Raw genomic sequence first — 144,179 nt, forward strand, 5'->3', positions numbered from 1 at the left:
GCATTTTGCTTGCCAGCTGTTCAACCTGCAGGTATTGCCAAAAAAAGCAGTAAAGTTTCCAGTGCTTCAGATCATTAAGGTGCCATGGAGGACTTCCAGTTGACTTGGAACGCAAGACTGATCTTATGGGTTTGGCAGCCTTTGCTGGACACGGAACTGAAGTTCCGCCTCTGTTTCTTCCGTTGACACCTTTGAGTAGCCCAAGGAATAATACTCGTATGTGTAAGAGGTTGTTTTGTGTGCGGGTAGGGTGGATGCTTACTGACAGCTTACCAAACTGGCTCTGAACACTTCAGATGAAAGTTGGAGGCTCACTTCAAAAAATCTAGCACATTTTCCTAGCCTAGTTCTTGTCAAGGTTCCATGTGCTGCAGTTTACAAACTTGATCTCCTTTCCCCTCCAGTTCTTGTTCTATCAGGCCTACAACTGGCAATGAATGAAAGTGAGTCCTGAACTCCACCCTTGTCATGCTTGCCTTTTCCTGCAGCAATGCTCAGAGCCCAATTCTAACCAACTTTCCAGGGCCAATGCAGCCATCTGCACTGTTCCCTTACCTTGAAGTGGCCTGCTCACCCACCACAGACTGTATCAAAGCTGAAACTTTGGTTAGGATTGGACTGTTAAATCTTTTTACCATGCAGAGTACACACTTCAGTGGATCAGGGACTAGTTTCACAGGACAGGCTGCTGAGATAACCCATAAAGATATAAAGCATTGCAGTTACCCCATTAAAGAAGTGCTTAGGGCACAACCCTAACCTACGCTGGTACAGCCAGGCTACAATGTCCTGCGCTGCATCCTATGCAGGTTAGGAGCAGGCTGGTGGTAATCTCAGGGTAAGGAGATATTGTCCCCCTTTCCCCATGTAACACCCTAGCCTGTCCTATGGGCCTACTCAGATCTGCACCAGCTATTTAGCTGGTGCAAATTCAAGCAGCCTGTGTAGGGCTCCAAAACCTGCACTGGGGTTAGGATATGGTGTGCGTTGTTGCCATCGATCCCACCCCCTCTCAGGCCTGATCCGCCCCATTCCACCTCCCCCCCACCCAGAAATGCCCCCTCACCATCCCTGGAAAGCTCTCCTGTCACCTCCTCCCACCCCCTGCAAACCTATCTGCTCCGGCAGGCACAGGCTGGGGATCCGGCCATAGTGAGCTGGCATGGGCCGCTGCATTGGACCAACTAACCCTTGAGGGGCCTGCACCAGCTCAAGTGCTGCTTTGGATTGGGCTACCCATTGATTAATTGGATGAGCCGATTGATTCAGGGCCTATGACAGGAATTTTATCAGGGGGTACAAAGGTTCTTCTGGACCCCTTCCCAAAGGGAGGGGGCAGTGGGAGCAGACAGACTAGGGGACCAAATAGGGCAGAGGGAGGGTGCTGACAACACATAGTTTTTGGAGCCCAGGTCTACTAGGCTTCTTAATGGAGAGCCCATGTCTACGTAACCATGTGGTATTGGCAGGTAGATAAATACTGAAAACCAAACACACTCCTAAGTCTCTATAAAATCTTTGAAATAGAGAAAGTCCATTGCAGAAAATTAGCATCATCATATTTAGGCTCACACTCGAATGGACCAAAATGAACTTCTGCAGCAGCTCTAGCCCCACAGCTGGGTCCCTGAGCTTCTACACACTCCTTCACAGTTATGGGATCCACAAGCCAAAGAGCATTCCTGGACCTGGTGTGCATGACTTCCAGCAGTAGTTAACACTGTATGCACGTGGTTATGCCCTGGAATCATGCGCAGGTAGCAAGTTCAGGTGAGATAGGAAAATGTCAGATCCCAGGAACTTTCTGGGCCCCCTCCTTTGGCTCCTTGGCCCCCTTTCTGACCCTTGGCCAGGGTACAAATTACCCCCTTTACCCCCCTCTCCTAGGCCCTGGATTGGTTAATCAGTTGACTTTATATATATATCAAAGCAATATTTCTGAAGCATGACAAATGCTTCCTTTGTTTTTAAATTGTGAGCCTGTATATCACAGCAGGTCTAATCTTAGAAGAGATATTCCCTCTGCTCTGAGACAGACAGGAAAATGCTTCTGGAAAACTGTGCTTTGCCCTCTGCAGTTTCTATAAATACTGTACTTATATTAAAAATAAGGTATATATTTTACCATCTACTATCTGATTCATTGAGGAACCTTTTCGGTCAACTGAAGCTGCAGTCATCTGCAATCTTGCTTGGATGTAAGTCCTACTTTAATTCAAGGAGTTGTGGGTAAATGCGCATAGGATGTGGCTGGAAATAAGTTTTTCTTGTTTAATCTGTTTAATTGATTAAACATTGCAGCCCTATAAAGTGAATTACTTTCCTCATTTTCTGTGATCATGTATCATGACAGTGCAATTTGTACATGGCCTAGTGGCCTTGTGGGAAAAGTCCCCCAGAATTTAGGGTGTTTGATTCTATTCAGAACCCCGTTTGGACCTTGCTGTAGACAGAAGTAGGATGCTTGGCCAAAGTAGGCCCTATGCTTAAGCTGCTTAGGTCAGCGAGGTACCTTAAAAAAAACTAGTTGTCTTGCAAGTGGTTTTTGCAGCCAAGACCTCAATAACAGGAAACCACGAGCTTTAACTGTAAATGAGCAGGTGGTCAATGGAGAAAAAGGGACTTTATGCAAGCCTAGCTAATGAGGAACTTTACAGTAGTGTTATATTTAGTAGAAACACGCCAACAAGCCATGTAGGCAGGGACAAGGGTCCACGTGATGTGCTTCTTTGCCAATCAAGAATGTATCCAAGGCTCTGCAGATCTGCATTTATCCAATCAAAGGTGTAGCCAATGCTTTGCAATAGAAGTGTGTTAGTATATCAGCTCAAGACTCAAGCAGCCAGGGGGTCACAGACTTTGGAAGCTATTCCTCTGTGACCAGCAGCCGGCTGAAAAAAATAACCTTGTTTTCCTTGAAACCTCCTGGTGTCCACCTTTATCGTTGCTCAACCTGCAACAGCCTGAAGTTTTCTGGAGGTTTCACTGAGATGAAGGTGAGACAGTGAATTTCTCACTGCGTGGTCCAGTGAGGCTGCCCGAGGGGGGGGTGCCCGGGCGCTCCGCCCCGGCGCCACCGGACCCCTTGTCTGTGCGGACAGCGCCCTGGCAGTCCGTCCCCGGCCAGTCATCACTGTTGCACCCTGAACCAAAGAAGGAGGTAAGGACCAAGTTCAATAGGGACTAAGTTCCCCAAGAAAACCTACCCAGGAACGGAACGTCCGGACAGGTGAGAGTCTGGGGGTAGCAGACTGGACCTCCCTCCATTCTGAGGGGGAAGAGGGGCCTGATCACCCCCTGAGGACACCCTAGTAACCCCGGACAAGCGGCCAGGGTGAAGACGTGGACCTCTAGGAATTGAGAAAAATTAGGGGAAGTGTTTCTGTAACTGTGTGAGATGCAGAATTGTTCATGGGGGTCAAGGTGGTCTGACCAGGCCAGAAGCAGCACCCCGGAAATGAGAGGACATGGACAGGGGAAAAGTGTGTCCCCTGGGTTCTCATAAAGATGTGTGTGAAGCATTTTATCGTCTTAAGATGAAAGGATTTCCTCACAAGAACTTTGTTCTGTCAATTAGGTCAATATGTTTAGATCATCATACTATCTCATCAGAAAACCAGATTTTGTGTATGTTTTCTGAGTGTAGATTCCATGTGTGAGTATCAGCTGCAGGTAGCAAAGTAGCATTAAGTCTTTACTATAGATGACCTGTGGTAAATAGAACAATTTAGCGGCTGACTTCGTGTGAGTAAGTGAGTATGTGACTATACATGTATGTGTGTAAAGAAAGACTTATGAAAACTTCAAAAGATTTCTTCTCTGTCTCTCTCCCCCTCTGCACTATTTCCTGTTTGTTTGTTTTTTTAAAAAAACAACAAGTATGTTGTTTTTTGCCTGTCTGTTTTATCCATACAAATCAACAGGTTCAAAAGCTTGATAGAAGAAGAAGAAGGAAAGCAAAAAAGACCATAAAGCCAATCCTCTAAGAACAAATTGAGGATGACATTGCACCCCCATATGCAAAGGGGGGTCTGTACAGTGTGACTGGGCAAGAAGTAATATGGTTTAAGAGTTGAATAAGCCTGTGTGACTAAGGTGTGTGTGAGACGCATTGAAGGTACATTAAGTCTCAGACATGTGAATTGAGTGGTTGAGTCTGAGATTGAATGGGGTTTTTAAATTCTCAGAGGTTGAGTGGCTAGTGTTTGCTAGGAAACCCAAAAGAGTCAAAGAGAAAAAAAAAAAGAGGGAGTAGGTCTTTAAAGTTGCCAGCGTTTGCTGGGAGACTTGTCTCAAGAATGAGCAAAGACAACAAGACAACGAAGCAGAGCTAGAGAAACTGTTAGCAAGAGTAGATTCTAGGCAACAGGCTAAACAGATGATTGAGTCTAAACAGACTAATGCCAAGAATCACCAACCCTAAGAAGAGGTATTTGTAGACCTAAAAGGCGTACCAAGAAAGTTAGAATAAGGTCCAAACTGAAGATAGATCCAAAGGTTCTTTAGACAAAACAATAGTACCAGTTCAGAATGTAAGGTTTAATGGTACCAGTAAAAACAATAATTATGTGTCTAAAGTGTCCAATGTGTTTCAGAGCCTCAGTAACAAGTATGTATTCTATAATTAGTTAACTTGTTTTAAGTATATTATGAACAAAATGAAATATACCCTGTTTTACTGTGGTCAAGATGTGTTTGAGGTTTTTCTTGTTAGAAATGCCCATCTCTTTAAAGATTGTAGGTAATAGGAGAAAAACAAGTCCTGACTTTGAAGTCCATATCAGCTAAAATTAGCTTGTGTTGTGAAAGTAAGTACAAGCTCCAGAAAGCAAAACCAAATGTTTACATTAAGCACCTGTCTAATTATGCATATAAGAAGCACAGTAAGTGAACTAAATCCAGTAAAAGACTTCAGTTAGTGTCTGACAAATGATTAATGAGTATTAATCAACTATTTGGTGCTCCTGGTTAGAAGAAAATCTAAGTTTTACCCCTTTCCCTTAAGACGAAAGAGTCCAGTGGGTCTCAAGGGTCCCGGGATTAAGATTTGTTTTATATTTGCTCAGGTTGTTTCAAGTGCATCCTGTATTCATCCTCCTATTAATGAAGATTTAAATTTTGCATTCTAAGTTCTCTTCTAAGCAGAATTTGTACTGTGCAAGTTGTTCAATTTTCTGTGAAAAGTCCCTTGTACCCAACAACAACAACAAAAAAATTTAAAACCAATACAGTATCCTTTAAATGTTATTCCTTCCTCTTCAATCATTCCAGCAAGCCATGTACAGAGTTCTGAGAAATGCCAATCCTTTGAGGTTGAGCAGTTAAAAAAAAAAAAAGAAGAGAAAGAAACTGGAGTTAAGAACCACATAGTTTAACCAAAGAAAGATTGAACAGAGAAAAACTGACTGAGAGCACCAAATCCTGCCAAAGCAATGGTATTCATCTAAAGGACTCCTACGATGATGTGTAAGAAACAAAGTTTGGTTTGTTACTATCATCAGAGAAAAGAACAGAGTTTGGCAGAAGGCACACATAAGAAGCAATAAAATTTATTTCAACCATGGCATTTTAGGTAGAGTTAGGATTTTAGAGCGGTTAAGGACAATGGGAAAGCTTGGTTGAGCTTAGGGGAGGGAAGCTCCATTATGGATACCAGAATTCCACATTTGTAAATCCCGAGGAGGTTAGCTTGAGTCTAGGAATGGCCCCGTACTTTTAAAAGTGTGTATTATTGTTGTTGTAAATTGGTGTCTGTTTGTAAAAGTTTAAAGTAAAATCAGCAAGTTGCATCCATTTCAATATTGCAACATTTTTAATTGCCTGCCCTGTGTCTGTCAAGTCAGATTTATTTTGAACAGGTCCGCTTCCATCGCCTGGATTGCTCACTAAAAAGTTTCTTGTCAGTTGCCAAGTCTGATGAGACAAAATAAGATAAGAAAGAAAAGAATGCATAAAAGGACCTAAGCATCCAAGCCAAAAGTTAACTAGTTTCAAGTGGCAGGTATTTAAAGTGTCTTTAATTTTTGAAGTTACAACTGCGCTGTTTGTATTTAAAGGTGTAAAATTGCTAATCTAAAAAGTATAACAACATGAGCCCTTGTCATTAATCTGTATTACAAACAAGCAAATTAACAACGTTATGTTTCTGCAGTTGTCCAGTTTTGTGTCTCCACTGCAGAATAAATGCTAAGAATGTATACAAGTTGCAAGAGATAAGCTTGTGGCAAAAGAAAAAATAAGATGAGTCCAAAGTAATAAGAAAAAGAATAACTGCTGCTTCCCGTGTTGTGCCGACGCCGTATGGCAAAGTTGGAGTGTCCTCTCCAGTGCGCGAAGCCTGGGTAAAGAAGGTATGGAGGATAGGCTGTTACCCATGCAGCAAATCCCCCCTCTCCACATCACTGGAATGATCCAATGGAAAGGCAGAAACCAATACGGTTGGTTCCAGCGGCGTCACAGGAGTTATATTTCAACAACCTTTAATGGCATAATTTTTTTTTTAATATTTCAACAACCTTTAATGGCATCATGAGTTGCCAGAGCGTGACTGTGTGCAGCCTCGAACTGCCTCAGGGACTCCGGCTCCTGATTTGGCCTCGAGGTTGACTCCTGAAGCCTTTTCCACAACTGGATGTAGCCACAAGGCAGTGGAGGTTTGGGATCAGAGTTTTCCTTCTCTTAGATGAGCTGCCTTTCCAGGCTGACAAGGCTCATCTACCCGTTTGTCTCACCACTGCTCCCTCTTCAATTTCCTGATACCCACAAACCCCTCTCGTGCCCCTCCCCCCTGCATCCCCTTTGTCTCACCACTGCTCCCTCTTTAATTTCCTGATACCCACAAACCCCTCTGAACAAAAAGAAAACAATTTGCTAAATGATACATGCAGAGAAAAGACCCTGTTGCGCAACAACCTTGTAATGATGCTAAAATTAAAGGATGTGCCTAATGGTAAAATAACCATCCAAGTATGTGCAAGTGTTGCTCAGAGGAAACCACAACACCTGCGCCAGTAGAATCAGGTGCTACCTGGAAGAAAAAGGAGCGGCAGCAGAGAAGTTCTACAAGAGGGGCTAAATGATCGACTCTGGCAGACATAATTGCGTAACACGCTTGCCTTACGTGGCTTTGCTCCACGGGGTTGTCGATGCCCAAAGCCCTCGTTCCAGATCTGCGCTCCCAAGAAGTACCAGGTTGGGAGAAACCTGATTGCATTCTGAGAAGCAATTGTGCCAGCAGGCATCTCTCAACTGCCTGTCTGAAGTACGTAAATGTTGTGTGTTAAGTGCAATTAACTCTTTGTGACTGGACCAACTGCACTCCTATCGGTCTAGCTGAACCTGTCCACCCCTACAGCCCTGGAGACTCACTCTGGGCGAAAGAATAAAAACTGACACGCTTAGCCCCAGCTGAAGAAGTTCCTGTGTGGTGCTCCTAGCCACTCCCACCGCTGCCAAGGTTGCTGAAGTCACTCCGTGGATCCACCATTCCAGGATAAAGTGAGCAGCGCCCGCCTGGACAGCCACCGCAGATCCAGAGAACCCACTAAAGGTGAAGTTGTCCCGAACTGCACCCTGAAGTCTGGCCTACCAAGAACGGTCAGACCCCACAGACCCCTGAGACAACCACTCTGCTCTGGTCAAAAGCTGACCAGTCTACACACAGCTGAAGCTTGAAGATCTCTGCCAGCCAAGACTAAAAGATTATGCTAAGTAACCCTTGATGGGAGAAAGCCCACCCATCAAACTTAATCCTCCTAGTACTACTTAGTTTACCTAAGAAATGCCAACTTAAGCACTAGAAAGTGTTTGCTAAAATGTGCTCAATATCTCTGTGGGCTGACATGTAGCCCTAAAGACTCTTGAACTCTCAGTGACTGTTAGTGGCTAAAAACTCTTGAACAATGTTTCTGTCTTCAATCTTTAGTACCTATGAACTGTGCACCCAATTTAAACTGAACTGTTGTTTAAATGCACAAACTAAGAAAAGGAGAGCGGGATAAATTAGCAGTTCTTAGCCCTAACAATTATGTTTGTGCTACCATGAATGTGTGCTGTTTTGTATATTCACCCCTTACAAAGTGCTATTGATGCTGCTGTAGAAAGAAGAACTTCTGCCCAAATCATGGCTATATGGGAGTATCAAAAGCTGGCCAAAATCGAGGAAGTAAATAACCAGGCAGAAGTCACGCAGGTCTGAATGACCTCTTTGGGTCATTAGATGCATGAAAGGGGGGAATGTGGGAAAAGTCCCCCAGAATTTAGGGTGTTTGACTCTATTCAGAACCCTGTTTGGACCTTGCTGTAGACAGAAGTAGGATGCTTGGCCAAAGCAGGCCCTATGCTTAAGCTGCTTAGGTCAGCGAGATACCTTAAAAAAACTAGTTGTCTTGCAAGTGGTTTTTGCAGCCAAGACCTCAATAACAGGAAACTGCGAGCTTTAACTGCAAATGAGCAGGTGATCGGTGGAGGAAAAGGGACTTTATACAAGCAAGCCTAGCTAATAATAATAGTAATAATAATACAGGTATTTATATACCGCCTTTCTACGTCCTCAGATTTCTCCTCAGACTTTATTCAAGGCGGTTTACATAGGCAGGCTAATTTAAATCCCCGAAGGGATTTTAACAATTGAAAGAAGGCTCTATCTTTCAAGAGCTACAACAATTCAGATGTTTCGTTCTGATCTGGCCTCCATCCTGGCCTCCATCCTCCCACACTCAGAGCAGATGGAATAACTCGACTCAGCTTGTCAGCTGCTTCAAGGTCGCACGGTGCCGGTGGCCTCGAACTGGCGACCTTTGGATGTTATCTTCAGGCAAATGGAGGCTCAGCCCTCTAGACCAGATCTCCTGCCCCTAGACCAGACCTCCTGCCTAATGAGGGACTTTACAGTAGTGTTTAGTAGAAACATGCCAACAAGCTATGTAGGCAGGGACAAGGGTCCACGTGATGTGCTTCTTTGCCAATCAAGAATGTATCCAAGGCTCTGCAGATCTGCATTTATTCAATCAAAGGTGTAGCCAATGCTTTGCAATAGAAGTGTGTTAGTATATCAGCTCAAGACTCAAGCAGCCAGGGGGTCACAGACTTTGGAAGCTATTCCTCTGTGACCAGCAGCCGGCTGAAAAAAATAACCTTGTTTTCCTTGAAACCTCCTGGTGTCCACCTTTATCGTTGCTCAACCTGCAACAGCCTGAAGTCTGGATCCTTGGGCATTCAATCATTATCATCATCACCATCACCATCACCGTCATCATCATTGTACCTTCCCCCAGTCTTTGGCCTTGAAGGGCTATGAATTTAAATAACATAACCCTTTAAAATTCTTTCCAGCTTTGGGAACTGGACTATTCCCAACAGCATCAATGTGCTTTTTTCCTGAAAACTCTCTGAACTTGTTAAGGCATGAGTTAAATTTTTTGAAGAGTTCTGGCAACCCTTAGTGTGGCTTTAGCTGACTAAACACAAAAGGGAAGGAGGTGTGTCCAGGCACTGGTACAAGATTGCTGCATAGCAGAAAGCATAAAACTTCCTTTGATCAGAGAATACAACAAGGTTGTAGGATGGAAAGCATAATAGGGAGCAGGGAGTATTCTGGGGGCTGGGCAAATAGCATCCCTGACCCATAACTGTTCCCGGGAGTGTTGAGTTGCACATTCTTCTCCTTTTGCATTCACTGTTCCGCAAACCACACTGGAATGCATTGTCAGGATACAAACATTGCAGCAAATGCTTTAATCAGCCAGAATATTTGTATAATCTCTGATTTTTTTTTTTTTAAACCCCAAATCAAATCTTCCACTTTACATATGGACTCCCAATTTTCAAAGCTGGCCCTATGCCCAGTTTGATCTCTGCATTGGCACGCAGTGTCAGCCTGGGCAAACATTCCTCTTGCCTCAGTGTCAACAAGCTTTTGCAACACCATAGAATAGGATTCATATTCGTAATACTGTGTTGTTTCTCAAGTTCTTGAAGGTAGCTTTATCTTATATCCAAGAAATGTCTATAACATCTTATATCCATGAAATGTCCAGATGCAAGGAGGGCACCAGTTTGCAGGTCTCTTGTTGTCTTGTGTGCTCCCTGGGGCATTTGGTGGGCCACTGTGAGATACAGGAAGCTGGATTAGATGGGCCTATGACCTGATCCAGTGGGGCTGTTCTTATGTTCTTATAACCCTGTAAAATAGGCTGGTAGTATTAACCCTGATTATTGGTGTGTGAGATAGAGAAGGGGACAAATTTGCCTCACATGCCCAAAAAGGCCTTCCAGGAGATCAGATGGAATTTTGGATTTCTCCCCCTGATAGGACAGAGGTCCAGAAGTGCCCCCTTTCTCCAGGCTGTTCCTGCAGGCTTTAGGGAAGTGCTCTTCAGGACTCCCGGAGGACCAAGCATAGCTGGTGAAGAGGTACCCTTCATGTGAGATGCACTGCCTGATGGGTCACGTGTCCCCATGTGTTCACGGCATGAGCATTACATGCATCTTTTTACAGCGTGTCTGTTTTTGTGCTGTTTCTACAAATTACTGTGAATGCGGGTCCCAAAGAACAGAAGATGAAGGAAAATCATGGGAAAACTGGAAAAATGGGTGAAGTGTAAAGAGAGTGGCTAACAGTTTGCAACAAAAGCTTAAGGTGCTAAACCTCACTATGGGATTCTAGAACTTCTGAAAGATTTCCATGGTTGACATTAACACTTTATTGATGCTGCATAAAATGTTATTTAAATGTTATTTTTTTCTATTTTATCATGTCACACAACTTTTTCCTTATGCTATCAGGCATTTAGGGTGAACTTGGTGTGGCTTTGGAACACATTAGAATTTTTCCCACTGAAATTAATTATTTAATAATTGTACTCATCCAGATTTTTCAAAGCAAGGGCTGTTTTCAGGAGTGGATTAGGTCTGTATAAAGATGGAAAGGTGTACTTGTACCTTACTCTTTCCTGTATCTCCCACAAATCTCTCCATCTAAAAAAAGATGTAGAACTTGAACAGTCCAAAATGCTCAGACAATTAGATATCTTCTTATCTTCCCATTCAGGTACTGACCAGATCCACAGCGTCATCATTCCTATAGCATCAGGTGCTTCCTAACTAACCACTGAGGTCAAAGCATGTTTCTGTCCTCATGCTCTTAATTGACTGAAAGTGCAGTGTCTCAATCTGTCCTATCTCAAGGGTATGTGTGAATTATATCGTTATCTCATGGTTGATAAAATCAGCTTCATGCCTAACATTAACACAGGCAGAGTCATCCCTGGACACTGGCAGGTATGTATCTGTGCATTTGTGACTGACCTTCTCAAGCAGGCAATGATATGTTGGTGGAGGTCAAGATTATATGTACCATTTGTGGTGGAACTCAGGGCTCCCACCCACGCAACGGATTGCTGGGATATACACCAATGTGACTGGCATGCACACATGAACTCTGAAAGATCAGATGGAAGAAATGTGCACACCACAGGATTGTATTTGGTGACATTTTAATAGCATATATACAATGTAGTAATTTGTTAGCAATTTGCTCACAATTCAGGAGCGTGACCAACTCAGTGGTGGAACTCAGTGCTGGAAGGTTCCAAGTACAATCCTGGATAATCCTCTAAAGCAGTGATTTTCAACCTTTTTCATCTCACGGCACACTGACAAGGCACTAAAATTATCAAGGCACACCACCAGGTTTTTGACAATTGACAAGGCACACCATGCTGGCAGTGGGGGCTCACATCTCCCACTGGTCCTATTAATAAATGACCTTCCCCCAAATTCCTGTGGCACACCTGTGGACCACTTGCGGCACACCAGTGTGCCATGGCACAGTGGTTGAAAATGGCTCCTCTAAAGTACCAGAGAGCAGGTGATGGGAAAGATCCCCACTGCTGGCTGAGTAGAATCTGGTAGGGCCGGAAGGACCCTTCTCTGACTCAGTAGAAGGCCGCTTCCTTGTAATTAACGTGACTTTAATATTCATGTATCACGTAATACACTGCTGTATGCATTAGTCAAACTAGTCAAACTCATAATCTGTTAGTGCTAAAGTCTAGTTGCTTACAGAGTCTCCGGGTAATAGGCACAGCACAATCACATGGGGCGATAATCCCAAAAACACACCAGCTGTGCTTGAAAGCAATTTAAAATAATTGGAGATTTGCAGGCCAAAAAAATGGCACATTTTCAGCCCAGTCCTAAATAGATTGCCACGTGGCAATGCAGCTGCATCCTGTGGGAGATTTCTGGCTGCTGGATTTTTGGCTCCTGGGGGCAAGACAGTGATTTTTAACCTTTTTTCATCTCATGGCACACTGATAAGGAGCTAAAATTGTCAAGGCCCACCATCAGTTTTTTTGACAATTGACAAGACACACTGTGCTGCTAATGGGGGGGCTCAAATCCCCCCAATTGCCCTACTAATAAATGACCCTCCCCAAAGTCCTGTGACACACCTGCAGACCACTCACAGCACACCAATGTTCCATGGCACAGTGATTGAAAGTGGCTGGGGTTTATCTGTCCCTTTGCCCCAAGGTAAGTCCCAGCAGCCACAGCGGATCCACTTGGACCTGCACTAGCGATATAGCTGGCGCACATCCACGTTGATCAGTGCAGATGGATCAGGCATAGGAAGGGGGTTAGGATATGGCATGTGCCAGTACCGACAATCCTGTCCCCTTCCTGGGCCCACCCTGCCTCCTCTCCTCCCTGTCCCGCTCCCTTTCCACCCTCTCCCCACCACTGCACCGGACTTATCTGGTCTGGTGGGCATCCTGACAAATGTTCCATTGCCGTGCCATTTAGTTAAGATTGGGCCATAAATGCATTAAATTCAGCCCCGCCTTCCCCATGCCTACTTGGCCTCCTCTTGACCAACAGCCCTTCTGCTTCCAAAGCTTTTATTCTGTCAACACCCCCTTCATACTTATACTTTCCAGTGTTACGGACATGCTATGAGAATGGAGAAGTGGGGTTTTTGTGATGGCAGGACAGGAGGTGTGGTGGAAACCAGGGAGAGAAAAGAGAAAGAAGCTAGACAGGACCAAGTGCTCCTAACCAGAATTTAGTTTAGGTTTGTGCTCTCTGTAGCCTGGAAAGATGGCTACTGGAACCCTAGCCGGGCCATAAAGCACTTCATTCTGAACTATTGGTCCAAGTCTCTGAGGAGAGATCAAGGGGAAGAAGTGATTCTCCCTGTTCCATGGAGCCCATGGTGAACTGTAAAGATGGATTCCAAACAAAAGGAGGAGGGGACAGGAAGGCCACCCCATCCATGATATGAATGAGGCAGTTCACATCAAGTAGCGGCCTTCAGGGAGCAGCAGGTTGTGGAGCCAGTCAGTGCTGCCAACACAATTTCTTCAGGAGCAGACAGCAGCTATTCCCTACCCTAAACACTCAACTTGCTCTTTCCAAGCACAGTCCCTTTAAATAAAACAGGGAGTGTGGGACATGCTGAGAGCTCCTGGATCTTTGGAGGGAGTGGAGGTGCTTGATGTTGCACCAACAGGTCATGTTCCATGTAGGATGGGGGGAGTGAGTGAATGAGCAGGTGAATGAACAAAAAGGTGACCACTCTGTAAAGAGACATTTCCTATACAGTAACACAGAGGATATCGAGCGTGAGCTTATAATGGACCAGGCTAGGAAATGGCTGGTCCAGGTTAGTCCAGGCTTATAAAATAAAGAGATTTTTAAAATGGCCATGAAGAATATCTGCTTGACATATATGCACATAGCTAAGAGGCTGACTGGGAAACTCTGCATAAAAGAACCCCAGAGGCATTTGTTAAAATGAAGAACAGCTTTGGGAGAAACCAGTTTGGAGATGAAAAGTAGCAATGGGTGTGTAAGGTCACCCCATAAAGCTCCCTAGGTGACCTTGAGTCAATCACTCTCTCTCTCTCTCTCTGTGCCTAATCTACCTCCCAGGATTGTTATGAGGGGAAAAAAATGGTGCTTAATTTAAGCTGTCCTGAACTCTTAGAGGATGGGCGGGAATAACAATAGGACTTCAGTGGAGAAGATCATAAATAGACTGATAAGGTGCCAAAAATAGCAGGCTTCTGGCTCTGTACAAGTGGCATAGAAGACAAAATCTTAGCAAAGCAGCCTGACTGCTTATGATGTAGCTGTGATGCAGAGCTCCAGTCATGTGGAAATGGAGTGTCAGCTGCAGCCTGGCTGTACCATACAATCTGGGAAGCCTGATAATGAAGAAAGTAGGGCGGACATCAGCCTCGTTAGCTCTAGATTAACTCTGCTCCCTCCCACAAGCAGCAGTCTCAGTCCCGACTGGGGCCCCTGCAGCATCCTATAGAATGAAAGTGTGATGAGACATTTCTCCAAATGTTTATTGGGAGACCCTGGGTTACTGCTGCCGCATGACCGTGGTGGAAATACCGCTGCCGTGGGATCAGGATTTTCCTGTAGGGTGGAGGTCACAGATGCAAACACCAGCTAGGTGAGTCATTCAGACTGCACGGTGACATCCATGCATGGTGACTAACCAAACTGCAGGGTTACTTCCCGTCCCAATGACATACCCAAATGTGCCAGGAGAGCAAAACAGCTCCCATTTGCATAAGTGACATGTTACACTACAAACAACCACATGAAAGTGGTTTTTTGGGTGGTAGCCACACTGCAGTTGTAAACATGAAAGAGGCCACCAGTTGTGTTAATGTGTATACCTACATCACTCAATGACTATAACATCAAGTGACCTTCTATGTGTACAACTGTCATTATGGATCAACGTCACCTTACATGAACTCAAATGAAAGGTCTATTCAATGGAGGTAACTTACATTGCTACAGGTCATCAGGAGACAAGCCATAGAGATGCTCAGTTGTGGGCACGCATATCTGAATTGAATCTATGTTCTCCTCCATCCCACATTACTTAAGCCTCCCACTGTAATACTTCATTACTTCTGCACCTGCTTTGATACAAACATGACTTGTGCCAATGTTCTAAATCCATTATTGGTACCAAAATGAATCGGGATGGGGGAGGATTTAACACAGAACTAAATTGTAGACTAACCTAGAACTAAACTGTAGACTAGTCTAGAACTAGGCATGATTATTTGCACTTTTTCAGCTGCTATGGACCTTGTCTGTCAACAAAATATTTTCTTATCCCCCCCCCCCAAAAAGCACTCTGAGGTTTAATTCAGATACACAGGGAAATGGGATTTATCCCCCTCCTTCCCATTCTGCCCAATGGTCTAGGGCAGGAGTGTCCAAACCCTGGCCCAGAGGCCATTTGCAGCACTCAGGGACTTCCAATCCAACCCACGGGGAGCCCCCAGTCTCCAATGAGCCTGTGGCCCTCTGGAGACTTGCTGGAGCCTGTGCTGGCCCAACGCAACTGCTATCAGTGACACTGTTCAATCTCAGTGCCGCCCGGCACTCCAGGTGGAGAAGAGGTAAGTCAAGGTGGGGAGGGAAGGTGTTCCAGGGTGGGGGGAGGGCGGGGAAAGGCATGGTGGGAGGAGAGAGTGGGGAAGGAGGAGGGTGGAGATGATGGCAGGCCCTGCCACCATATTCTATCTCCCCTCCCAACCTGGGAGACCTGACACAGGTCTCCTTGAATCTGCGCCCGCTCAATAGTGGGTGCAGATTTGAGGAAACCCATAAGAGCTGCCTGGTTGCTACATGGGGTAAGGGAGCATAAGCTTCCTTACCCTGTGTAGCCCTGAAGCTTCTTTCCAGCCCCATGGGATGAAGCGGTAACCATTTTGGCATCACTGCAGACCTGAGCACTGGGAAGCTCAGGATTGGGATGTAGGTCAGTGATGGCGAACCTATGACATGTGTGTCAAAGGTGACACACTACAACATTTTGGGTGACGTGCTAGCTTTCACCAACACCTGACAATAACTGAGTTTAACTTGCATCTCTTTTTTATTAAATTAATGGTTCTTTATATAATATATAGCACCACATGTGATTGGGCTGTATTTTTTAAATAAATGAATATGTAAAGAATGTTTTCTTTTGTTTTCGGGGGGTGGTGGTGGCGGAAAGTCAAGTTAGGCAGCAGAGTCATGTTAGACTTTTTCTAAATTTTTGACATACTGAGCCCAAAAGTTTTGCTATCACCATTCTAGGTCTTTGGTGGAGACCCTGCTCTGTGACCCACACCACCAGAAATTTGGCTGATGGATACATGGGCAGGAGCATCACTAGGAGGTTCAGGGGTGTGGACTGCACCAGGTGACACTATCAGGGTGTGCTTTACCATGCTTGCACTCTGCTAGCCAGAAGTGGGATATCAAAAAAACACCTCCCATCAATCTTTCTGAAATTCTTCTGTGAAAAGCAGAGAGCCGAAACTTGTTCCCTGAATTTTTTTTTCAAATGGCTACGGTCACCCCATTTTATGCCACTGAACCGCTGGAAATGTTTGCATTCACCCCCCCACCACCACCACCACTTTAATTAAAAATGAAACTTTGGGATTTTGTTTATAGGGACTAGATCTTGTAATCCATTTTGATTAAAGAATTTCAGTAACAGGTAGATACCTTTAATCAGCTGTGGAACATACTGGAACACTGACACACCTAGCTGATATGCAGGAGTAAAATTCAGCCAAATCTAATAATAATTTTTTTTGCATAGTTTATGCATAATTTATATAATTTCCTCCCCCTTTTTATTTCCATGAGGCCAGGTCTACCCATGGGGGGGGGGTGGAACGAGGCTTCCCCTACTCCCAGGGAGAGCAGCTGTACCCATGGCCAAGTCTCACCCACCCACCCACCGCTCATCAGTCACAGCAGAGGCAACTCTGGTGCCCAAGCCAACCTAGCTTCCTGAGGCAGAGCCCAGGTCTACCTTGCTGGTAGACCTGGTCTCCTGTATGGTCTGGTTTAGGGAGAGGTCCATGGAGGTGACACAACTGCACATGGGACAAAGTCTGTGCCATAACAGCACCTAAGAAGGCCCTGCCACAACAAGTCTAATTGACTGCATCATTGCTGGTTTTCAAAAGCCTTCTGAAAACTGTTTCTATTTCATGTTTGGGGACTTGGATCTTATTCTATCTTTTCCTGAACTAGTTTTTGACTCAGCTGCTTTTTACCTGTATTTATTTTTCCCCTGCCCTATTTTTCATTTTCACCTATGTTTTTCCTCTGCCTTGGAGACCCCACGTGTGGGATGAAATGTGGATCGCTTCCATCTTATGTACAATCAACCAGTCAGCCAATCAAAATATTTCATTTCTGGTGTGTCATAGGAAATGATAAACCAAAGATTTAATTTGACCCGGCTTCTTAATTGAAGCATCAGGGCTTACCGCACGCCTCCTTTGATATCGCAAAAATGTGATCAAGATTAAGGTGCCTTTTTGGTCATGTATATTTAAATTTAATAATCACACAATCCGTTTAAAGGGGAAAAAAATCACTCAAGCTTAAATTTTATAGACTGGACCAGGAACATTTCAAACACTTGGCAACTCTACATGATGATGCCTGTTCATCATGAGATGACTTTTGTATGTGAAGGGGCCATCACAGATAGTCCCAAGCACTCGGTTTTCACTGAACTGTATTCACACATTCAGCTGTCAGACTTCAACTGTAACGCAGTGGAGGAAAAGAAATCCAGTTAAATTAATGCATGTGTGAACCAGACTTGAGCACAGGACGATGGTCTTTATTCAGGAACAACTACTGTGGAGCAAAAGCATGCAACTTGTGAACACTGCCAGTCTCTGCTTGTGCATCTTGATTGTGTGTGTGTGTATGGTTCACGTTTGCCCTTGGATTATTTCAAGGGGGTGACCAATCTTGCTTAATGTAAGTGCCAAATACCATTACCATACGATAAACTTCAGAGGTTTGAGAGCCGCAATATTTAAGAAGCAGTGGCGTAGCTAGAGGGGGTGCAAAGCACTAAGTTTTGCAGGGACTAAGTTGGAACACTATGTTTTGCATACACCTCCATTTTGCTCCCACTGTCCAGAGTGGCTCCAAAGGGGAGAGGAAGGGCTACATGCATGCTGCAGTGAGGTTCCCTGCAAAACTATATTTTCAAATCCTAGCAACTTTCCCACACAGACACAGCTGTGCCAATGGGGCATGTGCAGTATCCTGCAGTTGGGTGACAGTCACAGAGGCCTCCTCAAGGTAAGGGAATGTTTGTTCCTTTACCTCAGAGCTGCATTGCCCTTATCTCTGTGCTGAAAAGTTGGTTAGGATTGCGCCCTTAGTGCTATGCACCTTCTCTAGCTATGCTACTGTTAAGCCTTTCAATTCTTAAATATATTTACTTACCACGAACTTCTGTACTGCAGTGAGTCATGGACTCTTCGCTCACAAGAGGAGAGGAAACTGAACGCTTTCCACATGTGCTGCCTCTGACGCATTCTTGGCATCACCTGGCAGGACAAAGTTCCTAATAACACAGTACTGGAATGTGCTGGAATCCCTAGCATGTATGCACTGCTGAAACAGAGACGCCTGCGTTGGCTCGGTCATGTCTTGAGAATGGATGATGGCCGGATCCCAAAGGATCTCCTCTATGGAGAACTCGTGCAAGGAAAGCGCCCTATAGGTAGACCACAGCTGCGATACAAGGACATCTGCAAGAGGGTTCTGAAGGCCTTAGGAATGGACCTCAACAAGTGGAAAATCCTGGCCTCTGAGCGGCCCGCTTGGAGGCAGGCTGTGCAGTATGGCCTTTCCCAGTTTGAAGAGACACTTGGCCATCAGGCTGAGGCAAAGAGGCAAAGAAGGAAGGCCCAAAGACAGGGAGACAGACCAAGGACAGACTGCATTTGCTCCCAGTGTGGAAGGGATTGTCACTCCCGAATCGGCCTTTTCAGTCACACTAGACGCTGTTCCAGAACCACCATTCAGAGCGCAATACCATAGTCTTTCAAGACTGAAGGTTGGCAACAGCACCATGAACATTAAACTTACGTTTTAATCCTGTGGACTTTCAGTTTATGCCTGGTAAATAAATATTATGCTTGAAAAATTTGTTTCCCTTTTTTTGTGATGCAAAATTGTGATGCAAAAAAGGAGCTCAGCAGAAAACATATTTCCGAGAGCCGCACATGCTAGGTCGAAGAGCTGCATGTGGCTCCGGAGTCCCTGTTTGGCCTCCCAATCAGTGGCATAGAGTGGTGGAGGCCACAGGGGTGGTTGTCCTGGGTGCAAGATTCTTAGGGGCGCATAATTTGCATTCCTGCAAACCCAGACACTATTGGATGCTGAAAAAGAGATTTTATCAATGAAAAAATTCAGCACACATGTGCTGAGTACACCGAGTTGACTGCTGCAGCTACGATCGCAGAAAGAAACTGTCTTTGGTGCCAAATTGTCTTGTTTAAGGCAGTCAGTCCTGATGGGCAGATTGCTAACTGGACAGTACAAGTGGAAGCTGCAAGAAAGTTTAACTAGTTGTGTTGTGACATTAAGAATCTTTTTAACTATCAATGTTTCAGCTGCTAGTTACATAAGAACATAAAAATAGCCCTGCTGGTTCAGGCCAAAGGCCCATCTAGTCCAGTTTCCTGTATCCCACAGTGCCCCACCAAGTGCATCAGGGAGCACACAAGAGAACAAGACACAACTGTGTCCTGGTGCCCTCCTCTGCATCAGGCACGCTGATGCAGGTGCTTGCACATACCTACCATGACTTGTAACCCATGACGGACTTTTCCTCCAGAAATTTGTCCCATCCCATCCCCATCCCCATCCCGGCCAGATGCCATCACTACGTCCTGTGGCCAGGAGTTCCACAGACAGAGTTTCCACAGCTGTGAAAGACGTTTCTCCAAACTTAATCAAAATTTATCAAAGTTAATCGAAATGCATAAATTAATCAAAATGTATCTGCAAGAGCCAAGAGAGACTGAGCAACGTAGCAATGTGGGCTTCAATGCTGTGATTGAAAAAATTGCACAAATTAAAGCCAGGTGATTTAAAATAAATGTGCGCCCGCTAGCATTAAACACACTCTCCTTTCATGACAAGGGTCCGCGGGTTGGGGGGCGCAATCGTGGCTTTGCCCAGGACGCCGGCAACCCCTGCTCCGCCACTGCAGCCAGCATCTGGTGCCCAGTTCCGGCGCCCTGAGATCCTCCTGGCGCAGGGCCTGCAGTGGAGGCTGCTGCCCAGGCAGGGCCGGCTGTGCCACGGGCACTGCAGAGTCAGCCACCTCCGTTCCTGGTGACCCACCGGCCGGAGGGAGGCACTGCCAGGCTGTCCCTGGGCCGGGGCTTCCTGCGCGGCTGGGCTGGCAGGGAGGCTGCTGAGTCACCTGGGCGGGCATCCCTCCGCAGTGCAGCGCGGCGCTGCCCCCCCACCTGCAGCCAGGTGCGGCGGCAGAGCGCCCGGGAGGCTGCGTTGACGTCGCGCCGCCAGGCACGCCAGCTATGTCCCCGCCCGGCCTCTGAGCGCGTGCAGAGCGCTCCTGCGGAGTGTGTCAGCGCGGGCGCACGTGCGGGCTCCGCGCCAGCTAAAAGGCGGTGCGCGCAGGGGACGGGCACACTCCTGCGCTGCAGCTCTCTCGTCGTCGTCCCTGCCTGGTCCAGCAGCAGCCTCGCTCCGGAGCCGAGAAGCCCTGTGCAAGAGCCCCAAGATGTGGGTGCGCGTCCTGTGCCTGTGCCTGCTGGCCGCCGCCCTGCCCGGCCCGGCCTGGGCCCGCGTGGTGCCCCCCGAGGAGCCGGGCTTCGCCGAGTGCGACGCCTTCTTCTACGAACAGGCGCCCCCCGAGGGCGCGCTGGGGCCGCGGCGGCCGCACAGCCTCAAGATCTGCCAGCACTACAAGCAGGAGCCGCGCTTCGCCACCCTCTACAGCGCCCTGCACAGGGCCCCCCTCTACTCGGCTTTCCGCTACAGCGAGGCTGCGCCAGGCGGGGAGGAGTGCTGGCTGGTGGAACCACAGGTGAGCCCCCGGGGGGGGGGCAGCTCGCTCGGGGGCGGGCTAAGCAATCAGGCAAGCTTGGGGGGGCAGTGGGTGCGCTCCCCTCTCCAGGCTTCCGGGGGACCAGTGGGGTGCACTCCCCTGGGCTGCAGTAAAGCACACTCCCCTCTCCAGGCTTCTGGAGAACCAATGGGGTGCAACAGGGTGCACTCCCCTCTCCAGGCAGTGATGGGGCCAGAGGAATTGTGTGTGTGTGTGGGGGTGCATCATCCCCATGATGGACCCCCTCCCATGCAGTGGACAGGGCAATGCCCTGGCCAGTGAGTGTGGTGATGCACCAAATTTTGATAGAATAGAGAGATTCTGACGTAGTTTATTGCATTGCATTCTGCGCTGAAATTATGCATCGAATGATATATAACATGACGGTATTATTCGAAAATACCTCAATTATAAAAATTTTGGCTACTAGTGGTGTCATCCACCCATGTGCATCACCTGGTACATCCCACACCCCCTAGCAACGCCACTAAACCCACATGTTAGACTTCTGAAAGAGAAATCATGGCATATTTTGCATTAATGCTGCCATCTTCAACATAGTTTCTCAAAACAATGTGGTTTTGGTGGTGTTAATTTGGAAGTGAGCTGTTTAGGATTAAAGGCGTGTTTTAATTTTCCAGTTTATGATTCAGCAGTAAATCCAGCAATGGGTGTGGTGGTGTAAGCTAATTGGAGGGGGTGTGCACCCCTCTGATCCCTTCTCTGGGCCCCTTTGGGTGCTTTCAAACATTGAAGGGTAGCAAACTCAGGTTTGCTCCCAAGTGTGGCTGCCACAGGGAGCTGAAGCCACTCGGCCCTGACCTGTGTGACACACATATGAGTTTGGTGCTGGGATGATGTGTTTCAAAATCACACAGGGGCTGCTGCTGCTGTGTCCAACATCCTCCTATTGTGCTCTCGCTACTTCTCTGACCCCCCCCCCCCCCGGTAATGTGTAGTGTGACATACTTTATTGTGTTGAGAAGCTCAGAGTATAATATTATCAGGGTGTCTCAGGTGGGGATATGTGCACAGACATTAAGCGACATGTACCTGTCACTTGCACTTTCTGTGTTTGCTTTGGGAAACACCAGTTCAAAATGGTGTGACTTCTTCAGCACTTGATCAGTGTTAAGGTGGCATGTTTTAGGGTATGTTTTTAGATGTACCTTCAAACGTTGGAGGTGTTCATGATAAGAAAAGATGGCAAGATTGAAGTTAGAAGTAATTCCCCTTGAACCTGGGATGGCATCTTTCCAAGTGAACAAGCATAAAACTGCACTAGAAATGGTTTTTTTTTCCTAGTCTAACTTGCTACAAAGCTTTGTTGTTTATGAGGGGAAATAAAGCAGAGTGATGTAGGAGTAAAGATAAAAGAAGCAGGATCCCATAACTTTCGAAAACAGCCAGAGTATCAGGAAGATATAATTATCTACCCTTTTGGCCAGAGTTGACGGGAAGAGAGCCAACATCCGCTCCAGACTCACTAAATCTACTTGGAAATTAGAAAAAAAGAGTAAAACTAGTATGGGAACAGTGACATCTACTCATGCCTTGGGGGAAAACATGCGTTTTTGAGATTGTAAACGTCTTTGAGATTGTAGTTGGTCAGATACGAACTAACTGGGGTGCAGTGGTATAGCTAAAGGGGGGGCAAAGCACTAAGTTTTGCAGGGAGTCTCACCGCAGCATGCAAGGGGCCCCTCCCCTTCTGAGCCATTCCAGGCAGTGTAAGCAAAATGGAGGCAAATGCTCCCACCGCCTGGAATGGCTCTGAAGGGAAGGGGGAGGGGCCCCTTGCACACTGAGGTGAGGCTCCCTGCAAAACTTAGTGCTTTGCACCCCATGTAGGTCAAGGTGGCACCACTGGAAGGTATACATAAAAACAAAAATTATTAACAATGGTTCATCAAGTTTGTGGGGCAAGCCTTCCTGAGTCAAAGGGCTGGGAGCTTGGGTCTTGCCCAAGGCCATACAAGTCTACCTTGTACTAGGCCAGGGCATAGGCCTACTTAGGCCTGCGTAGTGGTCCAGTTGGCTAGCAGCAGCGCTCCATGCTTTAAACCAGGTCAGAGCAGGCTGAGTATTTTCCATGCTGATCAACAATATCTCCCTGCAGAGGTTCCCCCCCCCAATCCTGCTGGAACCCAAGATCCTTTTTAACTGGAGGTACCAGGGATTGAACCCAGGACCTTCTACATGCCAGGCCCAGGCCCCATCATTGAGCTATGGCCCCTTCCTCTTTTCACAGTTGATCGTTTACGGAATAGTCCTTGCATGTCTGCCACAGAACCCCTGGGCATTGGGTTGGAGTGGATTCTGAGGCCTGTTCTAGCTCCTACACTCAGTTCTCACAGGGCACTGGCCAGGATTGTTGGGCCTTGCTGTTGACCCAAGTGAACTGAAGGTGCACTCTCAACAGTTCCTCAACAGTGTCTGAATGTTACGGGGGCAGTAAAGAGGAGTGGGCAGGCTGTCTTTCGGGGGAATATGTCCACCATTGCTGCTCTTCTAATCAAGAATCCACTGAGCAGTCCCTGTGGAACCTCAGGGTTCCCTGGCACTGTGCCCTGGAGCAGTGGTTCTCACAGGGTGAGGGGATGACTATCTCCCTAGGGAGGCCAGGACTGTACCAATCTCTGCCCCGACTCTTGCAATGCAAACAGTCTCCTGCTTAAAACAAAAAGAGACTTGACTCCAAAATGAATAGTGAAGGAAAAGGCAGGGTGTGTGTGTGTGTGAACACCAGCTATTCTTTACATACAAATGCATCCCATTGTAGCCATCTGTCTTCAGCAGAGCCTCTGCAGAGCCTTCAAGAGAGGCATTGTCAGGGGAGGCAGTTAGGCACAGCAGCCTGTTTATCAGTGACAGTTTCAGGCATGCTCTGATGCCAGCTGATGCTCTGCAGTGATAACCCTGTTAGCAGCAGAGCATGCTGATGTGGGCAGGCTGGTTGCTGCTAGGAGCTGGGAAAGGAGGCATGAGATAGCAGCAGCGTTTCAAGAGAAAAGTTACTCGGCGCATGAACATTTCAGCCAAGTCCCTGTGAGACCTTGGAGAAACAAACCCCAGAGATGCAAACAGCGACGACGTAACTGCCTTACATAACAGCCATCCTCCCTTGCTCAGTGCTGCTGCTGCTGCTGCCTCATCCCACATGGGAGCAGGGCAAAGGAGTCACCCTATCAGTCTCTTGGGGTGTGGCGGAATGCGCAGGGATCTCAGCCAGTCAGGCAGGAAAGGAACGTCTAGCAACGTTGACGGATGCATATTTTGAAATAGGAAAGCGCTGCTGGAGCAATTAAAATTCCAGATGGAAGGGTATGTCTGAAAAGCAGATATTCATTATTCTTATTTGTAGCATGGATTGCTGTAGGCCACCAAAGGCGAAGGGCTGGTCATGCATCCACACTCGTCTCGACATCAGGTAATGTGTGGCTTTTACATGTCACCAGACATCTAAAAGCCATCTTCAAATGTAAAAGACATCTTCAAATGTAATGTTCACATGGTCAGCTGTCAGGGGAGCCCCCAGTCTTTTGTGAAGTGGTAGTCATGGTCAGTGGCATAGCTAGAGAGGGTGCAAAGCACTAAGTTTTGCAGGGAGCCTCACTGCGGCCTGCAAGCAGCCCCCTTCGGAGTCATTTACCTCTGTTTTGCTTCCACTGCCCGGAATGGCTCCGAAGGGAAGGGGGAGAGCCCCCTTGCATGTTGCGTTAAGGCTCCCTGCAAAACTTAGTGCTTTGCATCCCCTCTAGCTACACCACTGGTCATGGTGACTTCCTGCCCAGCTTGATTAGAGGGTGACAGAAGATGGATGCTATGAGTGAGAGGCTATACCTGAGGAAGGTATTTTAGAAGTCCATAGTCCATTTTAGATTGCAAAATATGTGTTCAACATATACAGGATGAAAAGGTGGACAACACAGTTTTGTTCCTAAAGTATAAGAAGGGTAATTGAATTGGTTTCACAGGATGAAAAGAACTTGCAGGATGGTGTAGGAAGTGGGCCATTCTGAGGGCCCTGTTAGTTGCCCCTTTCTATGCAATGTGGCTTGAAGGCAGAGCCCTTGTGTCCCCTCCACCTCTGTTGCAATGATTTCCCACTTTTTAAATTGCAAGCTGTTCTGGGAGGCTTGTCTGCTGAAGGGTGGGATGCAAATACTTTAAAAATAAATACATAAATCATCCACCCACTAGGCTTCATGGGTGCCTGGTGTGGTATTGCTGAGGTGGTTAAGAGGGAAAAGGGCCTTGAAGGATCTTCAGAGGTGTTTAGTCCTACTGCCTAGAATAGCCATTTTCAACCAGTGTTCTGTGGCATACTGGTGTGCTGTGAATGGTCCACAATTGTGCCGTGGGAAATTGGGAGAGGATCATTTATTAGTAGAACCATTGGGGGATGCGAGTCCCCACTGGCAGCACAGTGTGCCATGTCAGTTTTTGAACTTTGAGCATTTTCGAACGTTGTCAGTGTGCCGTGAGATGAAAACTGTTGAAAATCACTGGCATACTCACTCAGAGCTGAAGCTAGGCTACAGGGTAGCTGTTTTGCCTTTTGTAGTATCTTTTTTTTTATAAAGAAAGCCTGTTAAACGGGATATATGTATGTACATACAGACGTACATAATACATATATACATATTTACACACACACACACACACACACACACACACACACACACACACACACAGAGTATAAAGCCTTATCCTTCACAAAGAGTCCTGGATATGAATTTTTGATAGCAGTGTGATCTAGCACAGAAGGCTGTAGTAAAAAAGGCTGCATCTGCTACTCTCCTAAATAAAACATCAGCAGGAGAGAACATGCCCATGGATATGTCCCTAGTCAGCTGTATGCATAAACATGGGTGGTAGAGAATCCTTTTTCCAGGTCATGGCCACTAACTTAAATTTAAAAAAAAGAACCATTTCACATGGCGGCATCCAGACCTTTGCAGTGGCATGCTATTGACAGATGCACCTTCTATTAAGAGAAGGAGCTTCTGCTGACAGCACACTGTTCTGCCAAAGAAGATAAATTACTGTAATGCCATCTACAGACAATAAAATCTATTAATAACTACTAGCCATGATAGCTTAAGCCATTTCTGCCCAACAGTGCATATACACAACAGGGACCAAATGTGTACACCTGTGGGCCAGGCAAAAATGGGTTAATGGAACCTCTGTGAAGAGGAGCAGTGTACCTCTGAATACAAGATACTGGGAACAAGATACCTTCATGCCCTGCTTGATGGATCTGGCTGGCCATTATAGGCAATAAAATGTGGAATTAGTTGGACTAAGGACACAATCCTAACACCTTATATCAGTACTTTCCAGCACTGGCATAGTGATGCCAGTGGGACATGTGCTACATCCTGCAGTTGGGTGTCACCCACGGAGGCCTCCTCAAAGTAAGGGAATGTTTGTTCCCTTACCTCAGAGCTGCATTGCCCTTCTGTCAGTGCTGGAAAGCTCTGACATAAGGGGTTAGGATTGCGCCATAAGGCATGTTCAGCAAGTCTGTGCTTATGTGGTCTTAACTTTTTGTCCCTGTTCAGCATAGTGTTTATGAATGATCACATTGCCGTCTTACTTTCTGCTAAGCCCACTTTGCCTTTAACAGGTAGGAATTTAACAAGTGAAGCTTTTCCCTGCATGGGGATGCTATGCTGGGAGAAGCGCATTCTTTTGACCTGCTATCAGTTGTGTTGTGTAGCTGTTTCAGACACAGGAACTCTGTCAAAAAAATGGTGGCAAAGTTCATGACGAGTCTGGCTTGCCAAACCCTTTCACCGTTCCAGTCTTTGAGTGTGTTACCTCTCCTCTTTGGAATCCCAAATATTCCTGCGCAATGTTAACAAGCACCTTGGGGTTCCTCCTACTCTTAGCTATGAAGCCCTCTTTCATTGCCCTTGAACCACCTGGCAAATATTCCTGTCCCAGCAGCTTAATCCTTTTCTGTTAACCACCTCTGGAGTGGCAGCCAATATTTCTGTACCCTTCGAATGTGGGGTGCAGCTGTGGGACTTGGAGACTGAGGCGCTAGTCTCACCTTGAATGTCAGTGTTTGGCCTGAAGCAAGTTACCCTCTTTTTCTCAGCCTCAGCTCCCCATCTGTGAAATGGGAATAATGGTTGCACATCTGCCTTGGACAATTGTTTTTGAGGTCCAACACAAGAAAGGTTGAAAGTGCTTTGTGCATTACAACAGTTCTTGCTGCTTCAATTTTGGTTTTTCAGATAGATCTCCAATAAGGCTGCTCCTTGTTTCTGAAATCTTAAATACAGGTTGTAACTTGAGAACAATCCCAGGCTGTGGTTTGGTTCACAAAGTGGATATAAATCCAGCAAAATGACAGATTCATCTGCATGGTCCCCAGATAGTGAGAGAAAGCAGTGAATGGTGATTCTGTTTCTGCAGCAAGGATGTTGGCCACTGACACAAGTATTCATGGGGAAGGGCTGTTGCTCAGTGGTAGAGTGCCTGCTTTGCATGCAGAAGGGTCCAGGTTCAAGCTGTGGTTTCTCAAGGTGGTTGGCAACCTTCAGTCTCTAAAGACTATGGTGTAAGCCTACAGTGCCCGGTATTCCTGGGCGGTCTCCCATCCAAGTACTAACCAAGCCTGACCCTGCTTAGCTTCTGAGATCAGACATGTGCAGGGTAACAGTTGACAGGGTAACCTTTCTCAAGGTAAGACTGGTAATACTTCTACCTGGAGGTTAGGCAGGGTGCTGGCATGTGAATATGCTTTCCAAGGCATAGAGGAACTCTTCCTTATAGAGGGGGAAAGAGGCTAACTCTTACAGGGCTTTTGCCTGCAAAAGGTGAACTTACCTGGAGTGCTGCTGGCAGTCAGTACATAGCTAGATGTATCGATGGCATTACTCTGCATTAGGTCGCTTCATACATTCATGGATTTGGTCCAGTAAATGAAAGTGCATATTCATAAACTATACATCGGTGATGCATTTGACTTGCTAGGCATGCAGATTTGGAAGACGCTAACAAAATGACAGTTTCACAGGGTGCTTGCCAAAATACTGTTCTGCCAGAAATGTTATAAAGTGCATTTGCCCTGAAGCCTGGGCCTTGAGGAGGGGCACACCTTCTCTCCTTGCAGCAACCTGGTAGCCCGCATTCTCAACCCTGGTTCAGCCATTTGGCAAGAACTGGGAGGAGGAAGGGTGTACAGAAGCACTCAGTGGTTGCTTGACAGCCTCAAGAGTCAACTGGTTGCACCAGCAGCAAACCAGGGGTCTTCAGGCTATAAAGATCGCTTCCTGTAATGGAGGTGCTCCATTTTAGGCACAGCATCCTTCATGATCTACACGGAGGAAGGGCTGGAGTTCAGTGGTAGTATATGTTCTTTTCATGCAGAAAGTCTCATATGTCAGGTCTCATCCCTGGCATCTCTAGGTGGGACTGAGTAAGATCCTTGAAAACTGGATAGCTGCTGACAGTCAGTGCAGACAGCACTGATCAAGATGGTCCAGTGGTCTGGCTCAACTCAGGGCACATGTTAGGTGTGTATTTTTGTACCATGCACTTCATAATGAGTACCTGGAACTCACTGCCACAGGATGTGGTTATGGTTGCTGTACACTTTTGTGGAAAAGGTTGGTCAGTGGTTGGTTCTATTAGTCATGATGACCTTGTGGAACCTTGAGTAGGAAACAGGATGCTGCCTGAAGTGGATCTGTAGGCTGATCCAGCAAGGCTTTTGTTATGTAGAAGTGGTGGGGGTCTTGCACCTGATACCTTATTGGGGTTACCTGATCAGCAACACACTGAGCTTGACTTGAGCCAGGATTTAATCCTAGAGCAGAGTATGAGCCAGGTTCTAAACTAGAATACGTAGAGAGTACAGACAAGGACGTCTCTGAGCACTTACAGGATTCCATCACCTATAAACTGATTAATACTGACCTATAAACTGACCTATAAACCTTGGCCAGCCTTCCCATACCTGGAAAGGATCAAGCTAGAGAACAAGCCTTCTAGGCCTCTGGGCTCTCTTTTATAAAGCAAGGTACGGAACCTGATGGCTCACGTGTGTTCCAACTGCGGCTTTGAGAATTAGATTCAGGGGCCATGATTCATGCATAAAGAGCTTCATGTCCCATATGGAGAACTCATAGGGATTAGACATTACTTCTCTGACATTCCATTCAGTTGTATACACGAGAGGTGTTCCCTAAGTACAGCCTAATCTTGACGAAGCAGCCAGGAATGCAATTTGGATGGGACAGTCTGCCCTCAGAGATCTGTTGACCAGAAGCATTCTGTCAGGTGACATGGGACAAAAGCATTCACCACCTTGGAATAGTCCAGTCCTGACTGGTACCAAGCATATCCAGGGTCAAGGGTTGCCACCTGTTCTACATTGTTCTTGAGCAGTGAAACCTCTGATTCCAACTGGGGGAAGATGGCATGCAGTATTGCTCATGAACATCTGAGCTACTTAGGAAACAGAGTTGTCAGAGATTTGGCAGTCCAGTTTTTGTAAAGGAAGCAGAAGCTGTCTATTTTGTTGGAATTAAAACCTTACATCCTTTGGGAGTAGCTATAAGGCTTAATGGAGTGCCCAAGCAATAGTTAATCAAAACTGTCATTGGTTTGAAAAAAATATATGTTCAAATATGTGGCCTAGGAGGGAGCAAAGATAAACAGTAAGTGTAGGATACTTTGGGACCAGCTGTGAATCAGGTTCAGATCTCGACTCAGTCATGAGTTAGTCTCCTTAGGCAGGTCATTGTCCCTTCGGCCCAGACCAAATGTGCAGTATAGCACATGCGAGGGAAATCACATCCGTGAGCATGAAATTTGCAATCGCATGTTCGTGCGGATCTAATTTATCTGTGGAAACAGCCATGCTAGTCCCTCCTCAAGTGCTGTCAATCATCTTTCCTCTCACCTCCTGTGAGGACTGAAAACTCATAGATACTGGACAGCCATGCAAGTATTGAACCATGTGTTCAAAACTCACATGGTCGATCCCAAACTCAGTTTAAGAACTAGAAAAGGTACTTGGCTTGTTCCATGGGGAAAAACTCTTGGATATGGGAATGCGAGTGGTTTTTCTATCTAAACATTCACAACTGTGGGAAATGCCAATTTCCAAATGGGATTTTGCAGGTATGATCTGGACCTGAGAGTAAGCACCATTGAACAAAATAGGACTTACTTCTGAGTAGACCTGGTTAGGATTGTGCCCGTAGTCTCTCCTCTGTAATCCAGGCAAAATAAGGACAGCCTCTCTTATAGGGTTGTTGTAAAGATGACTAAGATCATGTGCACTTTATAATATTTATAAATTTAGAAATAATAATTGGAGTACAATACAGTATATAATATAATCAATAGAGTGGGGTTGGCTATAATTGTCAGTATTCAAATATAGCATCAAACTAAGCAGCAAGACTAATGGACCACAGGACTAACAAATTTCAGTGGTATGACTTGCAAATTTTCAGTGACAGATTTTGAAGCTCATGTAAGTTTTATGATTTAAATTTCATACAAATGCTATATTTGAAAATTTGAGAAATGCTGTACTTGGCACATAGAAACAGCTAGTAAAATTCAAATGACAAAATTTTCTTTAAAAAAAACTAAGTTTAGCATGCAATTTGAATTCCAAAATTTTGGTGTTGACCATCATAATATTTTGGAATCTGGACTTTAAAAAAAAAATTATTCAAATTGCAAATATGGAGCAGACTTTTGGTTTGTACAGTATTTAAATTATGTTGATTGATCTTGTTCCCATTTACAGGTAGATGATCTGAAAAATGGCTTGGAAGGAATGATGCCAGAAGAGGAGATCGTGGGTTCAGTGAATAACTTGGGAACAAACCAGGCTCTTGCAGAGGATTACGTGGTTTCTGGCTATGAGAAAGGGCAACTAAACCCTGGTTTTCTTCACAAGGATGATAACCAGATAGCCACTTACACACTGACCAACGCTGTGCCAGTCACCGCACCTGTTGAGGAAACCTGGCACTGGGAGATTGAGAACCTAGTAAGCCGAGCTTTGGCTCCTCACTGTGGGAATGGGAAAGACCTCTATCTCCTGTCAGGAGCAGTTCCTTCTGATGAGAAAATTAGGGACAAAGTTTCAGTCCCCAAGTCCTTCTGGCTGGCAGCTTGCTGTGACGACGGCTCCGATTCCTGGTCTGTGGCATTTGCTAAGGAAGCCGATGCCGAGAATCGCCTGGAGGAGTTGACTGTGGAAGAGCTTGAAAAGACACTTCTGAATGGAACCCAGCTGTTCAAGAAAAACTGCAACAAAGGCAAAAACAACCCCACGAAACAGAAGGCCATGCAGCAGTCTGCAAAAGGCATCCGGAGTGAGAAACCAGCACCACGGGGGAAGAAGTGCCTTAAACAGAAGATGTGTGGGAAACCAAAGAAAGAGGGTTTTCTGAAGAAACTTTATAATTGCATCATTGCCCCTATATTCACGCTAATTAAGTTAGTTTGCAACCTGATTTGCCAGCTCACAAAACTATTGTTTCGTTCCCTGTGTAGTATTATCAAAGGGATTGTCAAAGGCATCTGCACTTTCCTCACCGGAATTGGCAAAGTGCTGCTGAAGATCTTTGTGGATAGTATTCAGGTGGGTGTCAACATCTTGAACGACGTTGCAAAACACATCTACAACATTCTGATGCTCATGTACAGGATTGTCTGCATCCCTGTGCACATATTCCTGAATGTTGTGTCCTTCCCTTTTTACGTCCTCGGTGCCATTCCTGGAGTCCTCAAAGAGATCGTTTCAGGACTGGGTGGACTTGCGATGCTGATCATCAATGCCATAACAAAATCAGTGAATTACTTTAACAACATTGTTTCTAAAATAGCCCATAAGCTTCTTCCTAAGATTTCCTTGGAGCTCTAAAGAGAGGTGTGAAACGCAGAATAATGAAGAATGACAACACAAAAACAAAACAATACTTTCCCAAACTTTGCTGAACTCCAGCTGTTCCTTCCTATAAGTATTTATTGTGGTGACACTAACAGTAATGAACCAATGTTCTGGTAACATGGGTGAGCTATCTGACTCCAAAGGGGAATTTTATGAACAAATTAAAGGTACACTTATTCTAACACATTCAGCTTTGGGTGGATGATTGTGCACTGTTTTACAGTCTCATCTGAAGTCTTTTGAAAATCATGGAGCATTCCAAATACGAGAGAAACGTGTAATATTTACTGGTGGATAGGAAAATGTTGGTTAATAGGATTCTCTGCAGAAACTGAATCCTTAGAACAATTGCGTATGTCTTAGAAATGGTTCATGGAATAAGGACAGCAGCACCAAGATAGATGGACCAATGGTCTGATTCATCAACATTCGTAATATTTTAATTGATTTACTGAAATGCAATTGTCCTTTGAATCTAGAAAAGGAAGAATCCTCAATGTGAAAACATTTGTTCCAATACATGCAACATTTATACCAGCAAAAGTTCCATCCTTTTCAGGCTAACTGAAGCTATGAACTTTTGCTTCTAAGTGTTGTGTATTTGAAATCTGCACTCAATATTTCCATGATCACTAGGATAAGGAATCCCACTAGAAGCTTTAATTTTTGTATTTTTACACAGTATCTTGTGTAAAACAAGATGGAAACTATTGCTCTGGGCACTATTTGGCAATTTAAATAGCCAGTATTTTTCCTGACAGACCCTCTGCATTAGATATACATAACCTTGTGCATTCCCTGCCTGCCAGGTAAAAATGCAACAGGTGTAGCATTTTCTGATCTGTTGAGCCAGTGATAAGGAGACTTGCATTCCTGCCTGTTTGTGTTAGCAGGTAGAAGGGAGATTTCTTCAGTTCTATCTCAAAAGTCTTTCGAAACTGAAAGTTGCCAACAAGGATCTCAAAAGTGTGAAGAATTGGGGGGAAAAGAAGCAGGTATGGGAGAATCCCATACTTCACTGGGTGCATCACATTACATGACAGCAAATGTGAACATACTGCTGGCTAAAGGGCAAGTGAAGGGATTGGGGGAGGGGGCAGAGATCAAGAATCATCAGCTTGCAGGGTAAGTGTAACCTGTTCCAGTTAGCTGCATGAAAAGGGCCCAATCTTGAAAAAGTGTGTTGTGGAAACATTTGTAGACTGCCTCATTTCTACATCCAAAGAGAAATGTTCCAGTGTTACAATCCAAGAACCATTTGGCTCAAGCTAGGTAGAGCAAGAACTTTTGCAGTTGTTCTGTTCTAGTGTCTATTGCCCTCTAGTGTTCAAACACGGAAAATCATTTCTTTCAATACTGGATAGGTGACATTTTTGATGTACTACCTGTGTTTGTGGTCCCTAAACTACTATATTAGTCTAGGACTAATAATCCAGTAAAGGTTAAGCACCTTTCATCTAGTCCCACTAGTTACAATGGAAAGGTTTAAGTTATATTCAGATCTATCCTGATGAAAGCTATCACCCAAAAACTGCTTAATGTTGGGGCCATGCTCTATTTTGGTATTTTAAAAAAGACAGTTATGTGACAGAAAGGTAAAGCTCAATCAATTGTTGCTGCATTTTTAGGAAGAGAGACATCTGTAATGCAATTGGATTACGTCCTAATGAAGTAAACTAGAAATAAGTACCTCTCCACCCCATTTAAGGAATTTTTTTACCACAATACATCAATGACCTCCCCTCCCCCAAGCTTTTGGAAAATGACTATACAAAATTCATTGAATAATATAATTTTAGAGGCGGAATGGGATCTTGGAGGTCATCAAGTCTACGCCCCTGCTCAGCTCAGGCAATTAATGGATTGACAGATGATTAGTTATGAAAAGCCAAATGGAGCCTCCATGATTAGAGGCACTGTACCTCTAACTTCAAGCTGCTGGGGTTCAAAAATCAGGGTATTGCTGTAGCATCATGTCCTGACTGCAAGCTCCCATGCTGTACAACTGTCCACTGTTGAGAGACAGAATGCTGGACCAGACAGAGCTCTGATCTCATCCAACAAGGGGTGATCTTAAATCCTTATACATAATATAGTCCAGTGGTTCCCAAACTTTTCAGCACTGGGACCCAATGACTCTATCATTACACACCTGGCTTTACAAAACTAAAAGAAGTTTGAGTTAACCAGCCACTCAGACCTCTGTTTTTACTACTTGGGGCGGGGGGGGGGGGGTGCTTGTTTAGCTCCATGTTCATCAAATTGGGACCGTTCTTTTGGCCTTGCATTAAGAACATAAGTACAGCCCCACTGGATCAGGCCATAGGCCCATCTAGTCCAGCTTCCTGTATCTCACAGCGGCCCACCAAATGCCCCAGGGAGCACACCAGATAACGAGACCAGCAAGGCCTCCTGGGAATTGTAGTTTAAGAACATAAGAACAGCCCCACTGGATCAGGTCATAGGCCCATCTAGTCCAGCTTCCTGTATCTCACAGCGGCCCACCAAATGCCCCAGGGAGCACACCAGATAACAAGAGACCAGCAAGGCCTCCTGGGAATTGTAGTTTAAGAACATAAGAACAGCCCCACTGGATCAGGCCATAGGCCCATCTAGTCCAGCTTCCTGTATCTCACAGTGGCCCACCAAATGCCCCAGGGAACACACCAGATCACAAGAGACCTGCATCCTGGTGCCCTCCCTTGCACTGGCATTCTGACATAGCCCATTTCTAAAATCAGGAGGTTGCACATACACATCATGGCTTGTAACCCATAATGGAATTTTCCTCCAGAAACTTGTCCAATCCCCTTTTAAAGGCATCCAGGCCAGATGCCGTCACCACATCCTGTGGCAAGGAGTTCCACAGACCAACCACATGCTGAGTAAATAAATATTTTCTTTTGTCTGTCCTAAGCCTCCCAACACTCAATTTTAGTGGATGTCCCCTGGTTCTGGTATTATGTGAGAGTGTAAAGAGCATCTCTCTATCCACTTTATCTTTCCCCTGCATAATTTTGTATGTCTCAATCATGTCCCCCCTCAGGCGTCTCTTTTTTAGGCTGAAGAGGCCCAAACAACGTAGCCTTTCCTCATAAGGAAGGTGCCCCAGCCCACTAATCATCTTAGTCACTCTCTTTTGCACCTTTTCCATTTCCACTATGTCCTTTTTAAGATGCGGCGACCAGAACTGGACACAATACTCCAGGTGTGGCCTTACCATAGATTTGTACAACAGCATTATAATATTAGCCATTTTGTTCTCAATACCTTTTCTAATGATCCTAAGCATAGAATTGGCCTTCTTCACTGCCGCCGCACATTGGGTCGACACTTTCATCGACCTGTCCACCACCACTCCAAAATCTCTCTCCTGATCTGTCACAGACAGCTCAGAACCCATTAGTCTATATGTGAAGTTTTGATTTTTTGCCCCAATGTGCATGACTTTACACTTACTGACATTGAAGCGCATCTGCCATTTTGCTGCCCATTCTGCCAGTTTGGAGAGATCCTTCTGGAGCTCCTCACAATCACTTCTGGTCTTCACCACTCGGAAAAGTTTGGTGTCGTCTGCAAACTTAGCCACCTCACTGCTCAACCCTGTCTCCAGGTCATTTATGAAGAGGTTGAAAAGCACCGGTCCCAGAACAGATCCTTGGGGCACACCACTTTTCACCTCTCTCCATTGTGAAAATTGCCCAATGACAGCCACTCTGTTTCCTGGTCTTCAACCAGGTCTCAATCCAGGAGAGGACATGTCCTCTAATTCCCTGACTGTGGAGTTTTTACAGTAGCCTTTGGTGAGGGACCGTGTTGAACGCCTTCTGAAAGTCCAGATATATAATGTCCACGGGTTCTCCCGCATCCACATGCCTGTTGACCTATTCAGAGAATTCTAAAAGGTTTGTGAGGCAAGACTTACCCTTACATAAGCCAGGCTGATTCTCCCTCTGTGAAGTGGGTTTGTCTATGTGTTTTGAGATTCTATCTTTGAGGCATTCCACCATCTTACCCGGTATCGATGTTAGGCTGACTGGCCTATAGTTTCCTGTGTTCCCACTCCTTCCCTTTTAAAAAATCAGTCTGACATTTGCTATCCTCCAATCTTCTGGCACTGTGGCCGTTTTGAGGGACAAGTTGCATATTTTAGTCAAAGAGATCAACAACTTCATTCTTCAATTCCTTAATAACTCCTGGGTGGATGCCATCAGGGCCCAGTGACTTATTTATCTTTAATTTATCAATGAGGTCTGAAACATCTTCTCTTTTCACCTCTGGCTTAATTCCTTGGTCAGGAGGGGCTGTTCAGGCAGTGGTATCTGCCTGAGGTCTTCTGCCATGAAGACAGATGCAAAGAACTCATTTAATTTCTCTGCCATCTCTTTTTATCTCCCCTTTCCCTCCCTCACCATCCAGAGGGCCAACCGCTTCTTTGGTGGGTTTCCTGCTTCTAACATATTTGAAGAAGCTTTTATTGTTCCCCTTAATGTTGCTGGCCATGTATTCCTCATAGTCTCTCTTGGCCTCCCGTATCACCTTCTTACATTTCTTTTGCCACAGTTTATGTTCCTTTTTATTCTCCTCATTAGTGGAAGACTTCCATTTACAGAAAGAAGCTTCCTTGCCCTTTACAGCCTCTCTAACTTGGCTGGTTAGCCATGCGGGCACCCTCCTGGACTTAGTGGAGTCCTTCCTTTGCGGTATACACTTCCGCTGGACCTCTATTACTGTTGTTTTAAGCAGCCTCCATGCACTCTGGAGCAATTGGACTCTTTTTACCTCCCCTTTCAACCTCCTTCTAACCAGCCTCCTCATTTGAGGGAAGTCCGCCCGTCGGAAGTCAAGGGTTTTTGTGAGAGATTTGCCCGGTATTCTTCCCCCATCATGCATGTCAAAACGGATCACAGCATGATCACTGTTCCCCAATGGCTCCGTAACATTGACATCTCTAACCAGGTCCTGAGTACTGCACAATATTAAATCCAGAGTCACCTGTCCTTTGGCGGGCTCCATGACTAGCTGCTCTAAGGCACAGTCATTTATGACGTCAAGAAATCTGGTCTCCTTTTCGTGACCAGAACACAAATTGACCCAGACAATTTGAGGATAATTGAAGTCCCCCATGATTACAACCCTGTCCCACCTTGTCACCTCCCTGATCTGTTTCCTCATTTCAAGGTCCCCTTCCAGTTTCTGGTCTGGAGGGCGATAGTATGCCCCCAGTATTACATTGCTCCTCAGGCCTGGTAATTTAACCCACAGAGATTCTACGGTGGAGTCGGACCTGCCTTCAATCTCTACTTTGCTGGATTCTATCCCTTCCTTAACGTAAACGGCCACCCCACCTCCAACTCACCCCCCTGTCCCTCCTGTAGAGTTTATAGCCCGGGATTATGGTATCCCACTGATTTTCCGCATTCCACCAGGTTTCCGTTCCCCTTCACCTGCCCTTTGATAAAAACCAAGACATGTTTGCCTACTCCTGAACAGGCTCACATGTGGCTCTGTTCTGCTTACTTTTGTTGAGGCCTGAGTTCATCAGATTGGGACCATTCTGGTGAAGTTGTGCTCCACTTGGCCTGCCCTTTGAAGTGGACTGAGGCACAATTGCCTACTCATAAGTAAACGTGTGCTGCTCCATTTCAGTTTCTATAGGGTTCAATACATTTTCCTTGTCAGCTATCAGCTTCTCAGTTTTGCAACACACTAAGAACATAAGAACAGCCCCACTGGATCAGGCCATAGGCCCATCTAGTCCAGCTTCCTGTATCTCACAGCCGCCCACCAAATGCCCCAGGGAGCACACCAGATAACAAGAGACCTGCATCCTGGTGCCCTCCCTTGCATCTGGCATTCTGACATAACCCATTTCTAAAATCAGGAGGTTGTGCATACACATCATGGCTTGTAACCTATAATGGATTTTTCCTCCAGAAACTTGTCCAATCCCCTTTTAAAGGCGTCTAGGCTAGACACCAGCACCACATCCTGTGGCAAGGAGTTCCACAGACCAACCACATGCTGAGTAAAGAAATATTTTCTTTTGTCTGTCCTAACCCGCCCAACACTCAATTTTAGTGGATGTCCCCTGGTTCTGGTATTATGTGAGAGTGTAAAGAGCATCTCCCTATCCACTCTGTCCATCCCCTGCATAATTTTGTACGTCTCAATCATGTCCCCCCTCAGGCATCTCTTTTCTAGGCTGAAGAGGCCCAAACGCCGTAGCCTTTCCTCATAAGGAAGGTGCCCCAGCCCCGAAATCATCTTAGTCGCTCTCTCTTGCACCTTTTCCATTTCCACTATGTCTTTTTTGAGATGCGGCGACCAGAACTGGACACAATACTCCAGGTGTGGCCTTACCATAGATTTGTACAACGGCATTATAATACTAGCCGTTTTGTTCTCAATACCCTTCCTAATGATCCCAAGCATAGAATTGGCCTTCTTCACTGCTGCCGCACACTGGGTCGACACTTTCATCAACTTGTCCACCACCACCCCAAGATCTCTCTCCTGATCTGTCACAGACAGCTCAGAACCCATCAGCCTATATCTTAAGTTTTGATTTTTTGCCCCAATGTGCATGACTTTACACTTACTGACATTGAAACGCATCTGCCATTTTGCTGCCCATTCTGCCAGTCTGGAGAGGTCCTTCTGGAGCTCCTCACAATCACTTCTGGTCTTCACCACTCGGAAAAGTTTGGTGTTATCTGCAAACTTAGCCACCTCACTGCTCAACCCTGTCTCCAGGTCATTTATGAAGAGGTTGAAAAGCACCGGTCCCAGGACAGATCCTTGGGGCACACCACTTTTCACCTTTCTCCATTGTGAAAATTGCCCATTGACAGCCACTCTGTTTCCTGGTCTTCAACCAGGTCTCAATCCAGGAGAGGACATGTCCTCTAATTCCCTGACTGTGGAGTTTTTACAGTAGCCTTTGGTGAGGGACCGTGTCAAACGCCTTCTGAAAGTCCAGATATATAATGTCCACATGTTCTCCCACATCCACATGCCTGTTGACCTTTTCAAAGAAGGTTTCACTAGTGGGTTGTGATCCACTGTTTGAGAACCACTTACATAGTCCATTTAAAAAGCATCTTCCAAGATACCCAATTAAACTGAAGAGATAAGAATGAACACAATACAGGTTGGGGTTTTTGCCAGTTTTATTGAACCAATAAAATTCCTACTGATAACAGTGAAAGAAATTTCAGCCAGTATAAACGCTATACAGTTTTAAAGAAACCCCATTGTTCCGTACCTATAAATAGAATTTTTCAAAACCTCATAAAAAGTGCAGATTTTATGAATTGCTGTTAACAGGTTAATACGCACACACAAATTCCTCTATTGAAAAATACGTTTTTTTGTCTCAGCTCGCTAAAAAGTTCCTTCTGCATCTGCTCAGATACAATTCAAGTTGGTTAACTAAAAGCTTAACAACAAAATAATACGAGTCACACAAATGGATCCAGCAGGACGGGCTTGTCCAAAATCCACCTATGTGAGAAAAATGTTTATGCTTAAGACTTGGTTCCATCCATAGGAGGTCCTAAAATCTGCACAGAAAAGAGAGCAAGAGTATCCAGGGTTTGCACAATTGCTTAAGGCCGCAATGCTATACAAACATCAGGGTGTAAATCCCATTAATAGGGCTTACTTCTGAGTAGATATGTATAGGATTAAACTGTAAATTACCCTTGATATTTAGGACTGAAAGCTTCCACACAGCAATGTGTTGCTCTAGTGTAGCTTTCACAGATCGGAAAACTTTCCACTGTCACACACATTCCAGTATGGGTAGGTTGTTGGTCCGTTGGCTGCTCTCTCTGCCACCCACATTTATTTCTTAGGCTAAGTAGCCCAACATTAGGCAACAAGCAGCTTGTAGGAGAAATCTGGCCTGTACAGGCAACTACCAATTCTAGCAGACTGAAGGAACCTTTTAGCTTTAGGTGGTTTTCTTGCGGCTGGCTTCTGGAAGGAGGTGAAACAAAACACATACATGCTCTCACACAAAAACAGGCTGTTGGCCATACATTTTGGACAGCCTCCTTTCCCTTCCCAAGTCAGATTTGGCTCCTGTACCATTCACTGGCAGCAGCAAGCCTAGCAAGAACAAAAGGGGCTTGGACCCTCACTATGGCACTCAGCCTTAAATTGGCTTGTTAGCCACTTTCACTTCCAACTATCCTGAAAGTTGGTGAGAGACTGGCTCCTAATGTCCTTTTCACAGCTACTTCTGCCTTCCCCCACACATCCACGCAAGAATTAAGCAGCACTCCTACCCAAGGCTCTTTACCTAGTAGTGTGGTTTTTCTAACCAACCCACCTTTCCTCCAAGGAATTCAGGGTGGGCTGCAAGGCCTCACCACCCAAACCTAAACACAACCATCTCACCTACAGCAAGGTCTGTTTAGCACTGACAGGTCTAAGTGGCTATGGATTTTTAAAGTAACTTACTTTACAAAAAAGATCAAATAACCTCCTCCCACAAAGAACCAAAAACTTTAAGCCTATAAACACACCAACTTTCTCTCCCCATAACCCACAGACAAACAATATAAAGCTGTGTGAATCCCTAAACCGCATCACTAATAAGCTTATTCCAGCACAGCAATTATTGCAGTGCAAGCAACTGAAGGCAGACAACCTTGTAGAATTGAACCACCAGCCTCAGTTTGGGCTGCAGCACTAGATTTCACAAATCTTAAAAAAACAAAAAACACACACAACCTAAAACATTACAGTAACAAAGTACAGGCCCATGAAGGCCTATCACAGTTTCTAGAAGTACACTACATTTGGGAGCGGGGGAAATGGTTTAAAAAGCCAGCAGAAGGGATGTCAATACTGATGAGTTTTTGAGTGACTGTGGAGATCAGACAGATGTCCACAGCATGCTACATATATGAATTTCAGCTTGGGGACAATTCACTTGACCATTCTGTATGTGTTCAGGCACCATTTCACTTTTACCTCAGACTACCTTAAGGGCTTATGTAAGTCAGGGATAGTCACTTCTGTGGGGGTCACTATTCTCTTCAGGAACTAATTGGGAGTCAGAACAATTCAGTTTATAGCTCACCCATTGAATGGTCAATTTCTACAATCATGGCAAACAGGAAGGGCTTTGCAAGTATGCCCCACATTCACTTGGAAAGCATTGACAGGAGACTCACGGAGGAGCCTCCTCAAAGACTGCCTTCTAGAGGCAAGCTGTAAATAGCCTTTGCCTTTTCAAAATGTCCATGAGACAGCAATATTTAAATGAGATATATATATTCATTGCTTCTTTTCCTTATGTGAAACTGAGGGTGTGTTGTTTTTTTTTAATTTCACAGTAAGAATTTGGTAGGACTGCAGGGGGAGAGGGGCAATATTCCAAAGGTATTTTGGAAGCCAAATCCAGCTCTTAGATGGCCAGCTGACCACTTTACCATTCAAGGTGCAGGTGGGGCTTCCGCTTGCAATGAACAAACTTTGCATGCCACTGAAAACCTTCTTAAATTCGGGTTGGGAACAGAAACACCAAGGCAAAGTTTGTACTTGTGACTAAGTTTGTACCTGTGAGTGACATACTGCATTTGCCTTGTGCATGGGACAACCTGGATCTGACCTAACCAAGCATACTAAACCCAAATGAAGGTGAACAAGACACTTGATAACAAGTTCTAATGTTCTAACTGAATGGTTCAGGATATCAAAGAAAAGCTGTCCACAACTGAGTGTGAGTGAGGAAAGTTAAGTGAAACACTGCTACAGTTTAAACTATTATTCTGTTGTTGTTCCAGTCTTAAAAAGGTGCTGCCTGGCTAAGCTTTCCTGATATGAAAAACTGGGAGCAACTGTCTGCCAGCCTCACAAAGTTTCTTCCAGTCCTTGGGCTGCTTGAGTCTTACTGAGGAAGGTGTGACCTTTTTATGGTTGAGAATATTCATTGCTAATTTGTTTCAAAGATTAGGAGCTGTACCTAGCTGGCTACTGTTTCACACCAACTGAGGAGACTGCTGCACCGCTATGGTTTAAAGAGTCACTGGTACTGAGTTTCTCCACTGTGAACCCCCCCCCCCGCATGTGAATCCAGTTTCATTGCATACCATCACTAAGGTGGAACTAAGGTTGCAATATAGCAGCTTTTGCGCCTTACTTGGAGTGATGTGCATGGTCTGAAATGGCACTGTAGCAAGCAGAAAGGCCCACTGGCAGAGGAGAGGTTTATTTCACAGGTGCTGGGGGTGATATGTATGTGAACAGCTTAAGCTCAGACTTGCAAAGGGAAGGTCCCTGCTTTTGTACATTGCAAAATTCCTGGTGTTAACATTAATTCTGTATAAAGGCCACTTCAATCATACTGGTGGGATTTTCGATCTGTGAACCTGCAGTGGAAAGCTCCAATTGGCTGAAGCTTCCTAGCATGTGTACACCATAAAGGCACAGAGCAACATGGAAAGCCCTGGCCTCATTATACATGTGAAAAGTGACTTTCATTATACATTATACACACATTATACATGTGACTAACAGCCCAATCCAGAGCTGACCAGAGGAACCGCAGCGCCAAAGTATCTGCTGCTGCATCCTACAGGCTTTGGGCAGCCGCCGGCATCTCCTTGGGGGAAGGCTCAAGCCCCACAACGGGGCTACTCAAGTCTGTGAGAGCTATTTTGCCGGCACAGAGTTGAGAGGCTCTGTGCTTGGTTCTGGATTCAGCAGAGCAGAGCTTGACCTTTGCCCTGGGCAGTATGCAGTGGGCCTCCAGCTGCCACTGGCTCAGCACAGACTGGTGCTGAGCCAGCACCACCACTGACCCAGCAGTGAGTGTCGCCCTAAGTCAGACCTAAGACTCCACTCCTATCAACAACTATCAGGCATAAGAACATAAGAACAGCCCCACTGGATCAGGCCATAGGCCCATCTAGTCCAGCTTCCTGTATCTCACAGCGGCCCACCAAATGCCCCAGGGAGCACACCAGATAACAAGAGACCTCATCCTGGTGCCCTCCCCTACATCTGGCATTCTGACTTAACCCATTTCTAAAATCAGGAGGTTGCGCATACACATCATGGCTTGTACCCCATAATGGATTTTTCATCCAGAAACTTGTCCAATCCCCTTTTAAAGGCGTCTAGGCTAGACGCCAGCACCACATCCTGTGGCAAGGAGTTCCACAGACCGACCACACGCTGAGTAAAGAAATATTTTCTTTTGTCTGTCCTAACCCGCCCAACACTCAATTTTAGTGGATGTCCCCTGGTTCTGGTATTATGTGAGAGTGTAAAGAGCATCTCCCTATCCACTCTGTCCATCCCCTGCATAATTTTGTATGTCTCAATCATGTCCCCCCTCAAGCATCTCTTTTCTAGGCTGAAGAGGCCCAAACGCCGTAGCCTTTCCTCATAAGGAAGGTGCCCCAGCCCTGTAATCATCTTAGGCACAAGGTCCACAACAGAGAGTGGGACTAATGTCAAATTTACATGCTGAAGATTGCGCTGTAAAGTGGTGCTCCTTTACTAGCACACCTTTTATCTCATTTTGCGACAATCCTTGCTATCCTGGAACCAGTCCCTGTTATTTTACCATACATATTGTATTTCCTAAATCTGGAATAACAGGCTCTGGTCGGAAACATTTTCAGAATAAGGGGGCCTTTTCATGTATTGTGTAGCCTTCACAGCACCAGCCCTCGCCTTCCCAAATTCTGGGATTTATATCCCATGACACAGCTCCACAGAGCTCCAGAGTGGCTAAGCTCTTGGTCCTGCTGCCACAAACTTACGTTCCTCTTCTGTCTCTGGTGGCAAATGGACATAGGGGTTGGTCCCCGGTTGCTGAAACCTACCTAGTAGAGCAAAAGTGAACAAAAAGCCTCCCTCCCTGAAAATAAAAGTTATGCCTATGCTGCAAAAGATTGATACATATTTCTGATAGCCATTAAGCCACAATGTTTGGTGATTCACATTCACATATGCTATTTTTTAAAATTTCTGGATGTTTAAAGTTTGGCACGCTTGTGAGCTGAAGGGGTACATTAAGCAAAAAAAGAACAATCATAATCACTTGGACGTCTACTCGGACCATCACACAAAATCACATTTTTAATATATAAAGCTATGCTCTAGACCAGGGGTGTTCAATGTTTTTGGCAGGAGGGCCACATCATCTCTCTGACACTGTGTCGGGCCAGGGGGAAAAAAAAGAATTAATTTACATTTTAAATTTGAATAAATTTACATGTTTACATAAATGAATATATTAAAGATGAACATATGAATGAATGAAGGTTTTGCAATAGCTCAAGGCCTATAAAAGGCCTTGCACAAAGCAAGGCTGGCCTTTGCTGTGAAACAGCAAGCAGTAGAGAGCCCTCATCCCACAGCTCATGCGAGAGGTCAAACAGTCGCGCTCAAGCTGAGAGCAGTTGCGTCTGGCAAGTGCGGCCTCCAACAAATCTCCGAAGGGCCAGAGGCTCATTGGAGACTGGGGGCTCCCTGAGGGCCGCATTGAGAGGCCTTGAGGGCTGCAAGCGGCCCCAGGTCCTGGGTTTGGGCACCCCTGCTCTAGACCATGACCACATAAAGGTATACTCTGAATCAAACACCACTGTGGAAAGTGGCTTTGCAACATTCTAGTTTACCATTGTATTTTTAAAGAGAACTGCAAGTCGACTTTACAAGCCGCTATGGCAGGACCCAACAGCAAGTATCACATGTGGATCTGGCATCATGTGAAATCAAGTTTATACTTCTGTTAATGGAAATTCATTCACTCTATATTTTACAAAGGAAAAAAAGTGATACAGTCTTATAGATTTAAAATACAACTGCCTCTCACCGAGAGGACAATTCAGTTAAAACAACAAAAGGAAAAAACACCTACAAGAAAAGGCACTAATGTTTTCACAACTAGAACACCAACTTCTCTATACATCCCCAGCCCCTATGGGGTAAAATTAAAGCAATCAGATATCAAGTCAGCTTGCTTCTCCAGATCCTAACTATTCCTAAGCGCTGAGACAGATGTCAGCGACAGGGAGCCTGCCCTTCTCTGGGCCTGTTCCTTTCCTCCTGTGACTCTTTGCTGTCTAGCTGCAACCTGGTGGGGGAAGGGAAGGCTTGCAGGGGAAAGGGTCAAGTACCACAAGGAGAAATGCATTTTGAAAATATCTTAAGCAGTAAGTTAATTGTTCTGAGCAATTCCTACTAAGGAGTAAACGTAATAACTATTTTTTCTGTTAAAGAAGATATTTTCAAAATCTGTTGGGAACAACAACCAATCTAGGCGATTGTTTCTTTTTTTGTGGTGTCTCCTTTTTATGGCAATTTCCAGTTCCTATTCAAATCTACCACCAAATCAATGTTAGGCATTTTAAAGACACATTGATTTCCATAGGAGCACTCCCCTCCTCAACTGAAATCAATGTGACTTGACTTTGAAAACAAGAACTCCATGCAGCCAGAAGCATGTTATGTCCAGCCAGTAGTGAAACCTGGAGGTAGAGGCAGTAAATATTGCAGATACTGCAATGTGCCATGTAAGCAGCCCCTCCTACTCTCTGCTGGAGTTATTGGGGCAGCGATAGCAATTTGCACACTCACCATTTAGCAAGCACCTGTGCATAGCTGTCACGGTCCCAAATGCTTCAATAGTGAGTGGGAGGGGCTGCTTACATGGCATGTTTCAGCAACCTGCAATACTTACCATGTCGCCCCCATATGGGTAGGCTATTGTGTCCAGCTTTGCCTCCAGTCTCATCCATATCTAAGAACTTGTGAAAGTAAGTTGTGGACACAGTAGCTGCACAACACCCCCTCTTTGTACACAACCATCCTGTGTAGCAAAGGTGACTGCAAGTAAAGCTGGTTGAATGGGATTGTCACATCCAAAGCTACCCTTCAAGGCTTTGTTTTGGAAAGATTGTGCCTTACATTTGTAATAACCAACCTTTTCTTCCACAGTAAACTACCAATTTCACTCTGCAACCATGTATTGGTCATTTGATAGCTGTCCTCAGTAACGTGCTTTTATCCTTTAACATATCTGTGTTACAGACCTAAACTGGTTTAATACTGTACCTTCTTGAAATCTTGGGAACTGTTGTCTCAGTACCTTCTCCAAACTATAACTTCCAGAATTCTTTAGGAGAAGCCATGACAGTTCTATTGATATAAACAAACATAAACCTGTAGCAGAGCTAAATTCTCAGAGAGTTTTCTATGATGAAAGAAAACCTCAACAACCACCCTGCAATACCAAAGTGCAGAAGGAAAGCTGGTTTAAGCCATTTCTGCCCAACACTGCATATATGCAATGTGTACACCTGTGGGCTGGGCAGAAATGAGTTAAACAGTGAAAAACTCTTTCAACAGCTAAAGCAAAATAATTTTTTAAAATCACATAGTGTCACACCTTATTAGGAAGAGGAGAGTGATATTAAAAAAAATCTCCTCCTCCTCAAATTCTGGTCCATGGGTTTTACATGGAAAGATTTTCAAGAGCATTCTCATATCATAAACCATTATGGCAGTCTTCCAACAGAAAAGTTATTCTATAATATCTCCTACAGTCCACTGGAAGTACATTTCATTCATTCATTTTCAATGTACATAAAAGCAAACTGAAGTCAAGGAAAAGCTTCAAACCCAATGGCATCAGGCATTTGCTGTATCCAGCAAAGTTAGTTACAACTAAATCTCACCCAAAGCTATGGAGCAGTATTTATATTTAATCAACCACCCCTAATCCTGAGCCCCAAAGGTCAGATCAAACAGGCAGGTCTTACAACATATCCAGTAAGGTGCTCAACTTGGACTTTGGCAAATTTGCCATGGGAGGGAGTTCCAACACTGTGGGGAAACCTACTGAGACCCCCACCCCCTCCCTGTACCCTTGCCATCTGAATCTGATGTACAGATTGTACCATTAAAAAGTAGGTACTGACAGTTACTCAGAACAACAGGGGAGGGCTGTGGCCCTGCTTGAAAGCTTCCCAGAAGCATCTGGCTGGCTATAGTTGCAGAAAGGATGCTAGACTACAGGGACCTTTGGCCTGTTCTAGCAGGACTCTTCCTATGGATCTCAAGCTTTGATTTAATGGGATTAAGGAGAGACTAACATTTCCTGGAGAGAGTCCATCAAGTAAGAGTCACTGTTGTGCCCTAGTGGGTAAGTTTTCAGTTTCTCTTCAGGCACTTTGCTGGATCTTTAATACAACACAACGTAAAGCTATAAAAACACTGACATTTTGTGCTCTGAAAAAATCAGTGTAGTCAAGCAACACAAAGCAATACAAATGTGTGACTTTTTGGCAGCAACCTTCTCCTCTTTTCCTAACAATGCCAAGTGTCCATGGGCTCAATTTACCAAAAACTGCTGCTGTTGCATCTTCCCCATTCATTCCTATGGTACTTGCACAGGGCTTCTCCATGGGAAGGGACTGAGAATTCACAGAAGTGTTTGGTGAAGTGTGCCCTTAGTCTGTTTTACTTAAGGATGCTTTGGCACTGTAACAGTAGATGATTGTTCAAGGCAAGCAAGTGAACACCAAGATGCTAAGCAAGCCATGGGGAGCAAGTACATTTGGAAAGGAAAAGCAGTTTCCTCATGGCTGAATGGGACACTTCAGCACTGAACTCTGTCAGGAAAAAGCTTGCCTGTTCGATATTGCACTTCCTTTGTTCACTCATGTTAATACAAAGAAACATGATTTGTAGCTTTAAAATATTCAAGAAGTGTTCCGACACCAGGATTCAAAGAATAATGATAAGAATCAAATTTCTAAAAAACTTAAATGCAATTACCCTTGAATTAAAAAAGAAGAAAAGAGCAATGAAGAAAGCAGAGGCCGTAACTCAGTGGCAAAGCAGAATCTGAATGCAGAAGATCCCAGGTTCAATCCCTAGCACATTCAGTTAAAGGATCGCAAGCTGTAATGCTTAGGAAAGACATCTACTCAAGTCCTTGGGAGAGCCACTCAGTATCAGGCTAGATCCCTTGGTATAAGGCAGCATCACAAATTCAAAGCGTTCTGAGTAGGGACCATAGTTTAGCAGTACAGCACTTTGTACAGCAGTACTTTGTGTGCAGCAGATACTGGATTCAATCCCAATCACCCCACCAATTTTAAAAAAAATTGGGGCTGAGAAAGACACTGCCTGAGACCCTGGAGAGCAGCTGCTAGCCAAGAACAGACAGTACTGAGCTAGACGGTTTGATTTCATACAAGGCAGCTCCTTATAGCTTGCAAGAATATGCTATTGTGGATGTAGTTTTGCATTCGATCAGATCAGTTTGCGCAGGCCACGTTACCTACTGAATTGATCTCGCAGTATCAACAAACTTGGATATAAACGTCTTAAGGTATTAAATCAGACTTGAAAAGTTCAAATACTCAAAGCTATACTGATTTGTAGACTGGGTTGAAAGTACCCAGCAAGCATCAATTAGGAGCAGCAAAAGAACAATCGTAGGCAAAAGAGAAAGCGATTGCTGAAACCAATATGTACAGTTGAAATGGATATGGGAAAACAACTTCATTCAGAAAAGCAACATTAAGTATCTGAATGCTGCATTTTTAGTAGCATGCCACAGAATCTGCAGCAGTTCCTTTCACATTAAAAAAAATGTCAGTCAACAGTTGCATTGGCTTTCACATGATCTCCAAACTACTGCTGCAGTATAACATTTCTGGGAGAAAAATATTAAGACTAAACCAGCTGAGCAGTTCAGTTAAGCACAGCACGTAACTGAACGTAGGAAAACTGCATTATAAAACCTAAAAAACCAAAACCAAGGAGGGAAAGGAAATGAAGAAGAGAGAATTCTTTGTTGGATTCCATTCACATGAATGAGACTGTTGGGGGTTGGGGCGGGTTGAAGAGATAAAACCTCCAAAGAAGGTTCCTTCTGCTCCCAGCATAAGCATTTTTCTTCCAAGTGTGAGAAGAAATAGCAAAAATCAAATACACCAAACCATTTTAAGGTTTGTGACCAATACTAAAACAGGAAACAAGTAGTGTTCCTCAGTGTTACTTCTGCTGTCATTAGTAATGTTAAGCATTAAGGAAAAAAGAAAACTATAGATCATTGCACATTAACAGCCGCCGGAAGATGCGGCTTCAGCTTTGACACTAGAGAATCAAATAACCTGATGCTACACTGCAGGCAGCTTTGACTGCACATCTGTTTGGAAGTTTTATTCACACACTTGCAGAGACGCATCAGGTCAAGTGACGTGTGATGGCACGGAGGGCATAGAGGAGTTCAGCTTGCATGCGAGCCTCCATCAGAAGCAGGTTCACATGGACCTGTTGGGGAGATTGAAAACAATTTTCGAAAACAAGAATTCTCACTCTCCACGAAGATTACCAAAGAGCAAGTAGACTTTTTGCCTTTTACAATGGACCCACGGTACCCTCAGGCCCAGCATCCATGGTTTTGACTCACCGCAGATGCCAGCGGATACCAGGGTCCACATTTAAATGCCTTTAAGCCATTTCGACCCAATGTTGCATATATGCAACAGGGATCAAATGTGTACACTTGTGGGCTGGGCAAAAATGGCTTAACAAGGAAAAAAGCCCAAAATAGCATTTCCTACCTATGTGTGGTCAAAGCATGCAATTTCCCAGCCTTTTTTAGGTCTGAAAGACCCACTTCTGGGTTGCATTGGAGGTTCCTTCTACTGCCAGCATTGCCCCAGAATGCCCTACAGGTAGACCACAGCTGCGATACAAGGACATCTGCAAGAGGGATCTGAAGGCCTTAGGAGTGGACCTCAACAAGTGGGAAACCCTGGCCTCTGAGCGGTCCGCTTGGAGGCAGGCTGTGCAACATGGCCTTTCCCAGTTTGAAGAGACACTTGGCCAACAGTCTGAGGCTAAGAGGCAAAGAAGGAAGGCCCATAGCCAGGGAGACAGGCCAGGGACAGACTGCACTTGCTCCCAGTGTGGAAGGGATTGTCACTCCCGAATCGGCCTTTTCAGCCACACTAGACGCTGTTCCAGAACCACCTTTCAGAGCGCGATACCATAGTCTTTCGAGACTGAAGGTTGCCAACAGAGGCCAACAGAGGAGCCCCAGAATGCAACGCGAGTAAGAAACCTCCACACAACCTGGAAATTGGTCTTTCAGACCTAAAAATATCTTTAGAGGGTGGGAGACGGGGTGGTTTGACTGTGCAAAGGAAGGAAATGATATTTTGGCACCTTTTTCTTGTTAAAAGGCATTGAAATGTGGACCACAGTTTCAGTGGATTTTGGTATCCACTGGGGGGTTCTGGAACCAAATGCCCATGAATGCCAAGGTCACACCCATATTTTCCCTGAGTTGAGATTATGAGTCTTAAAGGTTGATGCAAATGTGCTTGGTTACCATTGGTTAATGGCAAATGAAAACTTGCACATGCAAATGAGAATTTACAGAACAACCACCTTAAACAGCACTTTTATATTAAAAGCGCGATATGGCATGATTTTCAGTAGAGTCTATTCACAAATATCTATTCATGTCTTTTTTCTTTTTAATTCCCACTTCTTTGTGGTTTGTAGCAATGAGACGTGGCAACCCCAAAACTTCTCTCTCAATGAATTTCACTTCAATGCTCGATGATGTTCGGATTTGTTTAGGGCTTTAGTTTTCAAACTCCCAGGGGATCTGAAAGCCGCAGTAAGTTCTTGCAGGGGCGGGGGGAGGCAGTGGGGGTGGGAGAAAGGCAGCGGCGCGATCCCTAAGATCGCACTGCTCTGGGGGGCTGCAGGGGCTTGGGTACACTTACCAGAGCTTCCTGCAGCCTCCCGGGGTGCAGGGAGCCCAGCAAGGCTGTTTGCAGGGCTGCCCGAAGCTTCAAAAGTGAAAGTGGAGCAATCACGCTACACTTCTGGTTTAGTGGAAGCGGAGCGCAATTGCTCCACTTTCACTTGTGAAGCTTCGGCGAGCCCTGCGGACAGCCTCACAGGGCTCCCTGCACCCCGGGAGGCTGCAGGAAGCTCTGGTAAGTGTACCCAAGCCCCCTGAATGGTGCAATCCTGGGGATTGCACCGCTGCCTCCTTCCTGCCTCCTGGCTGCCCCTGCCCCTTAAGGGGGAAACAGGCCAGGGCCCACAGGCTGGGGCGTCGTAACACCCCGGACTGAAAAGCCCTGGTTTAGGGATATGAAAGCATTCATAACAATGACATTAATTTTCCTTGTTGGAATACAGGAGGTGAGCATGTTTGAAAATGAGACACTCACTTTCTCCGAGTGCTTGAACTGACGCCAGTAGCCATCATACATGCGCTTGGTTGTTCGCTCTGGGTAGCAGGTCACTGTCTTAATGTAAACCTTCAGGCTCCTTTCAAGTAACTGATTAACTTCTCCATAATCATAGTCATCATACCTAAGCAAAATTAAGCCAGCCTGAATCTCTTGATTATAACAACACTTAGCTTTAAAAAGGGACATTTTTAAATGAATTGTATTTTAACTGTGTACATCTTCCTGACGATTAGATGAATTTCACAGTTAGTACAATATGCTCTCTGTCTGCATTCTCTAGAGGTGAGGGGGCAGCAGGAGTCTTGGTGCCTTGTGAGTAGGTGCAGCTCTGCCCAGTGATTTGGCTAATCTGGGTATGCGTGAGGTACCCAGGTCAGGAAGGCTGGATTCAGAACTCGCGTCAGAGGATATTGTGAGTTCAGAAGAAACTAACAAATAATCTCTATGAAAGCAAATAATAATAATATCTATTATTTTTTTTTTTGAGGGAGGGCAAAGGAAGTTTACTAGCAAAAGAGCAAAGAGCAATTAACAATGTAACAGCCTCAGCCGAGCCAACCAGGCAAAGCCTAAATAGACAATTTTCACCAGCCAGAACCAAGACACTGAGGCTGCAATCCTAACCACACTTTCCTGAGAGTAAGCCCTATTGAACCAGATAGGTCTTACTTCTGAGTAGACCCAGTTAGAAATGTGCCCTAAATCACTGTAAAAAGGCTTCCCAGCCCCTTGCAACTCATGGTTTAGGTGGAAAGCATGAGAACAGGCACCAGCAAGCAGCCCTGAAATGGCACCCATGCCTCCGTGGAGGCGCCTGAAGCTGGAGTGCGCAGGGCAGACCTGGGCACCCAGAACTTGTGAGTCGTCTGCCTGGTCTGAACCCAGGCACTGCATTAGCGCCGGGCAGACCTGGGGGGGAAGGCAGTCGCTCCCCCCTCCCTGCCACCACCTCTGAGAGGTGTGGACCAGGCGTGCCAAAATCCTGCTGCTGCTGCTTCCCTGGGAGTGGGCGCGTGGCTGCGACGCTGCAGGGACCTCGGAGCGGCAAGGCACGGAGGCAGGCTGTGAGCGCTGCGGGGAGGAACGTGCCTGCCTGCTCTGGAGGGCTTCCCACCACCCCTGCCTTCGAGCCCCAGGAAGGGGGAGGGAGAAGAGGCGTGAGAAGAGGAGAGAAGCGCTGTGCAGGAGAGCTCCAGGAGGGTAACCAGCCTCTGCACAAGGCAGGAATGATCTGGGTCCTAGTCTCCGCGCACAGGGAGCTCCACCCTCCTTTGGGTTTGACCTGCCTATATGAAGCGAGGAGGGACATTCCCATCTGTCAGGAATGCCCCTGTCTCCACCAGGGAATTAAGATTTTAGATTGTGAGTCTCTCTAGGACAGAGAACTACCTTCTCTTTCCTACTGCTATATAAATCATGTTGAGAACATTTTGGCATGAAAACACATTCCAAATAAAATACTAACACGGACAAGAGTCCTTTAATGGTTTTCAATTCAAAATATGGCCCCTGTATTGGTTTTAAAAAATACCGTTGCTGAATATGAGGGAAGACAAAGTACATGGAAGAACTATTATGTTTATGCTTACTCCTGTTCTTTAGCTAGATTAATGTGCACTGACTTGTAATAGGAGGAAAGCACATACACCATAGCTGTCTAATCTCAGAGGTTAGTTCTTACCTTGCTTTTAAAATGCATCACATTTAAAATTTCCAATACACTCAATACAAAATAACAGTCATTGTAAGTAATTCTAACACAAAAGTGAAGTATAACATATTGCATAACACCACATCAAGAAACCTCTAAGTACACTCATTTACCAGATCAATTTGTTACATACCTGATTCCATACATACAGTGAACGTAATTAAATAAAGCTCTTCTTAACATGGTTGTATCAACATCTTCATGGGTGGCCATAGTGTTGTATGTGAGATTGTAGACCATGCGGAACTTCTCATCCAGGAGATGCCCAATATCAGAATAAAGTCTATTCACAAGGGAGAATCCATGATTTTCCCAGGTGTAGTCCTGTAAAAGGGGCAATGAACACCAATCTGTATGTGACTTGTTTGAGCCCTAACCCAGGACAGTTCTGAAGACACAGGACTGCAGTTCTATTGCTGAAGCTAAACAGATCTGGCCCTGTAAGGGCACCTCTTTAGAAGAGTGAAAGGGAATGAATGAATGAATGAATGCCACCAGTGAAGAAGCTGTTCTTTCCCACACCACTCAAAGTCTAGACCCCCTCAAAAGTACAGAATTAGGAAGCACAGCGGTCCTTCCCATTATGTACCACTGCAGACCACAGGTTGGGAGATCACACATCTGAATGAGCCAGAGCTATCACTCAGTGGCAGTGAATGTGCGTTGTGTGCAAGAGGTTCCAGGTTCAATCCCCAGGTAGCAGTACTTGGAAAGACTTGTGCCTGGGAGCTTAGAGAGCCAGTGGCAGCTGTCTCCGATACTGTGTTTGGCTAGATGAACCAATTGGCCTGACAGTGTAAGGTATGTGCTGTTACATGTTCATTCACTCCCACTCCCAGCATTTAAAAGAATCCCTGCACATGGAGACTAGTGAGTAAGGGAGAAAGAGTTCTATCAAACCCAGACTTCCTCCTCACATGCTAACCATGATTTTTCTACTTGAGAAAAAGACATCCGGAATCCTTGGCAAAGTGTTCCAATTTGAAGTTCTAACCCCGCAATAACTATGTAACAGCTGCATATACTGATTTTGCACTGAAGATGGGATTTTGGACAGTCCAGAGATGGTCTGACCCTAGTACACCAAGGACTAGGTAAGTTCTTTAAAGTTTAAACAGCAAACAATTCAAATTTGCGTGCAAATGTACCTGGGCTCGGAACGTGGGTAGGTGTTCTTCACCCCGCCTAGCAAAGTCTTTGTATCCAAAACCAGGGTCTTCAACATATCGGGAAACATCTGCCGTGGAAACTATTTCATCATCAAATGCTAGAAAAAAAAAGTATGTAAAAGTGGTACATTTACTCGAATTTCTCTCAGAAGGTTTAGATAGGTAACAATGAGGTTACAGTATAGGGAATGTACACTGGAATAGTTTTTCATTGCCATAATTGCACTTATGAGTGTATGCAGGCAACAGTTCTAAACTGCACTCACTTGTTAATATTTGTTTTCAGTTCCACCTAAAAACATATTTCAGTATAGTTATGGGATAATTTTTGGCCAAGCCATATAACCAAACATCACAGAATAATTCCAGCAATACTGTTACTAAGCAAGGATAACTCCTCTGCCAAGACTCTCTTTTTCTTGAGCCTGTTGGCTCCCCCCTCCCATTCAAATGACCAGGTGGTTTGACTAGGCAACTGCCCTTCCAGGTGGCTATGCAACTGCAGTTCTACAGAAAACTGTTGGTTCTCTTGATATCCCAAGCTTGGGTTGCTTTCACCCACCCAAACTGAGGGCATGCTGGGGAACATCCCATATGCCCACCACTAGCACTCGTTGGAATACCCATTCAGCTGAACCAAGAACCACAAGGATTCTATAATATTTTCAATTCTGGCTCATTTAGCCAATCAAAACATAACTCTACATGTAAGGAAACTTGCTGGGCAAGAATCCAAACAGGTCTTTAGTGCAGTTTAAAAAATTCAAGTTGCTTGCCCTTTGGTGTTCTGACTGATCCCTGCAATTTCTTTTGGGTTAATCCAGATTGAGCACTGTGCCAGTGTGTGTGTGTGTGTGTGTGTGTGTTTGTTTTTTTTTAATGATTGGGTTGTTAGACCCAATCGAACAGTGAAAGACTTTCCATCTGAAGCAGCCTGGCTATCTTTCAAAATGAACTCTTGAGTTCCTTCAGGCTAAGAAACATGAGGAAATTTTAGAACCGCACATCATTTGCTAAACAAACAGAAAGAGGCAGTTAACTTTGCTTCAGCATTTGAACCAACCTAACAGATGGCTTTCCACTAGATTGCTACCTTCCTCATTACTGAATTTAATGCATTACACTACTGGCCCTGGCCTGGGCACAAAAACATAGCATTTAACTTCATAGGCCAAGATATTTTTTAAAAATAAATCATTTTTAATTTCTGACAAGTTCCCTGCTCTTATGGCATCTACATTACAAATCTGATAACAAATATGTTTTCTTCTTCTGTATGTCAGCCTGCAGCTGTGTAATCAGACACCTGAATGTTTCAAAACTCCCCGTATTTTGTTAATGGGACATGTCAGAGAGAATGTTTGGCTAGAACCTTTCTTCCTGGCATGGTACTTCTGTATGTACACAGCATTATTTTAGCATGGCAGAACATTAAACATACAATCTCTTGTGGTAAAAGAGGGCATGAGTGGGAAGCGCAGGCAGAGGTTCCAACATGGCACAACGCTGGCAGTTAGCAACATTCTTTCCACCCCATGCTTCTCCTATTGAATCCGAGGGATTCAGTAGGTCTCTGCTGCCGCTATCACAAACGTACAAAAAAAAAAGTCAGGCAGAGAGAGGTCATCTTAGAAACTTTCTGCTCTGATCTCTAAAGGGGTTCCCAAAAATTGAGGAATTCCCACTTGCACAAAAACCAGAACAAAAGTGAGCGCTAACATCATGATGATCCTCAGTAAGAGAATCTGAGAGTTCAGTAACAGACTGAACAAATAAGGTGAAAGAAAGAAATGGAGAGGGGATGCAATTTAAAAAAAACAAAACACAACTTAAGACATATTTAAAGAAAGCAGGGCTGTCCGAAAACAAGCTTTGGCAACATTGGCACAGAGCTTAAAAGTCTACCTGAACAAAAAATAAAATTCCTGCAAGTTACTGGATGTTCTTTTATCATTAGTTATCAACACTGTTCAGGAGAAGGGGATGAGGGGTAGTGGGCCTTTCACTACTGCACAGACATGACACGTTGAGGACAAACTACATGCAACACATAAGAACAGCTCTGTGTGGGTTTGCTGATGTCACAGGGTAAGTCAACTGGAAAAGTGAGGGTCACCTGAGGCTTATTCCACCTCTTTACCGATCAGGCGCATTCTGCTGCCCAACTGGTGGGAACAAGTCAATCTCATCAGGAGGCTTGACCAACATTTCTTGTCTCTGGGGAAGCTGAGACATGAAGTCAGCATAATCATATACTGCTTACCTGGAAAGCCATGTGGCTCTGAATCCAATGGCACCAGATTCAGAAAAAAAGACAGACTTTACTGTAAGAAGACATCTCAGCTGCTTTTATTATGTTGGGACAGTACAGAAGCTTAGGGGAGGCTGTTATAATGGTCCAAAGTAAGGAGGGAAATAGACAAAAATGAGGGGCACAAAAGGAATTTTGCCTTATCGCCCACCCGTATTCTGAAACACTGTAGTCCCACTGTAGGAATTTCTTTTCATGTGTCAATTTCTAAGCAGTAACCAGCATCACCAATGTTTGCCTTTACTCCCCTTCTGTTTAGTTCACCTCTAGAACCTCAAGTGATACCTCTGAAAAGTGAATTAAATAAAAGGCAATAAAGGAAACTGAAAGGAAGCAGTACCTTCAGCAACAACTAGGAGGCTTTCAGTCTTTTCCTTTTCAAAGCGTGTATCCATTTCCTCCTGGGAGGCCTCCTCATCCTCCTTTTCTTCCTGCAGCCTCTTCATTCTATCCATCAGAGCCTCCAATTCACTTAAAGAATCTGTGATCTGTGTAAATGCAACAACATCAGTATAAGCTGGATAGGGCAAAGGCTATACCAGGCAACATTATGCCAACTGTATAAATTTGCTGCCTTCCAAAACTGAACAGATCTTTGAGCCCACTCTTCTTCATACTTAAAATTTGGTAATGGTGGTGAGGGAATGAATACCCAGGTCTACACACTTTACACATTAAACATTAAAAAAAATACGCCAAGAAAATAACATTGCCTGTCTAAAGCACAAGAATGTTCCTATTTTCCATAATTTTGTAATGTTTGATGTTTTGGAGCATTTAATTATGGGTGTAAAACTATAAAAGACACCAGAAACCCCCGATCGCTACCAGTCTTATTCAGCCATTTTGGAGTTTAGTCTGGCACTTGACAGCAGTTTGAGTCCCCAGAGGATGATGATGTGCCCCCACTGATGTCAGGGTTAACACTGATCAACTTGGCCTCAGCAGTGAGGCAATGAGAAAGTCCTCCTGGAAACATATCCACCCAGACCAGTCTGGGAGTGGAGCAGATGATGATGGGTCTGAGTCAGGGCTGCTCCTGCCACACAGTTCTTCCCACAGTTAGCTAGCCAATGGGCTGCCTGGAAGGGAGCCCTGCCACAACCAAGGAGGACAGTACTGCCCCTTTTTTCCACTCATAAATCTAGTGCAGAGGTCTCCAAAGTTTTTGGCAGGAGGGCCACTTCACCTCTCTGACACTGTGTCGGGGGCCAGGGAAAAAAAGAATTTACATTTAAAATTTGAATAAATTTACATAAATGAATATATTAAAGGTGAACTTACATGAATGAATGAATGGTCTTGCAATAGCTCAAGGCCTATAAAAGGCTGTGCACAAAGCAAGGCTGGCCTTTCCTTTGCTGCTGCTACTGCATCACAGACATGAAACAGCAAGCAGTGGAGGAAGCCCTCATCCCACAGCCCATGGGAGAGGTCAAACAGTCGCCTTCACGCTGAGAGCAGTTGCACTGGGCCAGTGCGGGCTCCAACAAATCTCCGGAGGGCCAAAGGCTCATTGGAGACTGGGGGCTCCCTGAGGGCCGCATTGAGAGGCCTCGAGGGTGGCAAGTGGCCCCAGGGTCGAGATTTGGGCACCCCTGCTCTAGTGGCTCAGCCCAAGGGACAGCTGTGCACAGACCAAGACACTTTCAAATACTTCCGGAATTGCTAAGAACAACTCTTTACGTTTCAGGTTGCGTTTGTTTTTAACTAGAAAATAGCAGGTAGTGACCTCACTAGCGTCACATGATACAAAAAATGGTGTTGAATTTGAAAGTATATAGGGTTTTACCATAGAGATGCAGTGGCTAGAACGGTGTGATCCTGTCCCTCATACAGAATCATTACAGAGGAGGCAGCCATGTTTCTATCTTGAGCTCAAAGGAAAGAGTGCTAGCAAGGTGAGTGTGCTATAATCTGAAGAACAACTGCGAACTGAGAGTGCTAGAGGAGATAAAAAAGCTCTCTAGTGCTGGAAGGTGAAAAATGAATGCAGCCCCAGTTTCAGCAGGGATGGGCTTCTGTGTGACAATTTTCTACCCTAGAATAAACCAACAGAATCTTCTCTACAGCCCAAAACTTTATACAAACATGTTTATAAGTTGTCTTGAAGACTTAAACAAGGAGAAGGTGGGATATAAACCTGGTAAAGAAATAGATTCCTCCTGATCTCACCTAGCAGGAAGTGTCTCCCAATGGTGCCTGGGCCACAGACTTTTGGCCTTGGTCACGTGGTTCCCTGTTCTTGCTCTAGAAGTTCATGCCTGGCTGTTCCCTTCCTCGTCAATCAGCTTCCCTATCCACTTGGCTACCCTTCTGTTTGTCTGTGCCCACATTCCAGCCCTGCCCCTCCCTGGTCAGACTTCCCAGCTCTGACCCTGTCCTGTAAACAACTTGCCTCATGACTGAATATCCTTTGGATCCTGTCCAGTCCTCGATCCAACTACAAGTCCCATTCTGCAGGAACTTGCTCTTCAATTCCAGTGTTGACAAACGTGAGAGAAAACTGATCTTGGAACTACGGGGAGGAATTTATCTCACTCACTCAAGCACACACACGGAATGAGCCAACAAAGAAGGCAGAGGGGAGAAAAGAGTTTTGGCAACACTAACCCTGAAATTGCTACTTGTAAGGGACGCATTTTCAATGCTGTTGTCATTGGCAAGATCACAGACACAGAAGTTGTTAACCGATACGAGCCTGTAGCCATTTGAGGTATCAAGATCTCGCTCTGGATTGATGCCACTACCGAAGACAAAACTTGCCAAGGCGTGATAGTGTGCCAAGAGGACCACTGCATGCACCAGTTCAGGAAGAGACCAATTATTTTCCCCCGTCTTGACAAGTTTCTGAAACAAGAACCAAGGGGAAAAAAACCCACACACTCATTAGAAGCAGACACAGGAATGAGATGGAATATTACAGACCAGAGTTACACGATCATCTCAGGATTTTCATTTTGACAGGGTTTGTCTGAAGAACTGAACTGAATGGTCCCAGAAGACTACTCAAAGTCCAGTCCCCAATGCCAGGAAGCAGCAACCAAGCACCACCAGCCTCCCCAACAGCCCTCTTGCTGGGCAAACAGATGCACAGGTGAAAAATATGAGGGCTGAGTTGTTTTTTTTAACTGCTAGCAAGATATGTTCTCTCTTATTAGTTCCAGTAAGTACTTATAAAACACTGTGTATTTTGCTAGCAGTTAAAAAACCAGGCAAACCTGACACTAGCTACCGATTTGTTTCTGGACACCACTGAAGCTGCTCATCTTGACCTTCAAATCCAAAAGGCACCTGAAGGAAAACTTGTCTTTCCTGAAGGCACCTGAAGGAAAACTGCCTAGACGCCTTTAAAAGGGGATTGGACAAGTTTCTGGAGGAAAAATCCATTATGGGGTACAAGCCATGATGTGTATGCGCAACCTCCTGATTTTAGAAATGGGTTATGTCAGAATGCCAGATGCAAGGGAGGGCACCAGGATGCAGGTCTCTTGTTATCTTGTGTGCTCCCTGGGGCATTTGGTGGGCCGCTGTGAGATACAGGAAGCTGGACTAGATGGGCCTATGGCCTGATCCAGTGGGGCTGTTCTTATGTCTCCAACCGAACCGATCTGACCAGTAAAATATTGCCGCCTCTGTTCAGGGCCCCCACATTCTGAGGAAAGGTGTGCAGCAAAAAGAAAATGGTGGGGCAGGGGCACCTTGTTGCTGGAATTTATTCCCCTTGTGGACTCTGCCCCCTGTTACTTTTTACAGAGTAATCAGATCTGTTCCTTTTTTCTTTAACTTACAAGAGGGTTTAAAAAGCTGCTATTTCTAAGCTGTAATCTGTTGGCTGTTTTATTTGTTTTCAACGTTTTCGGTGATTTTATGGCAATGATGTTATTCTTTAGTTAGCCACCTTGGGAATTCATGAGATGAAGAGGGAATGCATAGATATTATTTGTTTTGACTGCCTTTTGACTGTTTAAGGCAGCTTCCTGAATAATCAAAACTTAGATACAATAAGGGTCCAATCCTATCCAATTTTCCAGTGCTGATGCAGCCATACCAATAGGGTATGCACTGCATCCTATGACGGAGGGCAGACAAGGAGGCCACCTCAAGATAAGGGAACATTTGGTCCCTTAACATGGGGCTGCATTACAACTGGAAAGCTGGATAGGATCAGGCCTTAAGTTTGTTACTAAGTTATGACACATTCTCCCGCACACACTCACTTCATGAGAGGTACTGGCTAAGTCTGTAGACCCATGTGAACTGTGAGCAGCCAAACATTACACACAAAAATTTATTTTATTTTTTAAAAAAGGAAACACTAGCATGACTAGCACTGGGGAAGGGGCTATACTTTACAGCAACCTTTTCTGTTATTACCTTTGTATATCTCAGTGACTTGTACTTTTGTCAATAAAGTGGAACAGTGGTGGTGATTTAAACCAAAACTGAAATGGATTTCTGAGACCCCACTTCCCTGCACAAACCCCATGAACAGCAATAAATTAATTGCATGCAAATAGTTTAGCTCTTCTTTTCCATTTCTCATGAATACCTGGATGTGCTCTTTTGAAACCAGCCAGGGTCGATGTGCAAGAAGCTTGTTTATTTCATTCAGATTTTTCAGCCTTTGTGGGACATATTCCAAGCCGTTCAGCCATTCAGGTATCCCTCCAGTCTTCAGGAACTCATTCACATGCATGTTTATTAGGTAGGAACACCGGTGCCTTGCAGCAGCCTAGAGTTGGAAACATATAGGCAGCTAAGAAGCAGGCATTTGGTGGGCCGCTGTGAGATACAGGAAGCTGGACTAGATGGGCCTATGGCCTGATCCAGTGGGGCTGTTCTTATGTTCTTAGTTGATCTAAAGCAGTCATGTTCTTCTCATGAGGGAGAAGGAGGAGGTAAGCATGACAGCACAGGCACAAAGAGAAATGTATACTTTTAGCAAGTTAAAGGACCACACATTAAATACATACACAAAAAGACTACAAGAATTCAGTTTCTTACTTGACTGGAAAACACTATTTTCTTTTAAAAAGACACCCATCTCATGCACACACTCATTCTTTTTAATCTAGATGAGAGAGGGTATGCACAGAAAAGTTGTAAACACCTGGAGCCATGTTTATCCTCAATATCCATGCATTTACTGCACAAACAATAAACATCTGTGCAGCAGAGCGATCATATCCCTGGTTAAAATGGCTGTCTTATGAACTAACTAGCTGGCTCAGACATGGACACAAATACTGATTTATTCCCCAAGGCTGGTCTATACATTATGGGTGACATCCTATGTAGAGCAGAGTCCACAATTGTTGGCTGGTGTTGACAGTCAAGCAAATAGACAGTCAAGACAGTCCTGTGGTCACTAGGACTGTGTCTTGCTTCTGATCCCAATGTTTCTGGTAGAAGATCAGGGTAAGACCCCTGCTCAGGGTAAGACATTGGAAATGGCCTGGCCAAAAGAAGTTCTCACCACCACCTTTTCCAGTTGTGGAGCTGGAATGGATGGAGAAATCTGCTGGTTCAGCCGTGCACTGCCAAGCAGCCAAATGAACCTTCATCCCAGTTTTGAAGCTGGGGAGAGGCAGATATTGCCAAACAGCTGTAGGGATGACCCCACCCCCACACAGCTCCAAAGTTGGAAAGAAGGTTAGGATTCCCTGTATGCACAACAGGGCAGTTTGTGACAATGGCAAAGAAAATGGCAAACCTGAAACATCCCTGATGTTTCATGTTACATTATGTTACATAAACTACAGCAGAAACTACAGCATGTTACATTAACTACAGCAGAATCGAACTACAAACTGTTGTTCTCATTAAAAAAACAAAACCCAATCTACTTAAAATGCAGACTCTAGGAGAGAGTGTTGTAGTGACTGGGGGAGGCAGAAAGGACAATCTCAGGCTCAAATCCTCACTTGGCTGTGAAGCTTATCAAGTGGCTTTGGGCAAATAATCTCTCAGCCAATCTAAGCTACTTCACAGAATGGTGTTGAGGATAGGGAGATAACTGTTGAATGCAACCCACGGAAAGACAGGATACAAATGCAGGAATTATAATAAGTGTCTTGTTCTCATGACAACACAAAAACACTTGGAAAGCAAGGAAAGTATATGTAGGCTTTGTTTCACTCAGATATTGCAAAAAGCAAGTAGAAAAATGTAGAAAAATACACAATTTTTGCACATTTGCATAGTTAATATTAACTGTACAGAACTGTACAGAATTCAGTGTTCCTCAGTCCTGATTATATGTTTGATTGTAGTAGATGTACAATCTCTGCCAATTATCAGAGTGGAGAAGTTTAATGTATGACTATGTCAGTTATATTAGGATCCAGATTCTGGTCTAAATCGGTTTATAATCTTGACCAATGTCGTCATTTAATAGCCACACTCTTTTCCATCTCAAGTGCAGTTGCCGGATTTCAAGTTCTTCAGGACAGATACTCCCTCCGAGGCAAGAAATTCTATTATAGCAAATTTTTAACCCCCGAAGGGGATTCAAGTGAAATTTAGTTTAATTTACAAGGACCCTAAAGAAGATCATGAGTATAACTAGGATTGGGAAAGAAACTAAGAAGAAGGTACATACCATGATGGCAATGTAGTGCCGGTAGGGCAAAGGAAGAGGTCCATCCATACGTAACATATAAAACTGACTGCGAAGGAAAGACTCCAGGTACTGAGTATGTAAACTCATGACCTGAGTGATATTGTCCAGGCGACCAGATGTAGAATATTCTTCCACGAGCAGGTGCGTACGTTCATTCAAACCGTTTGCTTGCATAACCTTCAACAAACAAAAGAACACAAGCTAGCTAAGGAGATTTTTTTTTAATTCTATAAATTACGTTGCCATGAGATACTAGATGGCCAATACAGCCATACCCTGACTCATTGCTTTGCTTTTTCAGCTGTTTTCAATTATATCTACATTTCAAACTTCATCCACGTGTTTTCCACTTTTGTCCAATTTCATCCAACCTTCGGTGAAGTTTGTCAACATTCTGTTTATTTTTCTTTTATTTCTGTTACTTAGGTTTCACACATATTTTCATGTGTTATATAATTAGTTATTTACATTTTTCACAGGCCAAAATAAATTTGCAAGCTAAATAAGGTAATGCATTGACATACATTCATTTTTTACTTTCATCTCGGCTCTGGTTCCTAACTAGGCAGAAGTGCAAGGTAGCGCTGTACAGTTTGTAAACACAACAAACGTCAAAAAAATTGTCAACAGAAAATAGTTTTTATGAAAATATCAGCTATATAAATGAAGAATCTGACATATCCAAGCCTTTTTAAAGTTCTCTAAAATGTCTGAGAGAACAAGATTGTTTACACCAATTGTCTAAGACATAGCAGTAAGGTAGTTTGATGGGCCTTTTTATGAATTCCACAATTGTAGAGCAGCTACTGAGAAGGCCATGCTCTGTATGCTCCCTTCTGTAATTCTGGTCACTTAACAGCAAAGCACCTAACCATGCAGTAACAGGCATTCTTAGTCTTCCAAAAAATGCTATCTGAAAAGAACACAAAATCACTTTCATTACTGCTCAGCAACAGCTAGGCTCTACCATCAGCTTCTCTTCACTTTCCCACTTCAGAGTGGGTATCAGAGAGATACTCAGAGAAATTCAGAGTATCCACAACCTAACTTTACTGATGTAGGGCACAATCCTAACCAACATTCCAGCACTGTCATAGCTGTGCCAATGTGGCGTGCAATGCATCCTGCAGTGGGGAGGCAGTCAAGGAGGCCTCCTCAAGATAAGGGCATGTTTGTGGCTAGGTCAGTGCTGGAAAGTTGGTTTGGACTGCGCCCGTAGTCTACCAAAATAAAGTAGCTAGCTATGTAAATTCACAACAGCACTAGCATAGTGGCAAAGAGACAAACCTGTGAAACAGATGTCAGTCTTGCCTCTGCCATGCATTCTTACCAGGTGGCCTTAGGCAAGTTGTTCCCGCTCAGCCACAGCATCAATATGGATCATCAATCATTTTCTCACCTCACAATCAACATCAATCATTTTCTCACCTCACACGGTTGTTGTTAAGGACAATATCAAGATCATACAGGTACTGACTCATTATCCACTGGGGTTCCATTCTGGAACCCTCAGAGGATAAAAGAAATCAGTGGATACCAAATCAGTGGGAAAATAGCTTTAAAGACCCACTTCCAAGTTTCTTGCTCCTGTATTGTTGCTCCAGAATGCATTAGTATATAGACGCTACTCTGCATTCAGCCACTAGATGGGGTGAACAATGGAATCTAATGGAATGAAATTATAATTATTTAACAGCAGGAAGGTAGGAAATTGGTTATGGTGCTTTTTTACCTTGTTACAAGGCATTTAAAGGTGGACCTCGGTATCAGTGGATACCAAATCAGTGGATAATGAGGGATGACTTGTATGTGAAATGCTTTGTACACTCAGAAACCACAAGAAGTATGGGAAAAAATACGTAGGAATCTCTTGCCCTATTTGCACTCTATCATTATCAAATACACATTTTAAAAAAACACAAAAAACTTACTTCCTTTTCAGGTATAAAGGCACTTGGTCCTCTTGTTAAAGGCAGGGACACTCTGATTTTCTTTTCCTGCAAAAGAAAAATTACAGATAAGATTATTAACATGCTTTAATTTGTGTCAACTTGGATAAGACTTGAGCACTGACTTGCATGGTCTTCAAAAGATTTTCCAGCATTCTGTACAAATCTGCGAAGAACACTGCTTCATATTTTACTATCTGAATTATCTATGCAAGGGGTAGGACACTTGCAAACTTGTATGGTGTGCTCCAGCCTAAGCCCATTTTTGTGGCCGTCTTAGATTTGAAAAACTATTGCATGAAATGCTGCCTCCCCAGCTGCCCACAAATGACATCTATAGGATGTACAACTTCTGTAAGAACATATGGCATTGTAAGAGGGCAGCGCTTTGAGATACCCACAGAAGACAAGAACAGCTAGTCTGAGAACTCATAAACTGACATCAGTCCAGCCCTCCAAACATGATGCCCACTGCACACTGAAATATTACTTTTCACATCACAATCAAAACCGTGACTCCTAACAAGACAATTCCTTATATTTAAAAAATTCAGATTAACATGTCTCTTTTTAAATCGAAGTCAAAAGATAAGATTAGCATACAAACAAATTTTTAAACCAACACAAAAAATACAGCTATAAACCAGGTACTAGTAGCAATGGTTTGGAGGGAGAACTAAACGTTACACACTAACAACATCCTTTTTTTTTTTCCCTAGGCACAGCAACTTTGGGAAGGGACTGATTACAGCAAAGAAGCAGTTGAGGAGGAGAAATGCTTAGGATTTCCTGCCTACCACTTCCCTCCTGCAACTCCCTCCCAGGGCCAGCCCACCCAAGAGGCCAATGTAAGAGGGAATTTCAGGCAGCAGTTTAGTGGGGATACCCTGCATCTTTGGGGGATGCCCTCTTTTTCTTTCTACTCCCTGGATTGAAAAAGAAAGAGGGGGACAGTGAGGAAGAGAAAATGTGAAGGGACTGCTGAGCCAAACACTGGAGAGTGAGAGGAGCAGAGGATGACACATCGGGTAAAGGGTCAGCACTTGGCACGCTGCCTCGGGCATCAGGAGGTTTTGGGCTGTCCCTGCTCCCTCCCCACAAGCTATTCTGACCCTCATGTCATCAAGGCTCATGTTCCTTTCGCTTCTTATTCTCAATTATACTCCTGCCCAAGATCTTCACCCCCTCTAACTCTACTCCAACAGAACTGAGGAAAACTGCCTTGAGATACCAGAGAGCTGTTGTCAGACTAGACAATGCCGGGTTTCACAGACCAGTGATCTGACTCAGCTGAATGTAGCTATACATATCGTCTACCTACATCTTAAAAGATGAACTGAGGGAAGCAAGCCCCCAAACCATAAATACTCAGACCCCCTACTTTCATTGTTTTATTTCAGGGCTAGTATATCCACTGAACATGGCTATGCAATTCCTGCACATCTGTTGCAGTAATTAAAATTAGTCCAAAATCTTTCAGTTACATTACTAACCAAGTCTGGCCATGATGAACAATCAATTTCACAACAACTTCACTCTCTGCTGACCATTTCCCAGCATATCTCAAAATGCTGGTGCTCACCTTGAAAGACATATACAGCTCAAGACAGGTGCGCGTGAAGGAACACCTCTTTTCCCACTTGCTAAGGTAATCTTGCAAGGCCCTTCTCCGAGTGATTTTCTCCAAGTGTCCAAAGTTAGGTAGGTAGCACTGGCTGCCTGGGAAAGGGCCAGAGCCGTGACAACCTGTGTGTAGAACATCCTCCTCAGGCAGACTTTGCTGGCATCAAAGCTTATGTGCGTCGGCACTAGGCAAGGAGGTTTTCATTTTCCCAGGTTTTATCAGCACCTGTGTTTTTATCTGCTCTATTATCATGTTGCACTGATTGATTTTAATCTTTTTGGACAGCGTTAGCCACCCTAAGAGTGCTTGCACTGAAGGGCAGGAAAAAAAATTATGTAAAATATGCCAGTTACAAAGCTATTCTTGTACTTTGTAAGGTTCTTTGGTGTAAATGCCAGAGGCAGAAAGTATTTACATGCAAAATTCTGAATGCTGCAAGTTGCAGCCTTTCAAACAAGTCCACAAATACTATCCATAAAACCACTTCCCAGCCACCTGTCCACACAAAGTTATGTTTGTTCTTATGCTACAAAAGACTAATATTTGCAAAGCTTCCCTGTTTGATCATCCAGAACCAATTCTCACCACAGATGACCAGACAAGCGGTTCTTTGGAAGCCTGCTAGAAAACTGATTAACAGACTGCAAACTTTGCCAAGCACCATATTTTACACATGGCCATATAAACACATTTCAACACACAAGCAATCATGCATCTACTCTAAAGCAGTTGTACAAGGCCTTAGTTCTTGGAAGGTTATCAGAAAAATGAGTTCTAGTAAGTTCCACAGAAAAGAAGGAGGTGAATTACTGCCAAGTCAAAAAGATATATATGTTAAACTGAAAGAAAAAGCAGAAACAAAAAATAAATGCAAATTGTTTCCAACTGATATAGAATGACAACTTCCCATCAGTTCCCATTATGTTACCAATGCACAAAGAGCTGAAATGTGAATTTGCAAAAAGCCAGCAATTTAGAATCTGGTATTACCTCAATTTGGAATCTGCTGCAACTCTAATGCAGTCCCGTTTGTCAATGTGCACCTAAACAAGAACAAAGGGGGGTCCAAAAGCGACATTCCCTCTGCCACTAGAAGTGGTTCTGATTTAAATAAAGGAACAAGTTTAAAGTTACATCATTCCTTTAGCTGCAGTCTGAACTGGATCCTTCAGAATGACAGTGTAAAAAGTGCCCACACACAAGATCTGTGCATCTCAAAGAATTGTAGGTGATTATATTTTCCGAAAAGCACCACCGGTGCTCTCAACAGTGGTGACTATCAGGCTGTGACATATAAGGAGAAGGTTTTGAAATAAGTTGTCCACAAGAAACTGCCTTCCAAGTTGGGTATGAATTTGAACTGGTCTTCACACCTTGAGAGTCTTTAATTATAGCACCTCAACCAACCTGAAATGGGACAAAATTAGGTAAGTAGATACAACATTCTGTGCAGCATTCTGAGATCAACAAGGTTGCTGGAAGTCTCCCTGAGGTAAGGGGATATTTGTTACTGGCACAGTCCCAAGCAGTCCTGTGCCAGTGGATTGGGCCCAGGAGGGGGGATAGGACCTTGTGCGACCCTCTGCGACTGTCCCCACCTGGTCCGCTCACCCCCACCCCATTATATCCCCTCACTGCCCTCTCCATTCTGCTTCCACACTGTTTGGCACTGCACTTACCTCCCTGGTGCCCAGTGCCTCTCCTGTTGGCACAAGACACCACCGTGCTCCCACATGGACCTCCGCACTAGTGCCTCCTACCACTTGGCCATCACGAAGTGGCAGTTTTGTAACAGCCATCTCCATGATACCATGCTCAAGATCAGGAGCGTCCAAAGTTTATGGCAGGAGGGCCACATTGTCTCTCTGATACTGTGCCAGGGGCTGGGGGGGAGAATTAATTTACATTTAAAATTTGAATAAATTTACATAAGTTTACATAAATGAATATATTAAAGATGAACATATGAATGAATGAAGGTCTTGCAGTAGCTTAAGGCCTATAAAAGGCTTTCCACAAAGCAAGGCTGGCCTTTCCTTTGCTGCTGCTACTGCATCACAGAGGTGAAACAACAAGCAGTGGAGGGAGCTCTCATCCCACAGCTCACGCGAGAGGTCAAACAGTCGCCCTCAAGCTGAGAGCAGTTGCATCGGGCCAGTGTGGGCTCCAATAAATCTCCAGAGGCTCATTGGAGACTGGGGGCTCCCTGAGGGCTGCATTGAGAGGCCTCGAGAGCCGCAAGTGGCCCCAGGGCCAGGGTTTGGGCACCCCTGCTCTAGATCAGCACTGCAGCTCCGGAGGATTGGGCTGTGAGAACACTAGACTTAGGACCGCTAGCCTAACAGAGAGAACAGGAAGTTGAGTCTAATACTCTTTGTCTGCTTCCTCAGCTTCTACTTCCTGTTAGTGTCCTCTCTGTTGCCTCCTGCAGTGTTAGCCTAGCAGCTATGAGTCCAGTGATCTCACTGCTTCCTATTTCTAAGCATTCTGAGGCAAAGCCTTTGCAGACAAAGCAAGGTGAGTCATGAGCATGACTGGGGAGGGGAAGAGGGATTTGAATAGGGTTAGCTACTATCCACAGTTTCTGGTATCTGTGAAAACAGCAGGAACCTATCCCCTACAGATACTGGGGGATACGTTAGCACATTTCGTATGTTCATTTCTTTATTTTACCCAAGGTCTAATGCAGCCATTTTTAACCACTGTGCCATGGCTGGTCCCCAGGTGTGCTGCAGGAATTTGGAAGAGGGTCATTTATTAATAGGACCAGTGGGGATGTGAGTCCCCCATTGGCAGCACAGTGTGCCTTGTCAATTGTCAAAAAATCTGATGGTGTGCCTTGACCATTCTAGTGCCTTGTCAGTGTGCCATGAGATGAAAAAGGTTGAAAATCTCTGGTCTAATGTGTGAAGGTCTGGCTCTGATCACTGCCTGGATGGCAAACCACCTAGGAAGTGAACCTGCATGGAGATCCATCATAGAAGAAAAGCAGGACCAAAAAAAAAATGGTGACGATCCACAACATCAACCTTTTCCCTCATCCCCATTTTTCCCCAAGTCCTTCGTTTCTTTTAAATAGGGGCACCAGACTTCTGTTTCCATCACAATATATTCTGGGAACTCATATTTGCCCATGTCAAAATAAATTTCATCACAGAAAGAAATGTACCTATGTAGAGTGCAATTTTCATTTATATTGTTAGTAACTGATGGGCCATGGCCAAGTCCAGCTTCCAGACAAGATAAATGACACCAATCCAACAGAGCATTCTGTGAAGATCTCTGCTGATTCAAGGCATGTCTATCCTCAAAGGATAGCCTAATAACAAGAGAACATGTTGAGATGAGCAGGGGTGTACCCTTGACCAGATGCAGGCAGTGTGAGGTTTCCTGGTAAACTCTCTGCACTCCTTGGGCTAACTTTGCCATTTTTCAGCAGTGGAACCTTCTGGAACTAGAGTTGGTAGCCCTGATGAAGACACTAGAAGCTCTGACTGAGTATCTCAAACTTCTTCTGCATGGAAAGTCAAAACCAGAACAACTTATGGCTATGCTAGTCAAGACAACAATACTGTTCGGATGTTAAAGGACTAGGTTTGGATGATTTTTTTTTTTGAGACACCTAATGCTCTTGGTTAGCAACCAGTGGAGAAGAGTCATTTTAAGGACATGACGACTGGTGTGAGACAGTTCCTCCTCCAATTTCTAGGTAGTTCCCATTGCCACAGCCATAAGTCTCTCCATACTCTTGAGCTGGAATGGCCCAGGAAGGATACTGATACTCCTCAGACAGCCAGACCAATCCCCATCTTACACAGATCACTCCTCAGAAGGAGAGTTTCTATACACAAAAGGCTAACGGCCTAGGAAACAGTTTGCTCTTTAAAAAGAATAAAAATATCAATGAAGAAGCACATCTGCATCCACCAGTCCCTTCCAACTTTTTACAGGTGGTAGTTAGGCAAGAAGTACAGAAATATGAACTAATTTGAAATGTTTTTATATAGGGCATATGAGTTGTCAGGGTGCTATATCAAAATTGATATCAGGCATGTTTAGGAAAGAAACAGTCTTTCTGGAGAGGTTGCATGGAGAAGAATCAATCACTGTGGACAAGTCAATTGAAAGAAACTCATTAGATGGCAGCACTGAACAAGTTATTGCTACAGCAAGTATCTGCTGCCTGCAAACCTAGCTTTGTAAACACTCCAAAGATATCACAGTTACATTATTTTTCTCATAAGAGATGTGTTCTTTATGTCTCATTCACATCATTGACATTTTAGACAAAGACCTGCAATTCCTATCAAGGTATCTCCGTACAGCACAGGAGAAGGTTGATGCACAACACACATCCAACATTTTTAACTCACTCATGGCTATGGCTTTCGTCCTGTGCTTTCATCTTGCCCATCTGTTTCACAGGCCATGATTGTAGGAACAGTGTAGGACGTGCTCTGAGGAGTGAGCCTCCACTAAAAAGCAAGCAAAACAACCAAGCAAGCAGCTGTCAATTTTTTATTTTTTATTTTGCTTTTCTGCACTGCTGAAATGCAAGCTCTGGAAGCTGCCACTAGGCACACACATTGACTGCATTCATGAAACCAAAGAGGGGTAGGTCAAGCCAAGATCTTGCAGCTAAGCTAGTGCTTCTAGATAATGACACAATTGTGCAAGGAGTAGTTCCTTCCACAAAACACACACATCTCAAAACCTGAATTTTCAGATTGCAAACAGATTGCAGTTCTGTTAATTTACACTGCCCCAGCTGAAGCCCTTTGCCCTGCATGTGGGATCACTAACTGATATGAAGATCAGGAGTCCTACGACAACAGATCTCTGAGAGAAATACCACAGAAGGGGCCAAAATGCTGTCAAAGCAGATCTCCCAAGGCAAGGAATCCCAAAGCCTCGACGCTATGTCAGAGAAAAGCCCCACCACACATCCCATTCAACTTCACCTCTAAGGGAAGTGGGTCACATAAAAGACTTTCCAATTATCCGAGTAGGTAGGCAGGCAGGCAAGAGGAGGAAGGGGATGGGAAGAGATGATCTGTCAAGTAATGTGGGACAAAGCTGTTAAGGAATTTACAAGTTCTCCTGCAGGGAACTTGAAACACACAAGTCATTTCTCCACACATAGTCCACATTGCTAGCTACATCCACTCAGTCAACATAATGGTCTTTAAAAAACAAAAGGTTAAGACCCATTTTAAGTTCCAAAACCAGCCTACAGAATACATTACCAGCACCATGTAACTATTTTTCAGAAAGGAACATTGAATGGAAAAACTTTCGTTTGCTGATCTCTGCTATTTACATCAACATTTCCTTTCAGCAGCTTGAAACCCCAACTTTCATGCAGAATGTCTGCTGCATTTCAACTTTCTGCAGGGAGATAATTTGGTTGCAATAGGGGAAAAAGAGGAGAAACTGTTCTTGCTGTGGAAGCTTTCACCAAAATCGTACAACATTTCAGCATTAGTTTTATACCATACCAGTCAGAGGAAAAAAACTCTGAAACGTGACTATATTGTTTGCCAAAAGGACTGTGTGTCATCTCAGCAATGTTTCTCAGATGGGAGAACTTGGTCCAAAGAACATTTAGTTTCATACATTTTCAAACACTGGTAAATACCCTAAAATTGATACTGCAAATCAACGCATTCAAGTAGGTTTAGATATTCATAAAGCACAACTTTTTGCGTGAAAACTTCATCATCATTATCATCATCATCATCACCACCACCACTTTATTTTTACCCCGCCTTTCTCCCCAAAGGGACTCAAGGCGGCTTACAAAATATTAAAAACATAATTTAAAAACAAATAAAAACATATTAACACATCATAAAAAAACAGCAGTCCGAGTAAAAAAAATAGGTAAAAAGAGCATAGAGCAGCAGCAAGTCATAAGAGAATCAGGCCTGTAAAAAACATTAAAAGATGTTAAAAAGATGTTAAAAGGCCGAGAACTCAGAAGGCCTGTTTAAACAGAAGGGTCTTCAGGCCTCGCCGAAAGGTCTCAAGAGAGGGAGCCATTCTTAAGTCAAGGGGAAGGGAGTTCCATAGCGTTGGTGCCACTACTGAGAAGACCCTATTTCTTGCAGCCGCCCCACGTACCTCCCTAGGCGGCGGCACTTGTAAAAAGGCCTTCTCTGATGACCTGAGAGGATGAGCCGGATTGTACGGGAGCAGGAGATCTCTAAGATACCCTGGTCCAGAGCAGTATAGGGCTTTAAAGGTCAATACCAGCACCTTGAATTGGGCCCGGAAACGAATGGGCAGCCTGGGCAGCCGCTGGAGAAGCGGACTGACAGAGTCAAACCGCCTACCTCCAGTAACCACACGGGCCGCCGCATTCTGCACTAGTTGCAGTTTCCGAACCGTCTTCAAGGGCAGCCCCACATAGAGCGCGTTACAGTAATCTAATCTCGATGTCACTGAGGCATGAGCCAGGTCTGCACGATCCAAGTACGGCCGCAGCTGGCGCACCAGCCGAAGCTGAGCGAAGGCCCCCCTTGCCACAGCCGCCAACTGGGAATCCAGGAGCAGCTGCAAGTCCAGGTGGACCCCCAAGCTGCGGACCTGCTCCTTCAGAGGGAGTGCAACCCCATTCAGGGCAAGCCGATAGTCCAGCACCTGCATTGAGGATTTCCGAACCAGGAGAGCCTCTTTCTTATCCGGATTTAATTTCAGCTTGTTAGCCCCCATCCAGATCCTCACTGCCTCCAGACAGCGCTCCAGGCCCTCAACCGCCACCCTGGAGTCTGGAGGAAAGGAGAGATAGAGCTGGGTGTCATCAGCATATTGATGGCACCTCACTCCAAACCCCCGGATGACCTCTCCCAGCGGTTTCATGTAGATGTTAAATAGCATGGGGGACAGAATTGAGCCCTGTGGCACCCCGCATCTCAAGGGCCAGGGTGTCGAACAGGCATCCCCCAGCACCACCATCTGGGACCGACCCTCTAAGTAGGAGCGAAACCACCGCAAAACAGTGCCTCCAGCTCCCAACTCGGCCAATCGGCCCAGAAGGATACCATGGTCGATGGTATCAAAAACCGCCGAGAGGTCCAGCAGGACCAACAGGGACGCACTCCCCCTGTCCAGTCCCCGGCGTAGGTCATCCACCAAAGCGACCAAGGCGGTTTCCGTCCCAAAGCCCGGCCTGAAGCCAGATTGAAAAGGATCCAGATAATCCGCTTCATCCAAGACCCTCTGGAGTTGGGACGCCACCACCCGCTCAATTACCTTGCCCAGAAACGGGATGTTGGAGACTGGCCGGTAGTTATCCAACACAGTGGAATCCAGGGAGGGCTTCTTCAGGAGGGGGCGAACCACCGCCCGTTTCAAAGCGAGTGGTAACGTCCCCTCCATCAAGGAAGAGTTGACCACCCTCCCTGTCCACTCAGCCAGCCCATCCCGGGCAGCTCTTATCAACCAAGCTGGGCAAGGGTCGAGCAGGCAGGCAGATGGCCTCACACTCCAAAGGAATCTGTCCACAACCTCAGGCTGTACAAGCAGAAAAGAATCCCACAACACAGGATAAGCAGTTGCCAAGGGGACATCGTCAGACACTGTCAATGTGGCATCCAAGTTGTGACGAATACGATCGATTTTATCTGCAAAATGTTGCACAAACACGTTACAGCGGCTGACCATGTATTCCTCCTGGTCTACTGGGGGGGCCTGATGGAGGAGGCCCCGCACCACACGGAACAGCTCTGCCGGACGGTTGTCAGCAGACGCAATGGTAGCAGAGAAGAACGATCTCTTCGCTGCTACCACCGCCACGGAATAGGCTCTGTAATGGGCTTTACTCCGTGTCCGATCGGATTCATCCCGAGATTTCTGCCATCGTCGCTCTAGACGCCTGCCCTGCCGCTTCATCCTTCGCAGCTCCTCAGTGAACCAAGGAGCCGCTCCGAGTCTGCGACGTGGCAGAGGTCGCTCCGGAGCAATCTCATCCACTGCCCTGGTCATTTCCCCATTCCAGAGGTCAACCAGGGCCTCAGATGAGACACCAGTCTTGGCAGTGGGGAAATCCCCCAGAGCCCTCAGGAAACCTTCAGGATCCATTAGCCTCCGGGGGCGGACCATAGAAAACAGTCCCCCGCCTCTGCGGAGGTAGGAAGTCGCAACAAGCCTAAACCTTACCAGGAAGTGATCTGTCCATGACAACGGAGTGATCTGCCTCCGTTGAACTCCGTTCATAAGAGTTCTGTGTAGTTATTTCATAAATAATTTGCTTTTTGAGGTTTGTGTGAATGTAAACATAAAACGAGCTCTGCTGGATCTGGCCAAAGTCCCATCTAGTATCTCAGTGGCCCACCAGATGCCTCAGGAAGAACAGAAGACAAGATTCTTGCATCCTGGTGCCACTCCCTTGCACCTGGCCTTCTGAGATAGCCTACTTCTAAAACTAAGAGGTTACACATACTCATCACTGTTTATAACCTGCGATGGACTTTTCTTCTAGAAATCTATCCAATTGCCTTTTAAAGGCATCTAGGCCAGACACCATCACCACATCCTGTGGCAAAGAGTTCCATAGACTAATTACATGTTGAGTAATGTAATTTTGTTTGTTCTCACTCTCCTGATACTCAATTTTAGTGGATGTCCCCTGGTTCTGGTGGTGTGTGAGAGGGGAAATCACTCTATCCACCCAGTGCATAATTTTGTATGTCTCAATCATGTCCCCCTTAGGTGCCTTTTTTTTCTAGACTGAAGAGCCCCAAATGCTGTAGCCTTTCTTCACAAGGGAGGTGCCCCAGTTCAGTATTCATTTTGGTTGCTCTCTTCAGCTTTTTCCAGTTTCACTATGTCTGTTTTGAGAACTAGCAACAAGAACTGTACACAATACATATCCAGACTCAGGTGGTAGAATTCTGATCTCCAGACTGCAGGTGAGGATTAGTAGTAGTAGTAGGCAACCTTCAGTCTCAGAAGACTATGGTATCGCGCTCTGAATGGTGGTTCTGGAACAGCATCTAGTGTGGCTGAAAAGGCCAATTTGGGAGTGACAATCCCTTCCACACTGGGAGCAAGTGCAGTCTGTCCCTGGTCTGTCTCCCTGGCTATGGGCCTTCCTTCTTTGCCTCTTTGCCTCAGTCTGTGGCCAAGTGTCTCTTCAAACTGGGAAAGGCCATGCTGCACAGCCTGCCTCCAAGCGGGCCGCTCAGAGGCCAGGGTTTCCCACTTGTTGAGGTCCATTCCTAAGGCCTTCAGATCCCTCTTGCAGATGTCCTTGTATCGCAGCTGTGGTCTACCTGTAGGGGGCTTTCCTTGCACAAGTTCTCCATAGAGGAGATCCTTTGGGATCCGGCCATCATCCATTCTCACGACATGACCGAGCCAACGCAGGCATCTCTGTTTCAGCAGTGCATTCATGCTAGGGATTCCAGCTCGTTCCAGGACTGTGTTGTTTGGAACTTTGTCCTGCCAGGTGATGCCGAGGATGTGTCGGAGGCAGCGCATGTGGAAAGCATTCAGTTTCCTCTCCTGTTGTGAGTGAAGAGTCCATGACTTGCTGCAGTACAGAAGTGTACTCAGGACGCAAGCTCTGCAGACCTGGATCTTGGTATGTTCCGTCAGCTTCTTGTTGGACCAGACTCTCTTTGTGAGTCTGGAAAACGTGGTAGCTGCTTTACCAATGCGTTTGTTTAGCTCGGTATCGAGAGAAAGAGTGTCGGAGATCGTTGAGCACAAAGTACACAAAATCATGGACAACCTCCAGTTCATGCGCAGAGATTATAATGCAGGGAGGCGAGTCCACATCCTGAACCTGCATCCCGAACCTGCAAGAAAACCTGTGTTTTCTTCAGGCTGATCGTCAGTCCAAAATCTTGACAGGCCTTGCTAAAACAGTTCATGAGCTGCTGGAGATCTTTGGCAGTGTGGGTAGTGACAGCTGCATCGTCGGCAAAGAGGAAGTCACACAGACATTTCAGCTGGACTTTGGACTTTGCTCTCAGTCTGGAGAGGTTGAAGAGCTTCCGTCTGATCTGGTCCAGAGATAGATGCCTTCTGTTGCAGTTCCAAAGGCATGCTTCAGCAGGACAGCGAAGAAAATCCCAAACAAGGTTGGCACAAGAACACAGCCCTGCTTCTCTCCGTGAAGGATCTTCAGTCCATGAAGGTGAGGCTAGCGTTATTGAATGCTTCCTACCCCCACATAAAAAGCTCTCTGCATGTATGATGAGTCACCCCATCAGATGCATTGGTAGTGCTTCCCTTGTGTGCTAGTTTACTAAAGGCAGATAACTTTTTATTTTGAGGGAGAAGTCTAAAATGCATCTGCCTGCAGTCTGAAGTGGAAAAGCCCAGAAATCTACCACCTTACTCTTTGTAAAGCATAGAATGGTTCTCAGGAATGCATATAACCCACACAGACATGAACTCAAGTGTGTATTTTAATTTTGCTCTGAATGCCCAAATCAAATGAAGATCGTATTTACAAACTAACTGCTAACTATACAAACCTAGAGTAGAAGTTGCTCCTTAAAAAATATTATTCATAGAATGGTTGTTTAGGTTCAACTGTTTAGGTAGTTATTCAACAGTTGGAAGCTACATGGTGAACAACTATTGCTTTTATAGCATCCTATAATGCAATTCTTGCCTAACTGCTGTGTTTCTAGAACAAGTATTTTTAGCCTCTCTCTGGGCCACAAATCATTTTATTGGTGCAGAGAGAGTGGTTGGTGTGGCGTGCTGGCTGAGTTACAGTTCAGGAAATCCCTGGTTCAATCTTACCTCCACCATGAACTCACTAGGCAGCCTTAGGCAAACTCCATCTCAGCCTCAGACCAGCAAAAGGGGAATAATACTTATTTAACTTACAGCATTGTTACAAGAATTACAACAGGTGAAAAGCTTCAAAAACTCAAAAGAGTATTATCTTACTAAAGGTGCAATCCTAATAAACTTTCCAGCACCAAGGTAAGGGCAATGCACCACCAAGGTAAGGGAACAATCAATCCCTTACCTTGAGGAGACCTCTGTGATTGCTACCCAACTACAGGATGCAGCACACACCCCACTGACACTAACCAGTGCTGGAAAGCTGGTTAGGATTTTGGCCTAATACTCTTAGGGCTCAATCCTAACCAACTTTGTGCCATTGGGACGTGCACGGCATCTTGCAGTGAGGAGGCAGTCAAGGAGGCCTCCTCAAGATAAGGGCATGTTTGTTACATTACCTTGGTACTGCATTGTGGTTACATAAATACTGGAAAGTTGGTTAGGATTGCGCCCTTAGTAGAAGAGCTAAATTGCATTGAGATTTCGTTAAAACTGCAGTACTTTTACACAGGCAGCTTATGCCTCTGCAAATACCCTTGCAACCAATTTCTCAGTAATTCTTCTTTTGATTTATTTGTTTAAGAAAACTAAAACCAGACACCCTAAAGACTTTTTGAAATCTTTTTCAAATGAGAGCAATCATACACCAGGAGTCTTCTTCAATCAGCCTTCATGCTTTCAATCACATTGGAAAGTTGTATTGCCTGTTTAAGTCTGAATTCAAAAGAGATTTTGTGGGTGTGGGAGATTACATTTTGCATAGGGTAGCAGGCGGAGAAAGACTCAGCACAGGGATGATCACTTGTTCATTTAATTGCTGAATCAGAAACTGAGACTGTAATTCATACCATATATTCATTGATGAACTGTATATTTCTAAAGGAATCAGCATTTTTGGGTTGCGAAAACAGTCTGTAAGGCATCCAACTTACTTGGAGACATAACTACGTACTTTAAATACCCTTTCAGCAACATGTAGGAAATTTGCTAGGTTGTTTCCAGCTATGAAATCATGCTCATATAAAGGAACACATTAATAGGTTTTCCTTAATTTCTAATCACATTGCTTACAGTCAAGCTCTTAGACAAACTAAACCAAATCTAATTTAATCTTTCACAGCCTCATAGTTTTAATTCTAACCAGCACATCACTCTTTTGAAAGAGAAAGATTAAATAAAGACCCCAGAAAGTGCAATGAGGAAACATAAATTTCCAATTAAGATATTTTACCTCACTGTACTCTGTATAGAATAAACTATGCACGTTTACTCCATTTTAATATTAAATAACCTTGCCAAATCAAAGAACTTTGTCCATGATTTCATTAACACCCATATTTAAGTCCAACAGTTAGTGATGCCACAAACACAATTTCATTTCATATAAAGCCTGTAGTACCCTAGGTCACGTGAACAAGGTCCTCACATATGCCCAAGGGTCTCATTGCTGCCTCAGCTGCCCTTCTGCCATACCATGTGTTGAATCCCTGAGTTTAAAGAGTGATTTGTGATTCAATAGGAGGCATGTGAGCTGCTGAAGTGATTCTTAAAACGAAAAGACTAGGGACACTCACATAAATAGTGTCCTGCAGGACCTCCTAGTGTCACTGATACAAAGATGCAGTGGCAAGGTGGTATCCATTAATGAGTTGTAGCTGGTTTTCCAGGCTTCCAGAAGTGGGTGCTGGGAGAGAAATACATCATCTGGATATCGAACAATGCTGCTATGGGTCTTGGAACGGAGACAAGTATACCTCTCAAGCAACAGGTCTGAGCATGTGTTGTCTCACCTAAGACTGTTCAGACTTTACATGACTGAATGCACATGAAGGCACTCAACGCAATTCTACCATGAAGTTAAGCAGGTTTGGCCCTTTGGAAATTCCTGGGAACCATATGGCGGCCACTTTGAGCTCTTCTGAGGAAGAATTGGGCATGCAATAAATACATTCTATAGTTTGTACTTGTTTTGCAGCTGCATGGCAGGAGAAGAAATTTGGTGCAATGACGACAAGTAGTAGCATTATGGAGAAAAAAAACACAGCCTGAGGCTACGAAGAATGCATAAGGGCAGAACAATGTCTATAATGAAGGGTACAGAAATTCTGAGTTCTGGGATCATTTCAATGAGGACACAGAATGGCTAGAAATCTGTCTGATATGTTTCAAACGGACGCTTTTCAAAACTACATGTCCAACATAGTCTCTCCAGGTATTGGTCCACAAAACACACAGAGTCCTGGCTTTGATAATGGTGGAGGTGATTGCTACAGTGTGATGCTCCTGCCTAATTGTGAAGTCTGCAGTGTTTTCATCACAAAACTAATCTGTATAAAACTGTGTCCCTCAAAGATCATTTCCGTGTCCCCCGAGGTCTGCGCCCTAGGAAGCTGCCTAATTGCCCTAAAGATAGCACTGACCCTGGTCACACCTGTGCACATCTTTCCTCAGTTGTGGCAGGTACAGTACATTTTCAGCTAGGGAGCCTTTGAAAAGGGACAAGGAAGCAAACAAGAGAAGAACACTCTCTGAAATCCAGGGTTTTTGTTACAGTGGAAGCCATGCTAGTCCCTTTTCCTGCACTGCCCATCAAACACTGGCAGACTTCTTGACTCTGTAGGAATTCCAGGAACCCTTGTAGTGAACACTGCAGGAGTTTTCCGCTGAGGTTTTGTCCCTCTGAGGGCAGGTAACTAACTGGTGTGCCCATATCATACGGTTCCCCACTCCTACGTTCACAGGGGAGTTCTTCCCCATGTTCTGTACGTCTTTTTTTCAACCAAGGAAATGCGGTTCCCCTAACAGGAAACACTTTTTGATAGGATGCATTTCCCAACCCTGGTTTCTTGCAAGGAGGTTTTCCAAGAATTACGTGAAGTTGGAGTCTCAATGCTGCAACCCCTGGTTAAATCACTGTTCACAATATATCAGCAGGCACGGGGGGGGGGAGGAAACACTGTCCTAACAGCCACTCTTCTACCTCTTTACTGAAGTTGCTTTAATCAGAGACTCTTGGATTGGCCTAGGCCAGTGGTTCTCGAACTTTTCCAGCCCGTGGCTCCCCTGATCTTTGTGGCTATTGGCCACAGCTCCCCATTACATCACCTCACCTCAGTTACCCCCCCCCCAAAATGGGGATGAAGGTGTTCTAATTATATTATAGAAACAAAAAACAGCTAGCTAGCACTCTAAGGCTGCAATTCTAACTACACTTACCTGAGAGTAAGCCCCATTGAACAAAATAGGACTTATTTCTGAGTAGACCTGGTTAGGATTGTGCCCTGAGTTTGTTAGTAGCACACCTGGAGGTTTTTGGAAAGGGGGGGAGAAGTGATGAATTTGCTGGGGGAGGGGAAGACTTTGTTTTGTGTGTATCTGCTAATTGCAAACTGAGACCCAGAGACTGTTTGGCTGCAATCCTAACCTCACTTTCCTGGGAGTAAGTCCCAATGAACACACTAGGACTTACTTCTGAGTAGACCTAGTTAGGATTGTGCCTTTTGTCTTATAATAGCAGCCAACATGGGAAGACACCCCCCCCCCCCAAAAAGGAGGCAGGAGGAAAAAGGGGGATGGCTGAAAAGGAATGGGTATTTTAATTTTAATCAATTTTTGGAGAGAAAGCTTGACTGATCAAGAATGGCTTTTTTTCTTTTTTGAAGGGAAAGGAAAAAGAGATAGGTGAAGATAGGTTAAGCTGACACAGACCCCAAGCTTATGCAGGTCTATTCAGAAGTAAGTTCCATTTGAGCCAATAGGGCTTACTCCCACAAAAGTTTAGATAAGATTGTAGCCACACAGAGCAAGATTACAACTCACCCTCAAAGTAGATGAAGGCTGCCCACACACATATACCCCAAGATGCAGATGCCACTCCTATTCTCCCCAGGCAAGACGGAGGAATGCAGACTGTGGCATTTGGACACCCCCCCCCCAAGAGCAGGCTGGGCTCCCTCCCTCCCAGTTTGTAGCCTGCCAGGAGCACGCCTTGTGCTGATGAGCACCTCCACCACTGCCCAGCCAGCCTTCTCTCCCACCTCCCCCCACCACATTTCACATGCCCTGCCCACCTCACACTGCCCCACCCACCTCATTCACAGCCACAGAAAAGCAGCAAGTAGGGAGGCAGCATGTGCAGCTGAGCTGAGCAGCTGTGGTCACCCCAAGACACCTCAGGATGTTCCTGGGGGCTAGCCACGCCTCCCTAGGGAGCCCCGACACACAGATTGAATACCTCAGGCCCAGGTTACAACCTGAAGCAGCCCTCCATCATTGCCTCACCTCATCTCCCCACACTCCTGCCATTTCAACAGCCAGGAGATGTGACCAGCAGAGATGGTGGACCAGAGGAGAATTGCTGGGGGAGATCAATAGGGCTGGAGGGACTGGGGAAAGATTGGGGGCCGCTGTGGTGGGAAAGATCAGTGGAGCTCCAGGATGGTGTTGATGAGAGGGGACTGGCACATTCTGCATCAGGAGCATTGTTTAGTGAGGGTAGGGGGGAAATTGAGTGTCACGGAGACAGCAGCACCTGGCCTAATTGCTGCATGTACCAGGGGTCTTGGACTGGACATTAGCATTAGGGACTTAGCATTAGGGACTTAGCATTAGCATTAGGGACTCCCAAGCATTAGGGACTATTGGAAGCAGAATGCTGGAGAAGATGGACTTTAGGCCTGATTCTGCAGGGTTGCTTTAAAAAAACTGAAAGAAATACAGGTTTGATTAATCACAGCTCAGAGGCAAATAATTCTTATACCCCAGGCAAGATAAAATCTGCCAGGGTGGAACCCTACTCCTTGGTTGGGACTCCTCCATCGGTTTTGCATCCCTCACTGTCACCCCGATTCATTTATGTCCAAATGGTGCTTCCTTCACCCCCTTATCTGTTACCTCCAGTGTTAAAACCATGTATTAAAGTGAGTACCTCAGCCAAACCTTCCCTGAGGCGACATTAAACACTCTCTTTTTCAGCTGAATGATTTTCTGCCAGCGAGCAGCAGGGGTTCATTTGAGAAGAATTGTGCTCCTACTGTAATAAATTATAGTCACACGAATCAATAAGATCCGGGGCGGGGGGGCAGGTGTATGCAGACCTGTGTGTGCCTTCTTGAGAGAATAACTAATGAAAACACGGTCCTGGCTTTTCCAATTTTAGTTAAGAAGATTTTAAAAACTTTGATAAAAGTAGAGAAAGAGGAGGGGTGATCCTAATCAGTTTGGGTCTTTTATGGGTCTATTGGGCTATTTTATGGGTTTTATGCCATCTGAGCCAAGATGGGTCCGGGGGAAAAATGCTGCAAGAGTAGTCCTGTCAAGAGAGACTCCTGCTGCACAATAGCCCTGAGGCATGGTGACCCTTGACCCTAGACTGTAAAGTCACTGGATAGCCCAGTATAAGTATAAGCAAAGAAAGAATCATTTTAAAAGTCTGACTAAAGTATGGAAACACACAGAATGGTCAAGAGTTGCTTGATTTTATTAAAAGCAATAAGGCTAGTCCAACTAAAGATGCTTGGGCCTCAGAGTCCGGAATGTAACTCAGATAAGCAAATACCAGTTTCGGGCAGATGACCTTGCCAAAGACAGAGACGTCTTGGCAAAAACATTCACTCACTAATTAAATGCCTGTATCCCTGTAGCTTTTACTGTAATGCTTTAGGAACAAAAGTATACATATGGAGACCAAGTGACCCTTGATACCAAACCAAAGGACGTACCCAAAGTAAAAGGTCACAACGGTTATATAGAATTAAGATATAGTAGTCATTAGAAGTAGGTCTTAAGGAACCAAAGGGTTGCTTGATTTTAGAAAAGTCTTAAGGAAAGACAAAGAAGCTTTCAGTTTTGCAGAGAGGCTTCACAGGTGTTCAACGTTTGGATTAACACAAGGGAAAGGAACACAGAAGAGATAAGACAGGCCACTTGTACCAGGCCATCCTAATGAGGGATGAGTAAGTTCTGCCAAGAAAATATCTTATGAAGTCGGCCTTCACACCTGTCTTTTTGTTATACTGCTCTCTTTTAATGATGTTGATAAAAGGACTTGTCAAGACAGTCCTAATTGGACTGATGGATGTAAAGAAAGGTCAACACTGGGTTAATACTGGATAAAAATGATATTATAGCACTCCCTGCTGGTTTTTGAAAACTTTGTGATTCAATACGTTAAATTGTTTAATTTTACCTTTTTGGGAACTATAACCTGAAACAAGCCTATCAGGTATCTCTAAAGTTATCTATAGCCTATTAAGCATCAGCCCCATCTATGATGTCAAACTTCAGCCAATGGGAAGTCTAATTTTCAAACAAAGAACCCAGAACACTATAAAGGGTCCAGTTAATATTGGGAAATTGCTCTTAATGCTTTGGACATGAGTCCCTTGAGATGCCCATTGCTTGCAATGAAATAAAGCCTGCAAACGATCACCCTCGAGTACTGAGTCTTGCTTGCTTGAACTTTGCAATAGTCCTACTTAAATTCTGGATTACCTTAGAAGCATTATGTTAAAAAAATCTGTCTCAGCAACTACTAACACTACTGAGAACTTTGACATAGGTCCCAGAGGAAAATGATAAAGTGTGGAGCACTGACTGTTTAGATCTTTTTTTCCAGATGATTTCCTGATTTTTTAGTGCCGCCACCCAAGGAGGTCCGGGGGGTGGCTGCAAGAAATAGGGCCTTCTCGGTAGTGGCACCAACATTATGGAACTCCCTTCCCCTTGACTTGAGAATGGCTCCCTCTCTTGAGAGCTTTCGGCGAGGCCTGAAAACACTGTTGTTTAAACAAGCCTTCTGATTTCTGGCCTTCTTAACTTTTTATACATCTTTTAGTTTTACAGACTTGATTCCTCGGTGATCTGCTCTTTTACTCTTTTAATCTGACTACTGTTTTTATGGCCCTGTAGTGTGTTTTTAAATGTTTTTATCAGTTTGTATTAATGTTTTTTAAATTCTATTGTTTTTTAATATGTTGTTAGCCGCCCTGGGTCCCGTTAGGGAGAAGGGCGGGATAAAAATAAAGTTTTATTATTATTATTATTTATTATTTTTTATGCAGAACAAACCTATGCATGAAGATACGTATGTATCTATGCACACAGACAAGGCCTTAGAACGCCTTATAAGGGCAAAAAAAGTCACTTCCTGGTTTGCGGAGGGAAACGGAGGTTGCAGGGTTCATTTTGGCCTGAAATAGCCATTCTGAAGTCCATAGAGGCCATGGGCAAACACACAGTCACTGTGGGCTTCCGAAAGCCCTGCAGAGGTGACCAGAGCTGTGCTCCTGTTGCCTGTGGTGGGCTTAAAGGGGTTAAAACAGAAAAAACTTCATTATCTGCCGTTTTTTATATCCGTGGGGGGTCCCCCACAGCTACTGAGGCCCCACCTGTATATGCATGTAGAATAGAACCCTATGCATGTCTGCTTAGGTGAGTTCAATGCATAGGTTAAGTGTACAAGACTGCAGCCTCAGTTTGTTTTGACCCTGATTTCAGAATAGTTGGTTCAACTGCAACCGTAAGAATAAATTTTATTTTTTTCCTTTAAAAAGCAGAAAATGCAGCACTTGAGACTGACATTTGCAGCAAAAGTCCAGTGGGGGGAGAGAATAAAGAGGCAACTTTCTCCTCAGGTTGATCTTCAACTGAAAATTGCCCCTTGTAAGCTGCTTTTAACCCTGCTAGGTTGTGTGAAATACTAGTAAAGTGTAGTTCCACCTTAAGGCTACAACTCAAACTTACTACACTGAGATTTAAAGGGTCTACTATCAAGGAAAAACACTTAAATCTGAGAAGTGAGGAACAAGTTGCATATCCCTGCAGTAGTTCTGTTTTTATATTTCAAGATTTTGGAATTCTCAAAGTAATTAAGAGGCAAGTATTTTTAAAAAATAAGTGCAATTGTAGTTGTAAGCAGCTGTTGAGAAAATTAAGCTGCTAAAACTTGGATAGTTCTGCTCCTTTTTTAACTGTACCTCTAAAAAATGTAAGTGTGCATTCTAGCTAGCTATGTTTGCACCAGTGATGCGCTGTCAGGGTAGGTAAGGGAGGCAAAGCCTCACCTAACCCAGCAAGAAAAATAAAGGACCCCAACAAGTTGAGTATTGTGAGAGTTAGAACAGACAAAATAAAATATTTCTTTACTCAGTATGTAGTTGGTCTGTGGAACACCTTGCCACAGGATGTGGTGATGGCATCTGGCCTAGTTGTCTTTAAAAGGGGATTGGACAAATTTCTGGAGGAAAAAATCCATTACGGGTTACAAGCCATGATGTGTATGTGCAACCTCCTGATTTTAGAAGTGGGCTACATCAGAATGCCAGATGCAAGGAAGGCACCAGGATGCAGGTCTTTTTGTCTTGTATGCTCCCTAAGACATTTGGTGGGCCACTGTGAGATACAGGATTCACTGGGGCTCTTATTGTGTTCTTAAGTTCAAAAAAACATACCATTTCCCTTTCTGAAGGGAATCATGCCAGTTGCTATGGTGGCTTACAAGGGACAAAATAGGTAAGAATGCCTATGCACTTAAACACTGGAGACCAGGGGCACCAGAAAGAGCTGCTTCCATTTGACCAGTAATAAAAAAGGAGGGCAAATAAAATAAATAAATAAAATTTGTTTGTGCCAACAAATTCTGGTGAGGCATTAGGAAGACTTGCCTCCAGCAGCTTAGGGCAATACTCATAGCTAGCTTTAAGGAAAAAAAAAGCAGGGCAGCAGCTAGCCAAACAAAAAACAGCAAGATGTCTGCATCATTAAGTTCTGGGGAGGCAGCAAGAAGAGTTGTTTCTCTTGTTTTAAAAAAAACCATGAAAAAGGAGGGATCCTGCACAGGCTCTTCAAAACACCAGGAGTGGCCATTTTCAAGTTGCCTCAGGAGCCCTGTGCTAAAATCTTCCTAGCTCTGAATGGGGAAGGAAGAGGCGAGTTAAAAAAAATTATTTGGAGTAAGGGGGAAGAATGTGTGCTCCAGAAACTGAGTTTTATTTGGGGGGTGGGGAGGGTGTTTCAGTGACTGAGCTTAAGGGGGGAGTGAGTGTGTGCTGCCACCCCTGCCTGGACCTCACTACCTTTCTGGTTTGTACACATGTGCATCATACTGAGTCATCAAGGAGCCACTTACCGTTCTCTACTGAAAGAAGATTCTATGAAAAGCCCAGGTTTGTTTCTAAATAATGTGAAATGGGGCACCTAGAAAACTGAACATTCCACAGGGCAGTCTTTAACCTGTCTCTTTATAAGTGCCATCTAATTGTTGCTTCTTTACTCTTACATTTGTTTAAACTTTTAATCAAAACACAACCCTATATTCAAAATACTGATAGTTAAGGACAGATGCCTTCTTGTTTTCCAAAGGTGTTAAGAGTAAAAAAAAAAAACATGTGTTACAGCCACATCTGTAACTTGCCTGTATTTGGCCACAGGCCAAAATTCCCTAACCCAACAAAAATCAGTTCTCTCAAGCCATAGCTCAACATTGCACAGGTACATACTTCATGTTATATACAGCTACTGCCTAAGTTGTTGCCCAACAAAAACGTGAGACTGTATCCATTTATTGATACAGTTTATTGGGTTTAACTGGGTTTATTGATAATGGTGTCACATTTATCCATTGTTAACACAAATTGGAAATTTTCATTTTTTAATTTTCAATATTTATTCTCTTTCATTAAAAAGATAAAGCCCCTTCAACAATAGTTTTTTATTCTTCATTTGCTAGATTAGTGACAAGTTCACAGCTTAATAGAGGTACTTTAGGACATGTTTTCTAGTATTTCCAGCCTTTACTCTGAAGATCAAGTTAATAACTTGCAATGGTCCTTTACCTGCCATTTTCCAGGCATTTGAATTAAATCAGAATAAAGGGTCAAACACAAAACTTAAGCACTTGAAGTAACACTAACTCCTCCTTCTCAATAATGTTGTATTTCCATGAAGTCTGATGCAGTGTCTCAGACTGTGGTTCAGGATCAACTAGGTGGGTTGTGAGCCAATTTCAGGTGGGTCCCCATTCATTTCAATATTTTATTTTTAATATATTAGACTTCATGCTACCATGGTATGTGACTGCATTTGGAGAAATGTTACAGATCTGTACTTTTAACAGGCTACTCTGTATAGGCTTTTAACAATGACAGTAAATGGGACTTAATCCTGGGTAGAATTGCAGCCAAGAATAATACCATCATGTTATATACCATTCAATGCAGAATTTACAGCAGAATGCAATGAAAAAATTGAAGTGAAATCCGAGGCTTCAGCTGGTAAGGTGATTTTTTCTTTTCTTTTTTAGACTGGTAAAGCTGGATGGGTCCTAATGGTGATCTGGTTTAAATAAAGAACTTAACTTGAACTGGGCACTGGGTAGGGCTGAATTTTTGGAGGAAGGGGTACTGCAGACATGCTACAGAGAAAATTCACTTGGTGGAACAGGGCTGGCTTCCCCTTATTTAATTATTTGCTTCATCTTATTTATAATTATTCTAATATGCTTGATGATGTCACTTCTGGCCATGACAACACTTTCCGTGGGTCCTGGACAGATTGTCATTCTAAAAAGTGGGTCCTGGTACTAAGAGTTGAAAACTGCTGCAATAAGGTGTTAGTAAGGTGACACCGGGGGGGGGGGGTGCATGTGTGTGTGACACCACTAGAGACCATAATCACTGTTTGTAGAAATAATACCATCATATTATATTTCAATCAATGTGTAATTTTATGCTGAATGCAATGAAACACACCACATTGAAATATTTGTGTTCTATCAAAAGGTACAGCCCCAAAACCAGTGGAGGCAGGGTGATGGTACATCACCATACCCACCATCCAGGGTATTGCCCCGCCCACTGCATGGAAGGAGGTCCATCATGGGGGTGACACACTGGCCTCCCACACCAGATGACAGGAAACCCTAGTGACGTTATTGGATATAGGTTCCCTTTCTCACCACCTCTTCCTCCACCTATGCAATTCTGAGAATACATGTAAATACCAAGCACATTTTCCAAGAAACAGACAGTCCAGATTCTGCTTGCATTTGCAGAACATCACTCACAAGGTGTTCTAGCACATTAGAAGCGTAGGGGAAACTTGCACTTCAGGAAAGAATAGGTAAGATGTAAAACAGCAAAGCAATGCCATCACCATAGAAACACAGATGAAACATTATGCAAACACCACAATTAAGAAAGTCACTTTTCAATAACCAGATTGACTTCATTGGGTTGAATTACCTGTTCAGTATTATTTTAACTTAAAATTAGATTTCTTTGTGATCTCAACACCTGAAGATAGCCATCCAAAGGGTAATTAGGAGACAGGGAAGGAGGCAAAACGTTCAGTTTCTAGATCAGTGATTTTCAACCACTGTGCCATGGCATACTGGTGTGTCATGGATGCTCCACAGGTGTGTTGCAGGACTCTGGGAAGGGTTGTTTATTAATTTGGGGATTTGAGCCCCCTACCAGCAGCATGATGTACCATGTCAATGGTCACAAAACCAACGGTGTGCCTTGACAATTTTAGCACCTTGTCAGTGTGCCCCGAGATGAAAAAGATTGAAAATCACTGTTCTAGATACACTTTGTAGAAACATCTAAAAAAAACAACAAAACATCTGCCTATCTAGAATTGCTATTGTGTATCCTGGACTTTTGGAAGAGGAAAATAAAAACCTGAGATTTGAGAAGGAGGGGAAAAACAGAGGGGGGCACACACACTAGAATATCCACAACAGTTTGCTTTCTCACCTTTTATAGATGGGGGAATAATACCACCAAAATTCAGGATTTTTGTCCAACTGGCAACATGTACAATGAATACTCAAATACAAGCCCTTCTGAATTTGAGGTTCCCATGTGAACTGCCTCACTTGTTCAGGACCCCAATGAAGCTCTCCGTTATAGAGAAATTTAGTCTCTATAACAAGCAAGCTTGATCACTGATAGCCACAAGTACCTGGGCTCTCAGAGGTGGAACTTTCTCAGTTGGAACTCCCTTGCCAAAGAAGCCAATTATGACCAACACTTAACACACTGTTGGTTTTCAAGCATAGTTCTGCAGGCTGGATTGCTAATAGTTGGTCTTGGGGTCTTTTTAAAAAGAACTCTTTACTGTTTCTCTCTGTGTTGCAGTTCAGACTGCATCTATAATGTACTTTATGTGGTTTTATCACTAATTGAATATTTTAATTGTCTCAAGAAACCAGCATGGAAGCAAAGGTGGGTTAGAAAGGTTGCATGTATTTTGACGCTCACTCACACATACACAAAGTACACTTGAAGAGACACATACTCTCAACGTGTGCATGCATGCATACAATGGCAATACTGTGCTGCAAATGCAAGTACGTTTCAGGATGCCACAAGTTTAGAAGAATTAAAGTTAATTTCATTCAGCTTCTCAATTCTGATTACAGGCACAACAAAAGGGAAGAAGTCGTGATTGCAAACCATTTGTTGGAATTGGCAGTCTTCCAGGCAAGACATGTTGACCCACCTACTCAAAGCCAGATTTTCAGTTCACGAGTAGTGCCAGCAAAAGCATCTCTTCAGTTGTTTACTCTGATCCCCAGTGGAAATTAGAAACAGAAGTCAGAACCCAACCCCTTCCCCCAAACTTGTTTTAAACTTGTAATAAAAAACTTGTAATAAAAAACCAAAAAAGACTGTATATATACACACTTTTCTTGCTGCCTTGCAACTAGAAAGTAGTATGCAACAAACTGAAATGGCATACCCAAACTGGATGCGCCATGTCCAACTACACAACAAAGACAGAAATCAATGCCACTAGAATATTTAGGGCCAATTCCTACTTTACTGCTTCAAGAGATCTCAAAACATGAATGCAACATACATGTCTGTGACACAGGTACACTTGGGGGCCCAATCATATCCTATGCTGACCCACAGCACACAGTACAGCTGACAGAACATACCCTGCATGCTATGGGGGGAGGCAGGGACCAGATAGGAACGTTAAGTAAAACATTCTTACTTACATCCTCATAGGCCACCTGGCCTCCAATGGGTCTCCTCTGACCTATGCCAGCTATTTTGCTGGTATAGGTCCAAGGAAACACAAGGAGCAGTACGGTGCGGAAAGGGAGATAGGTTCTCAGAGTGCATCAGTGCTGCCAAAGTTCTCTCCCTCCTGCCTCCAAACAACCCTTGCCCAGCCCTTTCTGCTACAAAATAGCTGGTGTAGGTTCAAGAAGACCCAATGGAGGCCAGGCAGCCTAGGAGGTAAGTAAAACTTTTTCTTACCTCTCCTGGACTGCCTGTTTGCATGCATGCCCCCCCCCCCAGCATGTAGCATATGTTCTATCAGCTGTGCTGCATGCTATGGGCTGGTGGGGATAGGATTGGGACCAAAGTGATGGGGAAAATGGTACATCCTTACGTAGCATATGAGGAAACTACTTTCTTCCTAGACAACAGAAATGCCAAAATATCATCTAGGATTTACTGCAATTTCTGGGTCACACAAGCCAGTGTTATTGTACTCGACAATACATTAGTTCTGCCCCATGCAGCAACAGTGCTACTAGACCTGGTCATGCATGTAAGACAGCCTTCATTGTGAACTTGGCTCAAGGAAGTAATCTGCCTGATTGTGGTTGGAAAAATACTGGAGCCACTGAGGAACTCTGCCAGATATAGATATGTTGAGCTTTCATTTTGGGTAGTTTTATGTCTGCCAAATTTCAGCATCTGTCTCTAAGTTCTGCAGCATCCCTTCCCTCAATCAAACCTGGTCATGGGACCACATGCTGGTGTTGCCTAGCAATGACAACATTATTATTCCCTCTTCTTTTAAGCCTAACAAATTCTCTGAGCTTGCAAAGGAGATAGCACTGATAGCAAGTGGAGGTTGCCGTGGGAGAATATGGTTTACACACTGGCATTCAAGTTAAGAAACTCCAAAAATACAAAAGCAAAGAGAAAAGCAGGGTGTGATAAAGGAGTGGCAAAGACAGGGATAGAACGGCAGTCATCTTTTTAAGGCTCATTTACCAGCAACTGGGTGCAATGTACTTCATTAGTTATAATTAGCAAGCAAGCACAGGAGAAAAGTAAAGATAAAGCTAATTGGAGCTGTCCTATATACACTTCTGTGTTATCATAGCCTGACCAGTTCTACTACTTGATGCAATAGAATTGCTACCATTACATGTCAAGTTTTCACCCAGACAATGGAGGAATTTAAGATCCATGCAGCAGAGGTGCCAGGCTGCTGGAGCCTCAGGGAAAAGCCCTGCACTGGGCTATGCATGGTGCCAACTGCTCATCCTATGACAGTTCATTAAGTACTACAAATGGTACTTCAGGGATTGGTCCTACCAGATGGGTCCCCTGATGGGCATCAAAACTTCAATCAGTGTATGATCTGGCCAATCCCTAGGATCTACATTCAAACAACTCTGGACCAGGCTGCTGAAACCTGGGGAAAGGAACAGAAGGATTAGGTAAGCATTCCAGCCTTCTGCTCTGCTATCACTTGGCTCATCCAGTGCTCGTGTTTATACTGTTCTCTTTAGAAGCAAAGGTATCTGGTCACAGAGGAAAAAAGATGAACTAGGTCAACAAAAGCCCAGGGTGAGTCAAGTGACAGCAGAAGAGAATGTTATCTATGTCCAAACCAACCTGCTCCCTTCTCTGTCATGTGTATTTCCCCTCCAGGGCCATTAGCAGGTAAAATAAAAAACAGTAATGGTAATAAAAATAAATAGTAATAAAAGAGCCCTGATAGATGAAGCAGCCTTCAAGTCCAGCATTTTGAAGGCAACAGTGACCACTTATGCTTCTAGGGAGGCTTGCAGAAAATGCATGAAGGCAACAGCCTTCCCCACTGGGTTCCCAATATCTGGTATTCAGAGGTATCTGCTTTTGGACATGTGGATATTATATACCTGAATTTTCAGAAGGCGTTTGATATGGTCCCTCACCAAAGGCTACTGAGGAAACTTCACAGTGAGGGAATTAGAAGACATGTCCTCTGATGGATTAGGAACTGGTTGAGGACCAGGAAACAGAGCAGGTGTCAATGGACATTTTTCACAATGGACAGAGGTGAAAAGCAGGGTGCCCCAAGGATCTGTTCTGGGACCAGTGCTTTTCATCCTGTTCATAAATGACCTAGAGACATGGTTAAGTAGCAAAGTGGCTAAGTATGCAGAAGACACCAAACTTTTTCAAGTGGTAAAGACCAGAAGAAAATTGAGGAGCTCCAGAAGTATCTCTCCAAACTGGGACAATGGGCAGCAAAACGGCAGATGTGTATCCAAGTAAGTAAATGTAAAGTCATGCACATTGGGGCAAAAAATCAAAACTTCACATATAAGCTAATAGGTTCTGAGCAGTCTGTGACGGATCAGGACAGAGATCTTGGGGTGCTGGTGGACAATGAAAGTGTTGACCCAATGTGTGGCAGTGGTGAAGAAAGCCAATTCTATGCTTGGGATCATTAGGAAAGGTATTGAGAATAAAATAGTTAATATTATAATGCCATTGTACAAATGAATGGTCATACCTGGAGTATTGCGTCCAGTTCTGGTTGCCACATCTCAAAAACGGAGGTCGTGGAAAAGGTGCAAAATGATTAATGGGCTGGGGAAACTCCCTTATGAGGAAAGGTTACAACATTTGGGGCTCTTCAGTCTAGAGAAAGGCACCTGAGTGGGGATATGATTGAGACATACAAAATTACGCAGGAGATGGACAGAGATGCTTTTTTCTCACTCACAACACCAGAACTGATAAAATTGAGATTCAGGAGAGTTAGGACAGACAAAAGAAAATATTCCTTTACTCAGCAAGTAGTTGGTCTCTAGGACTCCTTGCCACAAGATATGGTGATGGCATTTGACCTTTAAAACAGAACTGGGCAAATTTCTGGAGGAAAAGTCCACCATGGGTTACAAGCCATGATGTGTATATGTGAACTCCTGATTTTAGAAGTAGGTTACCTCAGAATGCCAAATGCAAGGGAGGGCACCAGGAAGTAGGTCTCTTGTGTGCTCCCTGAGCCTTTTGGTGAGCCACTGTGAGATTCAGGAAACTGGATTAGATGGGCCTATGGCCTGATCCAGCAGGGTTGTTCTTACAGGATCTCTCCAGACTGGCAGAATGGGCAGCAAAATGGCAAATGCGCTTCAATGTCAGTAAGTGTACAGTCATGCACACTGGGGCAAAAAATCAAAACTTCACATATAGGCTAATGGGTTCTGAGCTGTCTGTGACAGATCAGGAGAAAGATCTTGGGGTGGTGGTGGACAGGTCGATGAAAGTGTCGACCCAGTGTGCGGCGGCAGTAAAGAAGGCCAATTCTATGCTTGGGAGCATTAGAAAAGGTATTGAGATCAAAATGGCTAATACTATAATGCCGTTGTATAAATCGATGGTAAGGCCACACCTGGAGTATTGCGTCCAGTTCTGGTCGCCGCATCTCAAAAAAGACATAGTGGAAATGGAAAAGGTGCAAAAGAGAGCGACTAAGATGATTTCTGGGCTGGGGCACCTTCCTTATGAGGAAAGGCTACAGCGTTTGGGCCTCTTCAGCCTAGAAAAGAGGCGCCTGAGGGGGAACATGATTGAGACATACAAAATTATGCACTGGAAGGACAGAGTGGATAGAGATGCTCTTTACACTCTCACATAACACCAGAACCAGGGGACATCCACTAAAATTGAGTGCTGGGAGAGTTAGGGCAGACAAAAGAATATTTCTTTACTCAGCGTGTGGTTGGTCTGTGGAACTCCTTGCCACAGGATGTGGTGACGGCATCTGGCCTGGATGCCTTTAAAAGGGGATTGGACAAGTTTCTGGAGGAAAAATCCATTACGGGTTACAAGCCATGATGCATATGTGCAACCTCCTGGTTTTAGAAATGGGTTATGTCAGAATGCCAGATGCAAGGGAGGGCACCAGGATGAGATCTCTTATTATCTGGTGTGCTCCCTGGGGCATTTGGTGGGCCGCTGTGAGATACAGGAAACTGGACTAGATGGGCCTATGGCCTGATCCAGTGGGACTGTTCTTATGTTCTTATAGACTGAGAGACTATTTAGCTATAATGGTTACTAGACTTTGTAAGTGTATAACTTATTCATCTAAAATTTTTTGCTTTTATAGAAGTTACACAGGGTTTAATTCACACTACATACAAATGCATGTCATAACCTGATGGGTCAATTATAGGAAAAAAAGCAACTTTTAGACAGATTCTCCTTTCCGCAGAAGCAAGAGCTCCTGGTGCTAAACCCCTTCCTAGCTCACTGCCCATCTCCCCACAGCTACTTTGTGTGGGGGGACGGGGACGGGGGAAGGACGGACTGATTTTAAAACTTAACTTATAGGAAAACCTGGATCTAAAAAGGTAGCAACTCTGTCTCACCTTAATGTGGGAGCATATCCATAAAGCAAAGTATGAAGTACAGGAATGGCCAACCTTTCAGGGCTCCTGGACCTTTAATAATTGTATAGAGAAAGGAATTTCAGCAGGTGCAGCTTGTCATCTGTGAGACAAGCTGCACCTGCTGAAATTCCCTCCTCTATACAATTATTACAGGTCCAGAAGCCCTGAAGCTGAAAGACTGGCCACCCAAACTAGTAGAAAGTGAGAAAGCAAAGGTGGCTACTTGAATTGGTATATAGGGTCTCCTGCATTATCCATGGGGGTTCCATTCCAGGAACTCCCATGGATAAGAAAACCTGTGGATAATGAAGTCTGTGGGTTTCAAGGGCCCTGCAATCCTCCGGAAGCAACAGAAGCGTAGCTCCTGTCGCCTCCAGAGGGTCCAAGTGGGTCTGACCAGCAAGTTCAGGGACAGTTCAGGGACAGCAAGTTCAGGGACAGCAAGTTCAGTTACTGGGGAAAATATACAGCTGGATGGACTAAGAATAAAACCAGGTATAAAGGTAGCTTTGTATGTTCACCCTCCTACAACTTTCAACAGAAAGCTTCTTCCCACTTGTCTCCCAATTAAGCAACTTCCAACTGAGCTTCATCGCTCAGTTTCCCAACTAAGGCTATTGTCCTTTCCTGGGGAGGAAGCTCCATTGACTATAATTGGACTTACTTCTGAGTAGACAGGTATAGGACTGGGCTCTGAGCCTCTCAGTTGAAGCCTCCCAGCTTCATGGCTCAGTTTCTGCTACTAACCAGGTGCTTCAAGTACAAGCATCTCCCTATAGAAAGACAAATGGATTCAGGAGGCAATACGCAGTCATGGAGTCACACTAGATGCTGTTCCAGAACCACCATTCAGAGCGCGATACCATAGTCTTTAGAGACTGAAGGTTGCCAACAACAGAACGCAGTCATGACAGCAGCACAGGCCACAAGTGCCAGACAGGCAGAACAGACACTGAAATCCACTGCATTTTCTAGGAGGACAAGAGGCTGTTGTGTTCTAGCCCAGTGTTTCTCAAACTGCAGGTTATGGCTTGATTTTTGGTGGATGGATTTTTGTGAGCCTGCTGTGACCAAGGAAGCTGCACAGCAAACCAGCACATAACCTAGAAGTCACTTGTGGGTTATACCAGCACACAACTCGCTTCACTGGCCATGTTGTGCAGCTTCCTAGTCCAAAGATCAGGTCAGTAAGTTGAGACACACAGTTTGAGAACTGTGGCACAATGCAGCAGGTCACACACTATTTTATTCTGCAGCTTCCTGGCTTAAGCAGGCCCCTGATTCACCATGGATGATGCAATGGGTCACCAAGGTAAGTAGTTTCAGAACCCCAATCTAACCTAAATTATCTGGAATCTTCTAGAAGCTGATTGTCAATCATGTAAGTTTCATTTACAGTTAGGCCAATTGGCTGTCAATGGGACTCCTCACCTACACCAGATACTTTGCTGGCCTAAGTCTGAGAACAGGCAGGGGGCATGTCAGGCCAGGAAATTGGGATAGTATCTCAACATGCACTGCTGCTTCCAGGATCCACACCTCCTGCCCTCCCCCCAAACTCCCACAACCCATTCCCACCAACACCTTACCTGCACTGATGCGGGATGGATGCATCTCTGATGGGCATGTGGATCCTCCAGCTGCTTGCAACAGCAGCCCCAACACCCATGCACTACTATGGCACTTTGCAATGGATCACAAGATCTGCCAGTGTAATTGCCAAATAGGATTGGGCTATAATGTATTAGGAACAGCCCAATCAGCTTGAGATGGTCCCAAGTTTGTACCTCTGATCATAAACTATGTTACATGTTAACAGTAAGAACATGTTACTTTAAGTCAGAAGTGCATGATTTGTGCTCTAACACCAGTACCTAATTTTATCTTCAAAGAAAGGGTTTAATGAGATACAGGAAGCTGGACTAGATGGGCCTATGGCCTGATCCAGTGGGGCTGTTCTTATGTTCTTAAATGGGGAGGAGGGATGTCAGGTCCATTTTACAGCTTTTAAGGAGTGTCATGAAGGTTTTGAGTCAAGAAATTTCCAGCCAAAGTCATAAAACAAAGGAGTCATATGCATATAAGTCAATGCTTCAACAGTGATGGAAGGCACAAAAACCACAAATGAAGCCATGGGGATCACTAAAGTATGAGCTTTCCATCACAATATCTTTAACACAAGATGTACCAGGCAATCCCATGATGACAGAGATGGTGTCCAAACAAAAAAAAATAAAAATTGGGCAGCATTCTTAATTCTTCACTTTAAATACACCCTACAGTGAACAGTCAAGCTCAATCAGGTAATCCCAGCCTGTGGAGTATGTCTTATCTGATAAATTATTCAAAATGCCACATGAAGGCCAATGTTTCTACTAACTACCAGAGACCAGTTTCATAATGGCTGGGTTCTTTGCAGTTAGCTTGCTGGATAGCATTCTAACAAGCTGGGGTTTGGCCAAAATGATTACAAAGGTTTGAGATCAGGTATCCACCTCCCACTGTTATGAATATTGCAAAAAAGACTACCAGCTTTCTCTAGATACTGAACAGAACGTATTCCACCCTGCTGCTTCAACAAAACCTGTGGTCAAGACATTTAGCTAGTATTTGTGACTAGGGCCTGGGAGGGATTAGGCTCTCTGAATTGGTGAAATGTCAAGAAACAGGGGAAGAAAATCAGAGCAAGCTACTCAGCTACTCACACCCTCAGCAAACATTGCTGCGCCCTTGGTATAGAGCAGGAAGGTCACAAGCAATCCCCCCTCTCATAGCAGTGACAAACGATCAGGCAAAACAACCTTTCACTGTCTGCGCAATCCAAGGATCTCTTTCACACTGTGTTTTTTTTTTTTAAGGGCACACTCAAGACAAAAGTTTACATCTACAAACACAAAGCATGGACATGACAACTGAGTGGCTGTCAATACAGGTACACACACTAAAAAGGCAGGATTCATTAGGACTCCCTGTCGAGTACACACTTGATGGCAAACAGATTTGTCTTCAAACAATTTGTGAAATGGTCTTCCCTACCTCTGGAGCTTCGCAGAACAGCAGAAGAACTGCATATTGAAACAATGAAAATCAAGATGACAATTCCATATAGCTTTGCAAAATTACTACGGATTTCTATATTATGTACCATACTCCTATAGTTAACCTGCAATTAATTACCCTCCATGATTTGCATGGACAGCAGAAATTTGTGAGGAATCCATCCATACACAGTGGGAAATGTATTGTGTCTTCTGGATTTTAAGTAAACTACTGCTAAAAATAAGACCCCTGCCATTAACCCTGCTGCTAAATATTTCTATATGGTATGCTAGATACAGACAAATTCATTAATTTCACCTTGGACAGGAGAGTTAAACACAAATTTGCTAGAACTTGCACGTCACCCCCTGTCTGCCCCACTCTCCATAACCTGGTTTTATGGAGTGAAAAAACTCACTTTGCTAATTAGATTCATAGCCTGCCTTATCCCTCAAGGTACTGGGTGGATACCAAAATCCATCCTCACCTCGATGCTCACAAAAACCCTGTGAGGCATGTCACAATTATTGCTATTGTGCAACTGGGAAACAAGCACCAGAACAACTTGCCTCTGGTTATTGAGAGAGTCCATCACTGAAGCTTGGGTTAAAAGTCCAACTCTGCATGCATGTCCAATACCATCCACACCAGTGGTTCCTAAACGTTTTAGCACTGGGACCCACTTTTAAAAATGACACTATTGGGACCCACCTAGGTTCTAAAAAAAGAAGATTTAGAAAGAAATACGTATTTATTTATAATAACCAGAAAAAACACCATCAAACATTTATCTCCCTATATTTACACATGCTTGCAAACTGCAGAAGCTGAGCTCTTTGCAGGGTCATTAGCAGCTACAGTATCTGATTTCTGAACAGCCTCAGGGCTTGAGGAAATTAGTTATCTGATCATTTCATCACCCTTTGGGGACCCACAAAAACCAGGTCGCAACCCACCAGTGGGTCCTGACCCACAGTTTGGGAACTGCTGATCTATAGAATTATATCGGACTGCCATACCAAATCTCAAAGAACTTACCACCCAGTCCTTATGATATTTACCCAGAGATCAGTGACTTCCTAGCTAGAACAGCAACCCTTAGTTTTTAATACCACAAAACCTCCCACAAGTACCCTCAAGTGTCTAGTTTTACAGGTAACTTACACTTTAAATCAAGTTACATATAACACACAATCCACCTATTGAGTGCTAATCCTCATGCCAATTACTGCTACTTCTAATGAACACACTAGATGAATGTGAGTGGCAGTTACCATTGCCTCAAAGGTAGCAACAAGAGTCATAAATGTCAACAACAGGAAGTCCCTCTTTAAAATAGGTCCTGGTTCTGCACTACTGTTGCTGCTCAAGCAACACTAAGAGTTGCCCTTGCTCCTCAACTCCTATAAAATAACTGTAGATTGAATAATGAGCTTACAAGGTAACTTTAAACAAAAATTGCTCCATTCAGTTCTAAGGTGGGCCAGCCCTCCTCTTGACCTGCTGCTCTAGCAAATGCTATTGTCCCATGCAAATTGATACTCACAATGGCTGATAGCGCTCTATTCATGCATGGGTGTATAATTTCCCGGGACTAGTGACAGAACAAGGCACTTTTGCTGAGGGGACAGGGCCGGGGGGGGGGGGAGGGGGGATGGACCACTGATGATGCCAGTCCTGGCACCATGGGGAGGGTCAGACCCACACGACCAGCAGAAAGCAGCATCATAGCCAATTTTCCTTATACAATGCCCCATGTAGTCCTTTCACAGTAAGGGGAGGGAGGCCCAGCCAGGTAGGAGAGGGTCCACCAAACGTCACCTTGCCAAGAACCCCCTCAAAAGTGAAGCCATTCCTGTTCCTTCATTACACTTTCCACTCAAGAAAAAGGTATGGCAGCCAGATTTTAAAAGCAGCAAAATTGTGGAGACTACAGGAGATAAAGGAGTCCATACTCAGCAGTCGCAGAAGGTCCACTATAGCCCACAAGCTACATAGCTGGATGCCAAGGCAACATGAAGGGCATTAAAAAGCTGCAAAGCCAAACTCTCATAATGCAACTACAAAGTTAGCTGACAGTATACTACCACTTCAATCCTATGAAGCTTACTTGGAAATTAGTCTCACTTTGTCCAGTGGGGCACATATCCATCTAAGTAAGAATGGGACTACTGTCCAAATCTAATAAGCAGGTACTCCACATCTACACTTCAACTTTTAAGCCAGTTTGGAACCAGTTCACTGTCATGGCTTTCCTCAAATTCACTGGGAATTATGATTTTGTCAGTGAACTCACATCTCCTCGTTCCTTCGCTTGGAACCATGGGGGTGGGGCGGAGAACCTAAAGGATGCTAGCCATAAGTCAATCCCATTCATGGAACCTTCTAATCCCAACTGGACTGTTTCATGTGTTTCAATTACGCTTAGCCTTGACTAAGTTTCTTTGGCTACAACCCCATGTCTTTAAACAGGTATGAAACTGATTTAAATCCATAACAAAGACATACGCAGAAGACAGGATACTGGAATTGGTCCTGATCACACAGCAAGAACATAATTTCCCATTCATACAGTGCTTAGAAATATCCAAGCACTCCACACCTAGTCTCTCATCCAAGCACTCCACACACAGTCTCTCATCCTTACAACAACCCTGTAAAGCAGGTCTGCATTATCTTCCCTAAACTAGAGGTTCAGTGAGATTAGCTGAGAAAATAAACAGTTGTTTTCGTGGGTGGGGCAAGTCTTTCTGATCAAGGTATAGCCAGGGAACAATGTGAAGTTCGTAGAGGCCCCCAGCACACCAGGATCAGGTTTTGTTGAAGGCCTTCTAGTGAATATTGAGGCAAGCTTTGAACAAGGGTCTTCCTAGCTCACACCACCTCCCATCCTCTGTAGTAAAGTCAAGTGGGGAGTGTGAAAATTAATATCAGCTATAGTACTTGAAAGTAATATTAGTTGCCCAAACCAGGAATGTTACACAAACGTCAAGTCCAACCATGAAACAGTTCAATACAACTGCAGTGCTCTGATATTCTAAAATTCGTAACACTTCTCACAAGATACAAAGCAGAGAGAGAGAGAAAGATCAAATATGGTGCGAAATATGATCCAAGAGTTTAGTTGGGAGGGGAGGGTCACAGGGAATTGGATTCACATACTAAACATTCACATTTGTCAACACAAGTCACAATTTTTAGTAACAAACAAAACTCTAGGACAACTTTTTACGATTTGCATTCTTCCCCACCCCTCGTTTCTAAAAGGAAAAACACTCCTTAAAAAAGTGTTCTACAATTTCACTGCATGGCTTGAAAAACAACTTTGATTGGCACTTTGCCTGACCCACAGAGGAAGAGGGGAAAACACACACACACACACACCCCTCTGGGACAAAGAGTGCAAATATTTGAGCTCACTGACTTAACATGCTTTCTTCATATTTACAAGAAAACCCCTGGTGCAAAGATATAATTAGAAAGAGGCTGCCAAAAGGGAGAGGCAGGCACAACAGCACTTGCCTTAGTTGCTCCAAGCTGTTGCATTTGTCCAGCTCAGCAGTTTTATCTCATTTGCACTGGACAAACAAGAGGCACCTCAACTAATGCACTTGGGTTAATCAGATGTAGAGAGAGGAGACAGACTGATTAGAATATTCCAAGAAGGTGGATTTCCAGCTTGGCAGTATTGTTAAAAACAGCAGGGGTTTTGTTAAGGATCAGTTCTTCCAAGGTAGGGAAAAAGCACGTATTGCAAAGAACACAGGACTGCCACCAAGAAAGTCAGCCACTTCATGCTCTGTTCTCCTACTCAGCAATAGCTAGTTCAACTAGCCCCAAACCCCATCACTGGCTATCTCTTTGCGGGGACACAAGCTAAACTAGCCACTAAGGAGAGGGAATGTGGAAATTCCATACAGCGTTGCTGTTTTCAGCAGCAACCCCACAGTTATCACATCACATGTAGTTCCAGCCCTGGGAAAGCCTTAAGAAAAAGGCTGTTAAGAAAACATTGTTGCTGGCCCCTTTCCTTAAAGTCCTAAATGACCTAAGTTTAGGACAAATTGAGAGAACACCTTCTCCTCTATTGAACTGACTTGCACTCTTTGGTCACACAATGGTTCTGGGTATCACCTACAATGTTTAGGCAGGAATCGCTTCTTTTCAGATGTGGAAACTTCTTTGTGGAACATTCACACTAAAGCTCATCAAGGTCAGTTCAGCCAACTGCAGAAGGTAGGTGAATACTTTTTTTATGCATTTTATGTTATTATTTTGAGCCTGAGAAACTATCAGCCAATAATGCTGTGGCTGAAGTTACTATGAACATATGAATCTGCTTTCCACTAAATCAGACTATTGGCCTCTCTAGCTCCATATTGCCTATTGCCAAAGAGGATTTCCAGGATTCCAGACAGGGGTTTTTCCAAATCCTACCTGGAAATGACAGAGATGGAACCTGGGACCTTCCTCAATGCTGTGCTATGGCTCCATCATGGATAGAATAATTGATAACACATTTTAATATTTTGAATGTGCTTAGGACTTTCACATGTGTCATACAACTGCTCTTATACAGGCACCTTCAGTGGCAAAAAGCAGGATAAAACTATAATAAATCAATAGGGTTTAACACAAAAGAATTCCAGTATAAACCCGACCTGTTACTACAAAAGAAAAGGACAGCGTTTTATGCTCCATCTCCAAAGCCTGCCCTAATCTTAAAAAACAAAGTGACAGAAATAAAGTTTCATATCTGCTTTCAAGGTTTTCAAAGACTTTGTAGATCTGTAACAAGCACTACGTTAATAGACTATTCCTATTTGTGCTAGGGAGTAACTAAGATTTCAGAAGTATAAAGCATGGGGAACAGAAAAAGTATTCAAATGACCTACATGCAGACAGTAAGGCAAGAAGAGCTATAGATTCCCACAGCTAGCCTCTCAACCACAGAAGTCCTGCTCCCATCTCGGTATGGACCTTCAACAGTTAGTGTGTTTCCAACCATTTCCGCACTACTATGAGGAGGCTAAGAATGTGCTTAGAATGCGCACTACTATGAGGAGGCTAAGAATGTGCGCGTTTTTGGTTATCAGTGAGGGGTCCAAAAATGAATCCCTCGCAGATACCAAGGTCACACCTTTACAATCAGAACACACTTTTGACTGAAAATCAGTCACAAGAAGGTATTTCGAGAGCATAAGAACAAGGAGTCAAGTTTCTTACCAGAATTATTCTAGAAAGTGTCTCTTTCTAGAAGAATAGTTCGTGTGGCAGAGAGCCCCGCTGGATCAGGCTAGACACCAATCTAGTCCAGCTTCCTCGATCTCACAGAGGCCCACCAGATGCCTCAGGGAGCACACAAGACAAAATACTGGTATGCTTTTGCCACTCCCTTGATGAGAGAATCAAGGACCAGGCTTACATACTTTGTAAGGTCCAGGCTTACATACAACACAGGATTACATACTTTGTAAGTAAAAAAAATTGAGAGGCCTTCTCTTTCAAATGCCACAACCATTTTCAACATTCCAATCAACAAGCGATCACCTCAATACCCCCACCCTGAGAATGCTGAGGATTCTGGGGGCGACGTACACTCTGCTCAGGCAGCGCATTAGCCAAGCCTATTGGGCCTTACCACCACCCACATGAAAAGAAACTGTGCCATAAAACAGTGGCCCTCTGAGAAGGTGCAAAAGACCAGAGAGGAAGAAGATCCTGCAACAGGAAGAATCAAAGAAACTTTTCTTCTAGCAGCATAGGCTTAGCTATGCAGCCAGGCAAGCTGCTATGCTTATCATGGAGCAAAGAACCTGTAGTAGGTTGTGGCCAAAACAGTTCTCGCCCTCCTCCTCCTAAATGTGACATCAGAAATTAAAGACCAACCTAAGAAACACCTTATTGTAAATATTGTTACAGCGGCAAAAATATTGTTTGCACAAAAATGGAAATCTATAGATGTACCAACCAAGGAAGATTTAATAGATAAAATCTATGAAGTAGCAGAAATGGAAGTTTTAACAGAAAGAATGAAAGAGAGAGATTTAGATAGAGTAAGAAAATATTGGAAGTTTTTTATGATTGGGTAGATAAATCTAGTTAGATAAAATTGAGTGTTTCATAAAAATTAATTTTTCTATATTGATAAATATGCGAACCTTTGTATTGATGATTATTGTGTTTTTTTGAGTTAATTGAATGATGTAAGTTGGAATCTTGGGCCAACCCTTATGTGTAACCTGTGTCGTACCCTACCCAAAGTTAAGCCTATTTCCTTTCCTGTATCTGTAATGAATGAATAAAATATATTGGGGGGGGGGAACAAAAAACAAAAACAAAACAATTCTCGCCCTCCTGTCCTCACTGACTGGATTCAGGAGGAAGTCCAAAATATCCTATTTTACTTCGCTTCCAATGCTAGCACAGGCCTAGTGCCCCACTCCACAGATCATACATACATGCAGCTGTGTTGCAAACCTTCTGTGCACTTGCCCACCAAAGAAATGCTTACTGATGAGGCAGCTGAAAGCATGGGTATGCCTGAAGTGCTCTCCACTTCACGTTGTTTGAGAAAAGCAGCCAATGAACACTCTTGCATAGTTATACAAAGATTGGTACTGGCAGGCAAACCATCTTTCAGTCTGCCTGTACTTATCTCACTGAGAAGCTCTCCTCCATAAGGTTCCAAGACCTTGCCTAGTACAGTTTTTTTGAAAATCACAGAACTAGAAATTGAAGTGTAATGATGACCCCAAGTAACAGAAGTATACTGTTTATTAACAGTTGCATTTATAAACCAGTCTTCCTCCAAGGAGCTCAAGACAGCATACATGGTTCTCCTGCTTGCCCATGTCAACCTCACAACAATCCTGAAAGGCAGGTTTGCAAGTGAGCTGAGTGGGAATCTGAACCTGGCTTTCCCTGGCCTGAGACTCTACCAAAGACACCACACTGGCTCTATTATCTGCTTGTTTTTCTATCCACACACCCACACATCTATTTTTACAAGGATGGAGAGGGAGAGATGTACCAATACAAGATTTTATCATACAGACACACGATGCAAAATCTATAATACAACACACACACCCCTTTAATAAGTCTAGGGAGCAGAAGCATACATGAGGGGGAGAAGGAAGATTAATATGGAAGGTGCTTATTCTGACAGAGTGGGAAAAGTTCCAAAGAGGGAGGAATGTAGAGTTTTCTTCTTCACCATTACAGCCGGGGGCTATAATTCCCCTTATTCCCCATTATAATTCCCCATTATTCCACTGGGGGCTGGGGATAAGAATAGGCCCTCAGTTTGGCTGTAAGAGGCGACTAAACAGCCACCGGGAGATGGAACTCGTTAGCCTGGGAAGGCAGCTCATCTGAGAGAAGGAAAACTCTGATCCCAAACCTCCACTGCCTTGTGGCTACATCCAGTTGTGGAAAAGGCTTCAGGAGTCAACCTCAAAGCAAAATTCGGAGCCGGAGTCCCTGAGGCAGTTCATGGCTGAACACAGTCACGTTCTGGCAACTCCTGCGACACCGCTGGAACCAACCAATGGTCTGCCTTTCCACTGGACCATTTCAGTGATGTGGAGAGGGGGGATTTGCTGCATGGGTAACAGTCTATCCTCCATATCTACTTTACCCAGGCTTTGCGCACTGGAGAGGACACTGTTCCTGAACCACCATTCAGAGCGCGATACCATAGTCTTCTGAGACTGATGCCAATAAAATTATAGCTAAAAAAAGAACTTATTGCTGTCTGCAATAAGACAGCAATAAGTCTTATAAGTTCAAAAGAACTTATGAAGAGAGCAACGTTCTTTTCAGAAACGTGTCAGATGTGAGTGGCGAAAAGGAAGAATGTGCAAGACTCCTCCAATCAAAGATCACCAAAGCACAGGGGCCAAGTCTCAGTTCCGCAAACACAACATGGGCCAATATCCATAGCAAAAGGGAGACGTTTTGGAAGATGAAACGTTTCTATCTCAGTCACGTATAAAGTCTGTGGGTATTTCTCCACATTCTAGTCTGATCTGATCTGTTGGTGGTCATCAATGGAACAGGCTTATTCTAAGCATATTGGAAGCATATTCAGTCTCCCATTCACTCACATTGAGTGTGTTCCTCCCCCATGTCACAAAAGATATAGGTTCTGGCCTGGTTCAGACAGACAGCAAAGATCTTCTTCATCGTGGGCATATGAAGGTGGGCACACACTGCCACCATGCTTGGACTATAATATGTGATGTGGGCATTCATGTGGAAATCCTGCAAAAGCTAGATCACCAGAAACTCAACGACCCATTTTGAAGGCAGTGTATGCAAAAAAGGCCAAAAGTCACAGGACTATAGATACCCATATCACTAGCTGTGCTAGAACATGGTAGATGGGGTGGTTATTTTAATTAATGTCTAGCCCACTTTTTCATTAAAAAAAGAATGTCTAAAGTGGCTCACAGCAATAATGATCCAAGTCTGCAAACACTTCCTACTCCTCAATGATGGTGGTCAAATTTATTCAGACCAGGACCTATCATAAGTGGATATCGGGGGACAAACATTTACTCTCTGATCCACCAAAGGCAATCGACAGAAACAGGAAAGCACCTCTTTATACACTGACAGGTGAAGGACAAGTCTTTCTTAAGAGGAGATGAAAAAGAAGCAACCAGATGAAAAGCCGCCCTTTTCTTTGGTCAGCCATGAAACCAATGTACTTTCTTGGGAAAGCGCTAACTCAGCTTCACTTCTGTAAAATGGGAGCACTGAAGACTGAATTCATAAGGTTGCAAAAACACACACAAAAAAGGATTTAAGGAAGCAGGTGTGAGAAATAATTTATACAGATGAGAATGAGGATTCTATATGTACATGCACAAGAGAACTTAAAAGGCGATTACTGTTCCCTCAACACACATCAGCCAAAGTCCTAATGGCAAATAAAAGATAAAATCCAGAATAATTCTCAAAGTCCTTTAAATTTCATCTGGATGACTCCACATTTGTTTACAGAACAGCATTTTGTGAACATATGGTATACCAAACTCAGACCATTGGCCTATCTAGGCCTATATTCTCTATCCTGAATAATAGTGGCTTCGGACAAAGGTCTCTCTCAGCCTTCCTTGAACCTGGGATCTCCCACATGTAAAGCAGGTACTCTACAACTGACCTATGGCCTCAGTTCCCACTTTATTATGCAAAAAAACCCCACACCAAATACATATAAATAATAAACCCTTGACAATGCAGAACAAAACAAAATAAAAAAAGTGGTCTTTAAAAGAGATACCTCTCAGGATTCAGTCATCCGTCATCCCTCACTTTAAAGACAGCAATAGCTCTGTAGGTTAGGCAAAGCTGGGAGATAGAGTCTCAAGGTCTGCCAGTTCTAGCTGTGCAAGGATTTGAACCTAGTTCATCTTCATCTACGGTGTCACATAGCTTCAAAAAGCAAAGCTGGTGCTTGCAATGATAATGCTCACTAACGGAATAGGGTCAGGAATATACTCAAGTTCATAACTAGAGAGTACAATGCTGTAATGAAATGAAAGATAAGGGAGACCAATTGCAATCAAATGGTTGCTTTGACCCACACACCTAACTTCCATTTATTCCACACCCTAACCCAGCTATTTTCAACCTTTTTCATCTCATGGCACACTGCCAAGGCACTAAAATTGTCAAGGCACACCATCAGGTTTTTGCCAATTGACAAGGCACACTCTGCTGCCAGTGGGTGGCTCACAACCCCATTGGCCCTACTAATAAAAGATCTCCCCCCAAATTCCTGTGGCACACCTGTGGACCACTCATGACACACCAGTGTGCCACGGCACAGTGGTTGAAAATGGCTGCCCTAACCCATAGGCTTGGGGATGGTCCCAATATTTAGGAAGGAAAACTAGTTTATGTGACATTACCATTATCTTCATTTCCATTTGCTTCCACACAACATCAGAGGTTTAGAAATTTTAATATTTTGATGGCCCACAGAAAACATTTCAGATAGCCACATCTCAAATTAGCAGCTTCCACCCTCTAAAGATGCAACTGAGCAGAGCCCAAATATTTGGGAGCCCCACAGGATAGTTAATACATAAAGCAGGGGAGGGGGAGAAAAAGTATAAAAGATTTTAAAAATATTAATAAACCAACCATACTACATACACAACCTAAATACAAGCTTAGTATTTTCTTTAAAGTGCACTTATGTTTATACTTTATATTTAAGTGTGTGTTCACAACAAGTTCCTGAAAATGTGCAAGACTAAAGAAAAAATTGTTGGTTTTTGTTAGCTAGAGATAAGGTGGCAGTGGGAGGCTCAAATCATGTATCAGTTCACAATTTTGTTTTGAATCATGCTTGCTAGCCAGCAGAAGCCTTTGAGATGAGCTATACAAGCCAAGTAAACAAACAGCAGCATTCAATTTGCACCATATTTGTTCTGAACCATTTGGAGGCCTAGAGTCCTCAGGGCAAATCAAGTTTTTAAAATAGTCTTAAACCAAAAAAGATAGATAGAACACAGAAGATAGAAACAAAATAAAAAATAAATTGCATGCATTTTCTACATATTATACATAATTGTATACAAAGCATTCAAAGTTAGGCACTTTTAAGTTCTACTGATTTCAACAGTAGAGTTAAATCTGAAATTTCAAACTGCTTAGTAATAAGATTTACTGCACAATCCTATGCACACTTACCTGGGAATAAGTCCCACTGAACATTGTGGGACTTACTTCTGAGCAAATCAGCACAGGACTGCACCATCAAAGGTGACCAGCTTTGGCTGAATCATACCCATTAAGCATTATAATACAAAATATACACATACACACACATATATAAAAAGATGCAGCAAAAAAGTTACCAGATAAATGCCACAAAATGTTCAACATTGATATTTACTGGTAATTCTTAAAACTGTAAATAGATGAATGATGTGTCATAAGCATGTCATGAACTTGCTTTACTTATGGCATTATAAATATCCTTAATTTTAAAGCAGCTGCGTGTTAATTGAAGGCACTCAGCTGATTCTCAGATCACTGACATTTTCTAAGTCAGCAGAACTACTAGCCGCACCAGTATTCACTAAGTCTGCAATGCTATGTACACTTACCTGGAAGCAATCCCCATTGAGCACAGTGGGATTTATTTCCAAGTAAACATGCAGAGCATCACACTCCACATTATCAACTCTTACTACTGAGCATTTCACATATACAGGCACAAATGCATGCATTTTATCACCTGGGTTATCCAACACTGGATGAAGATGACTTCATTTCCCCAGCTTCTGATTTGATGACATCATGATTGTCAGTTATTTTTGCTGCTGTTTGCTGGCTCTAGAGGGCTTTGTGCAAATTTATTAGCAGTTTTAAGACTGTTTGGATTGCAAGCCACCTTGAACACATTGTGCTGACACTCTCACACACAAAGCATCTTGTGCATTAATGTGTTCTATATGTTCACTATTTTGCACTCTCATGTTGCACATAGCCTTTTTGCTTGTGCAGCACACTCATTTTTGCACTATAGAAGTTGATGTGTTGCACATTTCACTATTTTATAACACATAACCTTCATGCATGTACTGTACAGATAATTCTTTGCACTACAGAAGTCTGTGCTGCACATTTTCACTACTTTATATTGCACATCACCTTCTCTTGCACAGTACATTCAGACACACACTTCTGTCCAGGACATAAATCAGTGTTGCATATTTTACAGTACAGTACTTTTATATTGCACATCTTTTTTGCTTGTTCAACACACACACACACACACACACACACACACACACAATATCAATCTGTTGCTCTAGAGGTCAGCATGTTGCATTTTCACTAATTTTATATTGCACTTAACCTTGCATCTGCAGCACACAAAATTTTTTGCACTAGAGATCAGCATGTTGCACATTTTCACTATTTTTATAAACTTAACATAACCTTTTCGCTTGTTCAGTGTGCAGCACGGACACACACTAGAGGTCAGTGTGCTGCATATATTCACTATTTTTATATCAAATAACCTTTTCACTTGTGCAGTGTGCAGTAAAGGCATAAACATGCACACATCTGTGCACTCCAGAGGTCAGTGTGCTGCACAGCTTCATGGCTGTGCACTATTTTCATATCGCACATAGCCTTTTTGCTTGTGCAGCGCACACACAATTTCTTGCACTCCAGGTCAGTGTGCTTCACCATGCTGCACTATTTTCATATCACACCACCTTTCTGCTTGTGCAGCAGACAGAGCCACACAGTCTTGTGCACTGCAGCAGGCAGTGTGCTGCGCACCTTCACCATATTGCACTATTTTCATATCACACAACTCTTCTGCTTGTGCAGCCCAGGCAGGCAGGCAGGCAGGCAGGTCCCCCCAAGGCCAGCCCTCCACCCCGAGGCCAGCGTGCTGCACACCCTGCACGGTCCCCCCCACCGCAGCCCCACACCGGCGCGGACCCCCGCTCCCGCGGGCAGCGCTGCCGGGGGCGTGGCGGCGCAGGAGCTCGGGCGAGACACCCACCTGCCTGAGCGCCTTGCGGCAGTTGCTGCAGACCCGGCGGCAGTCGCTGTGGCCGCCGCTGCCGTCGCCGGGGACTGGGCTGCCGGCCCTGCTCATGGCGCTGGCGGGGAGGCTGCCTGCGGCTGGCTTCCCTCAGCCCGGCTGCGGCGCCTCAGCCTCCCCCGCCGCCCGCTACAGCCCTCGGGAACAGCCGCCGCCGTCCCTCGCGCACACCCCTCCGCCCGGGCCAATCCGCGCGCCCCGGCCACGCCCACTCGCCATCCCCGCCGCCAATGGGGAGGCCGCGCCGCGGGCAGCCAATCCACGACGCCTTCTCCCGTTGCCATCTCCAGGCAGCCTCCGAGTTGGGGCGGTGCCGCCAGCGAGCCTCTCGGCCAATGGCGAAGCTCGAAAGGCAGAGGGCGGGGCTTGCTTTCGCCAATGGGAGAGGGGCTCGAGGGAAACGCGGCCACGAGGTGGGCACGCCCCCCTCCTGGGCTGCCGCTGCTGCTGCTGTTTTGCGGGAAGGGGAATCGTGTAGAGGGAGCGAGCCAGGTTTCCAGCGCTGGGCCACTCACAAGCCCCACCCACAGCCAGCCTCATTAATTAATTAAGCAATTAATTAAGCAATAAGTAAATTAATGCAAAATTAAACATGCAAAATTAATTTCAGTTAATTGATCAATTAAATTTATTAAATGCAGTTAATTAATTAAATGCAATTCAATGCATTTAAAATTTAATGCAATTGTATTGGCAACCTTCAGTCTCGAGAGACTATAGTATCGCGCTCTGAAAGGTGGTTCTGGCACAGCGTCTAGTGTGGCTGAAAAGGCCAATCCGGGAGTGACAATCCCTTCCACACCGGGAGCAAGTGCAGTCTGTCCCTGGTCTGTCTCCCTGGCTATGGGCCTTCCTTCTTTGCCTCTTAGCCTCAGACTGTTGGCAAAGTGACTCTTCAAACTGGGAAAGGCCATGCTGCACAGCCTGCCTCCAAGCGGGCCGCTCAGAGGCCAGGGTTTCCCACTTGTTGAGGTCCATCCCTAAGGCCTTCAGATCCCTCTTGCAGATGTCCTTGTATCGCAGCTGTGGTCTACCTGTAGGGCGCTTTCCTTGCACGAGTTCTCCATAGAGGAGATCCTTTGGGATCCGGCCATCATCCATTCTCACGACATGACCAAGCCAACCCAGGCGTCTCTGTTTCAGCAGTGAATACATGCTAGGGATTCCAGCACGTTCCAGGACTGTGTTGTTTGGAACTTTGTCCTGCCAGGTGATGCCGAGGATGCATCGGAGGCAGCGCATGTGGAAAGCGCTCAGTTTCCTCTCCTGTTGTGAGCGAAGAGTCCATGACTCGCTGCAGTACAGAAGTGTACTCAGGACGCAAGCTCTGTAGACCTGGATCTTGGTATGTTCCGTCAGCTTCTTGTTGGACCAGACTCTCTTTGTGGACCAGACTCTCTTTACCCAGGCTTCGAATGCAATTAAGTAATAATATTTATTATACTAGTAATTAACACCAAGTCCAGGAAAAATCCATTACAGGTTACAAGCCATGATGTGTATGTGCAACCTCCTCATTTAGAAATGGGCTACATCAGAATGCCAGATGCAAGGGAGGGCACCAGGAGGCAGGTCTCTTGTTTTCTTGTGTGCTCCCTGGGGCATCTGGTGGGCTGCTCTGAGACACAGGAGACTGGACTAGATGGGCTTCTGGCCTGATCCAGTGGGGCTGTTCTTACGTTCTTATGGTTCCACAGGATACAACAGCAGCTGTTTCAGTGCCACCATGCCATGCATCACCACCAGAGCATAGGATTGGGCCCTAAATTGAGTGACTTCTGTCAAAAGCTGCTTTTGGAAGCAATGGAAGCGTTTGGGCCTCTTCAGCCTAGAAAAGAGACGCCTGAGGGGGGACATGATTGAGACATACAAAATTATGAGATGCAGGAGGCTGGACTAGATGGGCCTCTGGTCCTGATCCAGCGGGGCTGTTCTTACCAAGAACAACTTACATTTTGCGACAGTATTTGTAACATCAAAATAGGTTAAAACCAGGCATCTCAGATTCTTAGGAAGGACTCGATCGGTGGTTCTCACACATTTAGCACTGGGACCCACTTTTTAGAATGAGAATCTGTCAGGACCCCCCAGAACTGATGTCATGACCAGAAGTCACATCATCAAGCAGGAAAATTTTTAACAATCCTAGGCTGCAATCCTTCCCACACTTACCCGGGAGTAAGCCCCACTGACAATCATTGTTAAAAGAACATACATAGCAGCTTGTTAAAAGTACAGGTCTGTAACATTTCCCCAAATGCAGTCGTATGAGAGCATCAAATCTAATATATTAAAAATAAAATATTGAAATGAATGGGGACCCATGTGAAATTGGCTCACAACCCACCTAGTGGATCCCAACTCACAGTTTGAGAAACACTGGACTAGATGTCTGGATGAAAGAAACTAGTCAATAACATCCACCTGACTTTGCAAAAATCTTATAAGAACAACAGCAACCACAGGGCAGGATGAACAACCTATTTTTAATTCCAAATAACCTGCCCTTAAAGTGTGAATACAACAAACAAAAGGGCATTTTCACGCATGGCACTACAAGGCTACTTTTTTTTCTTGATGCTAGAAAGAAAATCGACAACCTAGATCAATGCAATACAATACAAGATCTAACTTTCCTGCAGGGTAATGGGAACAGAAAGTTTTTAGTCTAGAAAAAAGGCACCTGCGGGGGGATATGATTGAGATATACAAAATTATGCAGGGGGTGGATAGAGTGGATACAGAGATTCTCTTTTCCCTCTCACATAACACCAGAACCAGGGGACATGAATGTTGGGAGACTTAGGACAAACAAAAGGAAATATTTCTTTACCCAGTGTGTAGTTAGTCTGTGGAACTCCGTGCCGCAGGATGTGGTGATCTCTCAGGAGAGAGATCTTGGGGTGGTGGTGGACAGGTCGATGAAAGTGTCGACCCAATGTGCGGCGGCAGTGAAGAAAGCCAATTGTATTGCTTGGGATCATTAGGAAGGGTATTGAGAACAAAACGGCTAATATAATGCCGTTGTACAAATCTATGGTAAAGCCACACCTGGAGTATTGTGTCCAGTTCTGGTCGCAGCATCTCAAAAAAGACATAGTGGAAATGGAAAAGGTGCAAAGAGAGCGACTAAGATGATTACGGGGCTGGGGCACCTTCCTTATGAGGAAAGGCTACGGCGTTTGGGCCTCTTCAGCCTAGAAAAGAGACGCCTGAGGGGGGACATGATTGAGACATACAAAATTATGCAGGGGATGGACAGAGTGGATAGGGAGATGCTCTTTACACTCTCACATAATACCAGAACCAGGGGACATCCACTAAAATTGAGTGTTGGGCGGGTTAGGACAGACAAAAGAAAATATTTCTTTACTCAGCGTGTGGTCGGTCTGTGGAACTCCTTGCCACAGGATGTGGTGCTGGCATCTAGCCTAGATGCCTTTAAAAGGGGATTGGACAAGTTTCTGGAGGAAAAATCCATTATGGGGTACAAGCCATGATGTGTATGCGCAACCTCCTGATTTTAGAAATGGGTTATGTCAGAATGCCAGATGCAAGGGAGGGCACCAGGATGAGGTCTCTTGTTATCTGGTGTGCTCCCTGGGGCATTTGGTGGGCCGCTGTGAGATACAGGAAGCTGGACTAGATGGGCCTATGGCCTGATCCAGCAGGGCTCTATGGGGCTGTTCTTATGTTCTTATGTGATGGCATCTGGCCTAGATGCCTTTAAAAGGGGAATGGACAAATTTCTGGAAGAAACGTCCATCATGGGTTACAAGCCATGATGTGTATGTGCAACCTCCTGATTTTAGAAGTGGGTTACCTCAGAATGCCAGATGCAAGGCATCTGGATACAGGTCTCTTGTTGTCTTCTCTGCTCGCTAGGGCATTTGGTGGGCCACTGTGAGATACAGGAAGCTGGTCTAGATGGGCCTATGGCCTGATCCAGTGGGGCTCTTCTTATGTTCTTAAAGTTCAGCTCTATATATCTCATTTTCAAGTAAAGTGTAATGACTGTTATTGGGTCCATCTCTGGGGACAGTATTAGCCTTAAGCCAAAAAATATTAATAATCCTGGCTATAGGATAGGTGGCTTGCACAGATAGGAACATGACAGCTGTGCTGCAAGGCATGATAAGATTATTGTATATTTGCTTTAGGGGAAGTTGGGAATGTTTGGAGAGTGTGCGCAAGGTCTGTTTGCCTCCGGTGGCAGGGATGGCGAAAAATGATGAGTCAGTGTTTCTGGTCTCTGCTAACGCTCAGCTAGACAGAGTGTATCATTAGGATAATGTCAGAGCTGAAGTTCACACAGAGCTAAATGAGGCCATTTTTATACGCTGTGGAGTCAGTTCAGATTAGACTAGATCAGTGTTTCTCAAACTGTGGGTTGGGACCCACTAGATGGGTTGCGAGTCAATTTCAGATGGGTCCCCATTCATTTCAATATTTTATTTTTAATATATTAGACTTGATGCTACCATGGGATGTGACTGCACTTGGGGAAATGTTACAGACCTGTACTTTTAACAAGCTACTATGTATATTCTTTTAACAATGATAGTAAATGGGACTTACTCCTGGGTAAGTGTGGGTAGGACTGCAGCCTAGGATTGTTAAAAAATTTTCCTGCTTGATGATGTCACATCTGGTCAAGACATCACTTCCGGTGCGTCCTGACAGATTCTCATTCTAAAAAGTGGGTCCAGGTGGTAAATGTATGAGAACCACCGATCGAGTCCTTCCTAAGAACCTGAGATGCCTGGTTTTAACCTGGTAAATGTGTCAGAACCCCTGATATATAGGAAACCTATTGGAAGCAGTTACGAACAGGGTGACCAGACACTCTCTTTTTCCAGGACATGCCCTCTTTAGCCTCGTGTCTTGGAAAAGAACTTGAATGTCCTCCTTTTCCCTGTGAGCAGGCAGTGCAGAGCCTTCATGTAATTCATTAATTCTATGTAATAAATTATATGTAATATAGTTTTAAATGTAATAAGTAATATAGTGTTTAAGTTAATCACATGCAATCAATAGATGAGTGTTTTTAGCTTTTATTGTGTCATGTCCTACATTTTTCTTGGATATCCTACATTTTGGGGTCCTCTTTTGCGGTTATGATATCTGGTCACCCTGGTTAAGGAAGATGGAGTATTTGAAAGGAAACAACTCAGACAAGATACGGTCCAATGGGTCTGTATGATGATTCAGGTCGGGGGGGGAGGGCAACAATCTGTTTTCAAGAACTGAGGTGTCCCATTGATTTGGCATGTTCTCCAGTAGGAGTTAGATGGAGAATGAATGGGCATTATCCACAGTATATTCATCTAGCAGTTAAAAGAACAGTGGATTGATCTACTTGTGTTGGACTTCTTGGTTCACTCTGTACATTTCTCTATATACAGGTTGAGACTCATTATTCGCGTACTTATCATTCCAAGCACTCACATGGATGGCAAAAAACGCACTATAGCAAATCAATTTAAAAAACAATGTTTCTTTGCTCCAGTGATGTAAAAACAACCTTGCTGACCTTTGTGATGTAAGATAAGAGTCATTAACAAGACAATCCAGCAATCAGTCCTCCTCCAAGAGCTTAGAAAGGAACTTCACTCAGCCCCTCCCTTCACCAGTGCAAAGGGATCACCTTTCTTTCAAGGTGCTGAGGGGGGGAGGGGGGTTCACTGGGGAGAGAAGGATTGATGGATTGTCAGCCAGCTGCCCCCCCCCCCTCTCATTAAGGAGGCTATTGTTAAAGGACTGTTCAGTTTTTTAAACTGATTTTAAAGGGATGCATTTTTCCCCTTCTCCAGGGATCAGCACATTCCTTCTCATTTGCAGGGGCCATTCCTGTTGAGTCAAATCCATGTATAAAAAATCCGTGTATAAATAGGCTTGACCTGTAGTAGGAAGTAGTGTCGGGCTCGGGGTTCCAGATCATGAACCTGCAACTTCATGTGCTGAAGCTCAGTAATGGCCTGGACCAAAATGATAAGCCATCTTGAGGTCCATGGAGGGAAGGGTAGGATACAAAAGTGGTTAGAAATGTAGCTGTTCAGTCACTTGTACCTGCTTTACTGGTAAGAGGGGAATGGGGTGTGCAAAGTCATTGTATGCTAATTGCAATCAGTGACAGTTGTGGACTAGCTAAGCTTGGTAAATATACCAGGAACCGGGTCCTCTGTGCTTGCTTTGTCAGCAGAACAGTATCTTTCTTATCCTGCATTTCCAGCTCTAGTTCAAGTCTTTAATTCCAGTAACAGACAACAGGATTCTGATTTGGAAAACACCTTACCAAGGTCTATATTTGATATGGTCACCAGGGCCTAGGAGAGGGGGGTAATGGGGGTAATTTGTACCTAGGCCAAGGGTCAGAAAGGGGGCCCAATAGCCAAAGGAGGAGGCCCAGGCTCAGGAGCCAGAAAGTTCCTGTGACCTGACATTTTCCTATCTTACCTGAACTCACTGCCAGCGCATAATGCTGGGGCACAACCATGTGCATGCAATGTTAACTGCTGCTGCAAGCCATACACACCAGGTCCAGGAAAGTTTCCATGACCCTCCTTAACACAGCGTCAAATCTGGGAGGAAACTGGCCTGCTACAGTAGCTCTTTGGCTTGTGGATCCCATAACCATTAAAGAGTGTATAGAAGCTCAGGGTCCCAGCTGTGGGGCCACAGCTGCTGCAGAAGTTCACTTTGATCCATTCTAGTGTGACCCTAAATACAATAATGCTAATATTCTGCAATACATTTTCTATATTTCAAAAATTTTAGAGAGACTTAGGAGTGTGTTTGGTTTTCCATATTACTTTATCTAGCTGCCAATGCCATATGGTTGGGTAAACCTGGGCTCTGCATCAAGAAGCCTAGTAGACCTGAATTCCAAAGACTATTGTGGCTATCAGCACCCTCCCCCACCCTATTGCCCCTCCGTTCTGCCTGCCCCCATTGCCCCCCTTCCTCTTTGGGAAGGGGCCCAGAGAAACTTTGTACCACCTGCTAAAATTCCTTTCATAGGCCCTGATGGTCACCCACAGCCAGCGTCTGGCCCTGACAAATAATCATGTGCATAATACATCTGATGCAAAGGCAGAGCACATCTGCCTGCTCTAATTTCATTTCACTTCTACCATTGGCATACCTATGGGGGTCCACGGGTGCAGATGGTCCTGGGCAGCACAGCTGGGGGCTGTTGGTGCCCCCCCTAGCCGTGGCACCCCAAGGGATGCCCACACCACTGCCTCCTCATCTGGAGTCATTCTGAGGGCCAGAGAGGTCACATGTGGCCTCTCCGACTGTCAGAAGTCCTTCTAAGGTCTCCAGAGGGCCTTAAAATGTCACTTCTGGTTTTCCTCCTAAAAACTGGAAGTGATATTTTAAGGCCTTTTGGAGGCCTCTGGACATGACCAATGGGGGGGTGGTATTTCCCTTAGTGGGGGGTGGCATTTTGCAGTTCTGGCTCCAGGCGGCACAGGGGGCAGGATTGCTACTGACTTCTACCTCTTTGAAGTGAAGGAATAGAATAGCATTGGTGGGTGTCTACAGAATAATCTCCCTCCAAATCAGGAACTGGCCCATTGTTACGTAAGTTACAGACCAATGACCTATATGTGTTGCATATTTCTTCTTCGGGCTCACATCAGGTTACGAAGCACATTACCTTGTTCTGAATTTTGCAACTCCCGTATATAAAAGCAAAAATAATGGTAGTGATGGATTCTGGCAAGCCATCGTAGAATTGGCTGAGTTAGCCAGAAGTGGAATGTGTTTAGCTGGCTCTTCTGTGTGGATACGCAAAGCCAGCGAGTCCCACACTTCTGTTCAATTCTCTTTTGTGAAGCCGGGCGGTGCCTGCTGTTGTACAGAGAAGAACGATGAAAACAAAGTGGGCCAGCATCATTTTGGCATTGCAATGTAGGAGAAAGAGAAAACCAGCTTCTAGCCATTTTCAGGATTAACCTCAATCCAGCTCATCATCCTATTTCCTTTCAAATGTTGCAAGTGGGATAATTTGGAACTTGCATGGTATTTGACATTCTCTGGCCTTGTTGAAATAAAAATATGCACCACCAAATTCTTATTCATGTGCAGTGGGCAACACATGTCCTTTAAGCCTCAAGCCTGTCCCAATGGTTCGTCTTAGGATTTACTTAAACGCAATAGGATCCTTCCTGAATTGTACCATGCAAATAGGAATGCTTGCATGCTGAATGCTCCCTACATATGGTTTCTGACCACTCATTATTTTATTGTGAAACCACACAGGCAGCTCAATCCTAATTTTCGCTAGTACAGCAGCAGCGAGTGGTCAATGCTGTATCCAGCGCAGGGAACAAGGTTTTCTCTGAAGGTCTTCTCTGGGTAAGGGAACAAATGTTCCCTGCTCAATGTCTGCTCAATGGGGCTACTCGGATCTACACCAGCTAATTTGCTGGCACAAGTCGAAAAAGTCCCATGTAAGGCCTCCAGGCCCAGGAGGGAGGATAGGATACGCCTCCGGTGATCCTGTCCCCCTCCCAGGCCTGATCCGCTCTGTTCTGCCCTTCCCTTGCTCTGCTTGGCTGAGTACTCACTTCAGCTGGTGCCCTTTCCTTTGAATACAGCACTGACAGGATGGCACAAGCCTTCCTGCTAACACTGCTTGCTCATGAGTTTTTGCAAACATATTGTATTGTATATTTGCTACACTCTAAGCTGGTGCAGCAGAAGTTGCGCCGGCAGAGTGCTCTGTTAGGATTGTGCTGTGTGTCAGTTTAGAATTAAGGTCTGAAAAAGTCCAATGCAGAAAAAAGTGAAATGCAGATGTTTTAAAATTGTGTCTGTCCATTTATACAGGATGAGCTAACGTCTGATAGATTGCGTAGATTACTTCCTTTCAGATATAGGAAAATAGTTTGGGTTTATCCTTATTCTTGTCAAATCATCTTTGACTCAGCACAGACAAGTTAAGACATGTTTTCTTAAAAAAGAAAACCTGTGATCACTGGAAATTATGGATTTGGAAAAAAGAAAGAAAGAAAGAAAAGGTAAGTACACAGGATTTCTGTATTTGGCTATACTTGAAAATCTATTTACAAAGTTTTTCCTTCCCTCTCTCAGCTTTTAAATTTTAAGAGTCCTTAAATAGTAACCAGATTTAGGTGGTTAGACTGAGATTAAAGTTTGATTATATGCTGATTACATCTTGTGACTAATGAACCCTTAGAGTTTGATGTCCAAAGCTTTAGAGGTTATCAATATTTACAATAATATATCTGGTTGTAAGATTAATATTAAAAAAAAAATCCAGAAGTACTATTTCAGTACAGCTACAGAGAAAAATGTTACTGATAAGAAGTTTGGGTTTCCATGTACAATCAAAAGACAATTTTTTATTATGTCTGATCTAGAAGAATTTATTAGATTAATTATAAACCTAGGTTTATTTGACGCTATACAAAGAGGACATAAAAGATGGTTATCACTACATACTTTCTGGTTAGGAAGAGTTGCTATACTGCAAATTAGTGCAATCAGATTACTTACAGTGCAGTCTTATGCATATCTACTTAGAAGTAAGGGCCCAATCCTATCCAACTTTCCAGTACTGATGCAGCCATGATGCAGCCCCTTAAGGAGGCATCCATGACTGTGTGTCCACCGAAGGATGCCGTGCACATTCCATTGGCACAGCTGCATCAGCACTGGAAAGTTGGAAAGGATTGGGCCCAAAGTCCCATTAAATTCAATGAGCCTTACTTACTGTCTCATACCTGTGTATGAGATTGGAGCATTAATTTTGTTATGTTATATTCAGTTTCTGAACAGTCCAAAATCTTGTCAGTGTATCAAAAACATGATGGTCAAAAGGCCAAACTACACATGACTTGAGACATGACTTTCTTTTCAAAAAATGACTGGGTTTGGTATTTGTACCAGGGCTGGGCATGGGAATTGCCCTCACAGCTTTATCAGTTACACAGGGTTTGGGGAGGATTCCCTGACAAATTGTCAGGGAATTGGCCCAGGGGAAAGGTTAATCTCACTTCTCCCACTGCAGTCCCAATTCAAGTGACATCATGCCCCAGGCTTGTGGAGCTGCTCATTTTTTAAATGTTGGGGATTTCCAGTCATGAAACAGTGTGTTTCATTTAGCTTTAGATGGGCTATAATCAGTGTTTCTCAAACTGAGCCAATTTTATAAATAATAATATTTCCATTATCAAGAAACAATAATATTTGCCCAGTCCGATGATACATAAGGCCTCTGTGCCTGACTTCAGAATAGGTATGGTTCAGTGTTTCTCAAATTGGGGGTCGGGACCCACTAGGTGGATTGTGAATCAATTTCAGGTGGGTCCCCATTCATTTCAATATTTTATTTTTAATACATCAGACTTGATGCTCCAATGGTATGTGACTAGAGAAATGTTACATGTCTGTACTTTTAACAGGCTATTATGTACAGTCAATGGGGCTTACTCCTGGGTAAGTGTGGGAAGGATTGCAGCCTAGGATTGTTAAAAATTTTCCTGCTTGATGATATCACTTCTTATTATGACATCACTTCTGGTGGGTCCCGATAGATTCTCATTCTAAAAAGTGGGTCCCAGTGCTAAACGTCTGAGAACCACTGAGCTCTATGTTTAGCAAGGCTGAAGCACCAGGTTTACAATGGATCCAGACAGCTTTGGTTTGAGGGATTGAGTTAGGTATGTCAGATAGTTGGTGCTGCACAGAGTTCTATCTGCTGTGTTCTGGGACTCTGCTTGTCTGCCCACACACGCTGTGAAGTTTGCAACGGTTGGCTTCCGCAGACCTAATCAGTTTTGCCCAACTCAAACCACCCCAACCAGAGGACATTTAGATTCCTTTCAAGTCAGACAGGCAGTTATGTGATGTTGTACAAATGACATGCTGTGAGGTTATACAATGAATTATGTGATGTTGTACAATGAGACATCCAGAAGCTCTGGAGACAAGAGTGCTATTGAAGTTTGCCAAGGGACACGGATATCACTTTGTAAGGCTGTTGGGAGCGTTTGCTGCTCATGATAGCGAGACTGTGCGCTTGGCTAACGAACCTGGAATTCTCTAAAAGCCAGAAGGCCTCTTCCATCCTGAACTGTGCTGAGACTTTGTACTTAAGATAAAAAGCGATGCTGGTGCAATGAAGTGATTAAGAGTCTGATCCAGAGCCCAGCACGCCAGCTTACCTCCGGCACGCACTGTCACAAACATGACATAAGGCATGCTTAGTGAGCCTTACCAAGGGCCCAGCTCCGGAACTAGCCCAGTGTGTGCCCATGCTGGGCTAGATCTGGCGCTGAGTCCACATTCTGCCACCCTGCACTCACCAGGACCACTGTGCGGCAGAGAGGTAAGTGGGGCATGGGGGGAGGCAGGGGAGGTGTCCTGGGGTGGGGGAGATGGGGCAAGGGCAGGGAGAGAAAGTGAAGGAGGCATGGGGGAAGGGAGCAGGGCCCAGCAAGGGACTCCTTGATTATGTGCCGGCTCAAGAGCTGCCGGAGAATTGAATATTCCCATTGTGGAGCTGCTTCCCTTACCTGGGGGGACAAATGTTTCCTTATCCGCCGCAGGCTGCCCGGCACAGGTTGGATGCCATGGTAGCCATTTGGTGCAGCGGCAGCCTCACATGCCGGGCAGCTCAAGCTTGGGCTATAAGAGCTCAATCCTGAGTTCTCCCGTGTCAGCGGTATGCATGTACTGCCGGTTCTGGGTGTCGCAAACATGCCATAAAGTAGGTGTTATGGAAGATCAGAAGATCATCAGGTGGACGATGTGGTGTCGACAGCGATTCCCATGTTTTGACAGCTGGTTGACAGCTCTGGGAAGGGCAAGGCTGGCTCCACAGCTGTAATCAATCAAGGCCAATGGAGACTCTGATTGACTCCTGAGCTTCATTTGACCTTGATGGGACTTTGAATGGACATGGACTGAAGAGATGGCTCACCTGAGCCTAATTTGGACTTAACAAGGGGCTAACAAGGTAGCTCACAGGTGAGCTGCATTTTGGATTATGAGACATCCAAGGATAAAATGCAGCTTCAGAAGGAGACAGAACTATCCTGACCCAGTGGGAGACGTACCTGACCAAGAGCTACCTGACCCATACCTATGGGAGAAGGGAACTGCCAGGACTCTGCTGGAGGACACAGAAGAGAGGACTGCCAGGACCCTGCTGGAGGAGACACTCTGCTGGAGAGGACACTGCTGAAGAGGAGGGACTGTGCTGCAGAAGACTGGACTTGGAAGACTGGACTGTGCTTTGGAGACTGGATTGGACTTGGACTGGAGGCTTCAGACCTTTGCCCACTGAGTTAAGTGGAGTTTTGGGGAGGGAAAGCCTCTGGACCAGAGGACTTGCCGGGAGTGTGTGTGTGTTTGTAGCAATAAATTCTTGTTAATTGCTCAACTGATAAGGAGTTCTGTTCATTTCTTTGCACACCACAGCTGTTGTTCTTGGAAAAGGAGACTGTTAATTAGCCAAAAGTGGGCATTAGAAGGGAGTTGTAATATTTGGACGGGACAAATGGCATAGTCAGCAGGATAGGGAAAATCAGACAAGACAGTATGTTCATAGCACCTGGAGAACAAGAAGTGCCAGTGCTGGGCCTCAGCACCAAGAAGACATTGCTGAGGAGCAGCCAGTGGAAAGTAACACCACTGCTCAGCGGTGTGGCTTCTTGCCCAGGAGGGGGGACGGTGGCAGAGTCTGCCACCATATCCTGTGCTCCCTCCCTAACCACAGAGCCCTACATGGGTCTCCTCGGATCTGTGCCTGCTCAATAGCAGATGCAGAGCCAAGGAGACCCATTGGAGCCACAGCGTGTTACCACGAGGTGACTCCAGCTGCTGCCTCGCTGCCCATAGGATACAGTGGCAGCCATTTTGGTGTCGCTGTGCCTCTGGGCACTGAAGAGTTTAGGATTGGGCTGCCCAAGGCTGAGCTGCAAATTGGGACCTCCCTGGTTCAAAACTGCTATGAACTCATTTAAGGGCCCAATCCTATCCAACAGCATCGATGCAGCCCCAATAAATGTTCCCTTATCTTGAGGAGGCTTCTGTGACTGCCTCCCCATTGCAGGATGCAGCACACATCCCACTGGCATGGCTGCATCAGTACAGAAAAGTTTGGATTGGGTCCAAAATGATCTTAAGCAAGCCACACCTTCTCAGCTTCAGCTTCCCAGCTACAATGTAGGAATCATAAAACTTAACCAACTTTCTAGTATTGTTAGAAAGATCCATCAGGATAATACATGTGACACACTGTATGCATTCAGAAAGCACTATATAAATGTTGTAGCATTATTATGCCTGCATATTAATTTACTTTTCATAATAAATATTCTATATTTTATACAGCATATTTTTCCGAAGTGTAATCCTCATAAAAAACCCCATTTTAGCAGGGGGTACAAAGTTTCTTCTGGGCCCCTTCCCAAAGAGGAAGGGGGGCAATGGGGGGGCAGGCAGAACTGTGGGGGGCAAAATCGAGCGGGGGAGGTGCTGACAGCCACAATATTCTTTGGAGCTCAGATCAACTAGGTTTCTTGATGCAGAGTCCAGGTCTACTCAACCATACGGCATTAGCAGTTAGATAAAGTAATATTGAAAACCAAACACACTCCTAAGTCTCTCTGAAATTTTTGAAATATAGAAAATGGATTGCAGAATATTAGCATTATCATATTTAGGCTCACATTAAAATGGATCAAAATGAACTTCTGCAGCAGCTGTGGCCCCACAGCTGTGTCCCTGAGCTTCTATACACTCCTTCATGGTTATGGAATCCACAAACCAAAGAGCTATTATAGCAGACCAGTTTCCTCCCAGATTTGACACTGTTCATTGATGCTTTCCTGGGTGTGGTGAGTATGGCTTGCAGTAGCAGTTAACACTGCATATACATGATTGTGCCCCGGCATTATGCGCTGGCAGTGAGTTCAGGTAAGATAGGAAAATATCAGGTCCCAGGAAATTTCTGGGCCCCCTCCTTTTGCTCCAGGGCCCCCTTTCTGACCCTGGGCCCAGGTACAAATTACCCCCTTTACCCCCCTCTCCTAGGCCCTGCTTGAAAGATGCCTCCTCGGCATCTGCTGAAAGCAATGGCAACGTGGTCTCAGAAGTCAAGACCTCCGGCAAGAATCCAAGATCCATGACCCACTCAAGTACATGGCTTCTGCAAAGCACAGATGGGTGGGACACGTCATCTGCCGAACAGATGACCGATGGAGCACCAGAATCACACGCTGGACCCCATACCACATCAAAAGAACCCCTGGCTGACCAGCTACTCGCTGGTCAGATACTTTTTCCAGGTAATTTAAACAACAGGGACTGCCACACTGGACAACAGTCGCACTAGACCAAAAAACATGGAGCAAGTGTGGGCCACATTGGAAAGATTGCCCATGAGGATAGACCAATGTATCAATGTAATCAACCCTAGCAATTTGCCCTACTGAAGCAAAAATCCAATACAGTGCTAGTTATTCTGCGTCCTGTGATGTTTATCATTCTCTAGAAATAATGTATAGCATATGAGTATTTCTGTCTTGTGATGGTTTCCTGTCTGGCACATCAGAATTTCCTCATTGTCTTACTGCTAGATACTGCACAAGCAAAAAGGAAGAAAAAAACCTAGAAATTATTTCCATTATAGGAATGGGGGACAAAATCCTCAAGCAGAAGTTGGGCTGGAAACTGAGAGGTTGGTGCTGTTCAGGTTAGCTACCTATATGCTGCATCTTGGTTAATAAACACAGTTGTATTGTATAATCTTGTCTTCAGTAGTGTATCTCCTGACCTAAAGGAATATTCTGGTCAGGATTTGCTGCTGTAATCTCTAGCATGCATTCACTGTACACATAGTCATCATATTTAAAACCACATAAATATTAAAAACACAATAATGAAAACCACTTCAGATTCAACTGACTCCAATGAAAGCTTCATCATATTCAGCCAGCCAAGGCCAGTTAATATTACATAGCCCATAACAGTTTCACAATCTTTTTGAATGCCATTAAGGGCACATGGTTTCAGACACCGCTTTGGGTTTTTACTCCAAAGCCCAGGGCGTGATTGCGGGAAAGTTCTCCTACTGGTGATGGTTTTCACTTCCCATATTGGAGAAATATGAAGGAAGTCTTGTTCCAATGACTCCAGTCTCTGTTGGAATTTGTTCAGATAGAAGCAGTACAAAGGCAGAGAGAAGCAGTACAAAGGTTCATGGCTTGAACCCAAGCCATGAAATGCTTTAAACATCAACATCTTGACTTGTGCCCAGAAGCACACAGGCAGCCAGTTCCGTTGTTGTAAAATTGGTCACCATACATTTGCACCTCCCTTCTATCCATCAGGAGGAGAGCTGCAGCATTCTACACCAGTTGTATCTTCTGTGTCATCTTCAAGGGGAGCCCCACGAAGAGCATGCTACAACAGTCAATCTTTGAGGTTACAACAACATGGAAGCAAGAGCTCCCTCCTTTCAAAAGGGGCAAAGCCTGCCTACATTTTACAACTATGGGTGTTCTCATACAAACAGGAGCTATGCAACAATAAGGGCATTTGGGCGTGCAACTCCTCAGTGGCACACATGAAAGTCTCCAAATTCATGCGAAATGCAGCAGGATAGCTGACAAGATTCACAAACTAGCATCTGTAGCCTGATCTGTAAATATATTTCATGAGGAATTTGTGTGCCAGTTTCTATGCACTTCAGGATGAATGCAACTCAGAAAATGTTTCCCGTGTCATGCCAGAAGGCTTCTCTGGATATTGCACACAGAATTTAGCTGGAGTTTTTTAAATGACAAAAATGACCCTTGTTATTTTCAGTTCCCCTTTCCTGCAAGCAGAAATGAAACTGCTGAAGAGTCCCTTAAAGGAGGAAATGAAAGAGGGACGCTCCTATTCTGGTGCTGGAACACACATTTAGCCTTCTCCCTTTTTAAAGGGTGCACAGCTACCCCCCCAATCAAAGCCACCTCCCCCAAATTTATAGTCCATTAGCACTGAACACACCACTACTTCTAAGGAGGAATAAGTAAATGCAGCTTTGCAGACTTGGGTGGAGATATATTCTAAAAAACGTTTTTGAAATCCTAGTGCATCCATTTGATTCCTAAGCCCTTTGTCAGCTGCTTACAATTCCGAAACATCAAATAAAAGCAGCTAAAATATGTATATATAAAAAATACAATACAGTTAAAAAGAGGGAGTATGGTTGGCTTCTCTCACATACAGTTCCACCCTTTCTCCTTTCCTCCCCCTTATACATGGAACTATCTTCCAAATTATCTCTTCCAAAATTATGCAGGGGATGGACAGAGTGGATAGAGAGATGCTCTTTACACTCTCACATAACACCAGAACTAGGGGACATCCACTAAAATTGCATGTTGGGAGAGTTAGAACAGACAAAAGAAAATATTTCTTTACTCAGTGTGTGGTTGGTCTGTGGAACTCCTTACCACAGGATGTGGTGATGGCATCTGACCTGGATGCCTTTAAAAGGGGATTGGACAAGTTTCTAGAGGAAAAATCCATTATGGGTTACAAGCCATGATGTGTATGTGCAACCTCCTGATTTTAGAAATGGGCTATGTCAGATGCAAGGGAGGGCACCAGGATGAGGGCATTTGGTGGGCCGCCGTGAGATACAGGAAGCTGGACTAGATGGCCTGATAGGCCCATCTAGTGCCATCCTGATCCAGTGGGGCTGTTCTTATGTTCTTATCTTTGGAATTCCAGCTGTCTGCCGTCCTTCAAATCACTATCTCAAAATCCATATTTTCCATGAAGGCTTTGACATAACTCCTTGGTCCCCATATCTTTCATTATCTAAACATCAGTAGATATTACTGAAATAAATACATAGTCCTATTAACTCCACCTCCATTCTGTCTCCTTTGGGTTTTCGAGATCATTATAAACACCTTGGGGCAAGGATCTGCTGTTGTATTCATTGTAAAGGGCCACATATGGGAATGGTGCTCAGTAGCATAGCTGGGGGGGAATGATAAGTACTGCAGGTGCCGTAATGCGCCGTGTAAGCGCCCCCTCTCCCTTGCCGTTGGAGCCATTCCAGGCAGTGACTGCAATGCGCAGGAGACGCTATTTGTTTTGGCGAGCGCCTGCACATTGCTGTTAATGTCCAGAATGGCTCCGACAGCCAGTGGGAGGGACCGCTTACACAGCGCCTGCAGTACTTACCGTTTTGCCCCCCTCTAGCTACGCCCCTGGTGGTGCCATATAAACAAATAAGAAAAACAACAAAGCTGACATGGGGGGAAGCTTATGTGTTCATTTGGGGGGTTTCTACAAGCCAGAGTATGTCTAGTTGGGCAGCTACATGTACATACACAGCAAGGTTTTCCTTGCAGCTTTTCCACAATACATGTGTGTTCCTATTTATCAATATTTTTTTTTTCAGTAAACCCCCTAAAATTACTATACGGCATACAATAAATGGTTTTTTAAAATCAAATCTCTGCAGTCAGCACACAATCTAAAACTGATGAACACAATAGAAAAATAGGGGGAAGAAATGGAGAAACCAAAAAGAAATACGGGGGAAAAAAGATTCTGAACGAAAGCAGTAACCACTTAAGAGCACCCAGAGATAATGGTGATAAGTGTGGTTAGAAGCACTTGAAGGCTGTCTGTGCATTTGTACTACAGAACCTGTCACAACTAAATCTGGTTCTCAGCTAGATATTCTAATTGTGACATGCAACATAAAAACAAATGAAACACATGAATCATTATCTCTGTTTAACAGATGGGGTAATTAAAAGGTGAGTGGAACTTGCCAAAGGCCACAAAGAAACTCAGTGACACATTATGGACAACAACATTCAGATCTCCTGTGTTTCCTGGGTGAGCGCTTTTATCTGCTGGACTGGTCCAACACCCAGCCAACAGTGAAAAGTCTAGCAATTGGTTGGAAGGCAATTGGTTGGGGAGCCCATTAAACCTGGATTCTGGGCTCAGGAGACCAGTAGGGAAATTAAAAATTTCAGACGTGAAGTTACATGAGCATGGCCACAATGCACTTACTCTATTATGTTCAGACAATTGACCTTTTATCCCCTGTGATGGTGATTCTGAAATTGTGGTTTTTCTTGGAAGCTCATGCAGGTTTTTTCTTCTTCTTAATGAAAAGAGTCAGTATGTAATAGCAAACAGGCTTTCTTGAAAGGTAGGCTGTCCTCTCCTATAAATCTTTCTCGTGTAGGCAGAGGGTGTGTTCTTGGCTGGAGTCCCAGTTCACACAGGGCAATGAGGAGGGGATCAATAAGCTTGGCTGCACTCCATATGAGCCGCCTATGTGACCCAGAATCCTCTGCAAGTTACAGGTGCGCATGGGTTCATCAGCAGATGTCATGGGAAAGGGTGTCTTAAAAGTAGAAAGCTTGAAATCTACTGCCCTGTGGAATAGGCAAATCATAATTGTGAAGGACACAACAGGCAATTGGAGCAGTAATTTTTTTAATGTGTCATGCTTACAGTGTATGGGGTAGCAGAGAAGAAAATCCACATGTTGAACACATTCATGCATGCATTCATAACAATTTGCTGTAGCACACCACTGCATTGTGAAAACACATTATGGTTTGAGGGCCTCTGATCTTGCCAATAGTCATTGGGGTTGTCAAAGAGATGTGTTTTTCCTGGCTGATCACTGATCTTGGAGACAGAAAAGCCATGATCACCAGGTTCTTCTGAGCTGTGGTTATGATCTGCCAGCGGCCTCCCAGAGCCAACCTGGCCTTTGAGTTCTAGCTATAGATTCAACCCTCTGGCTATGACCAAGGGCCCTGATTTTGGAATCAGAATTTGGCAGCTATACTGTAATGCTAATTTACTTGTCTCATCAGACAGCAACTTCTGGAAGTGCACCCGCCCCTAAAAACAGATCTGGCCACAATCGGGCCAGCGACTGCATCAGGTGTCAGGGCCACATAAATGCACTTTGACTTTGCCACAAGGTCAGGGCTGATTTTGGATCACGTGAATTAGCCCAGTGTTTCTCAAGGTTTGTCCTCTGCCTTACCACTTCACATGCTCCACTTATTCTAAGAACCACAGCGATGGTTTGAAGAACGTCGATGACATCATCATCAATTGCTTCTGGGCTGGGATGCCAGATGCAATGTGACAAACACCAGTAAGAGGTTCAGGGTGGATAGGAGGGCTTCTTCGAGCATGGAAAATAATGCTTTGGAGCTCTGCCTGCCGAGCTGAGCCTCCTACCCCTGTTTGTTGCGTTACATTCCTGATCTCGCTGTCAGGCGGCAGGGGTCCTGCGAGTCCCACCAGACACCACTTCAAGTACTGCTGGTGGCACCCCTACCACTGGTTGAGAAACACTGAATAAGCCCAAAGACACTCTCACCATCCAGCAACTTGGAGCCCTCTCTGTCCATTTTAGATTGACAGATTCACCTTGTGCACCCCTTGCCCATGTAAACAAATCAAGAAGTTTGAGTTCACGGCTGGTTATGCCCAGGGTGACCAGATGTCACAACCACAAAAGCGAACAAGGCTCCCAAATTGTAGGACAACCAAGAAAAATGTAGGACCTGGCAAAATAAAAGCTCAAAACACTTGCATATTGATTTCATGTGGTTAATAGAAATATTCTTTACTACTTAAAACTATATTACATATAATTTATTAATTACAAGAAGGCTATGCACTGCCTGCAGGGGCCCACTTGCAGGGAAAAAGAGGACATTTAATTTTTTTCCAGGGCATGAGTCTAAAAAAGAGGACAATGTCCTGGAAAAAGAGGACATCTGGTCACCCTGGTTATGCCATCATAGTCCATTTGTACCAGCAGGCTGTAAGGCTCTGCTAATATTCAAGTCATCTTGCAACTGATTTCATTTTTTTTACACCCTGGCAGTAAACTTTCTAAGTTTACCAAACTTCCTCTTAGCAAGTTGGCAGTCTGGTTGACAGCAAAAGCCAATGCACAGAAAACAGTCCTCTTCCCCCACAGCTCACTGATGATGTCATTGAGGGTTGTGCTTCAGCTGTTTTTCGCCTGGTAACAAGATGATGTCAGTGGTACAGGAAAGGGGCCAATCAGAAAGGAGAAAGGCTCAGATACCGCTGAGATTTCACTGAGGCTGTTTCCCAGCAAAGTCTGAGCAGCTTTGCAGAGTGCAAGGGGGGTTATATCTCTGCACTTTCTTTGCACTCGCTGCACAGACAGGATGTCTCCAGCCACACTGTGTTTGATCGCATTTGCATCAAGTCAGACAAACAAGCGTGTGATGATCAAGCGCATGCATCATGCGCAGCGCATGTAAGAGCAGTGTGGCTAGTGCCCCTGACCAGATCAGGTTTGCAAGAACATCCACTTTCTGAGCAGTTTCTTGCTTCTCTGTGTTATACCTCCGCAAACAAAACTCTCAGCAACCATATTATGCAATGCCTTGCAAATCACCCTTATTTCCATGATTTTGAAACATGGCTATTAGCTGTTTGCTCTCCTTAAGCCCTGGCCATTTTCTTGCTCGGCGTTAATCCTGTCCGGTACTTATGTGCAAATGCCGCTCCAAAATATGCTTGCAAAAGAAAGGTTCACATTTACCAAGCCAGTGTTTAATGTAACCTGTGACTTTTTTTTAGCATTGGCCTTTTTGAGGATCTCAGTTTGGCATACAAATTTCCTTGTCCCTTGCATCCTCACAGCTGTGTGAGGTAGGTTGGGCCAAGAGGGAGTGATTGGCCCAAGCTCATCGACTGAATTGAAAGGGCTAAGTGGGGTTTTGAAACTGGATGTATCTGGAGCGGGTGCAAAGCACTAAGTTTTGCTGACACCTGAACATGCCGTTCCCACCACCCGGAATGGCTCTGAAGGGGAGAGGAAGGAGCCACTTGAAAGGCACATTTAGGTGCCTACAAAACTCAGTGCTTTGCACCCTCTAGCTCCACCAGTTTGTATCCTCACAACTCTGAGATAAGTTGGTCCAAGAGGTAATTACTGGCCCAAGCTCATCAATTGAATTGAATGGGCTAAGTGGGCCTTTGGACCTGGGACTCTGCAATCCTAGTGCCACATTGAAACCATGAAACTGCACTGGCTCTCAGTGTAAAAATGCTGCGGCCTTGCAAACTGAGTGCTTTCTACCATTTTCCTCCCCCACTCCTCCAACACCCAGGCGCTAACATATGCGCCATCTGCTCTTACGTGTATACAGTACTTGCTAATAAGAGCTAAAGCAGACATACACTGGCCTGCATTAGTGTTATGTTCAGGATCGAAAAAGACCACTGACACCAAGCTACGTTTAAGGCTTTTATTAGGAACAATGGAACCTGAACCAAACAATGGAAAGACCTTATTTCAAATTCCCCCAATTGAGAGAGGACCTGAGGCAGGCTTGAGGCAGCAGGACTTGAAGCAAAAGCTGGATGGTTGTTCCCTGGTTCTCAGAGGCTCTCCTCAGCTCCTTTCTGTAACTTGGTCTCTCCCAGCTCACTCCTTGCAATGCCTCTTCCCTGGTGGTCTCTCTTCCTCAACACCTCACAGCAGATTTTCCCTGGTGCTCTCTGAGCTCTCTGTGCTGGTGCAGCGTCTTTTATAGCCTCAGTGGCTCTGCACACAGCAGCCTCTACCTTTCCTCCAGAGGTACTGCAGTCTTCTCTCCTGCAGCAGTTTTCCATTTGGTCCTCCAACTCTCAAGGGCTTGTTACTAGGTTCTCAGCAAGTGAGCCTATTGGCTCAGACAAATTTTCACAACTATTGGCTCAGACAAACTCTGACTGACTGTCTATTGGCTCATGAAAGGCACAGGCTACGATCCTCTCAGGCCAACTTACAGCAGTCAACTGAGCCCAAGTTCTGCACATATTAGTAAGAGGCATTCTTATTACTGCAAGTGCTTCTATTCAAAAGCAAAGCAAAATGGGTGTGTGTGTATTTTCATTAGCATCCTTGTGTTTGAGGAGGAGTGAACCCTTTCCATTGTATTTTCCAACTAGATATTCCCAACAAGCATGCAAAATAGCAGTCTTATGATTTTATCTTTAAAATATTATTTAGTCTTTATTATTTTATCTTGTGATCAGACTTGGGGGAGGGGAACCCTAGCTATTTCTGAATGCCTAGAAATATACAGGCACTTAAGAGTCCAAACTATTTTTCCCCCAGCTCTTAATAGCTGGATCTGCTTTTCATTCTTGATAAGGATTGCAGGGTTGTTTTTACTGCTGCTGTTCCACCTCGTTGCATAACATCTGAAGGTTGTGGTGGTGATAACATGTAATAGATTGGGTGACTGCATTTCAGTATGGACAGCTAGGATGCCTTCTGAATTATCACCTGCTCAGGGCTGAGAATTAGCCCTAAGGAGCTCTCCATGAAGCACTGATAGTTCGTCTTAGATTAAGGTGTCATTTCATGAGACCCACAGATCCAGTTACTAGGGAGGAGAATCTGAGATAACTGAGTTTGGATCTCCTTAATCATTGCTCTGGATGGCTTGGAGCAAGCAACCTTTTCAGCACCAGTTTCTTCCAGTCTGTAAAACTGGGGAAAATAATGACCTACCTCGCAGGATAAACAACATGGAGTAGAAAATGCTTTGTGCATGATAAATGATAGTTACAACTTGCAACAGGTCCTGCAGGATTCTGCTTCTTTGGGGTACAATCAGTCAGTCACCCATTATGTTTAAAGGCTAGTCTTTGAGATGAATAGGAGGTTTTTCAGAACAACTGTCCCATGCAGGCTATGTGGTCAATGGCAGGAACTGGAATAAAACCCTATGCAGTTGTTCTCAGGAGGGCCAGCATGGCAGGAGCATGCTAGCTAGCTAGCCACACATCCTGCATCAATGCACGCTGTGGGTAGACACCACTCTGGATGTCACCATGTTATCTATAAAGGTCAGCATTTATAGAGGACTTCACCATACACTTGTGGCTCATTATGGATCCTGCAAATCAGCCTACAAGGGCTCTCCAACAAGCAACTGTAACCTTGAAGATCCTTTCTCCCCCCCCTCCCAAATTTGCTTTATTTGCTCCATGACCATCCAAGCAAACTGGAGGCTGAGTTGAATTTGGGGTTCACCAACATGGATTTTGATCTTTGTTGTCATTCTCAAAGGCACTGCCAATGTTAAAGTAATACTGCAACTGATATTCTTTATAAATCATTGTTGCAGAAGATACGGATTGCCAATTAAACTTCTAAACTGCTTGCCAGCTAGAAGGAAAGTTTCTTTGCAACTATTAGCTCAGCAGTGGCTCAAACGCTGAAAGCAGCAACGTCTGAGTTGTGTGGACAGGAAGTGCATTAGTCTAGGGTGTGTGGCTAGCTAACATGTTCTCACACATCCCACACATATTCTCACACATCTCAGACGTCCTCCCAGAATTAATAGTCTGCATAGGTCTTCAGTCTGGGTGTAATTCAGTCATGTGAGCCCATTTGCCAGTTGAAGTTGAGTCAACAAGTTTTGTTCTCTATTCTAACCTTACAGCAGGTCAGGACAATCATGGTGAGAAGCCTTCTCAGTGATGGCTCCCAATCTGTGGAATGTTCTCTCCAAAAGGTCAGAAGCTTTTGAGCTTTCAGAGCATTGTACAACCTCTTTCACCAAGTTTCTGATTGCACTGTTTTTTCCTATTCCTGTTGTGCTTTCAGTTTCTCCTGTAATGGTTTTTATCAAGGTTGCTTATTCAGTCATTTTTAAAGGCTATTTTGTACAGTTGCAGAGCCAATTTTGAGTAGGCATGCAAAGCAGTATAAAAGTATTATTGATTTAAAAATACTTTTATACTGCTTTGCATGGCTGCTTAAAACTGGTTTATAAGAGTAGGGAAAAACAGACACTAAAAACATTAGTTCTCTTTCAGTTCTACCAGGACACACACACACACACACACACACATGCACAAGGGTTACCAAATCTCCAGGTTTGACCTGAAGTTTCAGGATTTTAGCCTCTTTTTCAGCTTCTAGCTGCGCCACTGCTTCTCAGCATCTCCAGTGGAAGGAGTAAAATCTCAGAGAGAGGGGTTAGAACTAAGGGGGCTATATTGTATTCTTTTATGCTTCGTTTGAAGGCAGTCACTCCACATCTGAACCATCAGTCACAACCAGGCTGATTCTACAAGTGCTATCCTCCACCTGCTCTAGACACCACACCTTGATCTGCCTTGTCAAGGCTTCACCTCCCAAATCTCAATGCTGGTGCCTCACAAGTTCTGATAACCTCTGATCTGGCTAAGGATTTAATCCCTTCTTCCCCCATGTTTCTCTGTTAGCCTCATTTCTAACCCTGCTCAGTTTTACTAATCTGTTTCCATATCAAACAGACCCTTTTGTTTCCAGTATTGAGGTCTGGGTAACAATGCAGTGAGCCAACTGCAAGCTGCAAAAACATCTTGCATAACTCTGAATAAATACATACTAAGTAGCCAGTGACAAACTCATGAACACTTACATATGCATACCACACACATACACACACACAAATTTGGAATGAAGTGACAGGCACATTCTTGAAGATCCATGCGCTGCAAATATATTGAGCACTTGGATTTTGCACCGCATCTGCTTCAGATCTGACTTTGAATATGTGGATCTCTTGCAGGTCAGTAGCATCAACTATGCCAGTGGTTCTCAAACTTTTTAGCACCGGGACCCACTTTTTAGAATGAGAATCTGTTGGGACCCACTGGAAGTGATGTCATGAGTGGAATTGACATCATCAGACAGGAAAATTTTTAACAATCCTAGGCTGCAATCCTACCCACACTTACCCAGGAGTAAGCCGCATTGACTATCATCGTTAAAAGCATATAAGTCAGGGGTGTCAAACATAAGGCCCGGTGGCTGGATGTGGCCCGCGGAAGCTTTTTATACGGCCCTCAGGCTTTCAGTTGCTGTGTAGTACTGAGGTGTTACTGCTGAAAGGGCAGCCCACATGAAAATTGGGCTCTCCCATATCTTGAAATATGATCAAGATTCATATATTTTCTCTTTTGTCATTTGCAGCTGATGAGCTCCTAAGTGAGAAAAAAGTGTTTATTTTTGGTTATGACCTGTGTAATGACCACTTCTTGCCTAATGACATCACTTCCAGCCCTCAGCAGGCATCATGAAAGCTATGTGGCCCTCCGTATGAAATGAGTTTGACACCCCTGATATATGTAGTAGCCTGTTAAAAGTATAGAGCTGTAACATTTCTCCAGATGCAGTCACATATCATGGTAGCATCAAGTTTAATACATTAAAAATAAAATACTGAAATGAATAGGGACCCACTTGAAATTGGCTCACGACCCACCCACAGTTTGAGAAAACACTGCGCTATGCTGTGCCTTTTCCGAAGTCAGGCGCAGTGGCCTTATGCATCATCGGACCAGGCAAATATTATTGTTTCTTGATAATGGAATTATTATTATTTATTATTATGCAATTTTTAAGTGCCCCAGAGATGCTTTCTTCCCACACAATTCTGCTTGCCTCTCTGCTTTTTAAAGGTAACTTTTCAGCAGGAAGGGGCAGTGACAAAGGGGGTAGGTAGAGACCAGCCAAGGTGATGGGTGTGCATTGATCTTCTAGTCAAGGTCTCCACTTTAACCAGTCTCATTATCTCTCCCCCTCCCACCCACACTAGAAGTGAGAGTAAACACATCATTGACCCAGAAATGCTTAACTTTTCTTTTACAGATAATAATAATAATACAGGTATTTATATACCGCCTTTCTTGGTCTTTATTCAAGATGGTTTACATAGGCAGGCTAATTTAAATCCCCGGAGGGATTTTTACAATTGAAAGAAGGCTCTGTCTTTCAAGAGCCACAACAAATTCAGATGTTTCGTTCTGATCTGGCCTCCATCCTGGCCTCCATCCTCCCACACTCAGAGCAGATGGAAATAGCTAGCTCAGCTTGTCAGCTGCTTCAAGGTCGCATGGTGCCGGTGGCCTTGAACTGGCGACCTTGTGGATATTATCTTCAAGCAAATGGAGGCTCTACCCTCTAGACCAGATCTCCTGCCAGACCAGATAACTGTGTTTGTGTATGTGTGTGTGAGAGAGAGAGAAAGAGAGAGAAAGAGAGGAATAAGAATCACAGCAGGAGGAAAGCATTAAAGCAGTGGTTTTCAATTGATGAGCCTCTGCACATTTGGTGTGCCATGGAAGGTCCACAGGTGTGCCTCAGGAGTCTGGAGCACAGCACTGAAAATCACTAAAAAACTCTTCCTGGTTCTGCAGCTCTGTTTCTAGAGCAACCCTCTGTAGTAACAAATTGGGACAGACAATTAGTTGTGACAAACAGTTGCCCTAGAAACAGAGTCTTGCAGAAGCTGGAAGTGATAACACAAAAGACAAAGACCATAGAAGTCAAGTGTGCCATGAGAAGAAGAAGATTGAAAATGGCTGCATTAAGGACCTCCATCCCTCCTCTTCACAGTTGTCAAATGCATCCCACTCCACACCTATTCTTTAGTAAAGAAAAAATTAAGATATACATTTGTCTAAAGACATGTTTATAATGAAATGTGTATCTTGAACCCCTGTTCCTCCCCACTTCAACACAACAGCAAATATTTGCTGAAAAGAAAAAAAAATAGTCTTTTGTTATTGCAATAAAGCTATGAATAATGGTTTTTACATAGCTTTATTATGCTTCACCACCTAATCAAGAGCTACCAGTTTGGGGAAAATGGCTCTGACACCATATTCCAATATTCTGTATATTAAGATTTGGCAGTTAGGGCCTTTGCCTGGTTACAGAAATCTTAGCTGCTGAATAATTCAATTGAGTCAGTGATCACAATGGATCACAATCACAGTGATCACAATGGAGAGAGGTGAAAAGCGGTGTGCCCCAAGGATCTGTCCTGGGACCGGTGCTTTTCAACCTCTTCATAAATGACCTGGAGACAGGGGTGAGCAGTGAGGCGGCAAAGTTTGCAGACAACACCAAACTTTTCCGAGCGGTGAAGACCAGAAGTGATTGTCAGGAGCTCCAGAAGGATCTCTCCAAACTGGCAGAATGGGCAGCAAAATGGCAGATGCGTTTCAATGTCAGTAAGTGTAAAGTCACGCACATTGGGGCAAAAAATCAGAACTTTAGATATAGGCTGATGGGTTGTGAGCTGCCTGTGACAGATCAGGAGAGAGATCTTGGGGTGGTGGTGGACAGGTCGATGAAAGTATCGACCCAATGTGCGGCGGCAGTGAAGAAGGCCAATTCTATGCTTGGGATCATTAGAAAAGGTATTGAGAACAAAACGGCTAATATTATAATGCCGTTGTACAAATCGATGGTAAGGCCACACCTGGAGTATTGTGTCCAGTTCTGGTCGCCGCATCTCAAAAAAAGACATAGTGGAAATGGAAAAGGTGCAAAAGAGAGCGACTAAGATGATTACTGGGTTGGGGCACCTTCCTTATGAGGAAAGGCTACAGCGTTTGGGCCTCTTCAGCCTAGAAAAGAGATGCCTGAGGGGGGACATGATTGAGACATACAAAATTATGCATGGAAAGGGTAAAGTGGATAGAGAGATGCTCTTTACACTCTCACATAACACCAGAACCAGGGGAAATTCACTAAAATTGAGTGTTGGGAGGGTTAGACCAGACAAAAGAAAATATTTCTTTACTCAGCGTGTGGTTGGTCTGTGGAACTCCTTACCACAGGATGTGGTGATGGCGTCTGGCCTGGACGCCTTTAAAAGGGGATTGGACAAGTTTCTGGAGGAAAAATCCATTATGGGGTACAAGCCATGATGTGTATGTGCAACCTCCTGATTTTAGAAATGGGTTATGTCAGAATGCCAGATGCAAGGGAGGGCACCAGGATGAGGTCTCTTGTTATCTGGTGTGCTCCCTGGGGCATTTGGTGGGCCGCTGTGAGATACAGGAAGCTGGACTAGATGGGCCTATGGCCTGATCCAGTGGGGCTGTTCTTATGTTCTTATATCACATCTTTTTCTTTATATTTACTATATGAATCTTTTAATTGCTGAATACAATCTAAACTACAAAAAAATGCATTTTTAAATCTGTTGTTGGATTAATCTGGATTAATGTTGTTTAACCTTTTCCAGTTTTGGAAAACTGATTATTCTAATTAAGCAACTCAACACTGGTGGATATATAGATATATATGGAAGTTTTGAATTCCCCACTGATTTGCACTGAACTCAATCTAAAAATAAAACCAACAGAAATAGGTCAGGACTTAACACTCCCGTTGAAACCAGCCAGGTGGCTGTCCTACAGAGAGACCACAGTAGTTATTACTATACTATTAAGTGCTGTCAGCTTTCTTGGTCATATAAACAAAATGAGTGGTAGATCAAGGGTTTTATGACTGCTGTCAAAACACAACTCTGGGCATCCGAACGTGGTATGAGATGGATTGTACATGGTAAATGTTGAAGAAATGATCTGAAAGAAATCTGAGGTCCAAAGGAATTAACCAGTAGAAAATTTAATGGAACATCTGCGAACGAAGTTTACTGTAGTCTGTAAATAGATTGAAGAAGTATAAACTTCCCAGAAAACAGTTCCTTTTTTTTTCTTTTCCTTTTTCCTTTTTTTGCAGACGGATGATGTCCAAAATAGTGATCAAAAATACCACCAACCTGTGTGATGACATGGAAACCAGATGCAAAAACCCACTGGCGTGCCAAAGATTGATCCAAAGAAAGCTTTGGATAAATAAATCTTAATTCTTTTGGTGGCTGGTTGGTTGACACATGCCAGCCATTAGTAAACCCAGTCAGTACCATAGATTCAAAGTGTGACCTTATTTTGTACCTAGGTTCAAAGTGTGAAATAATAAATTAAGCATCCATGTGGAGGAATGGGGAATGGTGAGCTAGAGTGCTGGATGGTGAGCCCACACTCTTCTCCAGCACATTCCTGCAGGAACCATTATTTGACTCTAAGGACTAGTTCCTACATGTGTCGCTGCTCAGTATTTAATAACTGGGAGCTGAACGTGTGGACTTAACACCCGTGGCAAGAATAGCCGTTGAGGTGACATCAGATGATGTCAAAGTTTTGCCTTTAGTGTCTGAGCTGTGATGCAGGCGTGTTGGCATTCACCAGTGCTGTTAGCAAAGTGGACACCAATGGTTATTGGGGTGGGATTATGGGGGGGGGGATTGCTCTTCATTTGTCACTCCTGCTGCTGCCTCAGGGAACAGCTGCTGCCAGTAGAATGAGGGGACACCAAGGACAGCCCTCTTGTTGCCATCCCTGTTGCAGAAAAAGAGACCACCATAGAAATGGGGGGACGGGACGGGACGGGACGGGACACTGATTTCCATTTGCCATCCTTGTTGCTTTCCATTTTGCTTTCTCAATTTCCAACTTCAAATGAAGGTACCAGCTCCTGATCTTCTGTTTTGTCTCAGCATAGGAACTCCTTTACGCAATTTTGACTTTCATTAACCACCTCAAGCATATTAATGGAAAAGCAGGATGCAATTTAGTTAATTAACTGATGAAGTAATTAATTGACATTCATGAATGGATCAGATCCTGGTTACCCAAGATTCAAAGCCAAACTACACATCACCTTAAACTCATGATGACTAACAGATGGGCTTAAAGCAAGATGTGGTCCAGAAATGACCTTTTAAAGATCCAAAAAAACAGTTCCTTGGGGCCTGATTCCACGTGGGAGTAATTGTGACTTTACCCTCTGCCACTTTTCCACCATAAATTCCTGCCTGCCTTTCTATGGCTTTGGCAGTTCCGATACTAGAATCCCAACCACAATTAAGGTTGCAATCCTATACAAACCTGGGAGTAAGTCCCATTGAATTTAATAGACTTACTTCTGACTAGAAATGCATAGAGTTGTGCTCTCAAGTGCTTGCATTATGCTTTATTTGTGAATGAACCCTGAGGGGAAATCTCCTCCCCCACCCTCTCCTAAATTCCCTCTCTTGCCACATCCTAAACAGCCATGTCATAATGAGCCAGCATATGCATGAAAGGAAAATGGAAAATGGAAACCAAAACATCAACCCATGCACAGCTTCAAGGTTCTCATTAGGAACGCTGTGGAGGAAGGCGAAGCTCATAAAGCTATTGAGGATGGCTGTTCCAGCTGAACCATCGAGAGTAAACACATTTCAAGCCAAGTGGGAGGGTTCTGGGGAAACAGCAGAAAGACGAGCAAGGATGTTGATGACTGAAAGCAATTCAAAACAGATGGGGGGGGGGAAGCGTTACAAATATTTTTCAAGGTTGCTCTTTATTACCCTGCAGTAGTGCTGACAGTTTGTTTCACTGGGCAAGTTAAAATAGCACATAAACATCAGATAAAGCTTGAGGTCAGGGCTTCACAACTTTTTGGCTGAGCTTGGTAGCCATCCATTGTTTGTTGTAGCCAGTAAAGCCTGGCTTTCTTGCTTTGCATTTCACAGAGGCAAAGTCAGTGTCAAAGTGTATCCACTGAAACTGGTTGATGGGAGACTTAGGATGAACAGAAGGCGGTACTAGTTCTTCAACCAGCACATAATTAGCCCTTGTGATTGGTTGCAACAAGATGTGGTGATAGTCACACTATCTTGGATGGCTTTAAAAGGAAATTGGACACAGTCAAAGAGGACAGATTTATCTCTAGCTTCTAGTCATGATGGCTGTGTGCTACCCTGGATTCAGTGGCAGTATGCCTTTAGATACCAGTTATGAGGGAGCAATGGTGGGAGAGAAATAACCAGAGGTGGGTTTTTGTTTTTTGTTTTGTAATAATGAAATAAAAACACATAACTTTCTGCACTTCTCATTTGTGTAAAAACACACACCTGCACACAAAAAAACCCAAAATCTATGAAATCTGCAAAAAATTAAAACACATCTCTAACACCCCTACATGCAGGCAGCTGCATTTGCTGACACTATACCATCTATATCACCTACTTAGTAAACAACCTGAAAAATGGAGGGTAAGATCCAGTGTGGATGAGTGCTGCTGGACCCACACCCTCCATTCCCCAGCATGTCCTTGGTTCCTCCCCTGAAATGCGCCATTACTCCCATTGCCCAGTCGTGCTATCAGTGTGGGTTGGGCCCCATTACTCCAGTAGTGGGTTGGGCGCAAAGGTGGTGCACATGCATGGTTGCCAGCCATGCGCTCTGGCGGCCCAGTTGCACACATCATCGCTGTGCCTGCGGTGCCAGTGGAGAGGCCTTCCACTGATGGAATTAACTGAAAAAGGAAACTCCCTGGATATAACTTTCTCTTTCCAATCTCTTGCCTGATGCTGAAAGGTCTTCGTATCTCTCCCCTAGTTCCACCTCCCTCTTTTTGACCAGTTGGAAGTTGTATGGGTTTCACATCCAAAGGGCTAATAGCTGCTGTTTCTTTCCAGGTGGTCTATTATCTTCCCATTCAGCTCCACTTTCAGATGGTACCTCTAGTGCCTTCACAGTGCTTCTTGAGCAGATGGCAGGCAAACAAATAGACTGCTGAAAGTATAGAATATAAAAGATGCTGGTGGTTGGTTTCCTGGTCCCCTGCCCCCGTGACTTTTGTGACCCAAAGTCTAGGCCTGGGATATTGTTTGTGGAGGACTGCTCTATGCTTTGAATACTATTTAGAAATCAGTGGGAAGAGCATGATTGAACTTCCCCAGACTGGCAGTCAGCAAGTCTGCTCTTAGGAAAAAAAAAAACTGGGGTGTAGCTGGGAAGGAATCAAGTCCATCCAGCCTGTCAAGGTTTAGCAAAGTTGTTGGGGAGGAACATGAGACTTTAGCAAGTAGGTCCAGCATACAAAGAAGGACATTCAGTTAAAGAGGCACATTCTCTTTCTGGGAGGAAAGTCTCCTTTACCTCTTCAAGGCTAGGAGAGAGGCTTGATCAGTGGTGGAGCACCTGCTTTGCAGGACGAAGTTCCCAAAGTCCCCGGCATTTCCAGGTACATCTGGAAAAAGACACTTTACTAAAGCTCTGGAAGCCACTACCTGTCAACGTAGACAATATTGACCTAGATCAGCGACTTTTCAACCAATGTGCCATGGCAGAAATGGCAGATGCAACACGGGAGTTTGGGGGAAAGTCATTTTAGTAGGGCCATTGGGGATGTGAGCCCCTCACCAGCAATGTGGTGTGCCCTGACAATTGTCAAAAAACAGATGGTGTTCCTTGATTATTTCAGCAGCTAGTTAGTGTGCCATAAGATGAAAAATTACTGAACTATAAGGCAGCTTCCAATGAGGAAAAGATTCCTGTTTCAGATGCTGTGTTAGATCTGATGGGCACATGCAAGTTCATCACTTATTAATTGTAGCTTTAACTAATGTGTGAATCAACCATCCAAGATGAGTCTGCATCGCAGACAGAAGTTGTATATCACAATATTTGTCAGCAGAGACCAGTGCACAGGTTGGATTGAGAGTCACCAAATGAAAAAAAAATCAAAGAACATGAAAACATATGAAGAACCCCTCTGGATCAGGCCCAGGGCCCATCTAGTCCAGCTTCCTGTATCTCACAGCAGCCCACCAGATGCCTCAGGGAGCACACAAGACCACAAGATACTTGCATCTCACTGCCACTCCCCTAAAAATCTAGCATTCTATTTATCCTCACACCCCCCAACAAAGACACCAGACTGCACTTGTGCCACTTTATTAAACACAGTGACCAATTTTTGATGCATCAAACCTACTGAACACACCTTCTCTCCCTCACCACTCTGTGGCAGGTGAAAAAGCTGCCTTCCACAGCCAGTTCAAATGACAGAAAAAAAATCCCTCCCGTGATTCCTGCCCTCATGATGAGCGACGAGCTAATCTCAGACTGTATATACCCATCATGGCTTGAAACCTGTGATAAAGTTTTCCTCCAGAAATCTGTACAATCCCCTGTCCATCTAGGCCAGACGTCATAATCACATCCTGTGGCAAGGAGTTCCACAGGCTAATTATACACTATGTAAGGAAACATTTTCTTTTGTCTGTTCTAAATCTCCTGACAGTCATTCTCATTGGATATCCCCTGGTTCTGGTGTTGTGTGAGAGGGAAAAGAGCATCTCTCTATCCACTCTATCTGCCCCCTGCATAATTTTGTATATCTCAGTCACGTTCCCTCAGGAACCTCTTTTCTAGACTGAAGAGCCTCAACAGATGAACATGCACATGCAAATCTGCTCTGAGTGGCAAGAACCTGACTCCATTGTACCCCTTTGCACTTTTGCACATCTCTTTTCATTTAGATGTCCCACAAATACTTCATTTCTCTTCTGCTACATCCTTTCAAAAGCTCTCTATAAGCAGGATTCAAAGCAAGGTCATACAATTGATCTACACAACTATGATATTTATAGAAATGCTCTGTTCCTATGCAAGTCATCCACCATTGGAGCTTCTTTTTGTTTCTTTTGACTGTTGCTGAACACCGGCAATGCTGTTCTGTAGAAGTGTTTGCAATGACACCTATATCTTTCTCCTGTGTAGTTGCAAGTAATTGGAAAAACCCTTTGGTGTACATGAGTGGTTCAAACAGCCCCCTCCAAGTATCATTCACTGACCCATAGATGCTGTGCTTTGTCCACAGCACACAAAGCTCTACATCTTCTTTGGAAATGATATCGATTGAACTCAAGGCGACCTGAAGTGACTCATAATGAAGTTTAAGTTCTGACACTCCACAGCCTTTCCTTGAGGATGACAAGCAACCCAATCCTGAGCGGTCTGGAGCATGGGGCTGCCACTGCACCAAAATGACGGCTGTGGCATCCAACGCGCAGCCAGGCTCCTTGGGAGAAG

The 144,179-nt window shown here is 44.4% G+C and overlaps 2 protein-coding genes and 1 long non-coding RNA gene across 4 annotated transcripts; 2 read left to right on the plus strand and 1 right to left on the minus strand.

The window, feature by feature from the left end:
• The first annotated feature begins 14,128 nt into the window (after positions 1-14,128).
• On the plus strand, positions 14,129-19,003 carry LOC136645869 (uncharacterized). The gene is made up of 2 exons (XR_010794168.1): positions 14,129-14,467; positions 18,318-19,003. It is a non-coding gene; the product is annotated as an uncharacterized lncRNA (long non-coding RNA).
• A 1,219-nt stretch (positions 19,004-20,222) lies between these two features.
• Positions 20,223-32,067, plus strand: ENDOD1 (endonuclease domain containing 1). Its single transcript, XM_066621236.1, has 2 exons — positions 20,223-20,917; positions 30,726-32,067. Exons 1-2 carry the CDS (start codon positions 20,612-20,614, stop codon positions 31,848-31,850), a joined length of 1,431 nt encoding a protein of 476 aa, XP_066477333.1. The 5' UTR covers positions 20,223-20,611; the 3' UTR covers positions 31,851-32,067.
• A 16,686-nt stretch (positions 32,068-48,753) lies between these two features.
• Positions 48,754-110,502, minus strand: SESN3 (sestrin 3). 2 transcript variants are annotated; one of them, XM_066620427.1, is made up of 10 exons: positions 110,349-110,502; positions 64,887-64,952; positions 62,935-63,132; positions 60,883-61,065; positions 58,944-59,180; positions 56,671-56,818; positions 53,999-54,117; positions 52,984-53,174; positions 51,116-51,260; positions 48,754-49,190 (listed from the first exon to the last, which is right to left on the minus strand). In XM_066620427.1, the coding sequence occupies exons 1-10, from the start codon at positions 110,442-110,444 to the stop codon at positions 49,104-49,106; spliced, it is 1,470 nt and encodes a 489-aa protein (XP_066476524.1). In that variant the 5' UTR covers positions 110,445-110,502; the 3' UTR covers positions 48,754-49,103. The 2 variants fall into 2 exon arrangements, with proteins under 2 accessions (XP_066476524.1, XP_066476525.1); XM_066620428.1 differs by lacking the exon at positions 110,349-110,502 and adding an exon at positions 70,902-70,938.
• Between the last annotated feature and the right edge of the window lie 33,677 nt (positions 110,503-144,179).

The sequence above is a fragment of the Tiliqua scincoides genome, chromosome 3 (assembly GCF_035046505.1).
Source record: "Tiliqua scincoides isolate rTilSci1 chromosome 3, rTilSci1.hap2, whole genome shotgun sequence".
Taxonomy (NCBI): domain Eukaryota; kingdom Metazoa; phylum Chordata; class Lepidosauria; order Squamata; family Scincidae; genus Tiliqua; species Tiliqua scincoides.

Bases quoted from the DNA above. Each gene is read 5' to 3' on its own strand.
- ENDOD1 (XM_066621236.1), top strand. From the start codon at position 20,612: ATGTGGGTGCGCGTCCTGTGCCTGTGCCTGCTGGCCGCCGCCCTGCCC. The intron at 20,918-30,725 runs GTGAGCCCCCGG...TCCCATTTACAG, and splicing joins GCTGGCTGGTGGAACCACAG to GTAGATGATCTGAAAAATGG.
- SESN3 (XM_066620427.1), bottom strand. From the start codon at position 110,444: ATGAGCAGGGCCGGCAGCCCAGTCCCCGGCGACGGCAGCGGCGGCCAC. The intron at 53,175-53,998 runs GTACATTTGCAC...CCCCTTTTACAG, and splicing joins TACCCACGTTCCGAGCCCAG to GACTACACCTGGGAAAATCA. The intron at 49,191-51,115 runs GTGAGTGTCTCA...TCTCCCCAACAG, and splicing joins AGTTCAAGCACTCGGAGAAA to GTCCATGTGAACCTGCTTCT.